General features: G+C 46.8%; 1 protein-coding gene across 1 annotated transcript; it reads left to right on the forward strand.

The window, feature by feature from the left end:
- Positions 1-5,152: 5,152 nt before the first annotated feature.
- LOC144128227 (phosphatidylinositol-3,5-bisphosphate 3-phosphatase MTMR14-like) lies at positions 5,153-114,110 on the forward strand. The gene is made up of 20 exons (XM_077661461.1): positions 5,153-5,337; positions 49,729-49,794; positions 51,262-51,362; positions 70,398-70,506; positions 74,851-74,920; positions 82,226-82,300; positions 82,871-82,970; positions 84,634-84,750; positions 86,946-87,019; positions 87,869-87,939; positions 92,869-92,946; positions 93,541-93,604; positions 96,811-96,973; positions 97,094-97,130; positions 97,821-97,885; positions 97,972-98,030; positions 98,861-98,996; positions 100,740-100,904; positions 109,985-110,089; positions 113,831-114,110. The coding sequence occupies exons 1-20, from the start codon at positions 5,239-5,241 to the stop codon at positions 114,057-114,059; spliced, it is 1,983 nt and encodes a 660-aa protein (XP_077517587.1). The 5' UTR covers positions 5,153-5,238; the 3' UTR covers positions 114,060-114,110.
- The last annotated feature ends 30,069 nt before the right edge of the window (positions 114,111-144,179 follow it).

Consider the following 144,179-nt stretch of genomic DNA (forward strand, 5'->3'; position numbering starts at 1 on the left):
AAACAGCTTCAGATCGAGTGGGGCTTGTTTGAGATGTGGTCAGCTGCTTCTATATTTAGTAAAATGGAGCTGATTGTGAATTGAATTTTCTTCATTGAGCTTTATATATAAGGTAAAGTCATTTGACTTCCTATTATTAATATAAATCAAGAACTTATTGACTTTTTAGCGACTAAACTTGTTATATTTGAGCTGTACTCGACTTGTCATAGACTCAACAAACACTCAATAATCAAAAGTTTCAGCTAAATGTACATTTTTGTAAGCTCAACCAAAAAGAAAAGTCATCCTGATGAAGACGCCTAGGGCATTGTGTCCAAAATTAGTGTGTGGTGTCGTATAGTGCGGAAACGAAGAATTTCACGGAAAAGAGTCAGGTAGGGCAAAGCTGACGTCCACTGAACCGTGAGCGAAGTGACCTGAACTGCGAGGCAGTGTGAGCATAAGATTGACGGAACTATTGCACATGAGACCGAGCCAAACGAAGGCGGAAGTCTGCAGCTTGAGTCATGGCATATTCAGCAGATGCGCAGAAATGTCAATAGCTGTCTGAATACTATTATATACATTAATTTATTTCATTTTTTATTTATTTTACAATACTGCGGTTCTCAGCCGAGAGCCTAGCAGAAGGGCATGAACAATGACTTCTTATTCGCGTACAAGTATACGTGTGAGGGACACAAATAACAGAGAAACGACACAATTCATCAAAATACAAGCGATAAGGTAGTACAAAAATACAATAGAAAACAACGTAGAGTATAATTAACAACAGCGGTGCATGTCATAGACATAAGCAAAAACGGGAAATTTTAAAGAAGCAACTTCATTTCAATTCTACTAATTGAGAGCACTGCTTAAAAGAGAATCGGGAACAAACATTAGAAATCTTAAAAATCTTTTGCAATGATCTCTAACTGTGAAAATAACCTGGATAATGAATTTCTCGTTGTCAATGATGAGCTAAGTCTATTCAGTTCTCTGATTACGCGAGGAAAGAATCAGCACCTGAATGTATCGTTAGAGAAAGAATACTCAGTAAGCATATGCTCGTGCTGATTCCGTGTTTTGCTAGCTTGGGAATATAAAATGTACTGCGTGGCATTCATTTTTTCACTGATGCAGACTTTGAAAAGGAACTTAAATCGGGATTGGTTTTTCTCTCGTCGATAGTGTGTTAAGGCCGGAGCAGGCTAAGAGACATGAGGGTGAGTCAGTGGGACGGTATTTGCTGAGAATGAACCTTACGACTTTTCTTTGTACGCCTTCATGTTTAGCTATGTTAGTTGCGGTGGAAGGAAACCAAACTGTGTTAGCTTATTCTAATATCGGTCACAGAAATGTTTTCTACGCCAGAAGGTTAAATTCATTGGAGCGAGCTTTAGGCGTCTTTTTAGATAAAATAGCTGTAATATTAGTTATGTGTGTTTCCCATTTGAGGTTTGAGGTTAGACCGAGCAGTGGTTGCTCCAGAGCAGCCATCTTTTGCACAAGCACCCTTTCAATCTGCTACCGCTTTGATCCCAAACCGCCCTTCGCCCTCCATCATTTTATGTGGAGGGCATCTACGGGGATACCAAGACTGCTGGCGGTGCTCGCGATGCTGGATTCTTTCCGCAGATTCTTCCATGCCTTCTTCGCGCCTATTGGAATCATTACTTTCTTCTTGCACGTTCGAAGCTATATAGTGAGCTCGAAAATAAAGGCAAAGGTTTGGAGCAAGCCATAAAGTCATCACTTAAATTTTGAACCGTGAGGAACGTCAGGAGACCGTGTTTTGCCGCGCAGGCGGCATGCTGCTAACATAATTTTCCCGTTAGAATGCACGGCGTATAAACTTTTGATACTCAAGGCGAATAACTACTAGTTGGGGTGGGCGAATAGTATATTTTCCAGGCCTAATTGATGATGAATAGTTTACCGCTACTATCGAATTGAACAACGAACAAAGTAGGCAGACACCGAATCGACTATTTTTTCATGAATATTTGGGACTTTCACGAATATTTATTCAAAACAAACACTCATGCAAAGCAGCAAAGCGCAAATAGCGGCGCGGCTGTACAGCACTATGTCTTATGAACTTATAGCCATTGCTGTAACAAAAAAAACACACACAAGCGATTAAGCAGCACTAAAGTAGTGTATTAAATATAGGGCCATCGTGTATTACGTATAGTAAACTTACCATCTGCGACTGATGAAAGCGAATAAGCAGTGCCAAATCTCAGCAGATATAAGAGGGGCAAAAGCTGCTTATGAATCATGAAGTCCAAGATCGGGCATCAAGGCAGGGTTCTGCTTAATCTGCTTGAGCACTGCCAAGTCGTCCAGTCTTCGAAGCGACGTATGAGCATCAGAAAAGCCGCCACTGAATTGTCCTCGTCGCGAAGTTCAACCCATCATCCCGTGAAGACCGATCCCTGGAGCATGCTGTGTGGCGTTTGAGTCGACCTTTTCTTTCAAGGAGTCTTCGAACAGAACTACAGCCTGCCAGTTGTTCAGACCCTATTAGAAAACTTGAGACCATATTCGTTTCCTTTGGAATAATTTTCAATGCGCAATATTTGATTCTATCGGTGAATGCCACCGGAGAATAATCGTTTAGCTATTCGAAATAATTGAAGCATTCGCATATTTCAACAAGCCTCACTTCATAATACATTTTCCCTGCTTGAGATAGGCCAATTTTGAGAGCCTTAGTAGAGTTGCAGTTCACATGTGGCCGGTCAGTTCAGCTAAATATCCCATTAATATGACGACCCGTTTAGAAGAGAAACATAAGAGCCAAAGTAACATGATTTTCCCGTTAGAATGCGCCTCCCTCTTCTATCTTTCCCCCTCACTTTATGCAACACTCTCCCTCGACAGCCTTTGGGGTACTGTGAATCACCGAATGAAGAGATAAACAAAATCATCCAGATTCTGAATACACATCTTAAAAAGAATGACTTCAGCACTTCAGTTAACTTTAAGCACTGTTGTCGAGGGTTAGCGTTTTTTTTTTTTCAGAAGACGCTAAGTAGTGCATCTTCGAACGCTGAGCAAGCCCAATTAGCCACAGTGCTGAAAAAACGGTCCGCTGAGCATGAAAAAAACTATTGCTGCCTGCGTGTCGCTTTCACTGGCGAAGAACCAAATTATCTGTTCGTCGAAAAGTCAAGGTAGATGTACACTGGTAGCGAAGGCTCCATAGACGCCCATTGGTCCAAAAAATGGCGGCTCGTGGGCACTCCAGCGCCCCCTGGATTTTGGGGGGCAAACTACGCAAACCTGACGTAGAATGACGTCACGCATACGTAAGCTTTTGGCGCGAATTATAAAGCGGTCTTTCTGTAGAATCCGCGTTTTCGAGCCCGTACCTCTCGAAGGTTGCTGCCTTTCAGCGCGCCCCAACCTTTGCCAGTCAAATGTGCTCGAGTTCCTGCTAGTTATGGCCTTGTTAATGTGCAATTGGGAACGCAATGAAAGTACTGGTAAAGGAGGGGCAGCATAGAAAGGCAGCAACACTTCCAGACACTGGCGAAGCATGCATGATTCGTAGTGCAAATACTGGTGCTAGTACTTTTGAGAGCTTTTGAGTACAGCAAGGTATGATGCAAGGTATGATGCACAAAGCACTGGCTCAAGTGCACAGTTCGCAATAGAGTGTACGGCAAGTATGGTTTTCATAGTTTCATATTCATTGTTTATTGCAGCAACCAAACAAATACAGTCACAAAGCACACCCTTGGCACACAAACAAAAAATACATGTCACAGGCAGCACAAGCAGTATTGTTTAAGTTGGCTAATCATCTCAATAGTCACAGTGCAGATAGGAAAAAGCCCTGAAGTGCCACGAACGTTGTCAGTTAGGAAATTGAAAAGTATAGAAAACAATGCTACGACAGCTTCAATTGAAGCAAACATAACATGACATAAGTAGGCGCATCAACACAGACCATAGAGCACACTGGGATTATTCTTCACATTTAATTTCTTCAGCTGAAAGAATATAGCAGGTGCGTTTACATCTGAAAGGCAATGTTAAAGCCAGCTTTAGCACCCTCAAACGTGCTCAACGTAGGAGCAAATACCATACATTGAGCCGGCGTACCATCTCCAGAGTACTTCTAGTCGTTAGCCGGATCAATTTGAAGTAATTTGGTGATAGTCAGCTGCATGAAACTCACTATAAATTAGAAAAATGTGGGCCTCTTTCGCACACCTCAGCACTGAAAGTGTGTGCCCTGCAGTGTAGTACATGAATATCCCCGAAAACATGAAGCCAAGTACGCACGAACGGGTTACAGCTATGAAACACGAGCGAACAGCCCGGCGAAACCATATCGAAGCTATCGCGCATACCTAGAGCAGACGACACACCTGTGAAAGTCCAGCGGGAATCGGTGTAGCGTGACACCAATAGTACTATCCACGCTGTCGCAGTGTACCACGGAGCATCGTTTCTTCACATGCCGCAAGCTCATCTTGAAATGAAGCGCTAAGCGCTTCAAAAGAAGAGCGCGAAGCGTGCAAAGACGGAAAAAGACTTCGCACTGGCCGCACGCCGAAGGAAACGACAAAACAGAGAAAACTGCCGCAGCGGTGCAGCGGGGTGCAAATCTTACCGAACGGTGACAAAGAAGCGACGTGCAAGGACGACGAAAACTTCGCAAAAGGAGCATTTTGAAACCGGCGAGCTAAATTTATACGCTTTACCAGGCGCGCCATCGCAGACAGCTGGCGATAAGAAATCGCCACTGTGGCCGGGTTAGCCGGATATCGAAACAAGGCCTGCAAAGACGCGCTGTAACGCACCGCACACTCATGAATAGGGGGTGTTGCAAGAGTGTTGCAAAAATACAAAATTTGCCAGGTTTTAATAAAATGACTTACCTCTTTCATAAAACAAGGTGCTAATATATTTTTTCTTTTCTATTGGCAGATTACATTCCAATTTTGTAGCTTTATCATTTCTTTATATGAGTGTTTTGCCCCCCATCCTCTGGTTGTGCTGCAGTCGCGCTAAACCACTTTTCGGCCCAGCCTTCGCCACCATTTTAAATCCGCCTTGGAAAAGTTGCGCGACGTTCCCCAGCGCGCGCCCCTCTGCTCCATCGTTCTGAAAAGCGCTGGGCGCATCACGTGACTGGTCATACAAAACAGTGACGTAGCACGGGGTGATTCTGCGACAGGCGTCTCCGCTCCACCCGCAGCGGGTTATTCGTAGCCAGCGGCCTTAGTGACCGCGATGGAAATGGCAGAACTTGTTCAGCCAAACGATGTTACGGAACTCGTGGCCATCTTTGCCAACAGCGTCTTTGACAACACGACCGGCGACCCCGAAAAGGTAAGAGAGCCTTCCACCACTCACTCCTTGCAGGGGTCGCCTGCTTGCCGGGGCGTACACACTAACTCGTTCCAAAGCGCCTCCTGAGTTTCTTTGCACTGGTGCTCTGTAGCGCGCTTCTTACGTTTTGCGGGATGGTGCCTGAGTGTCGGAATTCTGTCTGGGCGCGTATTCGAATCGTCCTTTCCGCTACATGAAGCATTTATTCTGCCGAGACACCAGGTATATACTCCCTGCACCACACCGTCCCTCTATGTAGGGGCGTTAAGTTGAATCTCTTCACTCGTTAACGTCCGCCAGGAGACTTTCCTAGTTCCTACTAATAGGCAAAAAGTATTTCCCGTCAGCATCGTTAAGCTCTTGGCAGGATCCAGCCGGCTATGCAGCTTGGCGCGTGACAATGGCTAAAGAAGCAATAAGCACCGTCACTGTACGAGTCAGTAAAGGGGCATTTTGAACCAAGTAGACGTTTCTTGTTCGGAATTAACATAAGAAAGTTGTCACTTTGCATGCAAAATGGGTGACGCAGTGGCCATGAGCATGCACTACTGTATACATGCATGCTGTGGAGATTAGGCCTGGTTTTATAGGGTTTAACGTTTTAACGTTCCTAAGCGACTCGGGCTATGGGGACGCTGAAGTGGATGTCTCCGAATAACTTTGACCTCCTGGGATTTTTAAAGTGCACTGACATCGCGCAGTACCGCCGTCAGCGCGCTTAGTAAAACGGCTGAAGAGCGTGGCTTGAACTGACGCCAGCGCATGCCAGCGACGAGAAGCTTTGGCCGCTGTATCCGAGACAAAATTCTGTGTTTGTTCACGGTGGCAGATGATAGCTGGAGCGCAGTTTGATTTAACTTGTCCTTCCCCCGTGGCTGACCGACGGGGAGATTGCACGCTTCCGGCGGGCCCATTACGCCGCGATTCGCTCGTGGCTGCTGTCTCACGCGCGCACAGAAAATTTGCGAGTACTATCTAGGCAACACGCCGTGGCATGCAACAAGGCGCCTCGTTTCGAGTTTGACCTCAAAGTTGCCGCTTGCAAGAAGCAGATTTAGAAAATCTGAGCAAGCATGGGTTTATGATTTTTTTTCTTTCTGAGGTCACGCGCAGCTGATTTTTTGCATCGACGCGCCAGAAAGTACGATCCTCTGAACAGTTAAGTCGGGAAGCTGAAAATTAACCTGCGAGAACACACTGAAATGCGCTGTCAGAGAATGAACAAATTAATGAAGAATTGTAACCGGCATAAATACCTGTTAGGCATCCTTACCAAGACTACGAATCCGCGTTAGCTCTGCTTTTCGTAACCTGCATTTCTTTCATGTTGCAGCTCTGAGGCCAAACTAATTAGGCATGCGAGCTGCTTCACGCAGTGTCCTGTTGGTGAGAAGCAAACTGCGGGTTTCTGTTTGTGCGTGAGACCGCATCCAGAACGCAGCAAAGCGGGCCCGTCTGGAGCACGCTCTCGCCTCCTCGCTCAGGCGAGGATTAGCACAAGTTAAATCGATCTGCGTCTCCACTTAGCCGCCAAAAATCTACCGAGAGCATGTCTCGGCTTCAGCGGACAACGCTTCGCGGCGCTGGCGTAAGCACGAGCCACGCATTCGAGCGTTCGTGCTAAGCGTGCTGACGGCGGTACACAGGCCACCAGCATTTGGCCTCCGTCGGAATGCGAATTCCGCGGCCGGCATCGAAGCCTTGCCTTCCGGGTCATCATCTCAGCACCATAACCGCTAAGGCACTCCAGCGGGCCTTTTGAGATTATTAGTTTTTTGCTTTAGCAACAATTCAGGCAACAGCCATGTCTAGGTTCCTTTCGTTCGTTCTGACGTGAGAGCCGATATGGTGATCTTTAGGCAAACCGGTAGTGGCGGCTCATTAGTAGCGTTGTAATTTCAAGCGACCTCACGCCTATGCACTCGGAGCCGTTCTACCCTCTGGTTTTTCCGGTTTATGGGTGGCTAAGAAATCCCTTCTCGGGCTTCTTTAACTCTGGAGAGCTTGCATTCCGGGAGAGGTTAGAGAATGATGTGTATATTATTACAAAAACCCATGCGCAGTGCAGAAAAAGGATTTCTTCATATCAGTGTTGTTCCAACGAAGCAGTTGGTTTTTCAACTCTCTCATATTATGCAATCCCACATTTCTTTGTCTCCAAGCCTGCTGCGTTCATTTTGTGAGGCTGGGCACCCCATTACTAGTGACACATCATTTGAAACGCGTCAACAAATTTTTACCACCACACCTCAGTAGTGCCGGCACAGGGCGGTAATAAAGGAACAGGCGTCCAAAAGGATCAAGTTGCAAGCCACGTCCTGTGGCAAGCAGTGATAGTATACAGGAGGCCCTTCCCGCTGACTTGGCTTCGAGCACGAGATATTGTTTCGGATACGTAGGGTATCCGTCACTAACAAATATCCGGATGATCCTAGAAATCAGTGCCCAATTTTTGCAATTTCTTGCAAACCAAAAAAAATTGGACGCCGGGTGGCCCACTGTAAAGCCAAAGTCCGAGAGGTGATCAGTGTGCTTCCATTCGGAGCATGGCAATTAGTACCGGGCCTAAGAGCGCATTCAGAAACGCGAGTTTCTACAGAAACTGCATCGTTGTCGTCCCGTACGCGCAACCTGATCAGACGGGTTCCTGGAGCTCTTGGCTGCTTGGGTTGGTGGATTTTAATAGAAAAAGTTGCACGAACACTCCAGTCTTCTCATTTGCGACATTTTTTGCGGGGATAGCGAACATTATTTATGCACTTCTGCCGGTTGCTTTGAGTGCTGAATATATTATCGCTTACTGGTAACGGCACTGACACCAGAAGGCACATAGGCTTGCTAAAAAGCACACTGTTTATCAGGGCAATTTTCCGCCCTTGAAGTAAGAGTGGATAGCAACACGTCCGCTCGGCAGTCGCTGGTTTGAGAATCACCGTCGTTCTGTAGCACGGTATAATTAAAGACAACTCTGAAACGCTGAAGCAACGCCCGTGCATTGTCGCGAATAGGCCTAAACACGATAGCGCAATGCTTTTAAATATCGTAGTCGCGAGTTCAAGTGATAGCTGATCTCCCATAGCGAACAGGAAGTGATAAGGCTGCAAGTCGGGAGCAATAAGCCAAAAATAACGCAGATAACACAGTACAAGCTTGCAGCACGACTCCCTCTTGATGAGAAGTGTAGGGTTTGGTCTGGTTCTGCTCCCAACATAACCGGCATTCTAAGAACACTTTATAATATCATGATGCAGTGTGACCGATTAAAAGTCATCTTTAAATTACCACCGTGAGCTCCATTCCGCAGTGCTAAAAACTTGCTTGATATTTTAACATCTTCAAAAGTCCACTCTCCTGTGTTTTCAGGTTGTGGACCATGCAAAAATCTCGCTGTAAAATTTTCCTACCGATAACGACGCCACATATAGCTGTTAGCACTCCTTCCAGCTACAGTATAAGAATTAACGGTACCTTTGCCTGCGGTAGTGAAACGTAATTTATCTGCTAGAATGTTCCATCTGTCAGCTGCATTACGTCAAGCTGCGATGTCTTTCAGAGTGCGCTTTAACAACCATAAGGCTCACAGTGCAAATCTACCCAAACCTTCCCTTATCTATGCACGTAAATGTTTCAGGTCACTCATTTGATAAATTAAAAGCCACCATCTTGAAATCTGGGTTTTGAGAGCGCTACGACCGAGAAGTCAGACAATCATTTTTAATTCACAAGTTTAAAGCTGTATCGTCAGGTAAAAACCAAAGTTTAGGCAAGCTAACTTGCCTGTCTTAAACGCCCCAATTTTTTTGTGACCAACTTCAGAACAGCGGGTATGTGACCGGTATTTGTATTCTTTTTAAAAAATGCGTTGTACGTGACTAGACAACTTGTCTGTATTGTAATTGCCTGCCACTCCGAACCATTCCCCTTTAGTGTAATATCATCCACAGTGTAGCTTTGAATCGTGCTCCCCCCTTTTTATTTTTTTTATTTTTGCACCGTGCGCTGTTCGCACGTTTACGCTCGGCGTTATTCTGCACGTTGTAAGTTCGACAAGTGTATGTTCTCTTGGCATTTTAGATGACCCCTGGTTACATGCCTTTAGCGCAAAGAGGCTGTTCCAAAAATGCTTTTCAAACGCATTGTATTAATTTCATAACAATTTTGCATTTTTTCTCCTCATGCTTAAATTGCAATACATATGCTTTCTAAGTATGCTAGGAGTAATAATTTGAACATTCTTACAAATGCAACCAAAATACCTTTTCTGTCCGCTTAATACACTTTTTATGCATTAAAAAATATACTAAAAATATGCGGTAATTCTATTCATTACAATACATAGACTAAAATATACTACAATCATATTAAGAAAATACTTAAATATACATTTAATACAATAGACTACATTAGAAATATACTAAAAAATATAATTAATACATAAAGATATTCTCTTCGGCTTAAAAAGTGTACTAGCCGGATTCACCGGGTGGTACTGATCAGTGTTGTCAATAGCAGAAGTAATAACTGAACGAGCTATAAGCATCAGGAGATGGACAATCCCAGATAAAATAGGTTATCAAGAAGTCTATGACAATCCAAACTCGCATGATGGGCCTGAACCGGAAAGATGTCGGCACACAGTAAAAGCAGACAGGAAGTGACGTCAGATAACAGGAACTCCTCCGACACGCTTCATATTGGATTGGCTTGTATATACCCCCGAGAGAAGACGCGTTATCTTGCCCGGTGAGGGGCTTTCTGCTTTGAGACAGTGGGTCCCGAATTTATCGCACGAATGTCGGAGTGGTCGCTTTCGAATCTGCGGCCTATCTAGAACCGAATTGCTAGTCATAACCTGCGTCAGGCGTCGATCAGGAGTCGAACTGTCGAACAACAAATACATGGGCGTATATAAGAGCCGGTCGGCCTTCCCAGTCGGAGTCCTTTTCGCTGGCATGTTCGGGCACGGAGGTGCGCATGGCGCCCTTGCCGGTATAATGCTATCCCGGTGTCCACACGTAATTTAAATAACTGGTGATTGCCTTCCTGCTAGAAGTTAACACAAACGAATGGACGACAGAAAAGGGAGTGTTTACACTGTTCCCGTAAACGTGATTTCGAGCACTAGGTTGTTGCACTGAAGCTTGAAGTGCGCTGCAAATATGCTGATGCGGACTACCCATTTGTTAAAATTGAAGTATACTTTGGACGACTCAATTTCGTATTTACGAAATCACACTTTAAATATATTGCCAATATGCAAATGCGATTTCCCGAAACGTGATTTCCGGTACCATGTTGTTCAAATGCAGCTTGCAGTGAGTTGCAAATGTCTACGCCGACAGCTCATTCGTTACAATTGAAGTAAACTTTGAATGAATTAATTTCATATTTACGAAAGTAGATTTTAAATACATTACCAGCATGTCATTTCCCGAAATGCGTTTTCGAACACTGTTTTCGAGCAATAACTAAGGATAGCAAATTAATAGGCACAAAACATCTCGTCCTCACATTTTACACGAGCATCTTACCTGAAACTATCAGCTGGATACCTGAAAGAGACAAGCGTTTGGACATTTAAGGCCCCTGAGAGGAGGCAACCCAAAACTTTAGCCCCAGCTTCCCGCAGACGGCACCTACGGCCTGACACGACCGGGGGAAATTGGCAGTCGCCCTTTTCCTGTCCTCCTCTCCATACTTTACTCTCCTATGTTTTTTCTAACACTTCTCCTGTCCCCGTTCTAGGTTTTATTTCATGGCGGCAATGGTGTGTTGCGAATTACCCTGCGTACGTCATGTTGGGTTTTAGTTTCGGTGTACAGCTCACGAGGGCAGGGCTTGCTTTCAAGTTCCTGCCTCGTCCCCTCGTCGGGCTCCTTGATGGGTGGCTGGCACCACGGCCGAAAAACACAGCCATTGTATGGCTCCCTCTCTTCCACAAAACTATCGCCCACAAACGAGTGCAGGCCGAAGTAACGGCTCAGTTCATAACGAAAAAACAAGAAACGTCCCCGAAGTATTATGTGATAGACAGTGAAGAAGAAAAGCCAGCCAGAAAAATATCCCCCTTGCTAGTTTTTAAATATCTGACTTGGGCCTTGGCTACAAGAGGACAAAACTTGCGAGCGGCGGCATACTTCTCCAGAACCGTGACCAACCACAATATTTGAAACTCAAAAGTGTAACAAACTTTGGAAACATTGTTGTCTCTGTTAGTGGGCATTGATCACTGAACAGTCAAAGGTGTCATTTCAGAACACGATTTCCTGACTCTTAACAAAGGAAGAAATGTTGGAAGTTCTTGAAGAAAGAAACGTCACTGAAGTCCGCCGAATAAATAATCGTAGAGTTCATAAGGAAATACACACACAGCACATAGTCGTGACTTTTGCATCTAGCCAGGTTCCAGAACCCTCGACGCTGCTTCAACTACCAAAAAATCAGCCACAGCTCATAGTTGTTGCGGCCACGAAACGTGTGCCAAATACGCCCTACATGATCATTAATCAGCGAATTGCAACCCTGCACCACAGTGCGCAAACTGTGAAAAAGATCCCCATATTAGAGATCATGTCCTGCCTGGAAGAATTAAAAGGAAACAATGACCAGGAAACAAAAGAAAATATAACTTGCAAAGAACCGCATTAGCGATTCAGACACAAGGCACTTTCCTGTTCACGACAAGAGCAAATTTCGCCGATGTGGTGTGCAGCCCCCCGTATTGCAGCGGCGGAACAGCTCTCTTTAGCGAAAAAGGACAGCTCTGATTACACGCACAAAATCGTAGTAAATTTCTTACATTTCCACCCATAAACATGCAGACGTGACTTTTTTAGTGTAGTTGAACTGTAGAGGACTACTGAAGAATTGCAATGGCATACTATATATTATAAAGTCAATGTTGCCTGTAGTTTTGTCTTCAGGAAACCAATCTCGATCCACAACATGTAAATACCCTGGCACATTAGAAAACTTCCCGACGCCATCGCGAGCAAGCAAATAGACTGCCAAGAGGCGTTTAAATTGCCATTAATAGCGGGGTACCTCAAGAAACCAAGCTTAAAGGGGCTTCGAAACACTGCTTGAACGGATGCCGGTTACACCTCATATGGATTCTTTGTCACACAGATGCTGACTCAAAAAGAATTACAAGAATCAAAGCTTAGGAACGGGAGTTATTCAAGAAAGAAATTTCAAAATGCAAGCAAACAAAATGCTGCCCTAAACTGAATTTTCGCGCAGTTTCTCATTCCCTTTCCCATTTCACTCTCCCAAAGACGACACTCGGAGGTACCAATCAAAACAGCCTATCTGAGCACGTCGCGGAAGTTTGAACTTCATGGTTGCCTGTTCTCTAACTCGTTCTTGCCAAGGCTAGGCTGCCAGTGCCGTCTGCATGGTTACAACAACCATGTGAAAGCCTAGCTGACCCAGCGATGCTTCGTCACGTCGACGGCGCAGAAGGGAACACTGATCAGTGACGTTCCCTGACTTCTGGATCCCAACGCAACCCGAACTGGATCCGAACTCGAGCGCGAGATACTGCGACGGAGTGACGGCCAGCGAAAGATATCAGACAATTTTGTATAGCGCGTACCGCTACTGCTTACAGCCTACCATGGCCCGTCGCTCCTAGCGCGCTGGTTGGTCACGGCAAGCATAGAGCGCGCGCTGTTGACGGGTACGTGGTACCATCTGGCGCCACCACCCGGTGATTCTCCACAAGCTGCTGATGCGCACTGCTAAATGTGAAACGAACGCTTTTTTTTCTTTGCATCCTTCCTTGGGACCGAAACGAAAGCATATAGAGTGCAATGGGTCGATCGGGTCTATTCCGCATAGCCGTTCTCAGATACATAGCGAGTAGCCATAATTGTTGTGTGCTAGGTCGTAGGATGTTTACAGAGAGGCGCAGTCCTTCGATGCAAACGGTAGCCAGAGCCTCTTGTGGTGTATTTTTGTTTTACTTGCTTTACAGTGCTTTTATCTAAGGCAAACAAGTTGGTTTTGTTGATGTAATATAAAGCACACAAACCTGACAAAACGTATCTCTAGTTATTAACACAATTTGCAGTATATTTACTGTTTGTCCAGTCACCAAGCTCCCAACAACTGATGTCATAATCACTGTTGCCATATCCACTGCTGTCCACTGATGTCATATCCACCGTCAGCGCCATGAATTTGTTTTTGCGAGCTAATTAAAATATTATAAACCGGAATATATGCGGTGCGAGCGATGCTAATAGCATCGCTATAACTCATTACAGGCAACCAAGATGCAAAACAATGCACTGAATTTGTGCTTCGGAGCCCCTTTAAAACTTGAAGCGGTTGCAGTCAGCGTCGTCAGCAACATAACAATAGCAACGCTCTGTATATTCCCCCCCCCCGCCCTCCACACACACATCACATTAACAATATAAGATTTAGAAGGTCTGATCGATGAACTTCCGGAGCCAAGTCTAGTAGTTGGCGATCTTAACACTCCCTCCCTCTTTTGGGGTCGCGAGCGCTGTGACTCTTTTGGCCGAATAATCATTTTTATCTCCGGTAATGTCTCTTTTCAATTCGGGAAAACTCATATCTTGTTGCCCATGCTCCTGAAATATAAGCTTCCTAAATCTGGCTTTCACATCACCATCCGTTTTTAAAGATTTTAAGTGGGATATTTAAAATGACCCTGTGGGAAGTGATCACCTACCTGCTGTCATCAGTCTATCATCGTCGACTACAATAATCTCCAAAAGGCCGCGGCGCTGGAAACTTCACCTCGCCGAAAGGTCACTTTTAGAACAAGGGCTACTCTGGAAAAGAAATTTTCTGAAGACCTCAACATAGACCTCACCAAGATATGCATCATATCGCCTGCAACACTACCCATCTCACAAACTACAGGATTCGCACAGAAAAATGCAGAGTATGGTGGACACAGGAATGCACATCGGTAAAAAAACATCAAAACAAAGCCTGAACCCTCTCTGTCGGTATTCCACAGCAGAGAACTTGCTTACCTTTAAGAGTGCCAAGGCTAAAGCTCGGTACGTTCGAAGAAATGCAGAGGAATCGTACTGACAGAAATGTTTATTCATAATAAATTTTGACACCCTCAATGAAAAGGGAGAAAATTTTCGTAAATTCACTGGCGACTGCACTCCTTTCACACTTCCACTCTTGACAACACCCTGTGCACAAACATCATTTGTGAAACAGGCCAACATATTGGGCGAGCATTTTGCTGAAATATCAAGGTCGTACAATTACAAATTCCAGAAGCACGAAACAATAAAACAAACTTCTGTCTGGAGTATGCATGAGGACTACTACCAGCCCATCACACTGCAGCGAATAAATAAGGTATTTTCTTCCGGTAAAAAGGCAGCACCAGGCCCAGGCAATGTGCATTACACTATGCCTTCCCATCTCTCTGAGGCTGCCTTAGAGGCCCTGTTGAAATTCTTTAGTAAAATATGGATAACCGGGAATATGCCCGAGGAGAGCAAAAAAGCAGTTGTAGTACCTTTTCTGATGCTCGAAACACCACCAGGTCCTAACAGTTACATACCGATAGCCCTTACCACCTGATCCCCGCAGGGGACCGTCTGCAGCTTGCAGGCGTTGGTGAGTGGCGACACCACGGGATCCCCAGCATCCGCAGGGACATCCCCGCAGGGGGATGATGGTGAACAGTGCATCACCACGGACCCGAGCACCCGCGCTTCGCCTTGCGTGGCAACGCCGTGCCCGGGGAAAAGGGGATCCTGGTGGTTGAGCTGATGCCGAGCGTTTGGACCTTTAAGGCCCTTCGGCGGAGACAACACACCACTTTGGCCCCACCTTCCTGTAGACGGCACCTCCGGCCTGGCCCGACCGGGGAAAATCGGCAGTCGCCTTTTCCTGTCCTCCCCTCTGTCTTTCACTTTCTCATCATCTTTCGTAGAACTTTCCTGTCTCCAAGCCGCCGCGGTGGCTGAGTGGTCATGGCGCTCGGCTGCTGGCCGGAAAGATGCGGGTTCAATCCCGGCCGCGGCGGTTGAATTTCGATGGAGGCGAAATTCTAGAGGCCCGTGTACTGTGCGATGTCAGTGCACGTTAAAGAACCCCAGGTGGTCGAAATTTCCGGAGCCCTTCACTACGGCGTCTCATAGCCTGAGTCGCTTTGAGACGTTAAACCCCCATAAAGCAAACCAACTTTCCTGTCTGTTCCTCCCTTCTCGGGTTTTTCACTTTTCATAGGCGGCGAGGCTTAACCTTGTGTGGCCAACCACCCTGAGTTGCGTCATATTTGGTTATAGCAGTGGTGTGCAGCTGGCGTGGGCAGGGCATGTTTTAAAGTTCCTGTCCCGTCACCTTGTTGGCCTCCATGGTGGGTGGCTGGCACTATGGCTAAAGAACAAATTTTTTTATGGCTTCCTTCTTGCTTACTAATGATCGCCCTCTGAAAAGGAGGCGGACCGATGACACATTCCAGTTTTTCAACAAAAAGAAGACAACTTTTCCAAAGGACCACATCGTCCTCAGTAAAGAAACATAAAAGCGAGCCAGACAATTATCCCCGTTACTTGTTTCAAGAGTTCTTACAGATTCCTTGGGCCCTCAGTACAAAGTCACAAAGTTGGCTAGTGCTGACCTCCTGCTCGAACTGCTCGACATTACTCAAATATCAAACCTTGCAAACATTGAAAATTTGGCGAAATTCCTGTCTCCGTCACTCCAAACAGATCATTGAACACAGTACGTGATGTCGTCTCAGAAAATGACTTTCTGCACCTAACAGAGGAAAGATGCTTGAAGGACATCCTCTGCAAAATGTAACCAACGTCCATAGAATTACAATCCGCAAAGACAACAAAAAAATTCCAACAAAACACCTGGTCCTGACGTTTGCCACATGCACTCTACCCGAGTCAATCGAGGTAGGCTATGCAAAAATCTCTGTTCGCCCATATATACCCAACCCTAGACGCTCTTTCAAATGCCAGAAGTTTGGTCACGGCTCACAAAACTGCCGCGGCCGTGTCACCTGTGTTAATGTGCCTCAAATAACTACCATTCAGACGACTGCGATGCCGCGCCACGCTGTGCAAACTGCGAAGGCAACCACGCTGCTTATTCAAAGTTTTGTCCTTCCTGGAAGAAAGAAACGGGAATAATTACAATAAAGACAAAAGACAATACCACAGTTCGAGGCAAGAAGGCGTTATGCAATGTCACATGACATTTTCTTCTTCACACCCCACACAAACTTCGCCGTTGTGGTGCGTGGGTGCGGCGCACCAGAGCGGCCTTCGGCACCTGCCCAGCTCACACTAAGTGAGGTTGAGGCAGGGCCATCCGCGCCCCTGGCAGATGCAGCGAGAGCTTCTATGCCACCCCCACAAACGGGCCCGCCGGCCACCAAGTCGACAGCCCGCAATGCTTTCCCCGTTCGGGAGAAGTCCACAACCACCCTGCCTGTGGGTTTCCCGCGGAATTCCAGCGCCTCCACTGAGGCAATGATACAACCCAGAGCTCGCCTCAGCCGCAACGGCGGCGGGGCTCCCTTGAGCGGAAAAAAGAAAAAAATCACGATATAATGCCCTCAACAAGGAGGGACCTGAGGTTCTGAATACATCCGCTTAAAAATTTATACTGGCGTTTCTTATCCACTGGAACTGCCGTAGAATTTTAAATAACTATGGTGTGTACTGTGCGATGTCAGTGCACGTTCAAGAACCCCAGGGGGTCGAAATTACCGGAGCCCTTCACTACGGCATCCCTCACAGCCTGAGTCGCTTTGGGATGTTTAACACCCATAAATCACTAAATCAAATAACTACGGTGATGTAACAAATCTCTTACATTTTCTGTCTTCTGTGGCACTGTGCCTTCAGGAGACCAATCTGGGACCTTACACAAAAATATTTTTAAAAAGTATAAAGTCTTTCGCCATGACCGTGAACAGGCGAATAGGCTCTCTGGAGGCGTTGCTGTTGTAGTTCAAAGCGGTGTTGCAACGCATGAAATCAAGCTCGAGACGAATTATGAAGCCGTTGCAGTCACTGTCATTAGCTTTAAAACAATTACCATATGCACAGTGTATCCTCAACCACACTTCACTGTAACACTCCATGACCTAGAAGTACATTTAATCAGCTGCCAGACCCATATCTGGTAGTCGGAGATTTTAATGTGCACTCCCCATTTTGGGGGAGCGAACAGACGGACACTAGAGGCTGGGTTTTAAAAGATTTTATTCTATGCAACAACGTTTGCCTGCTAAATGCGGGCAAACCCACATACTGCACTCCATCCTCAGGAAATATGAGTTGCATAGATTTGTATTTTAGCTCTCCATATGTTTTTACCGATTTTAAGTGGGATGTTCTTGATAACCACATGGAAGTGATCACATTCCAGTAGTAATTAACTTTTCTTTACCACCACCCATCATTCGAGCAAAACCACGCCGTTGGAAACTGCACTTAGCGGACTGACCACAATTTCAAGAAAAGGCCTGCCTGGAGACAATATTTTCGGATGATCTTAGCATTGACAAAATAAATGAATTTTTACAACATGTATCATTGCGGCTGCACGTGTAGCTATTCCGCAGTCGTCAGGAGTAGTACGCCAAAACCACAAGGTTTGCTATAACGAAGATTGTAGAGAAGCAAAAAAGAATCAAAACAAAGCCTGTGGAACTTTCCGAATATACCCCATGCACGACTTCATAAATTTTAAAAAGGGGAGAGCAAAGTACGACATATTCGTCGCAATGCTGAAAAAACTTCGTGGATGAACGACGTATTGTCTATAAATAGTTCAGTTACATCAGAACAAATCTTGGAACAAGTCCGCTAACTTAATGGCAGCTTTTCTCCGTTCACAATTCCTTTCCTATCATCTCCGGATGAACAAACAAGCATTAGCGAACAGGCCGACCAACTAGGGGAACACTTCGCCACAGTTTCGAGCTCCTCACACAACACAATCATTTTTAAAGAACTAGAACACAACTGAAAAACAACGACTGCCGATCAGTGGCAGTGCAAATGAAGATTACAATAAATTAATTACACTACAAGAAATCCGTACAGTACTATCGGCCGGCAAACAGACAGCACCAAACCCAGATTAAATTCATTATGAAATGCTTGCACACCTCTCCGAAGATGCTGTAGAAGCTCTTCTGAAATTCTTCAATAAAATATTCTGGAAACATTCCAGAGGCGTCGAAAAACGCTGTGGTTGTGCCATTCCTGAAATCTGGAAAATCGCCAACTTCAGCTGGTAGTTACAGGCCAATAGCGCTTACGAGTTGTCTTGGTAAAAGTTTTGAAAGTGTGCTAAATATTCGGTTAATGTTCACCCTTGAATCGCGCAAACTTCATGATATCCACCAATGTAGATTTCAAAAAGCATGCTGTACAAACTACCATCTAGTCGGTCTTGAAAACACAGTCCGTGAAGCTTTCATACAAAAACAGCATTGACTGGCAGTATATTTTGACATAGAAAAAGCTTATGATATCACCTGGAGGTTTGGGATTCTTCGTGACCTCGCGGATCTAGGTATCCGTGGCAGGATGCTAAACTGAGAAGACTTCCTCTCTGACCGTTCCTTTCGTGTATGTCTAGGTTGCACGCTTTCGAAAAAATTCATCCAAGAAAATGGCGTACCGCAGTGGTGTATTCTAAGTACCACACTCTTTATTGTAAAAATGAACTCAATATGGCAAATAATTCCAAAGTCCATCATGTATTCCGTATATGTAGACAACCTTCAAATTTCATGCACATCTTCGAGTTTATCAACATGCGAAATACAGATACAGCTTACAAAGAACAAACTACCGACTTGGACAGAACAAAACGGATTTAAGTTCTCTCCACAAACAACAGCTGCCGTCCTTTTCTCTCTCAAAAGAGGCGTGCAGATTGATCCCACCCTGCACTTGGATGAAACTATTCTACATGTAAAATAAGAGCATAAATTCATAGGCATAACTTTTGACAGAAAGCTCACATTCCTGCTCCACATAAACACCCTCAAAAAGAAAGCTTCCCGATTGCTAAATATTCTGAAGATACTCTGACGGAAACACTGGGGGTCCGATAGGTTATGCCTTTTACCGATCTACCTCTCTGTAGTACGGTCCACTTTGGACTATGGATGCATTATGTATGGGTCTGCAAGACCATCATACCTCAAAAGACTACATCCTATACAAAACCTGGGTCTCCGTTTATCAACTGGTGCATACAGAACATCCCCCACAAACAGTCTATATGTAGACACAAATGGAAATCTCTTGCAAACAGAAGAGCAATGCTTACCTGTGCTTATGTACTGAAAATTAGATCCTTACCAAAGCACCTTTGTTACCCCTTAGTTACGAAGTGCACATCTAGAAGGCTGTTCAGTAATAAACCACAATCAATCAGACCTTTGCTATAACGTTTTGAAGATGAATTTGTGAACTGGGAATACTAGATGCTCTACTTAAAATTGCCCTGAGACACGATCCATTGCCCCCATGGTACTGTCTTCCCGCTACAAGTGACTTCACGCTTGCACAGTTGCGTAAAAACAGACACCAGATAAACACCTACTACAAGAATACTTGGCTCTGAAAGTGAAATATTCAAGCTACGTGGAGTTTTACAGAGATGGCTCTAAAAGAGCGATGCACGTTGGAAGTGCCGTAGTACAGGGGAAATGAGAAAAAATAGTAAGATTACCAAGTTATGTATCAATTTTTACTTCCGAATGCTATGCATTCAGTATGGCTGTGGACAAAATAGTACATGAGAATATCGAAAACAGTATAATATACACAGATTCCCAGGGCCTGCTCACAGCGCTGCAGTCAAGAAATGCAATTGAACCCTTAGTATGCAGCATCATACACAACACAGAAAATTTCACAGCACAAGGACATACGATAAGGTTCTGCTGGGTCCCAAGCCACGTCGGCATAGAGGGTAACGAGAGAGCAGACGCAGCAGCAGTACGAGCTCAAAATGTTGAAATCAAAAATGTGGACATGCCTTTTAAAGACTGCATGAACTTTATATATAACAAATTAAAGAACAAATGGCAGAAAGAGTGGGATAATAAACACAACAACAAACTACACTTCATAAAGCCCACCTTGGGGGAATGGAATTCATGCAGACCCCCGCAGGGGGGCGCCTGCAGCTTGCAGGCGTCGCGACGGTGAGTGGCGACACCGCGGGTTCCCGAGCATCCGCAGGGACATCCCCGCAAGGGGATGATGGTGAACTGTGCATCACCACGGACCCGAGCACCCGCGCCTCGCCGTGCGTGGCATCGCCGTGTCCGGGGAAAAGGGGATCCTGGTGGTTGAGCCGATGCCGAGCGTTTGGACCCTTAAGGCCCCTCGGCGGAGGCAACACACCACTTTGGCCCCAGCTTCCTGTAGACGGCACCTCCGGCCTGACCCGACCGGGGGAAATCGGCAGTCGTCTTTTCCTTATCCTCCCCTCCATCTTTTACTTTCCTATCATCTTTCTTACAACTCTCCTGTCTCCTCCTCCTTCCTTGGTTTTTTCCTTTTTCCTGGCGGCTAGGGTTAACCCTGTGTGGCGAACTATCCTGGGTTTCGTCATATTCGGTTATAGCAATGGTGTACAGCTGGCGTGGGCAGGACTTGTTTTCAAGTTCCTGTCCTGTCCCCTAGTTGGGCTCCATGGTGGGCGGCTGGCACCAAGGCCGAAGAACAAAATATTTTATGGCTTCCTCCCTGCTTAATAATGATCGCCCTCTGAAAAGGGGGCGGACCGATGTCACATCCCAGTTTTTCAACAAAAAGAAGACAACTTTCCCTAAGTACCACATCGTCCACAGTAAAGAAACAGAAAAGCCAGCCAGACAAATATCCCCGTTCCTTGTTTCAAGAGTTCTTACAGAATCCCTGGGCCCTCAGTACAAAGTCACAAAGTTGGCTTGTGGTGACCTCCTCCTCGAACTGCTCGACATAACTCAGATTTCAAAGCTTGCAAACATTGAAACTTTTGGCGATATTCCTGTCTCTGTTACACCGCACAGATCATTGAACACAGTACGTGGTGTCATCTCAGATAATGATTTCCTGCACCTAACAGAGGAAGAGATGCTTGAAGGATTGAACCCTCAGAATGTTACCAACGTCCACGGAATTACAATCCGCAAAGAGAACAAAGAGATTCCGACAAAACACCTGGTCCTGACGTTTGCCTCATGCACCCTACCCAAGTCAATCGAGGTAGGCTATGCAAAAATCTCCGTTCGCCCTTATATCCCCAACCCTAGACGCTGTTTCAAATGCCAGAAGTTCGGTCACGGCTCCCAGAGCTGCCGCGGCCGCAACACTTGTGCTAAATGTGCCTCCAATGACCACCAATCAGACGGCTGCGACGCCGCGCCACGCTGTGCAAACTGCGAAGGCGAGCACGCTGCTTACTCAAGGTCTTGTCCTGCCTGGAAAAAAGAAAAGGAAATCATTACAATAAAGACAAAAGATAATATCACTTTTAAAGAGGCAAGAAAGCGTTATGCAATGTCGTAAGGCACTTTCTCCTTAACACCCCACACAAACTTCGCCGATGTGGTGCGCGGGCGCGGCGCATCACACCGGTCTCAGGCACCTGCCCAGTTCACACCTAGTGAGGCTGAGGCAGGGCCATCCGCGCCCCTGGCAGATGCAGCGAGAGCTGCTATGCCACCCCCAACAACGGGCCGGCCGTCCTCCAAGTCGGCAGCCCGCAAGGCTTCCCCCGTTCGGGAGAAGTCTACCACCCCCCTGCCCGCGGGTTCCCCGCGGAACTCCAGCGCCTCCATGGAGGCGATGGATACAAGTCAAAGCTCGCCTCGGTCGCAACGGCGACGGGGCTCTCTTGACCGGAAAAAAGAAAAAACCACGATAACAGGCCCTCAACAAGGAGGGACCTGAGGTCTCAAAACACTCCCCCTTAAAATAATCATGGCGTTCCTTATCCACTGGAACTGCCGTGGAATTTTAAATAACTACAGCGATGCAACAGATCTCCTACGCTCTATGTCTCCTGTAGCACTGTGCCTTCAGGAGACCAATTTGGGACCTTTACAAAAAAATATTTTTAAGAACTATAAAGTCTTTCGCCGTGACCGTGAGCAGGCAGATAGGCTCTCTGGAGGTGTTGCTGTCGTTGTTAAGAGCGGTGTTGCAACACGTGAAATCCAGCTGCAGACGAATTATGAAGCCATTGCAGTCACCGTCATTAGCTTTAAAACAATTACCATATGTTCAGTATACCTTCAGCCACACCTCACAGTAACACTTCATGACCTAGAATCACTTTTTAATCAGCTACTAGAGCCATATCTGGTAGTTGGGGATTTTAATGCACACTCCCCTTTCTGGGGGAGTGAACAGACAGACACTAGGGGCCGTATATTAGAAGATTTTATTCTGTGCAATAATGTTTGCCTACTCAATACAGGCAAACCCACATATTGCTCTCCAGCCTCAGGAAAAATGAGTTGCATAGATTTATCTTTTAGCTCTTCTTCCGTTTTTACCGATTTTAAGTGGGATGTTCTCGATAACCCGTACGGAAGCGATCATCTTCCGGTAGTGATTAACTTTTCATCGCCACCATCAGTCATCCCTAGTAAACCACGCCGTTGGAAACTACACCTAGCCGACTGGCAACTATTTAGAGAAAAGGCTAGCCTGGAGAAATTATTTTCAAACAGTCTTAACGTTGACGAACTGAATGAAATTTTTACAAGCTGCATTATTGATGCTGCGTGCCAAGCTATTCCGCAATCGTCAGGAATAGTACGACAAAACAACAAGGTATGGTACACGCAGGAATGCCGGGAAGCAAAAAAGAAGCAAAATAAAGCTTGGGGAGTTTTTCGAAGATACCCAACTCAAGATAACCTCATCAACTTTAAAAAGACGAGAGCAAAAGCTCGGTACATCCGCCGAAATGCCGAAAGAACATCATGGGGAAGCTACGTATCATGCATAAATAGTTCAGTTACGTCCAAAAAAATGTGGGAACAAGTCCACAAGTTTAACAGAAGCTTTTCTCCTTACACAATTCCTTTCTTAACAGCTCCAGGTACACAGACAAATATAGAGGAACAGGCAAACATCTTGGGAGAACATTTCTCAAACATTTCTAGTTCTTCACACTACACAGAAACATTTTTAAAGCATAAACATGCAGTGGAGAAACATAGACTTCCAACAACGGGCTGCACAAAAGAACCGTACAATGGTTTAATAACACTCCAAGAAATAAACGAAGTTCTCTCGGCCGGAAAAAAAGACGGCACCTGGCCCTGACAATATACATTACGAAATGCTAGCACATCTTTCCCAGCCATCTGTGGAGGCGCTCTTGAAGTTTTTTAACCAAGTGTGGGTGCTCGGAAGATTGCCGAAAGCCTGGAAGAAAGCAATTATTGTACCATTCCTGAAATCCGGAAAACAACCAACATCCCCTACTAGTTACAGGCCGATAGCCCTTACCAGCTGCCTTGCGAAATCATTCGAAAGTGTGCTAAATAAAAGACTAACTTTTCTGATTGAATCTCGTGAGGTTATTGACATCCATCAGTGCGGTTTTAAGAAAGCATGCTCAACAACAGACCACTTAACTCGCCTGGAAAATACTGTCAGAGAGGCTTTTATACACAGACAGCACTGTCTTGCCGTCTTTTTTGACCTCGAGAAAGCATACGACACCACCTGGAGGTTCGGCATCCTTCGTGACTTAGCAGATCTTGGCATCCGTGGCAGGATGTTGAACTGCCTGAAGGACTTCCTTCCGACCGCTCATTTCAAGTGCGCCTAGGATCAACCGTGTCCAGGGGCTTCGTTCAAGAGAACGGGGTTCCTCAGGGGTGTATTTTGAGCACGACATTGTTTGTTATTAAAGTAAATTCCATAGCCAAAGTAATACCGAAGGCCATTATGTATTCCGTCTATGTTGACGATCTGCAAATAGCCTGCACATCCTCAAACCTGGTAACATGCGAGAGACAAATACAGCTGACAATGGATAAACTGGTGACCTGGGCAGACGAGAACGGTTTCCGGTTTTCCACACACAAAATCGTGGCCATTCTTTTCTCTATTAAGCGAGGCTTACAGGCTGACCCATTTATACACCTGAACAAAACACAGCTACCGGTGAAAAATGAGCACAAATTCCTAGGCGTAACCTTTGACAAAAAGCTCACTTTCCTGCCTCATATAAATGCACTGAAAAAGAAAGCCTCCCGATCCCTCAACATACTCAAAGTACTGTCACGAAAACATTGGGGTGCCGACAGGACATGCCTTCTAAAAATTTACCGCTCTGTAGTACGCTCTACCCTTGATTATGGATGTATAGTGTATGGGTCAGCGAGACCATCATACCTTAAACGACTGGATACAGTGCATAACTTGGGTTTGCGTCTCTCCACTGGTGCTTACAGGACATCACCCATTAACAGTCTTTATGTAGAAACCAACGAACCGTCACTCGAGGACCGAAGAACCATGCTCACGTGCTCGTACGTTTTAAAAATCCGTTCGCTTCCCAAACACCTGTGTTACCCCATAGTCACAAAGTGCCCATCAAGAACACTTTTTAACAACAAACCACAAGCTATCAGGCCACTCCTCCTGCGTTTTGAAGAGATGTGTCAAAACCTCGGAGTACTGGACACATTACCTGCCATTGCTCGAAGACGAGCTCCACTGCCTCCATGGCACAATTTTCCGGCAATCTGTGATTTTACCCTTACGCAGTTCCAAAAAAAACAAACTCCAAAACAACATATAGTACAGGAATTCCTTGCACTCGAAGAAAAATACAGTAGTTTTACGGACTTTTACACTGACGGTTCAAAAACGAATGTGTACGTAGGAAGCGCAGTGGTGCGAGGAAATTCGGAGACAGCAATGCGACTTCCACAGTGCGCATCCATCTTCAGCGCAGAATGTTACGCAGTATGTGTGGCAACAAAAACAATGTTAAATGAGAACCTCAAAAACACTATTATTTACACAGACTCTTTAAGTGTACTTACAGCCCTCCACTCTAGAAACGCAACCACTCCCATACTTGGGGACATCATACACAACATTGTAACAGCAACAGCTCGAGGACAAAACATTAAACTCTGCTGGGTCCCGAGCCACGTCGGAATAAAAGGAAATGAGAGAGCAGATTTGTGTGCCGCTCAAGCTCGGGGCAAGGAAATAAAAAAAGTAGATATACCCTTTAATGACTGCATGAAATTAGTTCAACAGAAATTAAGACAAAAATGGCAGTCGCGTTGGAACAGCGAAGTGAATAATAAACTGCACTTTGTAAAACCAGTTTTGGGTGAATTTAAGTCATGTGTGCACCAGGAACGTTTTAAAGAAGTGGTTTTATGCCGTCTGCGAATAGGCCACACGCACCTCACGCACAACTTCCTGCTAACAAAACAAGATAAACCTGGTTGCGAGGATTGCGGAGAAGAACTTACTGTTAACCACATTCTATTCTCATGTGTGAAACTAGAAAAACTAAGAAAAAAGTACTTCACTCAATTTTATCATGAATACATTCCTTTTCACCCAACATTGCTCTTAGCTGATAATGCCATTGTTAACATACCCTCCGTTTTTAGCTTTTTAAAAGCAGCGGGCGTCCTCGAAAAACTGTAATTTTTGAACCACTGGTTCCCTTTATTACATGATACACCTCAGCCACTTTCTCATTCCTGAGAAGTAGGCTGAGGCTTTTTATTTGATTGGTTGGGAGCCTCAGGATCCTTGCCTAGCCAAGGATAGCCGCTAAGGCTGCCTGACCTTCTTTAAGGCTTTTACCATTAGCGATTTAAAATTTCTTCTCTTCTTTTACTAGGCAGCACAATGTTTTTAGGTCATCTACGCCATCGGCATTTTTTGATATTCGTAAACATTCTACAGAAAGCCAATTCTACACCTTGAGTTTGGCGCATGATGGCCTTAGCTGCCTATGTGCCATAAAACCCAACACACAACAACAACAACAATTCATGCAGAGACCTGGAAATTTTCACTGAAGTAATCTTATGTTGTCTTCGCATAGGACACACACACCTGACACACAACTATTTACTTACAAAAGAAAACAAACCTGTTTGCGAAAGGTGCGGAGACGAGCTCACACTAAACCATATCTTATTCGCATGTTAAAACCTAGAAAAACTGAGGAAAAAGTGTTTTAGTCAATTTTATAATCAATGTATTCCGTTTCACCCCGCGCTAGTCTTGAGTGATAATGCAACTGTTGACATTTCCGTGTTTAACTTTTTACGAGATGCTGGCTGTCTTGATAAACTGTGAACGCCTCACTTTTCTTTGATACCCCTCTGCCACTTTCTCAATCCTGAGAAGCCTAAGGTGTCTATTTCATTTGTTAAGGGCCTCGACATCCTTCCTTGCAAAGGATGGCCGCTGAGATTACCTAACCTTTTTTAAAGCTTTTACCATTAGCCATTTCGAAAAATTCTGCCTTTTGCCTTCACTAGATGGTATGAAATAACATTTAGGTCCTTTACACTACCGTTTCATTTTTGTCATATAAAATGTGGCAGAAGACAATTTTCTATACCCTGCGTTTGGCACATGATGGCCTTAGCCGCCTATGTGCCATAAAACCCAACACAACCCAACCCTTACCACCTGCAATGCTATATCTTTCGAAAGTGTAGTAAACATAAGACTGAACTTCGTACTTGAATCCCGGCAACTTTTAGACATACATCAATGTGGATTTAAGAAAGCATGTTCGACCAATGATCATTTTGTCCGCCTAGCAAACATCATCCGCGAGGCGTTCATCCACAAGCAGCACTGTATCAGGGTCTTCTTCGACTTATAGAAGACCTACAATACAACGTGGAAGTTCGGCATCTTCTCTGACTTAGCAGAGCTAGGCATCCCCGCAAGGATGAACTGCTTGAACGACTTCATGGCTAACTGCACATTCTAAGTCCGCCTAGAGGAAACTCTCTATGTATTTCACTCAAAAGAATGGCGTACCCCAGGGGTGCATTTTAAGCAACTATTCATAGAAAAATGAATTCCTTAGCTAAAGCTATACCCAAGTCCATAATGCATTCGATTCGTGTACATGACCTACAGATAGCATGCACTTCTTCCAGCATATCTACCAGTGCGAGGCAAACACAAATCACTTTATTCTTGCTACTTATGAAAACAGAAATGGATTCAAATTTTCTCCTCAAAAAACAGCAGCTGTTTTGTTCTCATTAAAGCGGGCCGGCAGGTCTATCCTAGTCTACACTTGAATAGAGCTGCACAACCAAATAAACAAGAACACCAACTTTTAGGCGTCACTTATGACAAACTCGATTTTTTACCACACATTAACACCCTTAAAAAGAAAGCTTCTCAGTTCCTCAATGTCCTAAATGTGCTCCCACGAAAACGAGGGGGGGGGGGGGGGGGGGGGTGTTCTCAAGAGCATGGCTTAAATATATCGCTCTCTGGTACCCTCTAAGCTCCACTATGGGTGCGTAGTCTGATTCAGCAAGACAATCCTACCTGAAACAATTAGACCCTGTTTAATACCTTGGTCTCGGTCTATCGTCTGGAGCATACATAACATCTCCGGTAACCAGCCTTTATGTTGACGCTAATGAGCAGTCTCTAGAGGGTCGAATAATCACACTGACATGCACATATGTCTCAAAAAATCGGTTCTCTTCCGAAACATCTCTGCCATCTCATAGTGACGAAATGCTCATCCAAAAGATTATTCAACAGCCAACATTTTAGCACGCCATTATTACTGCGGTTCGAAGATAAATGTGAAGTTAGCTGTAATAGATACCCTACCTAGCATTGCAGAGAGACATTGCTATCTGCCACCATGGTACAGCCTTCCGAATGTATGAGACTTCACGCTGACACATTTAGACAAAGAGCAATCTTCACACGAGCACATACTATAAGAATTATTTGCTGTGCAAGAAAAATATGACACCCACACTGAATTTTACCCTAATGGCTCGAAACAGTCATGATGTAAGTGCAGTAATTCAAAGAAACTGTGAAAAAATGAAAACCCCGCCAGAGTGACAATCGGTTTTTACTGCCGAATGTGTGCCATCTTCGTGGCTGTAGAATAAATAGTAACAGCGAACTTCAAAAGCGTCATTTACACTGACTCCCTTAGTATGCTCAAAGCACTGCACTCTAGATATGCTGCTGAACCCAATATAGGAAACATTATACATAATATGTATAGTTAACGTCACGACAAAGTAAGTACTCTGACGCCGACGCCCTTTCCCGGTCACCGCTCCTTGCCGACGATGCAACCCTCGCTAGCATTGACCCCGCGCTGTCTTCATAACGCCCTCCAAACATGCTTCTGGAGCAGCGTAAAAACGCCTGGATAACCTTTCTCGTGCACCTCCTTTCCGGCCGCACTACGCCAGCGCCCTTCCTCTTGCTTCGTCGTTAAGCCCACCACTTCACTCTGCAAGACGGTCTTCTTTATTGCCGGAGCTACATGCCAGATGGTCGAAGATGGCTACTTGTGATACCTCGCCACCTACGTGCATCTGCGCATCTTTTCATGCCGAACCCCAGAACGCTCATGCTGGTCGCTTAAACACATACGCACGACTTCGGCACCGGTACTACTGGCGCGGCATGCACACCTTTCTACGACAGTACATTCGCTCATTTCTTGACTGCCAACGCCGCAAGTCACCACCGCAGCGCCTTTCCGGACCATTGCAGCCTTTATCTTGCCCTGCCCGTTCGTTTGATCGTGTGGGCATCGACCTTTATGGGCCTCTGCCGCCTTCTTCCTCTGGTCACCCACCACTGGAGTGTCGTCGCCGTCGACCATCTTACGCGCTCTACCGAGAAGTCCGCCCTTTCGGCGGCTGCAGCGAAGTAGCTTTCTTCATTCTTCGTCACCTCGTTCTTCGCCGCGGTGCTCCCCTCGAGCTTCCTAGTGACCGCGGCCGCGGCAGCGTGTTTTTATCAGATGTTGTCCAGGAGCTCCCACAAGATTGCCGTGTAGTTCACAGAACAAGCACGGCGTACCATCCTCGTACGAACGGGCTGACCGAAGGGTTTAATCGCATGCTCGGTGACATGCTCTCAATGTATGCCACTCCCGACCACTCTAACTGGGACCACGTACTCCCATTAGTCACATACGCCTTTAATAGCGCCGTCTAGTCTGCTACTGGGTTTTCGCCATTCTTCCTCCTTTATGGACGCGAACCTACCTGCCTGCTTGACACCATTCTCCCCTACCATCCTGAAGCCTCTGACTGCTCACCTGCTTCAGAAAATCGCCCAGTATGCCGAAGAATGCCGCGAACTAGCCCGATCCCTCCCGTGCCACGATCAACAACGACAGAAAGAACTCCGTGATTCTGGTCAACCCTTTTCCCGGCTACCTGCCAACTCCCTTGTTTGGCTCTGGGTCCTTTCTGGCCCTCTTGGCCTGCCGTCCAAGTTCCTCGCCAAATATCACGACATTTACCGTGTTGTCTCTGAGTTCCCGCGTGAACTAGGTTGTGAAATTGTTGACACCCTACACTGACCACCGCCGCCGTGGCCGTGAAACTGTTCACATTAGCCGCCTGAAGCCTTACCACGAAGCCGTGATGTGCACCACGCTTTGAGTCGCCCAGGATGGCTCCTCCTTCGCCGGGGGCTATTGTAACGACGAAGTGCTCGCGCGGCAGCGAGACTGCTATCGGCGAGTGCGTGCTTCGCGTTGGTGCTACTGGAACCGCTGACTCTCTGTGAACGCCGTTCTGCGCTTTGTGCTTTGTGACATGCTGTGTTCTCTGCTTTGGGCTCGAAAAACCCATTGCACATTAAATTCTGCTGGGTCTGTACTCATGCAAGAATAGTAGATGATGAAAAAGCAGCTGCATGCGTAGCACAGCCACGATTTCGTCAAATAAAGCAACTTAAAGGGACTATGCAATAAATTAATTGAGGTTACGTAAAGCAGGCGAGATAGGCATTCGATCACTCGTCACCCCAATGCAAGAATTTTTGAGCTAGCATCAATAACAGCGAAGATATAGACGATTAAAAATTGCGCTCCTCCTCTCCCCCCTCAACTCGTATACGAGGAGCACCAGAAAAAAATAGAGATAACAGGTCTGGGACAGGGCCCCGCCTATGAATACGTCATCCGCTGACGTTTATTTTCCAACTTCCGGTTGTCGCTCCTAGCCCCCCAGCAGCAGCGTCGGCGGCGTGGCAGCATCTCTCCGGTCTCTTCGCCTTCCTGGATTGCGGCGGGCGTCGGGTTTCTTTGCTTGTCATCTGTGGTAATCAGCAGTAATAAACCCGGACCTCGAGGTGCGACTGCTCGCTTTTATGACCGCGATGGGCATCGAGCCCTATGCGTGCGCACGAAGAGCCGTGCGAGTGGCTCCGGAACTCCCGACAGAAGGCGGCAGAGGAAAATTGAAACCATATGCGCGAAGGCAATGCCCTGCCTCGCGCTTGGCCGAAAGGGTCGCGCGGCGGCACGAGCAGACGATTTTCACGGCAACCGGAAGTGTGCCCGTGACGTCGTGGCTGCCGTGGTTCCAGCGAATGAGAGCGTGTGGTGGCCTGGCGACGTCATGGGTAGTGTGACGTCTTTGGTTCACGATTTTAGTTCCAAAATAGGTCACTACGAGCACACCAATCGGCCCGCGAATTTAAAAAAAAAACACGGTTTTAAAAGTTCATAAAAAATTGCCGGCTCAATTATGAAGGCTCATACTTCGTGTGAATGCTTCTTAGCATCATTTCTAAGCATTGAAAACATTTACAAGTGACATTTTATTCGTTGCATAGTCCTTTTAAAATACCGCACAGGGATTGTTTGAAATTAATATCTAGTAAATTGAGAAAGAAGTGGCAGCCTACATGGGAGGTGCGAGTAAATAACAAACTTCATTCTGCAAAGCCCATTTTGGGAGAATGTAAATCATGCACACAGCAAGAACGTTCTACAGAAGTTATTTTTAACGCTACAACGAAACAGCTCTGAAGGACGCGACGGAAGAAGAGACAGACAAATGCTCTGATGAGTTATTTAGGTTGTCGATGCTTTGGACACACACACCTAACACACAGCTTCTTACTGACAAACAAAGAAAAACCTCTTTGCGAAATGTGTGGTGAAGAACTCAGAGTAAACAATAGTTTAATTTCATGTGCAAAGTTTGAACAACGAAGAAAAAAGTATTTTAGAGCACGGACCAGTCTGGACCAATTGACGTCTTCAAAGTTTTCATGTGCTCATCGTCCGTATTCCAATCCGCAACCCCTGTGCGATGTCAGTCCATGTTAAAGAACTCCAGGTGGACGAAATTAACGAATTCCTCCACTTGGGCGTCCATAATAGCCTTAATTGCTTTGGAACGTATAAATCTATAAACCCGAACTCAAACCGAACGCTGTCTTAACACCACCTATCGTGCCTCAGCGCAAGCTCTTCGCATCTACTTTCATCTCGACAACGTATAAGGCGCAGCGTTGCCACAGGTCATGGCAGTCAATTAAAATAATTGATAGAGTAGAACCCGATTGTCATCGAGTCCCGTTTCAAAATTCCCTTATTCATAATTGCTCGTGTACGCATCAGTACCCAGGCACTTCCCGAAGTCAGAGACCACAACGCATTCACTAAGTCCACAGTTATTCATTTTTAACCAACGAGCCTTCATAGCGTGTTCGGCGCATGCTAGCCTCGCAATCTGAAAGACCTAGGTTTGATTCTCCGTATCTGCACAAGATTCTTTTATTTGGAGATTCTCGAATTTCGTGTTACAGCGCCAACAACGCGCACACCTGGTTTCCTGAGACACGAGCTTCTTAACGCTGTCACGTTAAAACGTGTAAGCTATATGTGAAGAGAAATGCTGTCACATCACCATAAACGCTGTACGACTATTGATTGCTCAAAGTTTTGATGCGAATGCAGTCGGCAATGCTGCCACCACGTTTATTGTCAGCCAGTGATGTCATCGCTGGTTTTTCTACACGTTCACGGATTGCAGGGCGAGAAAGGCGGGTGGGAGATTTTGTATAAAGTCACATTACGTTGTTGTCCCGTGACTTGGTATGAGGTCACAATGCATCGTTGTCACGTGACTTGGTATGAGGTCACAATGCATCATTGTCACGTGACTTGGCATCACTTCACATTGCATCGTTGTCACGTGACTTGGCATCACTTCACATTGCATCGTTGTCACGTGACTAGGTGTGACGTCCCAATTCATCGTTGTGACGTGACTTGGTGTGACGTCCCATTACATCGCTGTGACGTAACTTGGTATGACGTCACATTACACCATTATGGCGTGACTTCATATGACTTCACATTAAATCGCCACGTGAATTGGTATGACGTCATCGATCTTAACTCTAATAACCCTGCTAAAGTTCAACTTCTTGAAATTATGCTTCAAAATGGTTGTGAGAACGTCATTGAACAGCCTACGAGAGTCACATCGAATACAAGTACGCTGATCGACTTATGTTTCACAGATTTTTCTAAGTCTGCTAGTTGCTCCGGTGTACTTTGTTCAGGATTGAGCGATCATCTACCAATTTTTGTAGCATTACCGATCGCCACGCGTACACAGTGCACAAATAATACTATCCGTATCATCAATGACGGCGGTAAAAAGACCTTTCATTCACTTGTTGAAAACTTGAACTGGGCGAACGTATATAAGGAACCCGATCCATCTGTATCCTACGATATTTTTATGTCCGAATTACAAATTTGTTACGATGCTGCTTTCCCACTCACAACAATTGTTCGGCACAAGAAAGCAAGAAAAGAATGGATTACGAATGACCTTTTCAAGCGCATAAAACACAAGGATAGGCTGTTCGAACAGTTTCTGCGGACGCGTGATATTGCAAAGCTGCAAGAATTCAAGCGGTTCAGAAACAAACTTAGCTCTGACTAAAAAAAAGCCAAGTGTAGATTCTACCAACATAAGTTCAAAAAGTGCGCAGATAACCCCCGAAAAACATGGAAACAATTCAATGAACTAAACGCTACGCACGTTTCTGGTATACCATTTGAATTAGTTATAAATGGAGCCACTTATTCGGAGCAAAACTTAGTTAACCTTATCAATGATCATCTAGCTAATGCAGGTGCTGGAAACTTTTCATCTCTTTCATTGCCTCACAGCAGTCTGGAGAGATATATAAGGCAGATGCTGCTTGAAAGTGCATTTTTAACGCCCACTTCTGAGGTTGAGATAAACCTTATCATAAACTCGTTCGATAACCGATCGGCAGCTGGCCACGACGACATTAAAGCCGCACCTATAAAAGAAATTGCCCACTTAATCTCAAAACCGCTCGCTTACATCTGCAACCGCATACTTGCTTCGGGAATCTTTCCTGCGAAAATGAAGATAGCTCGTGTCGTCGTCATTCACAAGGGAGGAACATACAGTGACCTGAACAACTATAGGCCGATTTCAGTTTTGCCTTTTTTTTCGAAAGTGATTGAACGTGTCATACACAAATGCCTCGACAACTTTTTTGTTGCAAAAAACATCATATCAACAAAGCAGTACGGGTTCCAGAAAGGAAGATCAACTGAAATGGCCCTCGTACAAATAAAAAATAAAATAATTAAAAATATTGAGGATAAGCTCTACACCGTTGGAATATTTCTAGATTTTCGCAAGGCCTTCGATTCCATCAAACATCACATTTTGCTAAGAAAACCGGAAATATGTGGAATTAGGGGCATAGCACTTCAACTCATGCGCAGTTACCTTGAGTCGCGTTTTCAGTTCGTATGCCTACATGGCTATAAATCAAACCCAAAGACTGTAAAATATGGTGTACCGCAAGGATCTGTATTAGGCCCTTTGCTCTTCTTGATCTATATAAACGATATAGTTAACATTCCTCAAACTGATGATATAGTATTATATGCAGACGATACGAATGTATTCTTCTCTGGAACAAATCTTAAAGAACTTGAAAACACTGCTAACACGTGGCTATTAAATCTTAGTGTATGGCTAAACTTAAATAGTCTTGAACTCAACGAGAAAAAAACTAAATTTATGCTTTTTTGTGCAAAAAACAAGCCAATTGATTACGATTTTAAGCTTCGTTACGGCTTTTGCTACCTTGAGCGTGTCAGCTCCCATTCCTTTCTAGGAGTTAAATTCCATCACAGCCTAGGCTGGAGCGACCACATAGACCACACCCGTGTCAAGATAGCGAGAGCTATTGGTATGCTTTCCCGGCTTCGAGATCTTATACCTTGCTCGCTGAAAAGACAGTTGTATTTCTCTCTTATCCATTCTCGCATCAGTTATTGTCTTCTTATCTGGGGTACTTGTAACAAAACTGACTTAGAAAAAAATATCAGCCCTGCAGTCGCGTGCAGCTCGGTTTCTTTTACCTGCAGGAAACAACACAAATAGTTGCTCGGCAAATACGCAGTCTCGAATGATCCCTGTGAAAACCATGTATGAACTCAAAATATGTGTGTTTATTTATAACGAATCCGCCGCGGTGGCTGAGTGGTTATGGCGCTCGGCTGCTGGCCCGAAAGGCGCGGGTTCGATCCCGGCCGCGGCGGTCGAATTTCGATGGAGGCGAAATTCTAGAGGCCCGTGTACTGTGCGATGTCAGTGCACGTTAAAGAACCCCAGGTGGTCGAAATTTCCGGAGACCTTCACTACGGCGTCCCTCATAGCCTGAGTCGCTTTGGGACGTTAAACCCCCATAAACTATATTTATTTATAACGAAATAAAATCAAAATACATTAATTTTTTTAACACGTACCTAAATAGATCTACTGGTTACAGCTTGCGTCAGACTTCTGTTGTGGTAAATAGGCCTCGTACTAACTACGGAACACAATCAATTGAGCACCAAATCATGTTGATGTGTAATTCTCATCCGTTTGGAATAGTTGCAGCTAAAAATAGTTCCACGCCCAGGGGTTTTAAACGCATCTGTTCGTCTTTCTTTTTGTTTAACGTTGTGTCCTAGACGACCAAATGCTTACTTCTGGTTCTGTTTGATGTAATATTATGTCGGTTCGAACAACCCTAATGTATTGCATTTCTGTACCATTTTTGTATATGATTTAGTGTGTATTATTATTTTATTATCTGTATATATTTACAAGAACTGTTTATGATGCGTCTGTTGTGTAAGTGATGGCAAGGACAGCCTTTTTTTTTGTTGTGTAATGCAATACCGCTCCTGCTGCTGTACCCAAGCGAGGACAAGACCCAGTCAGGAAGTTTAGCACCTCCTTTTTTCTTGCCTCGTGGGCAATACCTGTATGTTGCCCAAAGGAGAAATAAACAAAAAAAATTATACTAATTATTCTTGGCTTTACACAATAGCATAAATTAGCATTAACTAGGCATATTATTTAGTCCATATAAATAAGCGTTCGTTCATTATGTGAAGTCATCATATTCAACCTCTGACTCATCGGCTCGTGACGTCACATACTGCCGTTTCTTGCGGCCACTTTTTGCGGACATGGCCTCGAGATTGAGTCATCTAATGCTTTCGCATTAATAAAAGCGGAACAGGATGTACGCCTGCATGGGATACAGCCTTTGTCGAAAGTTTAGAGCCCAGAGGGTTTCCTTGTAAGCAATGCAGTGGGGCTTCTGTAGCATTCGTGGGATTCCTACCCATTGTAGGGGGCAGGACCAGAAATCGTCGTACCTTTGGGCAATGTGGACCGCTGGGGATGCATTGCTAACAACACCGTGTGGCTCGCAAGAACACCTTCTGGGCTCTTAACTTTTGAATAAGGGTGTACATGGCCTCGCAGGGGGTCTGCAGCGTGCAGACGTTGGTTAGTGGCGACACCACTGGTTCCTGAGCATCCGCAGGGACATCCCCCCAGGGGGTTGATGGTGAGCAGTGCGTCACAACGGACACGAGCATCCGCGCCTAGCCGCGCGTGGCATCTCAGGGTTCGGGGAAAAGGGCGTGCTGGTGGTTGAGCCGTTGCCGAGCGTTTGGACCTCTAGGGCCCTTCCGCAGAGGCAACACACCACTTTGACTCCAGCTTCCTGTAGACGGCACCTCTGGCCTGACCTGACCGAGAAATTCTGCAGTTGCCTTTTCCTATCCTCCCCTTTATCTTTCACTTTCCTATCTCTTTCTTACGACTCTCCCGTCTCCTCCTCTTCTCGGTTTCTCGTTTTTCATACACGGCTAGGGTTAACCTTGTGTGGCAAACCACCGTGAGTTGCGTCATATTTGCTTATATTTGGGGCGTACAGCTGGCGTGGGCAGGACTTGCATGCAAGTTCCTGTCCCGTCCTCTTGTTGGGCTCCACGGTGGTCGGCTGGCACCGTGACCGAACAACATACGCATTTCATGGCACACCCCTCTCCAAATATGATCGCACTCTGAAACAAGTTCGGAACGATGCAGCTGACTTTTTCTCCTAAGAAGAAAACAATATTCCCAAAGTTTCACGTCATACATAGTGGAGTAGAAGGAAAGCATGCAGGAATCCTGTCCTCTTTTCAAGCATGAAAGCGCTTAAGAGATGCCTTGTGCCCCTTATACAATGTTTAAAAAATGGCCAGTGGCGACTTACTGCTAGAAATCCGCGACCACAACCCAACCCGGAAATCTCACATTCCAGTCTGCATAACATCACACCGATCACATGATATCATACATCTAACCAAAAAAGACAAAATAAAAGCTGGAAGCACTCATCGAGCAAAGTGTCAAAGATGTGTAACGAATCAAAATCCTCAAGAACAATAAAGAAATATACTAACCACCCGATTCTCACATTCAACACAAACATTACCTGAAACCAGCGAAGTTGGATGCCTGAAAGTAATGGTCAGGCACTACATTCCAAACCCCCGAAGATGCTTCAATTGTCAAATTTTCGGCTGTGGCTCACAAAGCTGCCACGGCCACAAAATTTGAGCGAAATGCGCTTCAAAGGATCACAAATCTGAAGCATGTGAAGCAGCCCTGCGCTGAGCTAACTGCGAAGGAGACCAGGCTGTAAACTGCACGGCCTGTCTGCCCTGGAAGAAGGAAAAAGAGACAATCACTATAAAGACCGAGGAAAACATTGCATTTAAAGAAGCGAGGTGCTTTCTGCCCTTGCCAACACATTCTCCTTCACAGCTAAACCCAACTTCGCTGCTGTAGTGCGCAGGGGCGCAGCACCACACTGCACTCCGGCACCTGCCGAGGCCACTATCACCGGGCAGGACGATTCACGGCCCGGGTAGGGACAGCGAAAGCTGCCCTGCCATTGCCAAAGCAGGGAGCACCGGTCCATGTGCCACTATCTCGCAAGACTTCCCCTCGTCGGTGGAGGTCTGGAACCCACACACCCGCGGCTTCCCCGTGGTCCTCCAGGAGCTTCTGGTGAGGTGATGGATGTAACTCTCAGTCCGGCTGCTTTGCAGCAGTGGGACAGCTTTCTTGAGAGAAAGAGACACAGCCCTGATAACAGGACCAGAACATATGTGAATCCCCTTTCATTCCCACCCCCGCCATGGCACTTTGAGTCTAAAGGTTATGGTGCTTAGCGCCACCACGGACCCTTAGCCTCCATACCGGAGCTGTAACCAGCACTGTGGCGTTAAGTTATATTCATCAGGTGCCCAGTGCGCCCATACATCCCTATCCCTAGGAGACATTTCAAGTGCCAAAGGTATGTCTATGGAAGAACGACTTGTAGAGGCAAGGAGACCTGTGGCAAATGCGCCAAAACCGGACACGATAGAGACAACTGCCATGCAGCTGAAACAAAATGTGCAAATTGAAAATGTCCACACGCAGCCTACTCGCGAACCTGTGAAGTATTCAAAAAGAAAAACAAATAACCAATCTGAAAGTACGAGAAAATATATCGTACCCTAAGACAAGAAAAAAGTTCAATGAAGATACATCCAGGTCATATGTTGACGCCGTTCTCCGAAAGTCCGAGCGGCGTCTGGTGACAGTGTGCACATAGTAGACCATTGTTGATGCGTGCCTGCCCTGTACCCCGCCCGAACGGCATTCCGGTGTCTGCGCCATTGAAATCCCAGACGTGCACCTGACGGCGGCCTCTGGCACAACCAAAGTTCGTGGGAGTGGTAATACACCACTCCAACTTTAGGCCACTGCCCAGGCAGGGCCATCCACATCTCTGACAGGTGCAGCCAAGGCTGCCCTGCCATCTCAAAAGAAAGGCTCGCTGGCCCCTCAGCCGGCAGGCCGCACGGCTTCCCCCCATCGGGAGAAGCCACAAATCCGTACCCCCGCGGGCTCCCCGAGGAAATCCATCGCCTTGCAGGAGGTTATGGATATAAGCAGTAGCCCACCTCCGCAGCAACGGCGGAACAACTCCCTTGAACACAAAAAGGAAGGAAAAATTTCAATAACAGGCCCCACGAAATCGGGAGCATAGGCTTTTAAATACATCCCCAAAAGGCATTAAACATGGCCTTCCTAATTCACTGGAACTGTCGAGGCATATTAAGAAAACTACAGTGATGCAAAAGATATTCTTGCTTTATATTCCTTGATTTTGTGCCTCCAGGAGACAAACTTGGGATCAAAACAAAATTATTTTAGGTAACTGTAAAATCTTTCGCCACGACCGAGAGCAAGCAAATGGGCTCTCTGGAGGTACTGTCATAGTTCAAAGTACTGTGGCCACTCGTGAGGTCAACCTTCAGACTACATTTGAAAGCTTTGCAGTATCTGTAGCACATTTTAAAACGATTGTAGTATGTTCCGTATATCTCTTTTTACACCTGACAGTTAACACTCCATGACTTGGAAGACCTTTTAAAACAATTACTAGAGCCATATCTGTTAGTCAGCGATTTCAATGCTCACCCTAATTTGTGCGGAAGCGAACAAACGGACACTAGAGGCCGTATTTTATAAGATGTTATTCTGTGCAATAATATATGCCTGCTCAGCAAGGGCAAACACACATACTGCTCTACAAGCTCAGGATAATGAAGCTGTATAGATCTGTCTTTTATATTGCCTTCTTTTTTTCCTGCTTTTAAATGGGATGTCTTGGACAACCCGTATGGTAGCGATCATCTACCCGTTCTTATCACCCTAACATCGTCTCCGCAAATAATTCCCATAAAACCACGACGTTGGAAGCTGCATTTGGCCGACCGAGCACTGCTGCAAGAAAATGCCGGCCTAGAAAAAAATAGCTCCGCATAACTTAAGTATAGATGAACTTATTTAAATTGTCACAAACTTCATTAATTCCGCTGCGCGCCAGGCTATACCTCAGTCTTCTGCAGTGGTGAAACGAAACCATAAAACGTGGTATACAAAAGAATGTAGAGTAGAAAAAAAGAAACAAAACAAAGCATGAGAAAACTTTCGGAGGTACTCCTCGCAGAAAAATCTAATTAACTTTAAAAAGGCAAGAGCAGAAGCCCGGTATATCCACCGTAGTGCGGAAAAAACTTCGTGGAAAAGTTATGTGACATTCATAATTACCTCAACCACATCAAAAGAATTGTTGGAGAAGGTACGAAAGCTGAATGGTAAATAATCCCCATTCACACTTCATTTGGTATACAAACACCGTAGAACACGAACACATTTCAGGTGAATATTTTTCGACAGTTACCAGCTCATCACACTACACAGAACCATTTCTAAAGTACAAAAACACGGCCGAGAAACAGACTCCCTATAAATGTATATACAATTGAACCTTATAGTAATTTTTTTACAGTTCAAGAACTCAACACAGTCTTGTCTGCTGGTAAGCAGACTGCACCCAGCCCTGACGGAATACCCTATCAAATGCTGTCCCACCTCTCTGACCTTCCCGTAGAGGCGCTTTTAAGTTTTTTAATAAGGTTAGGGTAGCGGGAAAACTACCTTAAGCCTGGAAGCAGATCATCATCATTTCATTTTCAAAACCTGAAAAACCACCAACCTCTCCCAGTAGTTATAGGCCCATAGCCCTCACCAGCTGCCTAGTAAAATCCTTTCAAAGTATCGTGAACATCAAATTAACCTTCGTGCTAGAAGCCTGTGAGCTTCTCGATGTCCATTAGTGCGGTTTCAAAAAGGCATGCTCCACAACAGACAACCTGGTTCGTCTTGAAAATACTGTCTGTGATGCTTTTGTACACAAACAACACTGCCTTGCTGTTTTTTTTATATTTAGAGAAAGCATATGCTACAACCAGAAGATTCGGGAGTCCTCACGACTTGGCTGAACTTGGCATTGGTGGCAGGATGTTGAACTGCCTAAGAGACTTCCTCTCAAACCGTTCATTCCATGTACGCCTCGGTTCAACCCTCTCGACAATTTTCATTCAGGAAAATAAAGTGCCTCAAGGGAGTATTTTAAGCACGACCCCATTAATTGTTGAAATGAATTCTATTACTAAAATAATTCCAAGGTCATTTATGTATTCGTTCTTGGGATAACTTGCACGTCCTAATACATATCAACATGCGAAAGACACGCGCGGTTAACAATAAATAAACTTGTAACTTGGGTCGACCGAAATGGGTTCCGGTTCTTCCCGCAGAAAACAGTGGCCATTGTTTTCTCACTCAAACGTCACCTACAGACTACACCTAAAAAAAACCGTATTACCGGTAAATAGTGGCCACACATTTCTGGGCATAACTTCTGACAAGAACGGACCTTCTTGCCCCACATAAAGAACCTGAAGAAAGCTTCTCGATGAATAAATATCTTAAAGGTGCTTTCACGTAAACGATGGGTGCGTGATAGGACCTGCCTTTTACACATTTACCGCAGCATAGTTCGCTGTTGCCCAGATTATGGGTCCATAGTGTACAGTTCAGCTCGGCTGTCCAACCTGAAGCAATTAGTTTCAGTACATAACTCAGGTCTGCGCCTTTCAAGCGGCGCACACAGGATATTGCCCATAAAAGGTCTATATGTGGAATCTAACGAACCAGGCCTCGCAGATAGAACCATGCTCACATGTGCATACGTCCAAAAATTCCGTTCACTACCAAAACATCTTTGCTCCTCCGTAGTTACGAAGTGTCCGTCTAAGCAGCTTTTCAGTAACAAACCCAATGCAACGAGACTTCTTAACCTCCGTTTTCAAGCAATTTACCGGGAATTAGGTATTCTAGAAACACAACCTGATGTTGCCCAGAGACCCGAACCACTGCCACCGTGGTACACGCTTCCTTCTGCAGGCTACTACACACTGACACAATTTCATAAAAATAAAACTCTACGTGAACACATATTACAAGCATTCTTGGCAGCAGACGAACAATACAAAGAATACACGGCATTTTATACAGACTGTGCTGTAGTGCATGATAAATGGGAAAAAGTAGTAAAGTTGCCTCAATGCGCGTCAATTTTTTGAGCCGAATGTTATGCCATTTTGGTGTCTGTATAAAAAATGGTCAAAAAGAACATTAAAACAGCATTATCTACACAGGCTCGCTGAGAGTAATCACAGCACTGCACGCCAGAAATGTGTGAGAACCTTTAGTAGGAGATAAAATGAATAACATAAAAGATGCTGAAGCACAGGGAGATGTAATTAAGCTCTGTTTGATACAAAGCCATCTTGGAATTAGCAGAAACGAGAGAGCTTACGCGTGCGCTGCTCAAGCTCGCCGTAAAGAAGTCAGGACTGTAAATATGCCCTATGCGGATTGCATGAGTTTAGTAAAAAAATAAACTTAAAAAAAATAGCAGTCTACATGGAATAGTGAAGAAAATAACAAACTAAATTTAGTGAAACCTATTCTGGAAGAACAGAGATCATGCAGGCATCAGGAACGTTTAATAGAGGTAATTTAGTGCCACCTGCGCATTGGAAACACGCACCTAACACACAAATTTCTACCGACATAACAAGACAAGCCCTTATGTGAGAAATGCGGACATGAGCTCCCATACATCATCTTATCCTTATACACACAACTCGAACGGCTAAGAAAAAATATTTTACTGTGTTCTAAAATGAACGCATTTTTCCACCCCGATTTACTTTTAGGAGATAATCCACTTGTAAGAACTTCATCTGTTCTTAGTTTTCTGAAAGACGCGGCGATCTTAAACAAAATATAATATCACAGAACTACTAATGCTAAAAATTGTTACCTTGTGCTTTGATGCATTCTTTGATACAACTCATCCATTTTCTCAGGCCGGAGAAGAAGGCTGAGGCCTACATTCGATTTGTTGGGCTCCTCGGAGTCCTTGTCCTCACAAGGACTTCCGCTGAGGACACCCAATTCTTTAAATAAATTATACCATGTGCTTGGCGCATTATGTTTTTGGCGCATTAGTTCATTATGCGCCATAAGACCCAATACAATACAATACATTCCCACCCAAAAAGGTAAACATGGCTCTCATATTTCAATGTAACTGTAAAGGACTCCTGAGGAATTACACTGACGTAACACATATTTTAGGGCCGATGTTGCCCGTAGCTTTGTCTTCAGAAGAACAATCTTGGTCCACAACATGTGAAGATCCTGAAACATAAAACTTTTAGACGTGATTGCGAGCAGGCAAATCGACTCTCGAGAGGCGTCGCAATTGTAGTTCAGAGCGGCGTTCCTGCTCAAGATATCAAACTCTGAACAAAACTTGAGGCGGTTGCGGTCAGCATCGTCCGCTATAAAACAATAGAAATTTGTTCTGCATATCTTACCCCACATTTTATATCAGTAGTTCATGATATACAAGAACTGATTGATGAACTTCCAGAGACATATCTGCTAGTTGGGTATTTTAACTTTCATTCTCCATTTAGGGGCAGCGAGCTCTGCGACTCTAGGGGTCAAGGAATTGAAGATTTTATCCTCACAAACAATATGTCTTTTAAATGCGGAAAAGGCCAAATAATGCTACACAACCTATAGCAAAATGGGCTGTTTAGATTTGTATTTTAGTTCATCTTGTGTTTTTAACAATGTTAAATGGGATATCATTGACAACCCATTAGGCAGCCATCACCTTCTTCAAATAATCAGTTTAACATCTCCACCAGAAGTCATTCGAACAAAAACGCGACGTTGGAAGCTGCACTTAGTAGGCTGGCAACTTTTTAGAGCAAAAGTCACATCAGAAAATACAGTTTTAGAAAATCTCAGCATCGATCAGATAAACGAAATGTTAACGAATTGTATCATAACGCCCGCACACTTACCTATTCCGCAGTATTCAGGAGTGCTGCGGCAAAACTACAATGTGGTGAACAGAAGAGTGCAAGGAAGCAAAAAAAAAAAGAGCTTGAGGTGAATTTCGCTGTAATCCGACACAGGAGATCGTAAATTTTAAAAAGGCAAAAGCTAAAGCTGGGTACGTCTGTCGTAGTGCCGGGAATGCCTCATGGCACAGGAAGGTTTCATCTATTATCAGCAAAATTACGTCTAAAAAATGCGGGAATAGGATCGAAAATTAAATGGGAACTTCTAACCGTTCACAATAACTCTTCTGACAACACCTGGCACACAAACAAGCTGTAAGAAAATAGGCAAACATTTTGAGGCAAAACTTTTGCGGCAGTTTCCAGTTCGTCTCACCATACGCAGTTATTTGTGAAACAAAAAATATAGCCGAGAAACAGACTTTCATTAAGTGGAGGCGGAAAGGAACAATACCACAATTTATTTACTCTCCAAGAAATACAGTACTGTGTGCTGGAAAAAAACTGCTCCAGGATCCAATCAGATACACTTTGAAAAGCTTGCCCATCTTTCTCATCCTACCATAGAGGCCAGGCCCTCTTGATTATTTTAAACAAAATATTCTTAGAAATAAAAATGCCTAAGATGTGAAAAACAGCCATGATAGTGCCTTTCCTGGAACGTGAAAAATCACCAACTCTCCCAAGTAGCTATACGCCAATGGCCCTTACACGCTGTCTCTCCAAATCATTTGAAAGTGTCCTGAATATAAGACTAACAATTGTTCTTAAATCCCGCGAACTTAATTATATCCATCAATGCGGTTATAAGAAGACACGCTCAATGACAGACCATTCAGCTCGCCTCGAAAGTACTGTCCTAGCAGCGTTTATGCGCAAAGAGCGCTGTCTTGCCGTCTTCTTCGACCTCGAGAAGGCATACGACACAACCTGGAGGTTAGGGATTCTTCGCGACCCACCAGAGCCCGGCATCCGTGGCAGGTTGTTAAACTGCCTAAACAATTTTCCGTCCAACCGTTCTTTTCATGTACGCCTAGGCTCAACCACCTCAAGAAACTTTGTTGAAGAAAATAGAGTTCCTCAGAAGTGTATTTTATGCTCAACGCTCTTCCTTATAAAAATGAATTCCATAGTCAAAGTAATACTGAACTCCATTATGTATTCTGTCTAGGTTAACGGTCTTCAAATACCCTGCACGTCTTCAAATATGGTAACAGGCGAGAGACAAATACGGTTGACAATGAATAAATTAGTGGCATGGGCAGAAGGGAACAGTTTCTAGTTTTCTATACAGAATACTGTGGCCATTCTTTTCTCGCTCAAATCTGGCCTACAGGCCAACCCATTCATACACCTGAACAAAACACAGCTACCTGTAAGAAATGAGCACAAGTTTCTAGGCTTAACCTTTGACAAAAATCGCACTTTCATACCTCATATAAACGCACTGAAAATAAAGCCTCCTGATCCCTTAGTATACTCTAAATACTGTCAAAAACATTGGGATGCAGACAGGAGATGTTTTATACATATTTACCGCTCTGTAGTACGTTCTACCCTAGATTATGGATCTATAGTCTATGGGTCAACGAAACCATCTTACCTGAAACGACTGGATCCGGTACATAAATTAGGTTTGCGCCTTTCCACTCGTGCTTACAGAACGTCGCCCATAATCAGTTTTTATGCAGAAACCAAGGAACCGTCACTTACGGACAGAAGAATCGTGCTCACATGCTCATACATAATAAAAATCTGTTCGCTTCCCAAACACCCATGTTAGCCCATAGTCAAAACGTGCCATGTAGAACACTGTTTAACAACAAGCCACCAGCTACTAGACCTGTGCTGCTGTGTTTTGAAGAGATGTGCCAAAACCTCGGCGAACTAGATGCATTACCTGGCATTTCTCAACGACGAGATGCTCTGCCTCCGTGGTACAATTTTCCTGAAATCTTTGAATTCACGTTAAACAGTTCGGTTAAAAAACTCTACAACACATATAATACAAGAATTTCTTCCAGTCGAAGAAGCATACAGTGGTTTCATTTACTTTTATGATGGTTCAAAAACGGATGTTTACGTTAGAAACGCAGTAATAGGAGGGAATGAGAAGGAAATACTAAGAATTGCACAGAGGGCATCTATCTCCACAGCCGAATGTGACGTACGCTGTGTGCGTAGCCGTAAGAAATTTTAAACGAGAAGCTCAGAAACGGGATTATTTACAGACTCCCTCAGTATACTTACATCTCTGCTGTATAGAAACGCAATACCTTCGATTATTGGTTACATCAAACACAGCTTTAAACTAGCCACATGGCAAGGATAAAATATAACTCTGCTACGTACCGAGTCATGTCGGAAGTAAAGGTAACGAGAAGGCAGACCTCTGTGCTGCTCGAGCTCGTGGCTAGAAAATAAGAAAGGAAATATTCCCCTTAAAGATTGCATGAACTAAGTACATAGTAAAATAAGTGCAGTGAACTATGATGAACGCGCCTGAACTATGATGAACGCACCCTGATGTCGCCTCCATGGCAGAAAGCGTCCGCAAAAAGTGTAGCGTCCAAAGAAAGCGTCCGCGGGGAGCGTCCACAAAAGCGTCCGCGGGGAGCGTCCGCAGAAAGCGTCCGCGAAAGTGTCCGCAGAAAGCGTCCGCGAAAAGCGTAGCGTCCACAGAAAGCCTCCGCAAAAGGGTCCGCAGAAAGCGTCCGCGTGGAGCGTCTGCAGAAAGCGTCCGCAAAGAGCGTAGCGTCTGCAGAAAGCGTCCGCAAAGAGCGTAGCGTCTGCAGAAAGCGTCCGCAAAGAGCGTAGCGTCCACAGGAAGCGTCCGCAGAAGGCGTCCGCAAAAAGTGTAGCGTCCACAGAAAGCGTCCGCAAAAAGTGTAGCGTCCGCAGAAAGCGTCCTCAAAAGCGTCCGCAACGAGCGTCCTCAAAAGCGTCCGCAACGAGCGTCCGCAAAAGCATCCGCAACGAGCGTCCGCAAAAGCATCCGCAACGAGCGTCCGCAAAAGCATCCGCAACGAGCGTCCGCGGGAAGCGTCCACAACGAGCGTCCGCGGGAAGCGTCCGCAACAAGCGTCCGCGGAAAGCGTGCGCAAAAACCATAGCGGAAAGCGTTGCGTCCGCAGATAGCGTCCGCAGAAAGTGTCCGAAAAATTGTTCACGGGACGGTCCGCAGAAAGCGTTCACGGGACGGTCCGCAGAAAGCGTTCACGGGAAGGTCCGCAGAAAGCGTTCACGGGAAGGTCCGCAGAAAGCGTCCGCAGGCAGCGTGCGCAAAAAGCATCCACGGGAAGCGTCCGCAGAAAGTGTCTGTAAAAAGCGGAGCGTCCGCTGCGAGCGTCCGCAAAAAGCATCTGCAAAACGTGGAAGCAAGTTTTATGTAGTGAACTATATAGGTCAGTGATTAAACAATATCGAGTCAGTAATTAGTCATTGCTTATTAGCGTCACTCATCCAATAAAGGCCATAATTTACTATCACAATAACCATTATTAATGGCAGTAGACAACTATGTTAAGTAAAGTTGATAATTAATGAGGTCTGTAAGTTGAGTTGAATAATACTGCTAAGTGCTTTGAGTAATTAATGATGCTAATTTATTGAGACCATGTTACATCTTAAGAGTGTGACGTCATCCCACACATCTGACGATGTCACACCTACAACCAGTTAGAGTCAAGCAAAAAAAAACTGAACCATGAATTTCGGTGTCTCAGAAGTAGGATGATGGGCAAATAGATCTAAAACATTCCATGTACAAGTTGTATGTCTTATGGACAAGAGCTACCAAAGTCTACTAGGAGCCAACAACGTCGCGGTAAACAGTAATGATCTCGCATTTCTGTAATGCGGTCTCTGGAGTGCTTTTAGTTTTTTTGTTATAGTGGCTTTGACAGTACTGAGGAAAGGCCATTCACAGTGGACGTACTCATGTCTATACATGTATGCCCTTGCCCTTTACGTGATAAATGTGGGCAAAGCCATTCTGTTCTGCACGCCCTCATTGAGTGTAATCGTTGCGAGAACGACCGGAGAGCACATTTTCCAGAAGTGTACAAACAGTGCACCCCACTTCAGTCTAAACTCTTGCTTTGAACTGATTCATTAATCCCATGTACAGGACGCTCAACTTATTAAAGAAAATTAGTGCTCTATTTTTCATCTCTTGAGTGGACAGTTATGATCCCGGATTTTATGCTACCTTATAAACAGTGCAGTTTGGAAGTTGAATTTGCGCAGATAATTTTACACAACCTTTTAGTCTATCTATTCATCACTTGCTGTATATCTTATCTTTAATTACACTGTCCGGCACTTTTTTAGATGACCTTGCGGAAATAAACACCATTAATCATCACAAAAGGATAACTTTTGCTGCTTACTACCGCAGAGAAAACATGAGGAAAGCTCTGGAGAGACGCAGGCAGCGCCGGTGCCATCAAGCGCTTCAGTGTTCCCAAAGGCGCCCACTACAGAACAGTAAAGGAAATTAGAGTATACGGAAAGCAGAAACCGTATAAACAGTACTATGAACCAAAACGTCGCCTTGTATCCCGCGGGCATGTACAGCTATTTTTTACAACACACTCAGACAATGTAGAGAGTTCTGTTTGGTCTGACCTACACTCAAATAAAAAAACCTGGTCTTCACGCGCTACAAATCGAGCCAAAGCGCTCGTCCATTCAACACGGCTGAGCGAAAGAGCAACAACTGACACTAATTCAGGTGACAGTTCTGATGAAGGCTGGAAATTCAAAAAAAAAAAAACATCGCGTATCCGGCCTACACGCAGAGCTCGTAGGTAGAACGGCGTAGTCTCTAGTGGCTCATGGAATAAAACAGTGCCAGGTTGGGTTTTTATGCTGTGTGTCATTCAGATAGCCTCGCAAAGTTTCTCTAGATGAACATAGAGCCAATTACGTGTGCACTGCATGCAAGGATGAGTAATATGGTGATTTTAGAATGGCGTCTGACTTTGCCACGTGCACGGTCTCGTTTTGCCTCACAGGATGAGGAACATTGCAACATATTTAAGTTCAAATATTGCTAAATGTTTAGTGTGTTCTTATTAAGCTGGCATTTTCATATTTGATGGCCGTTATTCCAGGACAGTTGGAAATAATTCAGCCCAACTTGTTTTTTTATATCTTTGAATGACAAATACTGGCGCGATTTACAACTTTGTGTCGCGTTTTGCCCCGCTCTCTCGTACCTGGCGCTGGCGAATCGCTGCAGCGTATCGTTAGCCTGCTGGAGGGTCTAGACTTGTTTATTACGCCGTAAAGTCAGCGGTAATGGGCCCATAACGGAAATGTACCATATTTCACTTTGCCGAGAAGTGGTGACGTCCATTGCTTCTATAATGGCTGGATGACGTCATGACCGTTGGCGTGGCTTTTTATATAGACATGAATGCCTGTTATAATAACTGCGGGTGCTTGGAACTTTACCCACGCGGGTGTTCGAACTTTCCGGCCATAGGGCGGGATCGCACAATCGTCAACGTGACGAGGGTAGAAAAATAAAAAAAAATTCTCGAAGGATCGCCTGAAAAAACGTTATTTGCGGGTCACACTTCATTCGGCCAATCCTTATTCTGTGCTGGTATCCTTGCGTTTAATTTCTGTGCTTTTTAGAAAGCCTTGATGTGTGTAGTGGAACACGAGCTCTTGCATCCTTTCGTTATGCTGCTTTTTCTTCAGGCTCACAGCATGATTGCGAACTGCATTTCACGCCTCCCCACTAATTTCCTATGTCCCATGCATCTCTACCGAAGTCTGCGTTCCGTCACGTCCTCACATAGGCCCAGGCGTCGGCCGTTGAGTACTGACGGCGATCTGGTTACGGTTCCAGGTGCGATTCGTGTGCATGGTGTGACAAAAACACATATCGGCTTACATGGCCGCATACGAATTAGAAAGAATCGTCCATAAGAGCCCTGACTCGTTGCTTGAGTGATGGCAGGCCTCGTGGCCGCGAAGGGCAAAGGGGCAGATGACAGAGGGGGTTGTTTTGCGCCGCGGGCCGATATAAACGACCCTTCGGGCCGGACGTGGCCGGCTGGCCGTAGTTTGGAGACCCGTGCTTTAGACTGAACATGTTCGCGATGTTCTGAAGGGGAGTGTTTTGACCATAATTAATTGTTGCATTCTCTCAAGACCAGGATGTATGCCGAAATCCAACAGAAGTGTGTGGACCTGTTTGCAAAGGACTATGTAGTCAAGGTAAGAAAACAAGAATTTCAGATACGTGGTGAATCGATCGATCAAAGCTCTTGGTTTGACAAAGCTGGAAACTATTTTCTAAGCGGGCAGCCGCGCTGTTGTTTCTGTAGCCCTCTCTGCTGAATTATTTCTGGTTGCCTCAAAGAAAACTTCTTCTTGTAGCCACTACCGAGTATAGTTCTCGTTATTTTCGCATATAAAATTATTCGTCCGACATTTTTTGGGATGCTGCGCATAGCGCTAAAGAAGTGGACGCGGCCTTTTCTTTAGCTTAAGCTGTCCGCCAAGAGTTATTCGTTTCTTTGCGGCTGAAGCCACGTCATCAAACGTAGTACGTACCTCATAATTTAATTTAACGCTATATTTTCCCGATTTCACCAAAGAATATATTCTGTGCCGAAATCTCTGCACAAATACTGGTGTTCGATGAAACTACACATGTCTAACATATAAAGTGCAACAATTAATTCCTCCTTCTTTCTCTTCAAACTGAAGTGATCTTTATTAGCGCCGCAAAGCGCTAAGTCGAGAGCTAACGGATTATAAAATTTCACTTTTGGTGTTCACGAATGGTATTCGTCGCTAGATGGCCCTCGGAAAGTGGCGAGATAATGAGTTTCCTCTATGCTTAAACACCCCAAAAGCCGGCAAAGAGTTCTTTTTTCTCGTTCTGCGAAATACTCACGTTTTTCGTTATATAATGAATTACGCACGCTTCATATACAGTTATATATTCAGTATTAGTGTCTGTCTTCTCGATGCTTAAAAAGTTCAATGTAATGCGTAATTTAGTGGCATCTTAAAGTCGCGTGTGGGCCACGCTGCTTAATGTCGAGCGCACAAGCTAGTGAAGGGCGATACTAGTTAGGTTACTTTCGTCAGCAAGTTGAGGTGGTGAGGGCTAAAAGCAGCAAGACCTCCTGTTAAAATTATTGCTAAACTTTCTGTTCTGTATTTCCGAGTGTACTTCCAGCTATTTCTTGCTATTCTCTAAAGTTCATGTATCTCTTATGTCGCTCTTTTTAATGTTTTTTTTTCTTTGGTCTTCTGCGTCTGGAGATTTTTTTACTGCTATTCTTTCGCTGCAATTTTTGCCCCTTGTTCTCTTGCTCGCAAAGCGAATGGTTTCATTAGTGCTTAATGCACTGCATCATCTGCTTAATTTAATGTACAATATGAATGTTTTTGTCATATTCAACCCTACAGGAATTCCCCAGTGGTGCACTGTAAGGTTTATAAACAAAAAAAGAAATTGATGTAATGGCCTGTAATGACCATAATGGCCTGGCCTTTTCAAGTAGAGCGATTACCTGATCTTACTTGAACCGAAAAACGCATGGACTGTCTTCGTTGTGATTTACTTCATCTATACTGTGATGACAGACAGAGCAGTCAAAGATGAAAGCGAAGAGATGGAGCACGAATCACAAGGCTTTCCCTGCCCGTGCACTTTTTGCATTCCCGCAGGTGATTGACAATGAAAAGGGGTCCTTGAGCCCTACATACCCCAACCGCATCGTATCCCTGGCGTTTCCGGTCCGCAGCCCCGAAGGCAGTACTGCTTACAGGCAAGTGGGCCATTTTCTTTTTATGCTATCGGCGCAGTTATTAATTAGCGCGTTCTCTGATGAAAAATGTGCACGTTGAGGTATGCGTTGTTTCGCGTTTGTAAAAGGGGACATAGAAATTTAACAATATAAGTAAGAGACGCTAAACTTAGCAGCATTTTATATGCCTAGCTTTGCATGATTCCAGGTGGAGCGCGCCAACTCAAAAGGAAAGATCGACTTGCGCCAGCTGCAGAGCTGTGGAAACTAATGTCGCTGTGAGGGCAGAGTGATCCACTGTTAGGAGAAAGGAGGAGCTTGTGCGACGTCCCAGTACTTCTGTAGGCCCTTATTTGTACGAAGGCAGTAATGACCAAGAAGTAGGGTTGAACGCCGGTCCTGCTGCTTGCGCTCAAGATCATCTCGGCACACAGTTTACACAGCTTTGTACTTTAGCGCCGCACCACGCAGGGGCAACTGCTACATGCAGATATGTTAGTCACTTGCGACACCACGTGTCTCCGAGCATCCGCCGCGATATCCCCGCAGGGAGATGATGGTGAGCAGTGCGCCACCACTGACCAAAGCACCCGCGCTTAGCCATGCGTGGCTCAGGTCTGTCCGGGAAAAAGGGGTTGCTGGTGGTTGAGCCGATGCTGAGCGACTGCACCTTTAAGGACCCTCAGTGGAGGCAACAAACCAGTTGGCCCTAGCTTCCCGTAGACGGCACCTCCGGCCTGACCCGAGCGGGAGAAATCGACAGTGGAAGCTACATGTATTTTACACAGATGACTCCAAAATAATACACTTTGGAAGTGCAGTATTAAAGGGGAAATCGAAAATAAAATAGCAAGATTGCGAAGTTCTGTATAATTCTTTACTGTCGAATGGTATGCAATGTGTATGGCTCTGGACAAATTTGTACATAACATTGAAAACAGTATAATCTGCACCGATTCACTGAGCCTGCACCGGCGGAGTTTCTGCGTTAGAAGATTGGAGCTAGCAGCGATACGCCAAAAATTCCAGGGCACTGTACTAAGCCACACGATAATGATTGGAAGCTAAGTTTGTGCGTTTTCTGCGCTTCCTGAAGTGAGCATTCATCGATTACTGCGCGTTGAAGCTAGATGCACTATCAGTTCAGTAGCGGCGAGTCATATTCGGTGCCGTGTCGTATACATTACGAGATCATAGCGGCCACCCATAGGTGATGGCAGTAATTAAAGTGCGCTGCAGACGTCCCCCATTCACGCCGCACTCCAGTTGTGCATCCACCTTGTCCAGTTCCTATCTTGGTTATCAGCCAAAAGTGGCATTTCTGCTAGCCATGTGGAGCCACTCTTCGCCACCGGCCAGTCACCATCCGAGCCATCACTGCGGGTTAGTGAGCGATTTGGAATGGCACGCGCCGTTCAGCCTTCTATTTCTTAACTGACGAGCGCCGCATGCTTGTGGACACTACCGGTGAAATGTAGGTGCAGGTGGCATAAGGAGGCAGTGGTACGTCGCTCTCCCCCACCTAAAAGTTCATTGAAGGCTTCTGGGGGCCACAGATTTTTCATATCACCCGCAGACATTCTAAGGAAAATCCGTGCGAGTTGCTAATCCAAAATTCCTCGAAATGGTTGTGATGTCACAAGTTGCGGTGCGGAATGAAAATGATTAAAACTGGAATACGTCGTGACTCTGAGGTCGCAGCATGGCTGAAGTGTATTTGTGGCATGTAGGGGTGTAAAGTTAATTGCGCTAATAGAGTTTGGGATATTTACTTTGGAATCGAACTTATGCCCTATGTGTTGCGAGTCATATACGCTACCCAAAGGCCATTTAACTCTTTCCTTACCGCGCCATAGGTCGCCGATTATATACAACCTTTGTCCGTTAAGTTTAGAGACTGATTGATTTTTCTTCTCTAGAAACGATTCCCCAAACCAAATCTCGATGCATGTGTGCAGAGCCATCTTTTCGGGCTAACCTGCACTATTCATTTTCATTGCGGTGGCAGTCGCTAGATGGCACTACGCTTAGAAAAATACGTTGTCGCTAGTCGTCTGCGCATCCTACTGTGAGTCAATGTGGAGAGATGGACGTCAACCTCGAGCAGCGTGTAAACATAAAATTCTCTGTGAAAGTTAGCAACACGGCCACACAGACGTATGGGCTCCTTCGTGACGCTAACGGCAAAGAGACGTTATCGCGGGCGCGAGTTTTGGAGTCGCAAGGGGGGTTCGTTTCGGGGAGAACGTCGGTGGAAGACGACACAAGGCACGGGCACCCTTCAACCTCACGGAATGAAAACAACGTAGCTCGGATCAAGGAATTCGCACAGCAAGAGCCCACCATTACAGTCCGCATGCTATCAGATGCTCTCGACATTAGTGAGACATGCTACCAAATTTCGCATGACAACTTGGGGAAACGAAGGCTGAATGCCAGACTTGTGCCGCACTCCCTCACACCGGACCAGAAGGACACGCAGGAATCAGTGAGCGCTGATTTGCTCTTCGAGGCAGAGGAGGATGCTCCATTCGTCGACAGCATCATTTCTGAAGACGAAACATGGTGTTTTCAATACGATCTTTAAAAAAAAAATCAAAGCACCGAATGGTGCTCCACAAGCTCTCCGGCGTCGAGAAAGGTGCGGCGACAGAAGACCAAAACAAAAACGATGCTGATAGTTTTTTTTTTCGGTGCCAGAAGTGTCGTACACCACGAGTTCATCCCACAATGGCAGACGGTGAATAAGCAGTTTTATAACCGCGTACTCCAACAGATGCGTGATGCACTGCGACGCCATCGCCCTGACTTATGTGCATCTGAACAATGGAGCCTTCTCCATGATAACGCAAGCCGCACACTGCTCTCAGTGTGACAAAATTTCTCGCCAAGCACAGCATTACTGTACTTCCCCATCCGCCATACTCGCCTGACCTCTCCACATGGGATTTTTTTCTGTTTCCTCTTGTGAAGAGAGCCCTAAAAGGTCACTGGATGGGGAACGTAGAGGCCATTCAAGACGCCACGACAAAGTAGCTGACAACCCTGTCAAAAGAAATTTTTCCAACTGTTACCAAGACCTCAAGAAGCGTTGGAAGTTGTGTATAGACTGCAAGAGAGACTATTTCGAAGAGGTACTGAACAAATGATTTCAATGTTAATCGCAGTTTTTTTAATGGACCCAATTTCGGAACATTATGGACACAGGTTGTATGACCAACGTTTTGAACCTGCCGCAAGAAATTCAGTACGGCGCTCATGGACAAGCTGCGCCATCTAGCTTGTGCCTATAAAACTGTTTATGTCGAGCAAGAGCTCTACTACGCTAGTCCGAACCAGTTTCACTGCGTGTTGCCGGAGCCTCGACTGGAGTAGCCAGTGGTTAGCAATGGCATCCCTCCAGCCGCATCTGCGTCTAGAAACAGGTGTTCACTTCGCCGCAGCCTAGCTCCGCTGCAACGTGACTAAAATAGTATATGGGCGTGTACTAGTTAGTGTGGTTAACCATGACGCCATAGTATACTTCAGCATAAAACGTAAAAATGTCCACACGTAATACGTAATTGGAAAGAGGAAGTTTGGCCTAATTAACACTAATTAGACATCTTCACCATCACCATCAGCCTGACTACGCCCACTGCACGGCAAAGGCCTTTCCATGTCTCTCGAATTAACCCTGTACTTTTTCAGCTGCGCCCACCGTATCTCCGCACACTTAATCTCATCCACCCACCTAACTTTCTGCCGCCCCTGCTGCGCTTGCCTTCTCTTGGAATCCACTCCCGTTACCCTAAAAGACCAGCGGTTATCTTTCATTCAGATTACATGCCTTGCCTAAGCCCATTTCTTCTTCTTGATTTCGAGTGTGATGGGATTAACCAGCGTTTGTTCCTTCACCCACTCTGCCCGCTTCTGGTCTCTTCAAGTTACATCTTTTTTTTTCAGTTGCGGATAAGAGTAAATGCAGAATACCGAAATAATCTGCGATTCACTGATGGCATTGTCATGCTGAGTCACTCAGGAGGTGAACTGCAAATCTTGATCAATGAGTCAGACAGGCCGAGCAGAACGGCGGTTCTAAAAATTAACATGTGGAAAACCAAGTTAATGCTCAACAGTTTAGCAAGGGTACAGCAGTTCACAATTCGCAGCGAAGTGCTGGAAGTGGTAAAAGAATACGTCTACTTAGGGCAGATAGTGGCAGCGGACCCGGATCATGAGAGGGAAATAACTAAGAACAAGAAAAGGGTGGAGCGCATATGGCAGGTTATCTCCGATGATGAGTGGCAGTTTGCCTATATTTCTCAAGAGAAAAGTACACCACAGCGGTATCTTACCGGTTCTCACCTACGGGGCAAAAACATTGAGGCTAACGAAAAGGGTTCATCTAAAGTAGAATGCTGCGAGCCATGGAGAGAAAAAGATAGGTAAGTGGTGTAGTATATCAGAATGCAGGTAAGATGTGCTATCAGGCTGGTTAACTAATGCTGAATAGTTAGTTTTTTCAACTATTACTGTTAGGCTTCTCAATAAAGAGAGGCATGTAGCCCACCATAAGTGATATCCACATCAGTTTTCAGATTTCGAAAACGCGGATACCCTTGGCGCTGTGGTACAGCAAATTTTGTCAAATTTTGGTCCAGCAGCATCGCGCCAAAATACGTGCTTTCGAGAAGCTTGCAGGAAAACCAACCTCTCAAGTGTAGGCGACTCTTCAAAACGGCCAAATATTGTTCTCAACAGCACCGATTTTCACGACATTGCGGCTGCGCCCCTAGCTATTCCGCAATCATCAGGAGTAGTAAGACAAAATAACAATGTCTGGTACACACAAGAAAACAGTAGCAAAAAAGAAATAAAACAAACTCTGAGCAATTTCCGTGGATACCCAACACTCGAAAACCTCAAAAGTTATGAAAGGGCAACAGCAAAATTCCCTGCACATTGGTCGCGACGCTAAAAAAAAAGCTTACAAGAAAAACGATATATTGCCACGAACGTGCATCCGCGCACCGTAATTCTTGCCGTACACATTCCGAGCGGCGTAACCACGTGGCCACCAGCCGTACGTATCTGTGACCCTGCCCACGGCATCATAACTTTCTTCAGCACCTTAGCCATCCTACCGCTCATTATCGAGTAGTCCGCACCCGTATCCACTAGTGCGCTAACCTCCTTAGAGTCAATCAGCACGGGTATGTCAAGGGAGACCTTGGTCTTACCAGACCCAGTCGTCGGCGCCGTCTTCGTCGTCGTCGTCGTCGTCATCGGTATCGTGGTCGTCGATTCGGGAAGGGTCAGTCGGCGCGTCAGTGGAAGCTTTTCGGCAATACGGCGTTCGGCGGCCTCGCCTCCAAAGGTCGCCTGTTCTAGTTTTCCCGGTGCGGGCTCGAGGACCCACGCTGTGCACCTGGTCCATAACCGGACTGACGAGGAGAAGGATGGCGAGGTGAGGGCGATCGGGACGTTCGGCGCGGAGGAGGTGGTGAACCACGCCGGCGGGTGACGTATTCGTCAAACTCCTGAGGCTGTTCGGCATGCCGCGGACGGGGACTACCTGCAGACAAGCCTCGCAATCCCAGAGGTCGATATGGACACCGCCGGAAGATGTGACCGGCCTCGCCACAATGGTAACACAGGGGACGTCGGTCTGGCGCACGCCAAATATCGGTCTTCCTCGGCGCCTGTCCTCGAGCTTGCCAGTAGGGAACCGGCTGCTCGGCGTGTACTGCGACTACCGAAGGGGCATACGGTGGCGCGCAGGGAACCGGCGCAGGACGGCGCAGCACGTCCGCATACGTCGCTGGCGGCCAAGCAGCTGGCTGTGGTGGCGGCTCTACTGGAGCGACGGGCGATCTGAGAGCCTGCTGAACTTCCTCCCGAATGGCGCTAGTCAGAGAGTCCACAGGAAAAATCCCCTGAAGTTTCTGCAGCTCCTCACGGACCACAGAACGCACGATGTCCCGAAGGGAGCTTGTATTGGCCCCCGAAGCAGCATCCAGGGGGTGTAGAGCCGAGATAGGGTTTAGCTGCCGGTCGTAGAAATTGTACCGTTGCTGGAGCGCCCTCTCCATGAGCACAGCCCCGGAGAGGAACTCGGCGACTGTTCTGGGCGGGCTTCGCACAAGACCGCAGAACAATTGCTCTTTCACCCCCCGCAGGGGGGCGCCTGCAGCTTGCAGGCGTCGCGACGGTGAGTGGCGACACCGCGGGTTCCCGAGCATCCGCAGGGACATCTCCGCAAGGGGATGATGGTGAACTGTGCATCACCATGGACCCGAGCACCCACGCCTCGCCGTGCGTGGCATCGCCGTGTCCGGGGAAAAGGGGATCCTGGTGGTTGAGCCGATGCCGAGCGTTTGGACCCTTAAGGCCCATCGGCGGAGGCAACACACCACTTTGGCCCCAGCTTCCTGTAGACGGCACCTCCGGCCTGACCCGACAAGGGGAAATCGGCAGTCGTCTTTTCCTTATCCTCCCCTCCATCTTTTACTTTCCTATCATCTTTCTTACAACTCTCCTGTCTCCTCCTCCTTCCTTGGTTTTTCCTTTTTCCTGGCGGCTAGGGTTAACCCTGTGTGGCGAACTATCCTGGGTTTCGTCATATTCGGTTATAGCAATGGTGTACAGCTGGCGTGGGCAGGACTTGTTTTCAAGTTCCTGTCCAGTCCCCTAGTTGGGCTCCATGGTGGGTGGCTGGCACCAAGGCCGAAGAACAAAATTTTTTATGGCTTCCTCCCTGCTTAATAATGATCGCCTTCTGAAAAGAGGGCGGACCGATGTCACAACACAGTTTTTCAGCAAAAAGAAGACAACTTTTCCGAAGTACCACATCGTCCACAGTAAAGAAACAGAAAAGCCAGCCAGACAAATATCCCCGTTCCTTGTTTCAAGAGTTCTTACAGAATCCCTGGGCCCTCAGTACAAAGTCACAAAGTTGGCTTGTGGTGACCTCCTCCTCGAACTGCTCGACATAACTCAGATTTCAAAGCTTGCAAACATTGAAACTTTTGGCGATATTCCTGTCTCTGTTACACCGCACAGATCATTGAACACAGTACGTGGTGTTATCTCAGATAATGATTTCCTGCACCTAACAGAGGAAGAGATGCTTGAAGGACTGAACCCTCAGAATGTTACCAACGTCCACAGAATTACAATCCGCAAAGACAACAAAGAGATTCCGACAAAACACCTGGTCCTGACGTTTGCCTCATGCACCCTACCCGAGTAAATCGAGGTAGGCTATGCAAAAATCTCCGTTCGCCCTTATATCCCCAACCCTAGACGCTGTTTCAAATACCAGAAGTTCGGTCACGGCTCCCAGAGCTGCCGCGGTCGCAACACCTGTGCTAAATGTGCCTCCAATGACCACCAATCAGACGTCTGCGACGCCGCGCCACGCTGTGCAAACTGCGAAGGCGAGCACGCTGCTTACTCAAGGTCTTGTCCTGCCTGGAAAAAAGAAAAGGAAATCATTACAATAAAGACAAAAGATAATATCACTTTTAAAGAGGCAAGAAAGCGATATGCAATGTCGCAAGGCACTTTCTCCTTAACACCCCACACAAACTTCGCCGATGTGGTGCGCGGGCGCGGCGCATCACACCGGTCTCAGGCACCTGCCCAGTTCACACCTAGTGAGGCTGAGGCAGGGCCATCCGCGCCCCTGGCAGATGCAGCGAGAGCTGCTATGCCACCCCCAACAACGGGCCGGCCGTCCTCCAAGTCGGCAGCCCGCAAGGCTTCCACCGTTCGGGAGAAGTCTACCACCCCCCTGCCCGCGGGTTCCCCGCGGAACTCCAGCGTCTCCATGGAGGCGATGGATACAAGTCAAAGCTCGCCTCGGTCGCAACGGCGGCGGGGCTCTCTTGACCGGAAAAAAGAGAAAACCACGATAACAGGCCCTCAACAAGGAGGGACCTGAGGTCTCAAAACACTCCTCCTTAAAATAATCATGGCGTTCCTTATCCACTGGAACTGCCGTGGAATTTTAAATAACTACAGCGATGCAACAGATCTCTTACGCTCTATGTCTCCTGTAGCACTGTGCCTTCAGGAGACCAATTTGGGACCTTTACAAAAAAATATTTTTAAGAATTATAAAGTCTTTCGCCGTGACCGTGAGCAGGCAGATAGGCTCTCTGGAGGTGTTGCTGTCGTTGTTAAGAGCGGTGTTGCAACACGTGAAATCCTGCTGCAGACGAATTATGAAGCCATTGCAGTCACCGTCATTAGCTTTAAAACAATTACCATATGTTCAGTATACCTTCAGCCACACCTCACAGTAACACTTCATGACCTAGAATCACTTTTTAATCAGCTACCAGAGCCATATCTGGTAGTTGGAGATTTTAATGCACACTCCCCCTTCTGGGGGGGGGGGGGTGAACAGACAGACACTAGGGGCCGTATATTAGAAGATTTTATTCTGTGCAATAATGTTTGCCTACTCAATACAGGCAAACCCACATATTGCTCTCCAGCCTCAGGAAAAATGAGTTGCATAGATTTATCTTTTAGCTCTTCTTCCGTTTTTACCGATTTTAAGTGGGATGTTCTCGATAACCCGTACGGAAGCGATCATCTTCCGGTAGTGATTAACTTTTCATCGCCACCATCAGTCATCCCTAGTAAACAACGCCGTTGGAAACTACACCTAGCCGACTGGCAACTATTTAGAGAAAAGGCTAGCCTGGAGAAATTATTTTCAAACAGTCTTAACGTTGACGAACTGAATGAAATTTTTACAAGCTGCATTATTGATGCTGCGTGCCAAGCTATTCCTCAATCGTCAGGAATAGTACGACAAAACAACAAGGTATGGTACACGCAGGAATGCCGGGAAGCAAAAAAGAAGCAAAATAAAGCTTGGGGAGTTTTTCGAAGATACCCAACTCAAGATAACCTCATCAACTTTAAAAAGACGAGAGCAAAAGCTCGGTACATCCGCCGAAATGCCGAAAGAACATCATGGAGAAGCTACGTATCATGCATAAATAGTTCAGTTACGTCGAAAAAATGTGGGAACAAGTCCACAAGTTTAACGGAAGCTTTTCTCCTTACACAATTCCTTTCTTAACAGCTCCAGGTACACAGCCAAATATAGAGGAACAGGCAAACATCTTGGGAGAACATTTCTCAAACATTTCTAGTTCTTCACACTACACAGAAACATTTTTAAAGCATAAACATGCAGTGGAGAAACATAGACTTCCAACAACGGGTTGCACAAAAGAACCGTACAATGGTTTAATAACACTCCAAGAAATAAACGAAGTTCTCTCGGCCGGAAAAAAAGACGGCACCTGGCCCTGACAATATACATTACGAAATGCTAGCACATCTTTCCCAGCCATCTGTGGAGGCGCTCTTGAAGTTTTTTAACCAAGTGTGGGTGCTCGGAAGATTGCCGAAAGCCTGGAAGAAAGCAGTTATTGTACCATTCCTGAAATCTGGAAAACAACCAACATCCCCTACAAGTTACAGGCCGATAGCCCTTACCAGCTGCCTTGCCAAATCATTCGAAACTGTGCTGAATAAAAGACTAACTTTTCTGATTGAATCTCTTGAACTTATTGACATCCATCAGTGCGGTTTTAAGAAAGCATGCTCAACAACAGACCACTTAACTCGCCTGGAAAATACTGTCCGAGAGGCTTTTATACACAGACAGCACTGTCTTGCCGTCTTTTTTGACCTCGAGAAAGCATACGACACCACCTGGAGGTTCGGCATCCTTCGTGACTTAGCAGATCTTGGCATCCGTGGCAGGATGTTGAACTGCCTGAAGGACTTCCTTTCCGACCGCTCATTTCAAGTGCGCCTAGGATCAACCCTGTCCAGGGGCTTCGTTCAAGAGAACGGGGTTCCTCAGGGGTGTATTTTGAGCACGACATTGTTTGTTACAAAAGTAAATTCCATAGCCAAAGTAATACCGAAGGCCATTATGTATTCCGTCTATGTTGACGATCTGCAAATAGCCTGCACATCCTCAAACCTGGTAACATGCGAGAGACAAATACAGCTGACAATAGATAAACTGGTGACCTGGGCAGACGAGAACGGTTTCCGGTTTTCCACACAGAAAACCATGGCCATTCTTTTCTCTATTAAGCGAGGCTTACAGGCCGACCCATTTACACACCTGAACAAAACACAGCTACCGGTGAAAAATGAGCACAAATTCCCAGGCGTAACCTTTGACAAAAAGCTCACTTTCCTGCCTCATATAAATGCACTGAAAACGAAAGCCTCCCGATTCCTCAACATACTCAAAGTACTGTCACGAAAACATTGGGGTGCCGACAGGACATGCCTTCTAAAAATTTACCGCTCTGTAGTACGCTCTACCCTTGATTATGGATGTATAGTGTATGGGTCAGCGAGACCATCATACCTTAAACGACTAGATACAGTGCATAACTTGGGTTTGCGTCTCTCCACTGGTGCTTACAGGACATCACCCATTAACAGCCTTTATGTAGAAACCAACGAACCGTCACTCGAGGACCGAAGAACCATGCTCACGTGCTCGTACGTTTTAAAAATCCGCTCGCTTCCCAAACACCTATGTTACCCCATAGTCACAAAATGCCCATCAAGAACACTTTTTAACAACAATCCTGAAGCTATCAGGCCACTCCTCCTGCGTTTTGAAGAAATGTGTCAAAACCTCGGAGTACTGGACACATTACCTGCCATTGCTCGAAGACGAGCTCCACTGCCTCTATGGCACAATTTTCCGGCAATCTGGGATTTTACCCTTACGCAGTTCCAAAAAAAAACAAACTCCAGAACAACATATAGTACAGGAATTCCTTGCACTTGAAGAAAAATACAGTAGTTTTACGGACTTTTACACTGACGGTTCAAAAACGAATGTTTACGTAGGAAGCGCAGTGGTGCGAGGAAATTCGGAGACAGCAATGCGACTTCCACAGTGCGCATCCATCTTCAGCGCAGAATGTTACGCAGTATGTGTGGCAACAAAAAAAATACTAAACGAGAACCTCAAAAACACTATTATTTACACAGACTCTTTAAGTGTACTTACAGCCCTCCACTCTAGAAACGCAACCACTCCCATACTTGGGGACATCATACACAACATTGTAACAGCAACAGCTCGAGGACAGAACATTAAACTCTGCTGGGTCCCGAGCCACGTCGGAATAAAAGGAAATGAGAGAGCAGATTTGTGTGCCGCTCAAGCTCGGGGCGAGGAAATAAAAAAAGTAGATATACCCTTTAATGACTGTATGAAATTAGTTCAACAGAAATTAAGACAAAAATCGCAGTCGCGTTGGAACAGCGAAGTGAATAATAAACTGCACTTTGTAAAACCAGTTTTGGGTGAATTTAAGTCATGTGTGCACCAGGAACGTTTTAAAGAAGTGGTTTTATGCCGTCTGCGAATTGGCCACACGCACCTCACGCACAACTTCCTGCTAACAAAACAAGATAAACCTGGTTGCGAGGAATGCGGAGAAGAACTTACTGTTAACCACATTTTATTCTCATGTGTGAAACTAGAAAAACTAAGAAAAAAGTACTTCACTCAATTTTATCATGAATACATTCCTTTTCACCCAACATTGCTCTTAGCTGATAATGCCATTGTTAACATACCCTCAGTTTTTAGCTTTTTAAAAGCAGCGGGCGTCCTCGAAAAACTAATTTTTGAACCACTGGTTCACTTTATTACATGATACACCTCAGGCACTTTCTCATTCCTGAGAAGTAGGCTGAGGCTTTTTATTTGATTGGTTGGGAGCCTCAGGATCCTTGCCTAGCCAAGGATAGCCGCTAAGGCTGCCTGACCTTCTTTAAGGCTTTTACCATTAGCGATTTCCAAATTTCTTCTCTTCTTTTACTAGGCAGCACAATGTTTTTAGGTCATCTACGCCATCAGCATTTTTTGATATTCGTAAACATTCTACAGAAAGCCAATTCTACACCTTGAGTTTGGCGCATGATGGCCTTAGCTGCCTATGTGCCATAAAACCCAACACACAACAACAACATTCTCTTGTGCAAAACTCGAAAAACTAAGAAATAAGCACTTTACGAAGTTTTATAATGAATACATTCCTTTACACCCAGCGCTGCTTTTAGGCGAAAATGCCATTGTTAACATATCTTCCGTTTCTAGCTTTTTAAAAGAAGCAGATGTTCTTCAGGAACTGTAAACTTTGATCCACAGCTTTGCTTTAAAATATGACGCATTTCAGCCATTTTCTCATTCCATGAGAAGAGGGCTGAGGAGGTTATTTGAATGGTTGGGAGCCTCAGGATCCTTGCCCAGCCAAGGATGGCTACTGAGGTTATCTGACCTTCTTGAAAGCGTTTATTTTTAGACATTTATAAAATTTCTTCTTTCTCTTATTACTACCAGAACGAAATAGCAATTTAAGTCCTCTACACAACCATGTTTCCTCCCACCTACAGAAAAGTGTTCATATACTTTGAGCATGGCGCATGATAGCCTTAGCTGCTTATGTGCCATTAAACCCAACACAACACAAATTGCTCTTTCACGCCTCTCATCAGGTGTCTGAGCTTTTTCTCTTCCGTCATGGTCGGGTCCGCTCGGTTGCAGAGGCGCGTCACTTCCTCCACGTACATCGCTACGTTCTCGTTTGGTAGCTGAATGCGAGCGGTCAATTCACGCTCGGCCTGTTCACGGCGATCGCTGCTGGTGTAAGTCTCCAATCGTTGGCGACGAAAGTCCTGCCACGTCGTTAGACTCGTCTCGCGGTTTTCGTACCAGATCCGAGCGGCGTCTTCTAAGCTGAAGTAAACGTTCCGGATCTTAGCACTGTCGTCCCAGCCGTTGAAACGCGCAACGCGCTCGAACTGATCAAGCCAGTCTTGGGCGTCCTCCGAGTATCCGCCGTGAAAGGGCTTCGGGATCCGGGGATTTTGCAGGCTCACAAAAGAAGCAGGTATGAACGGGGCGCTGTCTGACCTTGCTGCCGTGGTCGTAGCCATGGGTGCGCTCTCTTGAGGCTGGAGTCCGAATTCTGGAGACAATCCGCGGAGCCTGCGGCTGACACGATGGACGGGGGTTCGCACAATAGGCACCGGGCTTGTGCTTCGGCTCTCCGAGGAAGGATGGAGCATCAGCCGAGAATACCCAAGCGACCTCCACCAGATGTCACAGGCCAGACGGAGAACAGTCGTAGGCGTAGAGGGGGACCGCAGAACGGCCGAGGTTTTTAATCGCCCAGAACAGAGCCAGCTCGAGCGCGCCTCACGCGAACGCGACCACTTCGTCCTCGTCACGGCTTAGCGCGCAGGTAGCTCGAGCCAGGTCCGTGGCAATATCATCTATAAATGGCTGTTACATCAAAACAAATGTGGGAACGAGGTCGTGAACTTAATGGTGGCTTTGCTCCTTACACAGTTCCTTTTCTGGCAGCTCTTAGTACACAAGAAAGCATTAGCGAGCAAGCATGCATACTAGAGAAACATTTCTCTACAGATTCTAGTTCCTCACACTACACGCAGTCATTCTTAAAGCAAAAAAACACAACTAAAAGCAACGACTGCTGACAAGTGGCAAAAACGAACCTTACAACAGCTTAATTACAGTACAAACAGTCCATACAGTACAGTCCAATGGCAAACTGCAAGCGCCCGGCCCTAAAGAATTACATATTGAAATGCTGGCCCACCTCTCTGAAGCTGCTGTAGATGATCTGCTGAAATTCTTTAACGAAATATTTCAATCTGAAAAAATACCAGGTTTGTAAAAAGGCCATTATAGTGCTGTGCCTGAAATCCGGAAAACCACCAACCTCTTCTCGCAGTTTATTACAGGCTGACAGCACTCACGAGTTGTCTCGCCAAATCTTTCGAAAATGTGTTGAATAACAGGTTAATGTATACCCTCAAATCCCGTCAACTTAAGCATTTTGATCAATTGACCACGTCGTCCGCTTTGAACACAGCCCGAGAAGCGTTCATACACGAACAATATTGTCTGGCTGTTTTTTTTGGTATGGAGCAGGCTTACTATACCACATGGGGGCTTGGGATTTTCCGCAATTTGGCAGAACTAGATATCCGCGGAATGGTGCTGAACTACTTGAAAGATTTCCTGCCTGACCTTTCATTTCCTGTGCGCTTGTGTTCAACAATTGCTAGAAAACTCATGCAAGTGAGAATTTTAAGTACAACACTGTCATAAAAATGAAGATAATAGCAAAGGTAATTCCAAAGTCCGCTATGTAGTCTGTATATGCTGATTACCTTCGAACTGCATGCACATGTTGCAGTTTATCAACTTGAGAGAGACAGACGCAACTCACACTGAACAAAGTAGCAATTTGGGCAGACAGAAATGCATTTAGGTTTTATCCACAAAAAGTTTGTTCTTTTCCCGCTCAAAAGAGGCTTGTAGATTAATCCCACCCTGGACCTAAATCAAATTGTACTCCCAGTAAAACAAGGGCATAAATTTCTAGGCACACCTTTTCATCGAGAGCTCACATTGTTACGCATACAAAAACTTCCAAAAGAAGCCTTCTCTCTCCTGGAATATACTCAGTTACCTCACGAAAACCCTGGGGATCCGATAGAACATTTAGTTTACAAATATGCCGCTTTGTAGTGTGCTCCACATTAGATTATGGATGCATTGTGTATGGGTCTGAGAGACAGCCATAATTTCAAAAAACTGTGACCTGTACAAAACCTAGGTCTGCGTCTCTCAACTGACGCATGCAGAACATCCCCCGTGAATAGTAATGTAGAAACAAATGACTCATTCCTAGGAAACTGAACAATGCTCACGTGTGCAAACTTACTGAAAAAAATTGGCACTGGCTCAGCTCGGATAGGCCAGGGTATACGTTAGCGAAAGGTACGTCTCCCTGGTTGATCTTTACCGGAAACTCGAGTGGTGTGATCAGTCACAAGACGGGCCTTCGTATCCTCTTCTATTGGATCCTGTTGACTGACGCCTTCCATAGGCTCTGTCTCGGCGGCTATGTGCCGTCTGTTACGCTCGGCAGTCTGGAATCTCCGTTTGGCAAGGCGTTCCTCTCTCTGTTCAGGCGTCTCCGCTGCTCTCTTCGCCTTCTGACACTCATTCTCTTTGTTGAGTAGCCAAATGACAGCCGACAAGCTCCGTATCGGAAGAGTTAATCTTCTCTTGTCTCTACCGCTGTTTAGCAGCGGCTGGGCTCTCCTCTGCATGCATGTGAAACGTTGTGATACAGACGCCCATTACACCCCCCCTTTTATACGCAATGCTGAGCATGCGACGGGCGGTTCCAGTGGTAGAGCGGCGCGCGGCGAGGCGGGGACGAAGACAGCGGCGCAGCTGTTTGGTCTCTGGTTACCATGGTATCGGCGCATGCGCACAACTGCTCATCCGTGTGACGTCACGTTAGGCTCTGACGGTGGAGCGGGCGCGCGGCCACGGCGATGGCGAAGCGCACGCCGCTCCTTACTCCTCTCCCGTTGCCATGATAACGGCGCATGCGCGCAACTGGCCTCTCCCATGCACCGCGAAATGCTCGACTGGTAGACTAGTGTAGCTCTCGCTACAAAAAACTACAGAGAATGTCTACTACATTCCAATCACTGCGGAAGCACATATTTTTGATACGTAGAAGACAACCATGAGCAGGCAGTGCCGCGGGACTGAGCGCTCCCGCTAGGCCGGCTGCGGACATGCGAGAGACGATTTTGCTTGGGTCAGTACCACCGGATTAAAGCCACGAAGAAGACGACTAAGAGCGGGCAGTTCCGCGGGTCGGAGCTTTCTCGCTATGCGAGCAGACGACGCTAGCAGCCGACGGATGATTTTGCTCGGTTTTGGTACCCATCAGATTAGTGTTTGCGCACTAATAATATCCCTACCAAAATACATTTGTTACCCCAGAGTTACCAAGTCCACATCTAAAGTACTGTCCAATAATAAACCATAATCAATCAGGCCTTTTCCATTAACCTTTAAGCCCGTGTAACACTGCGGAAACACAACAGGGAAATCAACAAAACACGTTCGCTACAGCGAGCTGTCAACAGGTCGCCTAACCAACTAGTTCCACAACTTCTTGTCACACTGCATGAACGGAACAGAAACAAGACGGGTTGCTGAGGTGTTGCCTCGGAATGACATCTTTTGGGAACCAGAACAACAAACAATCAGCGTTCGCGGACCCGGTATGCCCTGTTCGCCGGCCGGGCGAATTTTTTGGAGACACCGCACCAACCAAAGCAAGCACTTTGCAGTGATTTACCGCATTTGTGCCTTTCGTGCTAGGAAACATTATTTGCAAAGTGCAAAAAATAGCGTTTCCTTTCATCACAATGCTGTCCGCCGCGGTACGGCATCTTGTAGGCGGGCGCATAACAACGGGCAGGCTGTCTTGGCCACCGCCAGCTAGATGATTCGGCCGCCGCGGAGAAGCACGTTTCCTACGATCCCCGTCGCATTCTAGTGATCAAGCGTGCACTTCTAACGAACGCGCTTTGTATAAAGACTGCCTCCGCCGTGAGCTCCAGCAGTATCTTGACGGGGTCGTGTGCGATAACCACTCGTGCACTAGCCGGCAGACGAGTGTACCAGTTGCTCGCGTGAACATGGCGCCGTCGTTCTCGCGCCCCGAGGAACGTGACCTAGTCTCGATGTTTGAACAGACCCAAAATCACACAGACCCACAGTATTATCTGCGTGATAGCAATTATTCTTCGTTTCAAGAGGTCGCTAGTTGGGACCGGATATGACAAGTGAGCGCAAGCTATCTGTCCGGCTATTCTTGAACTTGAGATGAATAGGAAAGCAGTGCTGCCTTTTTTTCTTTCAAATAGAAATGAGAATAATTTTACTGGGTTCCCTATTCATTGCAAGTATGATGCGTATAAATCTGCATTATTTTAGTACTCTGGCAGGAACAACCTCGATGAATCTGCAGAGATTGTGGCGTGATGTGTATTGATGTGTATTAATAGTGATACGTCTTATTATTATACTTCAATTGGGCAGGAAGCTGGCCGGGGTGGTATTTCAATGTAGAACAAACAGCTCAAAATACAATATGCGTACAAGTAGGCACAGGACACAGAAAGTGGACGCATGTAGCCCGCGTTTTAATTCTCTCGCCTAAAGTTTTCGAGAGCGCCTTGCTCAGACGCCCTTCGCAGCCAGTTCATCATCCATTTGGAGCATGGTTTCTTCTGCGGTGTAGGCTCGTCGTCCGGGTCAGGAGCCGCGCATGGTGATATTTCCTCCTACATTCTGCGGAACCACAAGCAGCTACGGCAGCGCAAGGTGTCTGCAGTTTCCGCGGCTGTGCACACGCAGCAATCACGGACGGAAGAGAGCACGCGAGCAAGGGCAGAGATGAGGCGGGCAATGCGACGGAACTAGTTTTGCCTGGTGTGACACAGTTTCTGAACAAGTGGCGTACATGCAGGCGACATATGCTGGCGGGCAACAGCGACACGTTTCCTAATTTTTCGTGTTGACGTGGTGTGACAGGATCGCCAACCCGACGAAACCCCTGTTTTGTCAGACAGGTTGGTCCACTGTTTCCGCAGTGTGACTCGGCCTTTAAGATACACGTCGTAGACTAGGAATACAAGATGCCCTACCTCAACTTGCCTCAAGACATGATCCATTGCCGGCATGGTGCAGCCTTCCCGCTGCCTGTGACTTCACGCTAACACGCTGTCGTAAAAGCCAAACACCGCGTGAACACATACAAGAATATCTGGCTCTGAAAGAAAAATATGCAAGCTACATGGGCTTCTACACAGATGACTCAAAATCAACGCACGTCGGAAGTGTATTAGTGCAGGGCAAATGAGAAAAAACAAGACGGCCAAGTTATGTATCATTCTTTAGTGACGAATATTATGCAGTGTGTATGACTTTGTGCAAAATAAGAAATGAGAACATCGAAACAGCGCAATTTAAACTGAATCCGTGAGCCGGCTCACAGCGCTGGAGTCAAAAATATGCATCTGAGCCCTTGGCAGTAAGCGTCATACACAACGTAGAAAACATCACAACACAAGGACGTATGATAAGGTCCTGCTGGGCCCCGAGCCACGTCAGAATAGAGGGTAACGAGAAAGCGGACTCATGTGCTACACGATCTCGCAGTGGTGAAATCGAACATGTGAACATACCTCATAAAGCCTGCATGAAGTTGATACATAATAAATTAAAGAAAAAATGGCATAAGGAGCGGGATAATAAATTTAACAAGCTACACTTCGTAAAAGCCTCCTTGGAAGATTGGAAGTCATGCAAGCGTAAGGAACTTTTCATGGAATTAATTTGATGTCTTCGCCTTGGACGCCCACAATTGACACATTTTCTGTTGACAAAGCAAGACAAACCCTTATGTGAAAAATGTGGAGACGAACTCGCAGTAAACTACGTGTTTTCCTCGTGCACAAAACTTACACGCGAAGAAAAAATTTTCCTCCATTTTACAATGAACACAATCCTTTTCACTCAATGTTGCTCTTGGGTGCAAATGCACTTGTTCTCTTGTCACGTGTGTTTAAGTTTTTAAAGACACCGAGTGTATTAAACGAATTATAGATTTGATTAATCATAGACAATTTATAAACACTTGTTAACCACACCTCAGCCACCTTGTCATTGCCAAGAAGGTTGAGGTCTTATCTTAATTTGCTGGGAGCCCAGAAATACTTGCCCAGCAAAGGATAGCCTCTAGTACTGTTAGGCATTACTAAAATGTTTGTGCTTTGTCATCACAAGCTATGCCAACAAACGTTGTGGCCCTTTACACTACAATCGTTTTTTTTTTCATTTTCATAAAGATTTTAAGGAAAAAAACCACTTCTATTCCTTGAACTTTGCCCACGATATCCTCATATGCTTATCGCCACTAAACCTAACAGAAACTAACAAGAGCCCCTTCCCCTCTCTCCAAGTGTGAAATAGCAGACCAGAGACTATAACTCCGGCCGACCTCTCCATCCTTCCGCACATTTTTTCTCTCTAGACTCTCATGGCTGCCCACACTGTCATAATTATGCCTCTGTGAACGCTTCTTATTGCAGGGCCGCTCACGCGCTCCGCACACGAAAACTCCGAGGGCACATGGCGAGGGCTCGCTCGGCCAGGGCCCACAAACGCTTTGCTGTTCCGGTCATCTTGTACGACGGGAAGGTACTACGCAGTTTTTGTGCATGAGTATGCGGTCGTTCAGGAGACTTTGGCAGAATAAATCTCCTACGACATGCCCTTTCGCTTTGGGTGCACTAACATCAAGCAGCACTGGCATTCTACGCCACTTCATGCATGAAGATTTCACGTACGCATGTGCACCGATCTTTCCTCAAATGCTTTAATCCGAACACGCCATATATTTTTTCTTGTAAATAGTGTATACTGCCGCCATAATCCTATAATTTCTCCAGCCGCCGCTGTGGCCGAATGGTTATGGCGCTCGGCTGTTGACCCGAAATACGCGGGTTAGATCCCAGCCGCGGCGGTTCAAATTCGATGAAGGAGAAATTCTAGAGTCCTGTGTACTGTGCGATGTCAGTGCACATTAAAGAACCCCAGGTGGTAGAAATTTCCGGAGCTCTTCACTACGGCGTCTCTCAAAGCCTGTGAGTCGTTTTGGGACGTGAAACCCCCTAAACTATAAACTATGATTTTCCCGGTCATCCCCCTCTTTCTTTCCACTTCACTCTCTTCTCCCTGTCCATACTCACGCTAAGCACAGCTCAGGTGCTTCAGGTTATGATGACAGATGCAGCGGCTAGCAACATCTTTTTACTTGCGCGATTATTTTATTAAATAAACCACTAATAATTTCCATGCGCGCTGCAAGAGGGACTTAAGCTGCATTAGATCCGTCTTCGCTATCCAATACTGTGGCTTTAAAAAAATTGCGAGGCAGGGGGAAGCAGTTAAAGCGAAAGAGGTACACATGGTTCGTGCATTTTTCATGCAAATGTAATGAGTGAGTGTATGTTATTCTCAAAGCTTGAGAAAGTGCTGCCTTGTGGTTCACCCCTTGGTCTACACAGGGATATGCTGCACTGAGAGTCGACCTCCGTGATATCCATGCCATGGTGAAAAATATTTCGTGGGCGTGACGACGACAGCTAACGTGGCCGACGTGCTCGTGGGAGCTTAAGAACTGAAAAAATGGGTTAAACCGCAAGTGGTCAACGTCGCTAAAATTTCATGGGAGTAGGGTTCAGAATTACTAGCAGAAAAAGAAAATCTATGCATTACTCTTGAGACCTGGGTCTCAATTTCTAGAAACAAATTGTACTCTAATGATATTGTCTGGACGTAAAAATCAAGTTTTCTGATACGTGAAATACCTACTGATAACAATATTAGATATGTGCACAGTTCAATAAAAAGCGTCATTACTTCTGCTAAATTGTATTGTTCTTTGTCGAGTGAAGGAAATGACCACACCAGGGACCAAGCAAACGCTTATTTTTCTCGTGGAAGCGGGTGACGTGCGAAACCGAGAAAAAAATAAAATTAGGCAAGGACTATATCAAGACACTTATTTACTAAGCTCAGTGTTTTAGAGCAGAAGCTCTACTCGTCCGATGCAAAAACTCACGGTCACTTTGCTCCGAAGAATGACCTTAAGGCGGTGGAGTTGGGATGTGGCTGTGACGTCATACCATGTGACTCGCCGCACCTTGGCGCCGCTGCGGTGATCCAGGCCTGCAATGTTCCCTCGCCTTCCCAACTGCGTTCATCTTCGTGATTCAACGCTCACCCCGCAATTGCGCTGAATCACATGAATCATCGTTCATCTGATAAGATAAAAAGCACGAGGCCTGGCGTTCGCAGATAGCCATGGAGAAGTCGCGCGCTTGAACCAGCGCTTCGGCTGTGTATCGTAGATGGCTGATTGAATCTGATGAACCTTATGATCATGTCTTCTCTTTAATCAAGCAACAACCAAGCAAGAGAGAGAGAGACGAACGAAAAGGCAGAGAGGTTAACTACCAAGTATTAATATGCCTCGAGCCTCCCTTTCTAATTAAACAGCTCATTCATTCATTTATATGCAATAAAATTAAACCACAGCAAACCGTGTCTGACCATGCCCAATCAAGCTTCCGCTCTGTAAACTAAGTTCCGCTGGGTTGAACCCTGCAGCCAATTTTTTTTTCTTTGAGAATATTTACTGAGAGCGCTAACATCAAAAAAGCACCGCAGGTGCTGTGTACGGGGTGCTCAGTTTTCTAAAACAAAGAAATCACTGCCACTCATAGCTGCGAGATCGCTGTGTGCGCTTTTGTATGTACAGGAAGCGGCAATATTACCGATGACTGGCACGCGACTGGCGCGCAATGAACTTTCTTATTTCTTCCCTGAAGCTTATCGGTCTTGTGGGTATTACTTATCCAAACGAAAGCTATATAGAACAAAGAAAATGTGCTTGCCACTCGCGCCTAAGCGTGCGAGTTGCCTTCTACATTGCTGCTACCTTTACTGTGTCTGGGCGGTGAAGGGCAAAAGTCATGTTCTTCGTAGTAGCTGAGTGGGCTCTGTCGCTCGCCTGGAGGGCGCACGTTTGCAATCCTCTATATGGGGCCGACATTCAGGCTGAAGTGCAAAAAAGCTTTGGCACCGAGAATTCTGTAAACGTTAAACAAATGGAAGGCTCTTTCTGTTGCGTGCCGGCTACTCTGCGCACAAATTAAATCCATAGCATTACATTATCTAAGGACGAAGTTAAAACTTAGCGAGATAAAACATCCAAACGTTTCCAAACCGCCAACGCTCAGCTCTACGATATACAGCCTATGGCAGCTCAAATGTAAATATAATTTAGTTTTAGGCAATCGCCTCTTATTTTCATGTTTCTTTGCTGGAGCAGTAGCCAGACCCTTTTCGCAGTGCGTACCAGTGCTGTTCAAACTTGTGGGTTGGTGACTGCGAGCGGTTGGACACAGTGAGAGATCACTGCTGATTTTTGCATCTTCTTATCCGCCGACCTCACCCTTTAGCTCCACTGAGGCTAAAGAAGCGACCGCAACAGCTCCTCCGCACCTCCTACTCTGTCTCCTCCACCCCACTTCAATCTTCTAACCCCTGTTCTCTCAGTGTGCCCTAGGCCGCAACCTGGTCATATGGCTATGCAGTGATATTCTTGACGGCTCCTACTCCTTGGCCCAAACGTCCTTTATCTCTATGGTTCGCCTAGACAACATTTTCCTTGGTCAGTCGGACATTCGTTATGTTAATAAAAATAAAAATAATAATAATAATAATAATAATAATAATAATAATAATAATAATAATAATAATAATAATAATAATAATAATCCCCTGTCTACGCACTAACGTCACACAGGCTTAATCTAATCTGAGGAGAAATGAAAAGGCCCGAAGGCAATGATATAATTTTACCACCCATAGGTGGAGAAAATGAAACAAAATGAGGGGGGGGGGTAAAAAGCTATATAGCGACCCACTGCCGGGGGAGCCGGCCGCGCAAGTGTGATCGGCTTCGACATCATATAACAGTAACGCCGAAGGCGCCAAAAGCCCTTAGGAATGTTTTGACGCAGTTACAGCCGTAAAAGAAGGGACATGTTGCAAAGTACAATAATCATCGGCTGAGAATCGTCGTAGTTGTGCTACGACCGCAGGCTGAGCTCTTGAAAAAACCGCCGCAGGAACTCGTTGCGCTCCTTTTCAGGCTTGGTACATTCGTGAGATCGCACAGGTTGACAGCACCCCAGTCAATTCGCTTGGTTTGCTTCGCTTTCATTCCCTTTACTCACTCCCAATTGTTCCCCACGGTGGGGGGAAAAGACTAGTGGATTTTGTTTTCTCCAGCTTGGCAGTCACAACGGCATTCTTCGGCATCTTCAGTCTCCAGTAAGCGCATGGCATAAATCACTGCACTGTCTGCGCATATCACATTCATACGCTCGATTATTTGAAAATCAATTTCTCCCATTCGGCCTTATTGGCGTTTCACATCAGGGCCAGTGGCTGTGTGGTCTGGTCGCCTTCTCCCGATTCTGTAGTCTTTTTTCTCGTGTGAGGAACCAACTTGCCTTCCAGTGCATAGTACTGCAGCCTGCCTGTGTGTTTGGAAAACTAGATCGGTGAAGAGGTTGAGATTGTTGCCTGCTACCAGTGGCGTTGGACTAACGTTAAATGCACCGGTTAATACTCTGCCTTAGGGACACATTAAAAATAATTGAAGAAAAGTTTCTGGCGCAGTCCGGTGACCTTTTTACTTTTTATCTTTGTTTACTAGCCGTGCGAATATAACTGATTTTATTTTGATTTGATTTAGCCAAGCATTCACACATCCACAAGAGCCGAACTGCCACTGTCAGCTTCTGAAGTCCAGTTGAGTTACGTGTGCAAACTGTAGAAGACGGGAAGCAGCTCGTCTGCCTAGCTCCCACGCGGGTAAACATCCTGTAGAGATGCATGTGACGCCGTTACCCTCATGGGGGAGGTGAGCAGGATGCGTCAATCACCGTTACTTCTTTGTCTGTTCAGCACATATGCAGGTCAGCGACGCTTTCTAGCGGACTGGAGATCTACTGGCGAACTGTCCTGGAGTTCTTGGGTGCGCATATTTCTGCTTTTTGATATCGGCGATACCATCGCTCATTTGGTTATCGCAGAGCGCGGCCTCGCGAACAAAAAGGAGTGGGCGCTAAGAAAACTACTTTGATCCTCCTCTTTTGTTCATACTTTAGTTCCTAGGGAAACACGCTTACTGTCTGCTACACAGCAGTGCGATATAAAACACGTCTACTCAATTCCGCGATTCGCCGTGGTGCTCAGTGGGTAAGGGGTTCTGCTTATCCTCATGTCCCGTGATCGAATTCTCTGCCGCAGCGGACGCATTTCGGTGAGGGGTAAATGCTAGAAAGCCCGTAGACTGCGAGATTTCAACACGCGGTAAAAAACAGCAGGTAGCCTAAATTAATCCGGAGCCTTCCACTCTGACATGTCATACTTCTTGTGTAGCTTTTGGCATTAAACTCCACATACTAGTACCAATACGCAACCGGTCCCGCTCAAAGGTGCACTAAAGAGGAATCTGAAAAAGACTTTTTACCGTGGCAACTCGATCTACACGATCTGAGTATTCTTAGAAACACCGAATTAGTGTCTTGTGCGGCCGATTTCCCTAATTTGAATCAGATTAAACGTCCCGGCTGCCGCCATTTTTTTAACTAACTTCCGAAAATAGGAGTCAACCAACGTGTGGAGTGCCTTTCAGGCAGTCCCGTGGCGGCTGGCCATTCTGCCATCGGCGGAGTAATACGTAGTAATACGCGGAGTGATCTTCGAAAATGCGCGGGTTGTTGGCCGAGCTACGTTCAGCCATTTTGTGTGCGCTGTCAAGCTGGATCTGCAAAGCCAAGTGAATTGGAAATAGAATTTCTTCGGCGGGCCCCAGCTCTAAGGTCAATTTCGTACGAAAGCACGCGTTTGCGCGATGCGGCCGACGGCAGCGATAGTAACAGCTCCAGTGGCAACCCACCCGGCCGCGAAAATACTAGCGAGGAAGAGATGGCCTCCGACGCCGATGGCTCCGAGGACGGCTGGCAACGAGTGGGCAACTTGGACTGGTGAGTGATATAAACCCTATTATGGCGCTAGCACGCATCGCTGACATCCGTTTTCTGCGAAGGTGCCAGTGCGACGGCTGCGCCATCACGCCTACAGCCATGGAATCCGTCTGCTGCCGAGAGTACACAGCCGCCGTGCAGAAACAGCCGGGCCTGCGCTGCATAACAGTGTATAACAGCGCAACCCGAGTTTGAAAATCTGTGCCTCAGCCAGGCGGGGCTGGGGCTGGCATATCTCAGCATGCGGTACTTCCGGCAGCCAGGAATGGGCTACACCACCAACGAGTAAGTACAACAGCAAGCTTCACCGTTCGCGTAATAACGCTACCGGCGCTAGCTTTTACAACTGCGTTCATTGTCCGCAGTGTGTTCTTAAGCGCGTACGCATGTAGTTCCGTCGTACTTAAAAAATGAGATATTTACAACTTCGTATACAGTGCGAACGCACGGCGTTCTAACGTCATAAATACCTGATTTGTGCCACATAGAAGACGACGATGAGCGAGCAATGCCACGGGATTGAGTGCTAGTTCTTGGTCAGCCTAGGCGCCAGGCTCGCGCTTCTGGCCCGACAAGAAGGCAACGATATCACAAGGCTCTGAACGAGCCTCCGGATTTGTGCTTTCGTACTAAAAGACGGATTAGCAAGTAATCGCTTCCGAAAGCGCACCTCTCAAGCACCCGTTCACGCCTTCCGCGTCGTTGTCGTCAGCCTCGTCGGCGTAAACGGTCGTCCAAGAAGGTCCCAGAAGTTGTCTAGCAGCGTAAGGGGAAGTGCTGCGCTGAAATGTCGCATCACCGACTATTGTAATAATATGTCAATTTTTTCTTGCTATTGACGCTGCGCGTTTCTGAGCGACTATTCGTCGCAATGAAACAACGTAAAATGACGAAAACCAGTAAGCGTGAGTGCCGCTGTGCCGGAACTAGTCCACGAAAGGCGAGAAAAAAAACAGCGTGGCATCACGACTGGTCACACTGTAACCTCAACTGCAAGGTAGCCACGCATGTTTTCAGCTCCTAAAGCTCTAATCCCCATGTAATGTTACTGCTTTGGGTGGACCAGAGTTGTCAGCTGAACTGACAAGCTGTGTCGTCCGCCCGGCGTTTGCGTCATATGATGCACCAATGACTTAAGCAAGGTTGAGGGGGATGTTGAGAGATCATTGTGCCGATGAGGTACCCTCCAGATGGTCAACCTAGCACGACCAGTGTGGATGTTTCCACCTCAATGGCAAGCCAAGTCGTGAAATAAATCTGGTATACTACAGCACTGAAACTTAACCCATACGACATGTAGTTGAGCAATACGTGGAACAAAGGAACAGATGCGACACCAGGACTGGGCGTCAGTTGTTGACAAGACATTCTGTTACTTACTGAGGCACTGCTCACAAGCCTACGCACGCACACATTCTATTCAAGATCGCAGCCGTCCGCTGCGCAGAGAAATGGGATCAGGACGATTTGAACTGACAAAGCCTATTACGATGCAGGAGGCACCCATTTTCCTTTCAGGAATTAGATTACGAGTTATATAACATAGGAAGCATGGAACCTTTAATCACCTTCCATGCTGTCATTTTCAGAGGAAGAAAGAAACTTGTTTGCAGTTTCAGGCATTTCAGGGATGGCTGAAAATAAGGCAGAGCTCATTTATTGCTAGTATAACACATGCCGGAGTCCAGGTATATCTGGATCGGGCTGGTTCAAAATCGTCTTTCTTGCACTTGCCGTCAACTGCTTAGCAAATTCGAAATTCCAATGGAGATTGTCCTATCAGAAGTGGGCTTCTGGCACCTATTTATGATTTCCTCAGTTGCAGAGATGATATAAACACTAGTAAGTGTGATGAAAAGTGCATTCAGAGCAGCTAGCTAAGTTCTACAGCTTGGTTCCCCTGTAGAGAATTGTACACGGTGTATATTGCTGCTCTACCCTTATCCTTTCTTACTATTGCTCCTCCGTTCTATCTCTCTCCCTGCCCTTTTATTCCTGCTAGCCGCAGTTCAGGCGCTTCAGGTTACAATTGCAGACGCCGCTGCTAGCAACATCTTTTCCTTCCATTTATTAATAAATAGCCAATAACAACAAGAGAAGTCAGCTTGAGACATCTAGAAAAAGGTGATGAATAATGGACCTCAACCTAGGTGTGCATGCTTTCTCAGGTCACCATTGTTTAGTGCAGTCACAGGAATGATTGTTTTTGGATCCATTGAGAAAATATGCATAACAGGCACTTTGTGGCTGCAGACACTAATTTAAAAGGCGACTAGGGGGCAGAACATCCTGTGACCTCCCCTGCCTAGATGTGCATTTGTTCAACTTCATCCTGTGTACTACTTACTACATCTAATCAATGTTGTCGTTTCAGGCGCTACAGGTTCAGTGCCTATCAGCAGTGTGTGCTGTGGCTATGGGGGCGGCTTGGGAGGCGCATTAGAAGGCCACTGCCCTCGTACATGGTGAAAGCTGAGGCAGGTACTCTACTGAAAGACGCGTGCTATTTCAGCTTGCGACTACCTCAAAATAAAGTACTGGACCACCTCATACCTCATTTTTCCTTACAATGCATCGCAGCATTTACAGATTACATGCAGACCTTTTTGTGGAATATGCGTAGCTTATTCAGTGTATGTGTAGTAGTGCAGACTTATTTAAATTGTTCTATGCAAGTTTCTTAAAGGGTCACAAAGTCTCAGGCGGACGACCAATGACAAGCGTGTCATTGTGCATCGTTCAAAACTGACCAGAGGTAGGCATTCTATGCTCTCAAACATGAGATATCTGCTTGCCACTGGCAAGATAAAGTACTGGACTACTTCATATACCCTTTTGCTTGGAGTGCATCACAGCTTTTACAGATTGCATCCAGACTACTTTTTCGGAATGTGCTTAGTCTCTGTGTAGCAAAGACTTAATTGTAATTCAGCTGCCCTGAAAGAGTTGTTTAGAAGGGCCACACACTGTGGTGGTAGACCAAAATTTTCAGAATTCAACTACCCTTCTGATGCATGAGTCAACATATTGACATCGTTAGGAAAAGAAAGATTATCTTACTGCTAACTCAAGGTGTTAACCTTCCAAGTGCATCACAAAATTTTGTTCTGCAGTTCATCAAACTGAATCACAGGAAACATATTTGTTTAGCAACATCTCAAAATCAGCAAGTTAGATGGCTTCGTCCCTCTCTTGCAACATAATATAGCTTTGTATTTCAGCCATGCGGTAAAATACAAAGATGCATAAGGCCACTTAGCGTAACAGCTGGAAAACAGTTTATTGACTTGTTTACATGTAAAGGTATCTGCAGAATCTTTCCGCTGCATGCTTGGTAGGTAGTCTGGGTACTGCTCAAATCTGAACGCCTTTTGGTCTGCGGGTGCAATCACCACTCTTATCACACTTGCCTCAACTGCTTCTCTACTAGTAATGGGGAATGTAACTGCAGGCACAATGAATCAGTTTTTCATGCTAACAGTGCCTCGAAAGTGACTGTCAGTCTGTGAATGGTGGTCTCGCAGGGCCTCAAGCACTCTGGGCATGTCTGGAACAGCTCTCTGAGAGCTCTTGAACACCAAGAACTGTGGTTCTTCTTCGGGGGGGGGGGGGGGGGCGGGGTTGTACTTTCTGCGAATGGCTTACTGAAATCAGAAAAGTACCAACTGTGAGGCCCAAGACCCATGCAGGTGTGAAAAGCCCACCTTTCGATAACGTCATGGTGGGTTGGAGAGTAGCTGCAGTCCGAGTGTGGCTTGTCACGCTTTGGAGATGTGTAGTCAAGTAGCTCACTGCTGCATGTGGCCGGGACTTAGGGTGAAAGCGGCAAGGGCTCCTCTCTGATACAGGCATGAGAAGCCGTAGCTGCTGCTCCTGTAGAGGAGGAAATATTTATTTGCACAAAATGGGAGAAATACATTAAGGACTTACAGACGGCTTCGGATCTAGTGCTATGCTCAAAAGAAGCATTTTCCTTGTGCGGACAACTGCTGGCTGCGACAGTTGAAAGCCTTGCCTCATAAGGATCTGTTTGAAGGTCTTTGCTCTGGAACATGGTTGTACAAAGGCAGCTCAGCTACTTTGCTTTCTAAATTATCTCGCTTTAGAAAGCTGGAGGTGGTGCTACACAGCATTTCTGGTTTGATTTCCATTTCATGCCTTCACAATAAATACACTGATTTGAGTACTTCATCATTTTCTATCAGAAGAATGACCTCGGCAGTCACTGTGCGAAATCCGTTCACGCCTAGCGCATCACGGCTCCACCGTTCGTGCACAGTGGGTGCCCGGCCACTGCGTAATTGCGACCAACGAGCAAGCTGACAAACTCGTGACCGCCGCACACCAGCTGCTTCCCAGCGTATTGCCTCTCACACTGGAGAGCGTGTGAGCGGTCATCTACGATCACCCCCGACAGCAGCACTGACTTCCGAATGAGCACCCTGATCAGCTCAATGGTTATGCCGCTCGGCTGCTGATCCGAAAGACGCAGGTTCGATCCCGGCCGTGGTTGTCGCATTTTGATGGAAGCGAATTGTGAGAGGCCCGTATACTCGGCGACGTCTGTGCAAATTAAACAGCCTCAGGTGGCTGAAATTATCCGGAGCTCTCCACTACGGCGTCCCTTAAAGCCTGAGTCGCTTTAGAACGTAAAACTATCATAAGCTAAACCAAAATTTGCTGTAGAAAAGAGGCTCATCACGCGAAAGCGTGCCACTATTCTACTGTATATGACTGTTGTGCTTAGAAATAGAGAAACGGTAGAAAAATAAAATGGAAGTGGAAGTTCAGCCAAGCATTCTAAAATGGCAGCGAATCTGTTTTTTCAAGGTAAATATTACTCCATTGCAGGCAGAATCCCCCCCTCCCTCCTCCACGCAGCAGTGTTCTGAAGCTGTACTCAACTTCCTACAACGTGAAATTCTTCTTTTGCAACGCCACCTGGCACAGCCTGGGCCGTGAGCTCCCAGCGTGGCGGTCAATTGTTTGACTACGAGTGCGCTCACTTGGCCTACTGACCAAAGTACACAGCTCGCGGCGTCTTGTAGACTATAATGAACGTATTAAAAGAAAACGATGGCCCGTTCCCATTTGCAGAAACTTGCTTCGGCCCAGTTAAGGTGGCACCTGCGACATTGAAACCCCTGATGGCCTGTGCGTCGCATCCGCTTAAGTCTCACTTGGCACCTACCATTCCAGTGTTTATGCTCCAGAATTTCATCGTGGTGTGTACGGATGAGGTTCCTTTCTTTTTCGGCAGCGGATTTACCGCCAATCTGAACCGTAGAAGAAGCGTAGTGGATAATATGCCCTCTCACGTTGATCGAAAAAGCATATCCGAAGGCTTGTGTTGTCTAGAAAAATGTCGAGTGTGCAACGTGTCTGGATGCTTTCCTATAATGCAGCTACCTTGATGTTCTGCTGTGAGCGATATGAGTGACCGCTCTGCAAACTCATTTCATGTTCAGAAACGCCAAGCTGCGGTCACGACGCGATGGTTGTCGCTCGCACAGTCCTATACTCAAAGGAACGCTGTAGACAGCGCGGTCTTCTGGCACGTTGGCGACGCGGCTTCTATACGCTTGGCTCTGTTCATAGGAACCTTAGGTCACGCATGAGTGCGGGCTGTCGCTGAAGCAGGCGCGGGAGGCTACGTACGCAATTAGGTCGAAGTCGGCCCCATGTGCTCACACAAAATAGCTGATATGAAGAAAAAGAAGCAGTGAAAGATTTCTCGAGACGGTTTATGACTAAAACAGGGAGTGAGGGGGCACTTAACTCTATTTCACGTGTCAGTTTGATAACTTACGGCCTGTCGCCGCACATATCCAAGCGCATCTGCCGACTCCCTCCCGTCGCGATGCTGTCGAGCGCCTTCACATTCCCCGACAACAAATTAATAACGCCCAGGCGCAGGTGGCAGCCGCCGCCACACTTTGCCTACTCACCGGCTGCATGTGACGTGGTCTCGTAACGCCACAGCCCGCACCGAGCAATCAGTGACACTGCGCCGATCAATGACTTCTTGCTCCTACAAGGCTTCTATGCTATCACATAAAACAAGGCACTCCGCTTAACTAGGATGTCACGGCAAAAAGCCACGTAATTTTCAGCCGCTCCTTTTACTTAGACAAACTGCACAACATGGTTCGACAACGTTGTCATGCGTCGATATTAACTACTTGAGGCGCTTTAACTATGTACGAATTTTCTCAATTGAAATCAAACTTTATACCCATTTGGACATCATTTGGTTCCACTGGAAAACATGTGTGTTTGCTCAATTTCAGGCATCTCGGACAGAGAAAGGGGAGAAGAATCTGAGTCGGCATCCGAGAAGGAAGCCGAACTGTGCCAGTATTCAGGCAAGTGAGCTTTCTTGTTTGGTGTCGAGCAGCAATATGGGACGCTCATGCTCCACAGCTTCACTGTTTCTGGCATGGGAATGCGCTCTGATTGGCAGAGTCTGTGAGCGATTAGTTGTTTCCCCTCGGGCACTGCGTCCCTCGATCGGTTTTAGTAATTTTTTTGCTCGCTGTGAGAATGACTAGCGCATTCTACATAATGTAGACAGAGCAACTTGCTTCTTTGGGCTAGTATGAAGTAAATATACCGGAGGCTCAAACATCTGAAGTACGATGCCATCACCTGTTAGTAGATCCATAAAATTGCATCATACATAACAATATGTCCCGATTCACGGCTCTCGCATTGTTTTCTACAAAAAATAAGTTGTTTGAACATCGCTCGAGTTTGTTTTGTGTCAGTGGTAATTATTTCCCGTTCCCACTATTAAAAGTGTGCGCAATATCTGCACTATCTGCAATAGTGTGCGCATTGTGCGCAATATCTGTTTTAAAAAGCTGATGTGATTTCATTGCTCAAAGTATAAATGTGTGACGCAAGTTTCTAGAACGCAAATGGCTTTTGTACAGGTGCTGTGAGCAGTTATGACGTTGCCATCGGCGAAGCTAGACCAGTTCTGGATGAACCGAGCACTCCACGGAAGGAAAGCGTCTCGCCATTGACTAAGGCGTAAGGAAGAGCACCGTTTTAAGTGCAGCGCCGGTTATTTTGTAACGAACCAGTCAACAATGCCGAATAATGCATCTTTAGCTTTCCGATAGGGCGCCTAACAACGCGAAACCATTGGGAAGGCTCTATAGGCCTGGTATGCTGCTTATCGCAACATTTTACTCAGCTGTGTGCCTATAGCTTTTATGTACTGGGTCATGACGCTAGCAAGCCATGCCTGTTTTATACTGCTACCTGTAAACCCTTTCACGACCGTCGGGGCAACATTGGTCTCCTCTGCGCTTGCCCGCCGCAACCTAGTGGTTGTAAGAGCGTGACCCTTCAGGTCACGGACCCCAACACCTCTCTCTATAATTAATAAATGTTTTTACCACCACCACCACCAACCGGCGGAGTTTGCGCTGGGGCCCATCGGAGTGTGCTATTGCACTGGGCTAGCTTTTTCGTCTCGCGCCGTTTTCGTTTCGGACTTGGACAACCATGGACCAAAAGTTCCTCAGAAAGATGCCCGATACGGTGTGCCGTTACGGTAGCCGCAAGCGAAAGTCACCAACCGCCAAGAGTGGTAGGGCTTCTCTGCAAGCATCACTGAGTAAATTTAACGCGCAGGGCGTCATGGATGCCCGAGCGAGCTCTTCAGGCTCCGCTGGTCACGTGTCTGCGGAAAGTGCCCTGATCGGCGCTGCAATTCACCCGGTGAACGTCATGGATGCGCAGTTGAGTTCTCCGGGCGCTGTCGATAGTCTGAAACGTCCTGCTATAAGCAGCTGAAGGGGCCGGAATGTACAAAAAGACACAGCCAAGGAACACTCCATTTAAAAGTGGATGAGGCGCACACCTCCCACAGCTTTTTTGATCTTATTTTTATTTCTTCTTGCTCGCTTTGTGGAAAGGATTTCTTTGCGACTCTGGTTTCTTTAGCGCTGTGTTCCTTCTTAATGTTCGGTCACCAACTCGGCCAACAGCATACCTTGATATTCTTTGGTTTATTTTGATCGCGTTTATTTTTGCACTCCTGAACTACATTGCAGATGAAGATATTCTGCGTTTTTCGGTATTACGGTTTACGAATTCTTCGTACAAAGTTCTGTTTTCAGTGTGGACAAGCCTCCGGCAAGTGTACCGCAAAAATTCAGAGGTAAAAATTTGTTTCGCGAAAAAAAACTTGAATCATGTCAAGATCTGTGGAACGCATTTTAAAAATTCAATGAATATACCAACGGTTGAAGCAGCAAGAGCGGACGCAGGACAAGACAGAGAAGGCACACGCATAACACCAGATGTGTTGCACAAGCGGTTCCAGCAGTTATCGAGCGTCTGTCTTTTCAGACTTGTCATGCGTCCGTTTTCGCTGTTTCCGCCTTGTGTGCTCTGTGCATTATGAACCAGCTAGCCCAGCATTTTAGGCTTTTGAATATATAAATATTGTGCTACATTTTGTTACGTCTGCATGCTTGTAACAAAGATGAGCATAAAGTAATTTGTGAAAAAATAAATGTTCCCGAGATCAAACTCAGACATTTTGTTGGAATGATCATAAAAAACTAATATGCACAAATTTTCAACCAATCTATCAAAGATAAAAATTTTTTGCTGAACGCCGCGTCCCCTTTAAAGCGTACCTGCTGCATATTTCTCTCGTTTGTTGTTCGTGTTCTTTTAGAGATTCGTCGCGGCACAGTGAACTGCGAATGGAGGACATCCTCTTGCTTCGAGAACTCTCAGTGGGACAAATCTGCGACTTCATGGTCGAAGGGAAGAAGGAAAAGTACAGCGTCAAGTGAGTGGGCTGCTGGGGATTTTTTTCTCGTTATCACGGCAGGCTATCAAAATCGAACAGAAGGTGGAACGCTCTCTTCACTGCGCTGCTTAGGCGCACCTTTTGAGCCCGTATTGGCCTGCCGCTATTTTTTATTGCGCAAATTTGCCCTCCGGCATAAAATAAGAAGAAAACAGAGGCTGCTTTCGTTCATGAAGGCCAACTGGGATCGATGTTGGGACCCGCGGGTCCACGTGAGTGTTTCTGTCGAGCGCCTCGGTTGGTAGCTCTTGCTGCCGGGATCTCGTCTGCGCGCAGCCCGAAGTCTGGGGCAAGTTACTAAAAAGTGATCCAGCGTTGTCACCGTGGCCACTTGTGGTCGTAATCTGCAGCCTTCACAAGCACTCTGAACTTCCAAGAAAATAAGCGAGCATGACTGCAGAGATTTCGTTTAGTCTGATTAGCATCCCTGTTTTTTCATTTCAGACCAGCATGTTATTGAATTTAAAATACACAGAACAAAGTGGAGGAACTCGCACATGACGACCAGTGTTCCTTCCACATGAGCATTCCTCAATCTGGCCCCTTTTCTGCTGGTTATTACGCTGTGGCATCAGCTCTAAAGGGAAATGAGCCTGCATTTATCCAGAGGGGACATATACGGGCACAAATTAATGTTTATGCTGACGGTTGTGACATTGTAAGCAAAAATAATTTTCTATATTTAACTCGCTTGAGTCAGAATGTGTGCCGTGTCGCGTTTGGTAATAGGCTACGTCTCTCTGCTTCTGGTAATGATGAGTTGTTAATTCAAGACCTCTTCATTTTCCAGAAAACGTAGGCTGGAGTCAGACATATTTCATTTTGACTTTTGTAATGCTCAGTGCACCATCGGGACTGGTACACAATTGTTTGCACGAGCACGCACCTCGACATCAGTAACGGCCGTAGTTGCATTCGCGAACTGGAGAGACAGTAGTTACGGCTCTGAGCCTGAACTCTTGAAGTGCAAGATATGCCAGAAAAAGTGAGCTGCACCACATAATTTTTCTTAACGACGTCATTGAGTGGCTGCTGAGTATGAGATGCAATAGAATCGGCTTTGTGAGCGGTGAGATAAAGTTCTCAACGTTAATAGCCAGACTTGAAGCGATACAAAAAGCTGTTCATGTCGAAGGCGCGAAAAAGTAAGTTTCCGACGAAATAACTCTTCGAAAAGCGTGGGCGGCCAACCTTGAATAAAAATAGCACATATAAAGCATCTTGTGCATATATCGGTCGAGGTTATAAAAAAAACACCCACCCCAAGGTTGCTTATGACAATATGTGTTCTTTGATAAATAATTGAACACAGCTTGTCTTGATTTTCCAGAATCGGCAAAACCTGCAGTCGGCTGCAGCAGAATTTTCGGGGACACGAGCAGAGCAGCCGGTTTGACAGGATGCGCTATCTGGCGAACTGCGGGGCAGCCAATGTCATTCATTCATCTTTACTGACAACGACGGCCTGAGGCCTAAGATGGAAGTGGGACCGTTCTCCTGTTCGGAGCAGGAGTTCAGAGCCATCCACTACGGCGTTCCTAATACCCCGAGTCGCTTTCGGCTATTAACCTCTAAAACCAAACCAATCAGTGATGCAGCCAGGAATGGTAACAACCATTCGAAGGCTTGCAACTAGATTGTGCGTTACACTGAAAGGCCCACTCAAGATTCAACGCCCTCGTCCGTAACTACTATTGTGCTGACACATTGTAAAGCAGGCTAAAAACGGAAGTGCCGCCTTAGATAGAGAAACCCCAGATAGACAGGAAATTAAATCTGTTCTGCTTTTTTCCCTATATTACGACTTCGTGCTCTCTTATTGACACCTGTGATTACTGGTCGCTTGTGCTGCTACAAGAACTTAATTTTGTTGTCTTCCGCTAATTCATTCCAGCGTTGCAGTGAAGTTTCCTGCCAACACGGCACTATTTTTGTTAAAGACAAGGAATTATTGGGTCACTTAAAATCTTTTTTGGCCAAATCCTAATTGTTTCTGTTTCGCTGCCACTGTGCAACGATTTGTAACATAATCTACACTAAGCTACTTTGATTATTTAAGATTACTGCTTCTCCTGTGGAACCAGCTCACCCCGCTGGTTACTCGATTGAACCGGAATATCCTGCATTTGTTGCAAAACTCTGTTCACAGGTGTTTCATTTATTTCTTGCCGCAGAGTTAGCTCCTCTGAAAAGGTTGACAAGTGGAACAGGTACCGCGACTTCACCATCTTCAAGCTCCCCTACCCAGGTAGGTACATTCGTATCGTTGCGGAAGCCAAAAAGAGCACTAGAATGTTTCCAACTAGTTGATGACATGGTGTGTCTCATGGCTGAAGCGCGCAAAAGAAAACGTAGCTAATTGTCAGTGGTCTCTCGTCCGCTGTCATTCTACTATATCCAGAATTGCAACGTCCTTGAACATTCGCAATTTGTTTCCCTCTCAAAGACTAGCACAGTGACCTGTGGCCGATTCTAAAACCACACCAGGCAAATCTTCTCTTTATACCGGCCCGATAATTTTTCCGGGTAATGAGTCATTATTGTATTCTAGGTACATTCTAATTCAATGTGTGCGTCATTCTGAAACTTTTGTGCCGCCAGATATCCACCGGTGATATAATGGGCTTTTCCCTGGCCTGGTTCCCGGCTTATCTGGGGTAAAATGCTTGAGAAATGGGTATTTCATCCCACCTTGAGTAGACAAAAACACCTTCTGCCATGGCGTTTCTGGCCCTGCCATATGAAAAGTTCATCGACATTCTTTCACACCAGCACTCGTGCCACTCACGCCGATTTTCGCCGCGTAAAATAAGCCTCAATGCGCATACAGAACAAAATTTATCGCAAAGATGGCAAAGTTCATTCTGAACCTCTCACATAATTTACCTTTAGTAATGAAGTAGCCGTGCCAAATTTTTACCTTAATATCCTACTTTTGAGAATTTTTTGTCTTCTTTTGAACGCCTGGTGTAGTCTTGAAGCAAAATTAACCACTGCATGACAATCCTGACTGTGTGCGCCTTTCCCGTAAGAAAATTCATTGTTTCAGTTGACTCTGAGCTGCCAGTGAGAACCAGTTTACACGACCTCTTTCCAGGCTGCGAGTTTTTTGAAGAGTTCAAGGCGAAGGGCTACAACGCAGAGGGCCTTGTCTTCGGCTGGAACCAGGTCTTTTCACTCTTGCTTTGCGAATTTGCACCTTTACTGAGCCGAAGGGTTCGCGATGTTTGCATGCAGGTCCGTTTTAAAACCACAGCTGTGTGGAGGAATCGGCACTCTGTTCGGCAAATCGCGTCGGCGTAGCGAGCCGTAACTTAAAACTTTCTATCATGGTCAACTTGAGCTGTGCGACTAGATGGCTGGGAATGTCTGTTCTGGTCATGCGATCGGAGTGGTCTGGGAAGGCAGTAGTTTTCGCAGGTATTTCTTCGCCGTGGAGGAAGCCGGATTTCTCAGTGGTTTTACCGCTCCCCTTTTGTAACCGTTTGTCCTTGCACGTTCCAAAGTGTCAGCGTCTTCAGTAGCGTGTAACTCACAATGGCTAATCGTGGTGTAAGGTAGCAGTGTGGTAGAACAATTCCATTCCTTATTACCATTCAGCACTCAACACTTAATGTGCAATTCCTTGAGGTCATGTTACCTAGTACGCCTGTGGGATACACGCAACGGACACCCAGTTTTGTTTTACTATCCGTGGAGACACACTGGAGCCGTCGCAATGCTGATTTCGTGTAACTTCGGAGCTTTCGTCGCTTTTTAACTTTAGCATATCAGGTAGCTGCTTATCTCCATAAAATGCATAGGACGAATCTTTGAGTATCGAGTGTTCTTTTAAAATTGAGTGTATGAAGCAGAAAGAGGAAAAAAGCCAAGAAGTAATTACCAGATAAAACATTCAACACTCACCCGTCCTTGGCAAGATTCGCAGCCCCGGACGCCTGTTGTGGACCGTGGTCCTCGATTACTAAGTCACTTCGATTAACTTCTCTTGCAAGTTAAAACGGGTTAAAGTGCAATCATGCTGGCCATGGTTGTTTTAAAGCGATCGCTTTAATGTTCCCGTTCAGCGGAGAAACCGCCATCTGGCGCTGGGTCCCAAAACTCTGGATTTGTTGAAAATGCTTCGTCGCACGAAGAGCGGCGGGTTTCAGCATCTATTAAGCGGCGGGATTCAGCATGTATTAAAACATTACATAAATTATGATTACAAAGTCGCAACTTGACTTGGAGGTCATTACGGCTACGGCATGGAAGTGTATAAAGTAAATGAATTGCGGTGAAAAGAAAACTGGGGCAATTCAGAGCAATCGAATCCCTCACCCTTGGATTGCGAGTTAGAGGGTATGCTTAGGACACGCAGGCTTTGTTTAACGTCTTGGTAAAATCGAGATTTTATATGCATGTCGTGTGGTCTATCACAGAATGTGGTGGCTTACAACTGTGTGCTAATGTGTGTGTGATTAGAGAGGAAAATATCAAGGGTGTAGTTATTAAGAGAGTAGCAAAGTGCATGTCGGTGAGACCTGAGTGTACGCAAATGACTGTATGCTTGTGTCACTTGACATTGGTGTGTGACATGAAATGATAACATTAGTAGAGCACGTGATCGGGTAATATGCTAATGATATCAAGTGTGGTCTTTGAAGGGACAAATTAAAGCTATCGCGTCGTACCCTTAAAAGCGGAGGTTAAGAGTACTCCAAATTTTTTCTTGAAAAGAACTAGCTTTTTCTTCTAGCGAGAGAACGGTCAAGCATACTTTGTCAAGGCTGAATTACCTTACTGCCAAGACTCGCAGGTACGAATGCGATCTCTCGCGATGGCAGTCGCATGCGTGGTGTGAGCAGTTCTCGACAAAGTAATCGAATGCTGCTCTTTGGCGAACGTTTCGTCCAATGGAACATGGTTCCCGTCGTTCTGACGCAGCGGCCACAGCGTGCTTCGCAGCTAACTTAACTCCGGATGATTTTGCCAGAGAGGCAGCGCGGAAGTCTTTCGCCAAGTACGATGTGTTGCCTCCAAGGGTCATAGGAGCCCCCTTGGCTGCTATTCCAGCATATGTCGACAAGATACCATCTACAGCCGACGCCGAGAGAATTGCAAGGCCATTTTGAATGCCCGAGTTGCTTTCAGCAATAGACGAGGCCCGTCGGAAGACTGCGCCCGGTCCGGACTCCATTCCGTACGAGGTTTATAAGAACTTAAGTTCCGCTGTACTGCCTCAACTCCTCGCCACCATTAACAAGGTATGGATAGAAGGCTTCGTACCAGAATCTTGGAAATCGGCTTTTGTGATCCCCATACCAAAGCCGGGAAAGCCGCCGACAGACCTCGGAAATTTCCGGCCTATATCGCTTACGCCAACATTATGCAAGCTTACCGAAAAAATGCTTGCCACACGACTGGCTTGAGCACCATGGTTTCTACCATTCCGCCCAAATTGGTTTTCGTACGTCCGTAGGTACAGAAGATGGACTGGCTGTCTTGGCGTCAGCAGTTCCGGCCTCAACTAACAGCCACAGTGTACGTACTGTGGACGTTGAAAAGGCGTACGATAATATCAGTCAAGCTGCTATCCCGGAATCGCTTGACATGCTGCATTTCCCCGTTATTGCTCAATTTTGTTAAATCCTTCCTTGAAAGCCGACACTTTGCCATACGCTTCAGTGGTGAGGCTGTCGGATCATTTGTGCCTCTTCGCGGCGTTCCTCGGGGATCGGTGTTATCGCCAACATTACTTAATATTGCTTTTATCCCCCTTGCTTGGCGCTTGCATGATGTCTCCGAGATTAAGTTCTTATTGTATGCTGATGACAAGAGGTGTGGAGCACTCACAACGACCTGATGACTGAAGCAGCAGGCCTACAATCAGCCATAGATATTACGTCGACCTTTGCTTCTTCAATTGCTCTGCAGCTTTCAGTGATCAAAACCACGTTCGTGTCAGTCGTCAACCGCTGGGGGCGCCGTAAACTCGCTGCAGTATCAATTCGTCTCCATCTATCGAAACTCCAATTCAAGAATGTTCGACTGTAAAATCTTGCGCTTGGGCAGTACACGAGTTAGGAACAGGCACTGCTTGGCTTCCTCGGGATAAAAAACAAGCAATTCAAGCGTTGGGTCTGATTAGACGCATTGCTCCTAAAACAGGCGGAGCCCGCTCGCATGTTGCACGACAGTTGGTGCGGGCGGTTGTGCAACCGCGCCTCGTTTACAAAACAAAATTCCAGCATTTGACGAGGGCTCAATGGGATCGTCTAGAAGCTGTTAATTGAGAGGCAATGAGGGTAATCACTTGCCTTCCCCGCATTACCCCGATCGTGGCGCTCCAAGAACATGCGCAGCTGAATACACTAGATGAGCCGGTGCAGCAACGACGCGATGCTCGCCACCTAAAGTCAAACCTCACACACACAACGTGTGCACTCAGGGCATATGCTTCATCGCACTCCATTCCACAGCCGCCCCGGCCAGTTCTTCCTCCCTGGCGTTTTGTGCGGCTAAGCAACAACAAACCAACTCATCTACGTCGGCCATCATCTACCCGCGCGGCATCGTCGTTTCGCGACCCAATTACAGAGCTAGACGCCCATCTGCCGCATGGCTCCATCGTTATGTACGTTGACGCAAGCATCCAGGCCTGCGAAACAACGGCAGTTCACTGTCCATGCAAGCCTGCCCTGAACAAAACGTCAAGGTTTCGCCTCTCAGAGCCTCCTTCCTCCTTCTGTGCGGCGATGCTTGCGGTTCAAGAGGCACTTTGCTCTGTGGCCGCTGTTCCCATTCTACCTACGGCCCGCATTGTCATTCGCACCGACGCCCTTCACTTCACACGCCTACTACGACGAATCAGTCACACCCCAAAAATCTGCCAAGACATCCATCGTCTAGCGGCACGCATCCCGCAGCAAATCCGTATTGAGTGGGTCCCGAATGACCTCCTGAGCGCACAAAGCCGCGCAGATTCTGCGACCCACCTTTCGACCCCAACCTCGTCTTTGCCTCGAGTCCTCACTCTGGCAGACATCACCCTCCTTTTAACAAGAAAGGAACACCTCCGGCACCGCACACGTGCTCTAATCCCTCCGTGTGAGGTAACCCACCCCCGTGGTCTTACCCGTGCAGAGGAAGTTGCGCTTCGGATGATACGGGTCGGGGTTGCCCTAACTCCAGCTGTGAAACGCAAGTGGCCGCATTTCAGAGATTTATATCCCCGCCCCGGATGTCCAGTCTGCAAGAACAGAGACTGTGAGGCGAATATCCACCACCTGTTGTGGGTTTTCACGGCGCTGAAGCCGACGAGAATTCGGCACCTGGCGGTGGTGGGTCTCTCACCGGACAATCCGGATTCCTGTATTGCCGAGACGCAGGGTCCATATCATCGTTCACTATTTGATTTCATTTGATCAGCCCACTTTCTTCATTTATTTAAGCATCTTACACATCTCTCATTTCATATCCTTTATGCCCTGAGGCAATAAACATCGCTTGAAAAAAAAGCATACTTTGTCTTTGTTTATGGCGTGTGTATTTTGCAATAGTTCGAGGCCTTTTCACAACCCTCGGGAAAACCGGTTTTCTGGGCTGTGGGAGAACGTGGGGAGGTAAATCCTCAACTATTTCCTGTACTACTAGCACAGTATGGCCCAACATGGCGGCGCCCGTGGACCTGTTTGTGAAAAGATTTTCTGATAAACACGCGCGGTTCTTCCGGCGCGTAATTTCCCGCTGGTTTTTTGCCGCTTTGCTAAGCAGGGCGAAAATCCGGTTGCGAAATAGTGGCGGTTTTAAAAGAAGCACACCAACTGGGAAGAGGGAAGGGAAAGGGAATAAAAAGCAGGTTAAGAAAAGTTAAAGGGAGATCCACATAAGGCGCACGGGCTAGGGCCTGAGTTTGCTGGTCCAGGCCATTTATGCTCAGGACCTTGGTGTCCAAACATTTTTTTTTCGCTCTTTTACGTAAATACCGACATTACTGCAACAGTTAAACTTCCTATACAGTGCACTGTTCCAGTATCTTGCAAGGTCAGAAGGATAAAACTTGTATTTGGCAGCGAATACCCAAAGAATACTGCTAGTTTATGCCTCTCTGTGCAGAACTTCGTAAATGTTGAGCTTGAAGTTCCCAAGGACCAGTTCGCCTCGGAGCTCGGCATTGATTGGGCAGCATACAAGGTAAGTTGGTGCACGTTTTATTGGAGCCTAATGGGCGATTCTTTCGCCAAAAACAACGCAGGCAAATTTTTCTTGATTGAATCTCAGAAGGCGATGTGACTGAGAGCAACATAATAGCAGCGTGTGGTGGGTTAAGATTGGAATTTCACCTTGAAAGAAGCTGGCAGAGGTTCTAGCCACGTTTCAAGAAATCATTGCCTTCTTCAGATTCCACATGCGAGATGCTTTCGACAGCAATCTCAGATTGCTAGCAAATTCAGGCTCTCGCCGGTATACGTCTGCGCCAGTACGTCTCCGCTACTCTAAATCTGTCCATTGCTGCCTACGGGCGTGCGTTAAGAGACTGGTATTGCCACCGTGATTGCGGCAGCGCTAAATCGCTCCCTCCACCCCCGACTCCTTCTCTGAACGCATGTTCGAGGCGCGTTCTTCTTATGTGATGACGGTCTCTAAAAGGTTCTTGAAAGCCTTTCTCATCAAATGAAGTGCCGCACGCTGACCCTTCTGCAATGATAGCATGGTAGCCCATTGTATTCTCCTTACATTCACAATTCAACACCATGTCTTGGGGCATCGGCCTCTGATTATTTTCAGGAGTGGGACTTGGTGCAGCTGACGAAGAACTATTTGAAGTACTTGCTGAAAGTGGTTTTCGATGGTGAGCTCCATTTATGAAGTTTTAAGCAGTGCTTTAGCCGTTCAAGACAACCATTTTGGCTCCTCGTAGGCGGCACCTCCGGGATGACCCCACCAGCAAAATCAGCAGTCGCTTTTTTTCTGTTCTCCTCTCTGTCACTTTCCTACAGTCTTTTTAACAACTTTCCTCTAATCTCATTCTTTTTAATTTATTTTATTCCTGGCAGCGCGGGATAATCTTGTGAGGCTAACGTACTACCCTGACTTGCCTGCATTAGCTAGGTTATAGCGAGGGTGCATTGTTACGATAAAAGAGAAATGCGAACAGCGTGCCGCCGAAGTGCTGGGCTGTTCCCATTTCTTTTCATCGCGTTTCTACCTTAGTGATACGAAAAAGAAGCAAGCCTGTAACGTATTTTCTGGCTACCCAGGTACAAATGAGACGAAAAGAGGTGCGAAGAGTGGAGTGCGTGCAAATGCGCAGTTCGAATTTCTCTTTTATAGCCCTTGTACATCTAGCATGGGCAGGACATGAAAGTTCTTGGCCCATTTCCTGCACTGGGTCCATGGTGCATAAAAACGAGTCTGAATATTATTCAGCATAAAATTCAGCATAAAAACTAGCCTGTATATTATCGCCATTTAAAGTTCCGAATTTCCCTCGGAGGCCTTTGGCTGCGACAACAAGGCGATTAAAATAGCGAACGGTGACCTACTCCTTGATGCCCGTGACAAAGCTCAGAGATCTAAGCCTCCACACATTTTAGCAAACGGGGGGCGTTCCCGTCTGTTTTACATGCCACAGATTGCTGAACATAACGCGCAGGGCAAACCCAGAAAACTTCTTACACTTGAAAAAACGAGAAATGCTGTAACTTATGTCCAATGATAGAAAACCAGAAAGGAAAACAAACACCCCCAAAAAACGTAACTTCACCTTCAGTTCCAGTACTGTCTGACTCGATTTAAGTAGGCCGCATAAATATTCATGTCCGACCATATATACCAAACCCTCGACATTGTTACCAGTGGCAGAGTCACGGCCATGCGCCTCGAAATACCGCCCTTCTGACTACTGTGACATTGCGCCATACTGAGCAAACTGCGGAGGGGAGACCTGGCACCCTCCAGGTCATATCCACCATGGAGGAATGAAAAAGATAATTACCTTAAATACACACGAAAACATTACATTTATAGACGATTGAAGACTATTCTAACTCATTAAGAACACTTTCTCACCGACTCGAAATTTCCCCCATGCGGTGCGACGGGGCGGTTTACCAAATCCGCCTTCAGCACCAGCCTGGGCGACACACGGTGAGCCTGTGGCAGGGTCGTAGACACTTCTGGTGCAAGTGGCTAACGCTTCTTCTGTTTCTGGTCTCGAGCTCGATCCTCGAACCGGGACGTGTTTTTCTTCTATGTTGTTTCTGTGAAAGCTTGTATCTTTTCTTTGTCGCCGTATGGCTGTGCTTTGGTGGATGTAATGAGTAATCACTCCGTGATAAGTACATTTCTCAGGACAATATTATAGTAGGATACAACTTAAAAAATAAACAGCAGTTGGTAGCACTGGCAACGGTCCCAATTACAACAATGCACATATTAGAGCCCTGAACAAAATCAGCTCGATGAAAATAGAGCAGCGCGTAACAAAACAGGACATAAAGGAGAGACACTTTCACACTAACCACATCTGTTGGGGTTATGAACCTCGTGCAAAAAAAGGCCTACTGCCAGCGGTATCGGCGCATTCGAAACTGGTAAAGAGAGGCATTATCAAGTATTGCCTGACAAATTCACTCAAAAGCTCATGTGAGCACATGATGCAAGAATGCTTAGCATCACAGATTAGACGACTGTCTGATTCTGGGTATCCTGGGCCACTAATTGTTTCTGTGGCTGAAGGCCTGCTGCAAAAAATGAAAAAAGCACGATTGTTCAACAAGCAGGCAGGTACCAATGAACAGCAGGATCGCAAGAAAGTAGCTGTCATCCCTTACATTCATCATACATCCCACAACCTTGAGAAACTAGGAAAACGAGCAGGCGTTGAAGTTGTACGTTCAGCACCCGTAAAACTGTCTATGCTTTGCAAAAAGACCAATCCGTGCGGTATCCAGGAGAAAAAAAGATGTGTAATAGACCATCAGAAACGATTTGTCAATTGTGAGGAGGGTGTTGTCTATCGCGTACCGTTGTCTTGTGGCCATGAGTATATTGGGCAAACAGGGAGATGTGTGAATAGCAGGCTAAAAGAACATGACTACAATGTTAATGAAAGCAAATCGGGCCACCTAAGCCAACACTGTCGTCACTGCAAGGTCGAGGCTGAGAAACGGGACCTTCCAAATTCGTGCATGCCACTTTTTAAGAAGAGCCAAATCATAACCCGCCACAATGATAAGATTGTTCGAGAGATTATTGAGGCTCGTAGTATTTTGCGTGCAGGTAACAAGTGTGTGAGCGTGGCATCAGTGGCATTGTCAGCTAAAGAGCTCTCCTATCTAGAACGATGGAAACCAGCGAAAGGCTGACTCATCAATCTTTTTTGTTTTTCGTTTCGAGTTGTGGCTCATGTATTTATACGTAGCGACAGCAAGAAATAAACAGTTGATAGTTAGCGCTCGTGTCGTTCCGTGTCTCTCCTTTGTGTCCTGTTTTGTTACGCGCTGCTCTATTTTCATGGATCACCAACTCGCCCAACAAGCAACACTTCTGAAAATCAGCTCCTAATGTATCACTCTATCAAACAAGCTAGAGGGATTTAAATTCTTAAGCTTATAATTTCATCCCGTCATTAGCCTGTCTATTAAGTGCAAATAAAAGCTTTTAACAATGGTTTACTTTTTTCACAGAGCAGTTCTGTTTCTAAGCTCCAGCATGTGGGAAAAGCTTCACTGAAGGCTTGAGTTGTATGCCACTACAACAAGCACTGTGTTCCTCTTCTGGTTCTGTCCGGAGCATGAAGCCTCTAATCGGGTCCCACACCCGATTATGTCAGCCGCATCGGACTTCTAATGAAGAAGCACGTTGGCACAACTCGAACACGTTGCAGAAAATTTTTTTTTCGCGTCAAGACCGGATGCTCAATACGTCCAATCAGGCGCTCCCTTGCATTCCGGTCTTAGCTTAGCCTGAGAAGCTCAAATTACGCCATTAGTATAAATGCAGTTCCCGCATGCTGTCTGACGCTCATCATGTTCTGACCTCTTCCTCATGCAGGTAGCTCTGGCCTCCTGGTGCACTGTATATGTGGCTGGGACCGCACGCCGTTGTTTATAGCGATGCTGCGCCTGTCGCTCTGGGCAGACGGCGCAATCCACCAGAACCTGTCTGCTGTCGAGATCGCCTACCTCACGGTCGCTTATGACTGGTTCTTGTTTTGGCAAGTGTTGCGTAATATTTTAACTAAAGCTGATGGGATCAATGCTCCCAAACTGACGATGCACACTGTAAGTGCATTTATTGAGTTCTCATCGAGTTTCTTTTTTGCTTTCCATTCAAGCCATGATTTGCCCAACCGAGTCAACAAGAGTGAAGAGGTGGGTGTTTATAAGCTTTCCGATTTGGGCACCTATATATATAATAGATGTTATAGCTAACCACGTTCATCATTTCCAAAATACTGCGAAAAGTTTTCTCTCTCACATCAGCCCAAATAAATACCGGCCCATATAATGTGCCGGTATTTATATGGGCGGTATTTATTTGATGGGAGTCGGTATTTATGCAAACTCCCATCAAGCATCATTACTTCGGCGCAACGTATTGAGCGCCTCCTCGTATTTAGTGTGTGAATTAAGAGCGCTTCCTCTGATATGCTGCAAGCTTCAAATTTAATTCCAACCCACTGGTCCACGTAGATGTGCACGTTTGTCGCGATTCTTAAAGTTGAAAAATTTTCTGCTAGCTTTCATCACCACTGCACGCTTTTTACCAGACATTATTGAAAGCGTGCAGAACTGGGAGCACTGGCTAAATCAAGCCGACACTTATATTTCTTAGCAAGTATTTGCTGCAGTTTATCCTATGTTATTTTGCTTCTCTTGTTTTGATCCACAATTTTATACTGTGCTGCTTGACACGGAGCTCACATTAGTGTGGTGAATTTATTGCTATCAGCCCCATACATAGCCGTCACACCGACTCAACTACCCTTGATAAACTCGCATGGTTTTAAAATCTGTTTTCATTGCTGCAGCAACACGTGACATTCTTTTCGCTTGTTGCAGATCTTCTTCTTCTGCTTCAACATGCTCAAGTACATCGACACGGAAGATTTCTCCGTGCTCACCCTGTAAGCTTTATAATTCCCAGCGGCAAGCACTGTTGCGTTCTCGAGCCCATTGGAACTGTCTTCTTTTTTAACGTCACCTTGTGCAGGAAGACTCGAAAAGACGACCTAGAGATGTCCGACAGCAACATTCAATCGACCCACTTAGGTCAGTAAAATGTGCGAGTTCTATATTTTATGTTGCACTGAAGATATAAGACGCTACAAAACACATGAGACGAGACAGGACGCCTGTATCGTCGCCCTGTCTCGTCTCGTGTGTTTTGTAGCGCCTTATTTCTTGAAGTGCAACATGCATATCCAACTTGCGCAGCAATAAACGTTACTCAATATTTTATGTGATTCGTATTGGCTTCCATTTAGTTCATTTAAATGTATGTACATCTTTATTTAATCCTTGACTCTCAGACGGGTTGTTTATTCTGTGCAGGAAATAAACACATTGTAGTATTGTAGCCCACAATACGTCTCACGCAGGTGAAAAAATTACTCATATTGAGCTCGAATTTCAACATGTCAACATGTCAATTATCCTTACTCAAAGGTGCACACAGTTAAGAAAGTTGCTGTGATTAATGCGGATACTTTTTGTCAGGCATAGTTTCAAACTTCCTATTACATAAAAAACGCATAGCTACATCGCAGTAAGCGGTTTCCATGCTAAAGTGCATGACAGCATATAGCACATAAATCTTTTAAAATAAAATCAGACTTTAAATGGTGCTGCCGTGCCAATAAACACACCGTTTTTTATGTCCTCATCACCCATCTGGTTGATGAGTAATAGAATACTAGGGCACTTTTGTCTTAACCTGTACGCATCAGCCTCGCAAAACATTTAAAATATTTCAGCCGAATTACTTGGCTGTTATTTTTTTACTATACTGCGCTGAGGCCAGATCTAGCAGCCTCCATTACTTAGCGTGTCATTATTATATTGTTGAGGTAGAAAAGTTTTCATGGTGCTGATTAACGCAGGGGAGCAGGAGCTGGACGTCGGCACGAGCTACACTGCCAGAGAAAGTGGCTCTGCCAGCGGGTGGGACCTCGGCGAGCCGTCGGTGTACTTTCAAGTGCCTTCCGACTCCACAGAGCAGCGTTCTTTCGACCATGGGCAAGTTGTCTGGTTTTGCTCTACTGAACTTGAACCACCGTGGTGGCTCGGTGGTTATGGCGCTCTGCTGCTGACCTGAAATACGCGGGTTCGATCCCGGCCGTGGCGGTCGAGTTTCGATGGATAAGTGGCCCGTGTTCTTTGAGATGTAAGTGCGCGTTAAATAACGCAAGGTGGCCGCAATATCAGGAGCCTACGGCGTCCCCAATACCCTGAGAAGCTTTGAGACGTTTAACGCCCGCGAACCAAACTTACTGAACTTGAATGACTCCTTGACATCTGCTTGTGCGCAATAGGCATTTGTATTGTTGCCGTTTGCTGCCCCGGACGGCGAGTTTTATTGTTTGAGGCACTCCGTTAAGCTTCGTTTTCACAGCACGTGCATTTAAAATGTCAACTTTTTTAATTTTCGCTCCTTGTTGCGTTTTTCACCGGTTTAGGTATTCGCACGTCTAAAAGCAGGATGACGACCCCTGTACTCAGACCGCACGGCTTCTTCCGTTTGGCAGCGAGCTTCGCGAAATCTTTTGTTTGGTTTGGTTTACGCGGGCTTAACGTCCCAAAGCGACTCAGGCTATGAGGGACGCCGTAGTGAAGGGCTCCGAAAATTTCTACCAGCTGGGGTTCTCTAACGTGCACTAACATCGCAGAATTTCGCCTCCATCGAAATTCGACCGCCGCGGGCCGGAATGTTTTCATGCATATGTTGAAGGAACTCGAATTTGAATTCGTCTTTCTTGGCAGTGAGGTTTCACCCTGAGGCTTCACGCAGAGTCCTTTTCAGTCTTTACGTCCAATTTTAATCAAGAGGTGGTAAAATTTATCTGATTGTATCAAGAAGAGACTATTCTATTGCTACCTGACAGACATCAAGAAAGAGCCGTAAAGAGAAAGTGGATTCTTCAAACCGTAGTCAAGAGTTAACGCTTCCAGCTCAACACAAAAATTTCCTTGGTTTGATTTATGGCGCGAGCGTGGCTTTTTGTCTTTATCCTCCTTAACCTAGTTTAGCAGGAGTGAAGGCACACTTCAGAAAAAAAAAGTTAAACATAGTGCAAGTGTTTACTCCCTTGAAAGTAAATGCTAGGACTACTTCACTTCTACAAGTGTTATCTACAGGAACGGAACGCTATGGTTGTATGAACTTGGCGGCTACGTCAGCAGAAAGCAGCTTGCCATTGGTTTCCTCGGTCAGCGCATAATGTACGTAATTTCACTGGCACGCTCGTTCTCACTATTTGTCGGCACTGCTGTAGAAGTCGTATAACGTTTTCAGGCGATCTATAGTGTGCAAGAGGAAACGCAGGTCCCCTAGACTGTTCTTAGGTCCCTGGCCCCTTTTCGCCAGCATTGTTTTCACATCACTTCATGTGGATCCAACACCTTAGCCTTGGTACTTTTCCTTCATGCTGCCTTTGCGCCATTCAAACCAAATCAAGAAATGTAACGCCGATTAGAAACCCTCGTTTGCTTGAGGATTTTCATTGCTGAGTCACTGACGCAAACGGACATATGTCATAATATTTTTAAAATAGGTGATTAGCTTTTAAGTTTGACTAGGGTCTGCTGCGCAGTGACACGTTGCATAAGAGTATAGTACGTTGTCATGGTCGGATGGAGACAGCGGCAGCTTCCATTTCAGAGCCAACAAATTGTGAGACTTGGCACGGGGTTGCGGCATTGTGTTCGCCCGATTATTTTCGGAACACTTCCAATGCAAATTCTCTGTTCTGCTTCCCTCAGAGCCGGCGTGCGCATAGGCGGGGAGGACGCCTCCAGCGCGAAGAGCTCCGACGAGGACGACTCTGCTGTCGTGGTCCCCTCCACAGGGGCCGCCGCATCACCTTGGGACACCCTTTCAGTGCGGCAGCGCCATACGTCGGGCTGTTCTTCCTTCGGTGACGGAAGGTCAGTCATTTGCTGGAGTCTTTAATGCTCCGCCCTGATATGCACCTTTTAGTTGCGTGTTCTTAGAGCTTCTATGCGCGAGAACTTGCCCGAACTACGCCCAGTTTCAGCAGCAAAGGGCGCGAAGGGAGCGGGGTTCGGAGAGTATGTATGAAAAGCAAGCGGAAGTGGCCGTTGGTTTTCTTCTGGCGTGGCGTGTAAGACGAGAGAAAGAGGGGGGCTCTTTATGTTCGACAATCGAGAATCGAAAATATTGTTACGTGGTCCAGGCGGGAACGACGCGAGAACGCCCGGGCACAGTACACAGATCAAGAGCACAGGGCGGCCCGCACAGAGCACCAGGCACAGAGCACCGAATCCCAGAGCACGCGCGCCTCCGAGAGTCTTCATTCATCTCTTCTTCTATCCGTTGCATGGCCCCCGGTCGCAAAAACCACCGTCTCGGTGGAAATTAGGGCGGGGCAAGGGATTGCGACACGTAGGGCTTGAGGCGAGACACGTGGACAACGTCACTCTGAGATGCACCGGAGGTAGTCTCCGGAAAGGCCGGGGCAATCTCGTAGGTGACGGCGGTGACCTGGCGGAGCACACGGTATGGGCCAACATAGCGGGACATTAGTTTTTCGCAAAGCCCGACACGGCGTGTGGGCGACCAAAGCAAGACGAGGGCTCCAGGGGAAAAAGTTACCATGCGGTGGCGGCGGTCGTAGTAGTCCTGCTGTGAGGCCTGCGAGGCTTGTAGGCGGGAGCGAGCCAGCTGGCGGGCGTGGTCGGCGCGGGCAATAGCGTCGTGGGCATATTCAGAAGGCGGGGAAGGAGATGTCGGAAGCAGCGTGTCCAAAGGTAATTGGGATTCACGACCGTACAACAGATAGAACGGGGAGTAACCGGTAGTGTCATGACGAGAAGAATTGTAGGCGAAGGTCACGTATGGAAGGGCAATGTCCCAGTCCCGATGGTCCGGGGAAACGTACATACATTGCGAGCATACCCGTGAGAGTGCGGTTGAGGCGCTCTGTAAGACCGTTGGTTTGGGGATGATAGGCGGTGGTTAGCTTATGTTTTGTTGAGCAGGAACGGAGAATGTCGTCGACAACTTTAGAGAGAAAGCAACGGCCGCGGTCGGTGAGAAGTTGGCGGGGTGCACCATGACGGAGGATGAGGTCGTAGAGGAGAAAATCGGCCACATCGGTAGCAGTACTGGTGGAGAGGGCCCGCGTGATGGCATAGCGAGTAGCATAATCTGTAGCAACGGCAATCCATTTGTTTCCGGAGGTGGACTCCGGAAACGGGCCCAAAAGATCCAAGCCAACACGATAGAATGGTTCAGGCTGGAGCAAACCCGCGGAGAGCGTGGCGGGACGTTTCCGGCGCTGGCACTGGTCGCAGGCACGAACATAGCGGCGGACGGACTGGTAGAGACGGGGCCAAAAGAATCGACGACGCACGCGGGCGTAAGTACGCGAGACGCCCAGATGTCCAGCAGTGGGGAGGTCATGGAGCTCGTGGAGGACGTCGTTGCGCAGATGCTTCGGGACAACGAGCAGTAGGTCTGGACCGGCGGGGTTCAGGCTTCTGCGGTAGAGTGTGTCATGATGAAGTACAAACCGGCGCAGGGCAGGGTCAGATGGAGAGGATCTGAGGCGGGAAATAATAGAGCGGAGCTCGATATCTCGTCGCTGCTCATCGCCAAGGTGAGTAAGAGCAGAGAGCGAGAAGAGGTCAGCGACGGAGTCACTGCCAGAATGATCAGAAGAGTCAACGGGGTATCGGGAGAGGCAATCAGCATCAGTGTGTAGCCTACCGGACTTATATACCACGGTATAGTCGAAGTCTTGGAGGTGTAAAGCCCAGCGACCTAGGCGGCCAGTAGGATCTTTCAGTGATGAGAGCCAGCAGAGCGCATGGTGGTCGGTGACAACCGTAAAAGGGCGGCCGTACAAATATGGGCGGAATTTCCCAACCGCCCATAGAAGGGCTAAGCACTCACGTTCGGTAATTGAGTAATTGCGCTCCGGGGCGGAGAGGAGGCGGCTGGCGTAGGCGATGACATGGTGCTGTTCGGATTGCCTCTGAGAGAGAATAGCGCCGATGCCATAGCCACTGGCGTCTGTGCGGACTTCAGTGGGAGCTGTCACATCGAAGTGGGCCAGAACTGGCTTGGTAGTAAGATTCAATATCAAGGTGGAAAACGCGTGTGCTTGGTCGGGTCCCCAGATGAAGGTGGCGTCCTTTTTCAGGAGGTCGGTGAGGGGCGGGCGATGTCGGCGAAGCCTTCAACAAATCGACGAAAGTAGGGGCACAGCCCTAAGAAGCCGCGGACGGCGTTACAGGAACGTGGCTGAGGAAAGTCTTTAACGGCTCGGATCTTATCAGGGTCAGGGTGCACCCCCGTGTCGTCGACGACATGACCCAAGATGGCGAGTTGACTGCGCGCGACATGGCACTTAGACGAGTTAGCTGCAGGCCAGCATGACGAAAGAGGGAAAGGATCTGAGAAAGGTCAGGGAGGTGAGAGGAAAACGAGGGCAAAAAGACAATGACGTCATCGAGATAGCACAGGCAGGTGGACCACTTGAAGCCTTGCAAAAGAGCATCCATCATGCGTTCAAATATGGCTGGTGCGTTGCATAATCCGAAAGCATAACTTTGAATTGATAAAAGCCATCAGGAGTCACAAAAGCGGTTTTCTCACGGTCCTGTTCATCTACAGCAATTTGCCAGTAGCCGGAGCGAAGATCTATGGACGAGAAGAATTTGGCACCATGGAGGCAGTCAAGCGCGTCATCGATACGCGGCAGGGGGTACACGTCCTTTTTAGTGATCTTATTCAGGTGGCGATAATCAATGCAAAAACGCCATGCGCCATCCTTTTTCCTGACAAGGACGACGGGTGAGGCCCAGGGACTGTGTGAGGGTTCGATGATGTTTTTTTCTAGCATTTTAGTAACTTCCGCATTGATTACTTGACGCTCGGCGTGAGAGACCCGGTAAGGGCGGCGGCGGATGGGAGGGGCATCGCCTGTTTCAATGCGGTGCCTGACGGCGAGAGTTTGACCCAGCGCGGTGTTGTTCACGTCAAAAATATCCGAAAACAATTCGAGAAGGGCACGAAGCTTGGCAGTTTGATCGGGATGGAGGTCGGTAGCCATCATGGTTGTGAAGGTGTCGGTCGACAGAAGAGACTGCCGGCGCGGTGCGGCGGTTTCTGGAACTGGGGTAGCGGGCAACGTAGCCACGTGGCAAGGAGCGAGAGGGGATAGCGTAGCGACGCAGATGCCGGACGGTAGCACTTGAGAAGTGAGGCTGAAGTTGAGGAAAGGCAGAGAGAGGGCGTTGGCTTGGATCCGTTGCAATATAGAGCTAAAAAGACCTCGACGCACAAGGGGAGCGATGGCAGTAATACCTTTAGTTCTACTTTCGGTGTAGTATCTCATTAACGAAGAATGGGCAAAAGCGAAACCAAATGGGCCGGTGTCTTAGTGAAGCATCGGCAAAACTTCCCAAGCGAAGCTTCTAGCAGCGGCGCTCATGGCGGCAACAAATTATACCCACGTGTCAGCGATGCTAGCTCCTGCAAAGTGATTTGGAGAAACATTGGTGCTATGTGTGTGAACCAACGCGTTGCGTGGCCGGCAGTTCTGCAATTTTTCCTGAACAAATTATGTTTAATGTGGCATAATCTTCAGGGATACATTCGTACGCATGTCTTTTCGGCTATCATGGCTAGGAAGCGATAGTTCGTGCTTTATGAATAAATGCACGGAATTTTTTCAAAGAATATACGGACGCACAAAAAGAGCACCTGACGATGCTAATATGAACTGATTTAATTTTTGTCTGTGTCTTTGCATTTATAGGCTCCCTCAAAGGAGGCAGATAATAAACTCTACCCCTGCATTTGTCCGGGCGGTTTAAAAGGTGTTTACACACTGTGGAAGAGAAGCAGGTCTCTTTCCTAGCATCTGTCTGTGTGGATAGGGCGCCAAAACATCGGCTGTGAATCGAGTTCAAAGAAAGAAATTCATACTCTCCAACTTGAAAATTATGCTTCCAACTTTTCCTGTAGTTTTGCTTAAGAATTGTGGAATCCTTCAAACGGAAATCTCATATCTGTCCGCGCATGTTTACCATTCGAAGCCAAGCTCAGACTACGGAATTCTACTGGAGGCAAACGCTCAACCTGGTACTTCCCCGCTTGGAAAAAAAGAGCAAACACCAGCGAGGTAACCTGGTGTGTCTGGGTGGAGCTGCGGTCCCAGACAAAGTGTCGTCACTACTTCGGAAAGGCCCGAAATTTTGCTTCGAACCAATATTGGCACCCCATGAATGGCTAGCCATGAATCGCCAATTATCAAGGAAAGCAGGTCCGGAAGACGAGGAAAGGTTCCTATTGGACGGCGTTGACAGCTTGGAAAAGTCGGTGAACAAGACTGTTTACAAGAAAGACCCAACATGCTTTGTTTACGACTTCTTCGTAAGGAATGGCCTCCAGTTCATTGAATCTGAGAAAGAAGGTGGATTCGTCGTTCTGCCCTCCGGACTTTTCAATGAAAAAGCAACTGCGGCTGTGCTCAAGAACTTTAAAAAGGTACCCGTGAAGCGTTCACGCGTAAAGCAAGCCGCAATCTCTTTATGCGATAAGCTAGAGCTAGCCAAACTGTCTCATGTTGTTAACAACAGCAAGAACGACTGCCTGTCTGTGTTTTTTTCCGCTAAAACGCAGAAGGCTGATGTACCCTTCAGAGCCATTGTTAGCGAGAAAGGCACATGGCAACATGAAATTAGTATCTTTCTGCAGAAGCATTTGAACATGTTGCATATTGATGATCCTTTTGCCACGAAGAATTCAGATGTTTTTTCGCTTCTGCAGACAGTTGACTCAATCGGATTTGGGCTCTCAGTTGATGTAGAAGATTTATTCTACTCCATACCTCACCAGCCACTTTTTGAATCAGTGCGTAGCTGCATTGAAGCTAATGATGTCATTGATTTCCAAAACTCAGCAGACATATCGGTAGACAGTTTCCTAGCTCTTTTAGAATTCTATCTCAGTGCCACTTTTATCACCTTTGACAACCAAACCTTTTTGCAGCGACAGAGAGTGTGCATTGGGTCGTGCGTGGCACTAGTTTTATGCAATATCTTTTTATCGAGTATTGACCGCACCGTGTATGGTGTACTTGACAAAGACAAAGTAGCACACGTTTTCAGGTATGTTGACGATTTTCTTGTGCTGCTGAAAGTACGAAATGATTGTATGTATGACGATGCCATTGCAGACATTTTAAATCTCTTTGAGAATAATGCCTTAGGTCTAACCTTTACACATGAGCTCCCTGTTAATAACACTCTGCAGTTCCTTGACCTCAAACTTACCTTTGGAAAAGAGCACGTTTTTGCTGTTTCTGCCCTCGCACACAAAAACAACTATTACCATATGATTCAGGCCACTCTAAGATCACCAAAAGGACCATTGCTAAGCAGATTATTGAGCAATCTTTGAAGAAGTCATGTACGCATGCCATGCAGGCTAGCTTCGGCATGCAAATTTCCAGGCTGAAAGAGGCTGGCTTCCCCGATGTGGTTGTGCTGGCAGTGGTTGAAACGCTCGAAAAGAGGCTAAAAGCGCCCCAAAAAGTAAACTCTGATGTTGCCAACAAAGCTTCAAAACCAGTTGTAATTTCATATGTTGACAGAACTGCACATAATCTGAAGAAGATAGCAACCAAGCATGGTGTCCCACTCGTTTTCTCGGCTCCCTGTAAGCTGAGTCGCCTTTGCGCCCGCATTGGGAGACTTCACGCCAGAACGAAGCAAGGTGGCTGCGGCGTGAAACACAAGAACCGCTATTTAGATTGCCAAGTTGGCATTGTTTATCAGATTCCCCTGACATGCGGCAAAACCTACATAGGCCAGACGGGCCGATGTTTGAACGTGCGAATCCGAGAACATGAAAGATCAATTAAAAACCAGGAGCAACGTCATTTACCCATGCACTGCTTAGAATATAAATGCAGGCCCTTGCTCCACCAAGTTAAGATCCTGCGCAAGTGCAGTAATGAAAAAGCACGTGAACTTCTTCAGTCATATTATATAAAAAAGAAGGGACAAGCATGCATCAGTGACACATCAGTCGTACTTTACAATAAGGAGGCACGTTTTCTTCATAGTATGTTTAGGTGAGCCACGCCTTTGGTTTTTTTCTGATTTTGGGTTGTTCTTTTGTTACGCTGCTGATACCCTGATGCGCCTGCGCTGGTATGGCATGATATATAAGTGTTTTTTCTGGAATAAACCTCCGTTGTTAGTTTGCGCCTGTCCTGTCTTCTTACATGTGATTGTCAAGAAAGCGCAACCAATGTTTCCTATTGCAAGCAAATACGTTTACAAGTTCAGCCTTTAGCTCTCTCTCAATAGTCTCTAGCAGCCGATCCAGTCGGTGTCGCGCACTGAAACCAATTCTAGCCTCACCCGGCCTGTACCGCACCCTACTCCACGCCGCTCATGGCTAAACCCGTTCACCCTCCCAGTCGAACCATTCGAGCCTATACACTCACTCCACAGCCCTCTGGTCTCCGTGGGCAGCATTCGCTCTGAGCGACCGCACAACGAGAAAGTTTTCCGGTACGGCGCATTACAACGGCAAAGGCAACGCCCCGTGCTGTGCACAAGGTTTCTAGCGTACTGCGGTTGCAATATTTAAATGTTTGGTACCCACGTGGACAATCGAAATTAGTCTCTTTCTCATGTCGTAGATATGTGGACTCCACCAGAGGTTCCTGTCGATGACAACACCAAGGAATCTGTGGCTTCTCTCATAGTGAATGGCTTCGCCATTGATGCGAATGGTGTAACGTGACATTATTTTGCGTGTGAACGCCACAAGTGAACACTTTTTGGTCGAAATGTTCAAGCCCTGCAAGCGAAGATAAGATGTCAATATCGATGCCGCTTTTTGAAGTCTTGCACGATCTTCAGGAAGGGTCACTCCTGATGCCCAAATACAGATGTCGTCTGCATATACCGAGATCTGAGCAGATTGTGGCAATACGTCGACCAGGCCGATAAGAGCAAGGTTGAAGAGAACTGGGCTCAGCACTCCACCCTGAGGGACTCCGAGCGAATTTCGGTGTAAGAACGTTGGTCCGTCTACAGTCAGGACAAAACACGACCTCTCTAATCAATAGCTTCGTATCCAGCTGAACGTGCGGCCTCCGATCTCAGCAGCTTCCATTGCGTCCAAAATGGCCTGATGCGTTACGTTGTCGTACGCGCCCTTGATATCCAAAAACAATGCCACGATCAATCTTTTCAAACTTTTGCTGTGGTGCACCGACGTTACAAGGTAAACCACGTTGTCGATAGAAGAGCGGCCCCGTCGGAACCCAGACATGAAGGAACCCAGACATGGGAGAAAGTCCTGGGGCGCATCAGTGCGCTCGATGCTACAACTGTACCGTTCCCTATTTCTGGGGTACATGCGGTACAGTCTTCCGATATTCGGTTCCATTAGAAAAACAAATATCAAGACTCTTCGTAGTGTGCAAACGCAAGCTCTCTGTATCTGTCTTGGACTGCCTAAATGTGCATCAACAGCAGCAACTGTTCTTGTTGGCCGGTAACATCCTGTTACTACATACATTGATGTTGACACCATGAGAACACATATTCGCCACCTCACACGGGTTCCCTGTCATCACCTCGCAACACTCCCAATAATTAGGGCGCGTACTGAATTCTCCAAAGTCATTGAAGCCCATCGCGCATATCTTCCATCGCAGTTCACCCCTGCGTCAAGACCGAGCTCACCCTTATGGAGTCTTCATGAACCTCGGGTTCACCTCTATATTCCTGGCATTACAAAGAAAGCTGGTGTATCACTGCCCGCTCTCAAACAACTGACATTGAATCACTTGCATTCTTACCACAGTCACCGCATACATATTTACACAGATGGATCAGTTCACTCGACCAGTTCTGCGGGGTCGGTGGTGATACCGGCCAGATCCATCTTCATGAAAGTGAAGACGACCTATCCAACATCTTCAACAGGTGCGGAACTCGCAGCCTTATGGGCTGCGGTAGAGTTCATCAGCAAAAGACCTCCACATGACTGGACGGTTTTCACCGACTCTAAAGCAGCCCTTCAAGCCCTACAAGGAACAACTTGTTCCTGAGATCCGTCTACTGTACCACGGCACAGTATCCAAAGGTCATGACATCATTTTTCAATGGCTGCCAGGACACTGTGGTATTAACAGTAATCACCAGGCCGGTGCGGCTGCGCGTTCTGCTCACAACGACGGACTTCCAGTGAGGATCCCAATATCGAGACCTGACGCTGCGTGTGGGCTTCGCCCTTTGGCGCTGGAGCTCACACTTTCAGCGTGGAACACGGGAGAGTTTTGCAACCTCCGCCTCAAGCCACTGGACCCTTAACTGCGCCTTCGTCTTCCACGTAACTTAGAACGTCGCAACGCAACACGGATATGCCGTTTATGGATCGGTGTTGCATTTACCAATTACTATGCTTTCTGGATTGGGATGGCCGACAGCCCTGCCTGTGAGAGCTGTGGTTGTGAGGAGACCATCGCTCATCTTCTCTGAGTGCCCTGCATTTGCGAGTGCAAGACATACACTGTGTTGTGCCCTGGACCACCTCGATTCTCGCCCATTAACAGAGCAAAAGATCCTCGGTCCGTGGCCACAGCAGTCGACTGCCCTGAAGGCAAACAAGGCACTCTTTGCCTACTTGAGAGCGACTGGATTGAGTGACAAATTGTGACAGCGTTGTGCGTGTGTGTGTTATGCCTTTTTTCTCTTCTCTCTTCCTCCTTTTAGTCCTCTAATCCTTCTTCCCCAGTGCAGGGTAGCCAACCGGAACCCCTTTCTGGTTAGCATCCCTGCCTTTCCCTCCTCCTCTTTATCTATCTATTTGGTACCCACGTTGCGTTTCTTCTTTTTCTTCTGCGGAAAAGTAAAAAAAAAAATCCTGAATTATCTGGAAATAGATGTCATGCTCCCATAGTGGATAGACAACTTTCCTTTTTGACTACGTTTTTCTCGCACCCTTATAGCTGGCAGGTCGTCAACGAGACTGGATCCGTGGGCGGCTCTCCACCCTCCCTGCTGTCGAGGAGGAAATACGGACGAAGCCAGAGTCCAAGCCCCCGGAGCCGCCCGTAAGAAGACACTTTGGCTTCCCGTTCACTGCTTCTTTTTTAGTGTTTGACACACCTGCCTAATGCGCTCTAACTGCTTGCTGCAGAATGGACTGGCTTCATTAAGACATCGCTTCGGACTGCCCTGAATACCGTATACCATGATTGAACTTTCGTAATGAATCGCGCATACTTCCTGCCTTAGAAATCTGTCTGCAGATGTCGCTGCCGCCTACCGGAGCGAGCTATTCGAGCGTTCTAGACAAGAATGTGGTGAACTATATAGCCACTATCCACGATCAGTCGTCAGTGCTGGCGTGGCTTACGCACTCTTCTTCTGTTTGGTAGGGCCCAGCTTCGTGTTAGCGCTTTCCTGAATCGTTTCTCGCACGTTTAACCGTTTTGTCCTATACGCAAACAGCGTCAATTTCATCGCGAACAGGATAACGGCAATCTAAAACCAAGCACGAATATTGGTTTCTGGTAGGGGTGTGCAAATATTCTGAGATATCGGATAACGAGTCAGATATCCTCCTATTCGATTATTCGGACGACTGCAATAGTGTACGCTCAATTATTCGGTACGAATTGAATGCGTCCTGAAGTTTTCGAATATTTTTTGAATAATTGGCGCGAAGTGCGAACAAGGTCTGCCGTGTTTTTCTTCCACAATTTTTCCTATAACAAGGACCATACACGCAGAGTGCAACGCTGCCGCAATCGGTATGCGAGGGATGGAGGGTTCAGCACCGGAGTGCTGTTCGTCAGCAATCTTTCCTTGGTTCAGCAATCTTGCCTTGGTACCCGACCTCGGGGGCCATGCCTCAAACGTAGTTCTCGCCCGTATCATGCTCTGAGATGAGACGCTAGTTTATTTTTTTTCGTTATCAAGAGCTAAAGCACGTTTCCTATGCGCATAACATGACAGTAATAACGTTAGTACAATGACTTCGTGTTGCGACCTCCCAAATGGAGATCAGTTGTGCGTATTTTAGCAGACAGAGCTGTACTACAGCGAAACCAGCGTTTCGCTATTTGTGACGATTACTCATTGAATATTCGCACAAGTAGCGAGTATTCATAAACAAATATTCGTTTCTGTTCTCTCATTATTCGATTCGCATTCGATGCGATAGCAAAACTATAGTATACACTATTCGTATTGGAATCGCTCTGGAAAAAGTATTATACGCACGCCCCTAGTTCCTGGGGAAGAAATACAGGGGTTGTCTCTTAACACTTCCACGCAGAGATCTTCACACCAGAGAAGTGTAAATCAATTGCGCTCTAGTGTTCAGTCTCCTTGAAGTAAGCTGTTCTGCTGTTCCAGCGGCAGCACTCACGTTTATTTCTCATCTGACGCTGATAGCACCTCGTCACCGCTCTTTCATGGCTCAAAATTCAAAGAAAACCGCTGCGGCGATCCACATTCTTTGCTACCTTTTCACTGCTAGTATTCACGCTAATTATGATACACCACTGCAGGCACGGATCTGGGCCCCTCCCAAAAAAAATCCTGGCTACGTGTCTGCGCCACCGCCAATACTAGCACCCTAGATTACTTTATCCTTCAAGTTGCTATTCAGCTTGAGGCAGCCCGATAAACCATTATGCGGCAAGCATGCGAAATCCACACCCAAGCTGAAAATTTGATTTGGTCCTCTACATTTGGAATACATCACCTTCACGCCAGACTGCAGAGTGCCGCCGCGGAAAGCGCTACTCGACATTTTGTAATTGGTGCGCACAGATATGTTATCTTAACCAGGGAAGAACTGTGGTTATGGCCTTCACGAGGAAATGCACGGATCTACGTTCGCTGATGCTAGGCTACTCGCAGTTGCAGTCCCTTCTGAGAGTTGATTCCATGGTCGGTCAAGCATCGCTTGGCCGTCAGAATTTGGAAAGTCATAAGGGAAATCAAAGAACACACGTATTCAAATACGTGACCACATCGCGGTGGCACAGCTACATTGACCTTTTAGTGCTGCTGCTTGATGAGGCTAATAATTTGAGAATATATTGGAACCAAGACGATAAAAAGCCGTATAGGCCGGAAAGCTACGGTGCAGCTTTGCGTTAACGGCTCAGACCGCTAATACCTCCAGATTCCGGAACGAATGTCTTAAAAGCAAAACGAACCTAAAAGCAGAAGAGAAATGGTTTTTTTTCTGCGTCCACAGAGAAAGAAAAAAAAGACATTTACTATAAACGGAGGTATAAACGCCATCAACGTTGCCGGTAAACCGCAGAAGCGCTTTGTTCTAGGGGGAAAAAAAGCAGCGCTACCACGAAAATTTGGCAGAACAAATGGCCGAGCCAGAGGAATTTTGAAATCTCCCCGTCTGTGACGTCACCATCGAGTTTCTCCGCACTTCTAAAATGCAGCGAGAAGCCTAAGATTTATTTGATTATATCAACATTTTGAACGCTAGGCCCCAAAAACAACTTTACATATTTTACCTGCAGCCTATATAGATTAGCATCATTGAATATCGCGAAATTCTCAAAACGTGAAGCAGTTGCCCCTCAATGAAAATAAAAATTTCAATTCATCTTAAATAATTGGTTTCTGCGGAAACATACAGCCTCTGCCGGGATCCGAATACTTTTGTCCTCTGTAAATGTGTGCCTCTAATTGTCGTTATTTTCCCCGCTGCAGTCAATCTGTAGTGAGAATAAATTAAATCGCCGAAACCACTATATCGAAAACTTCGCTACTAACTTTCGTAAGAACCACAAAAAAAAATTGATTTCGTGCTCCCCACTTCATGCGGCTCTGCTACCCTCATATCCTGAGCAAGTTGCTGGCTTTACACGCTCCGGCTAAATGTCTGCTCTTCAGAAAAGGAGCTCGCGGCGGCTGCGTTTTTATGGCGGAAAAACTCTAAGGCGGCCCGTGCGCTGTGCCATGTCAGTGCACGTTAAAGATCCCCGTGGTCGAAATTATTCCGGAGCCCTCCACTACGGCACCTGTTCTTCCTTTCTTCTTTCACTCCCTCCTTTATCCCTTCCATTACGGCGTGGTTCAGGTGTCCAACGATATATGAGACAGATACTGCGCCATTTCCTTTCCCCCAAAACCAATTATTATTATCTTTCATCATGTCATCTACTCCTGCTCGAGTACATCGCGTTATGAGCTGCTCCCAAGCATTGCCAGTGAAATTTAGACAATCCCTAACCAACCATTCCTTCCCTCTTTTTCAGGCTCTTTTATTTTAACGCCGATACCGCACTCGGAACTACTGGGGCGCACTCAAAACAGCTAAGCCGCATCGTAGCTGAATCAATCGCATGGTGCACTCTCCTCAGTCTCTGGTCGCGTCTCCATCAGAAAGCACCCACGATGTGCTTGTAAAAGCGCTCTCCTATTCTCTTGGGGAAGGGACTCGGCTAACAATTGCGCATTTTTTAGGTCGTCCGTATGACACTGTGTCAGCACGTTGGAGACGCAGAAAATAAAATAATCGCATGAACAATTGTATAAAGATTGGGGAACTACATTTGTGCTATAAGCTAACTCTCGCAGTGTTCTTTACGCGCGACTTAGTTCCCTTCTGACTCAATATATGCGAAATAGACTCCAACGAGGTGATTTGTATTGTTTCTTTCGCGAACGTGTTTTTCTTGCACAGTTACAGTATGGCACCCGATATTTTTTTGTGTTTAGTATGAGGAATTTCAGTACATGCATGTACGCCTCCACTAAAGGTGCCAAAAACTCTTGTTTAATACCTCTACGATCGTATGCTTCAACAGCGACATTCTGGAGAAGCCCACCGACACTTCGTCTAAGCTGCTGTCTAGCGCAGAGCTCCTGCAGCGCCGTCGCGAGCGACTAGAGGCGGTTCGTCGCATGGTGAGCAGACCTTACCAGAGCATCGTGGCGGACAAGACGAACCGACGTGCGGGGCGGAGACCGAGCTCCTGGACACGAAGACTCCTTTCTATTGCTAGAGCGCTTTTTCCAGGCGGGGGCTGCTTCTGAAGCCCAAGAAATATTTTACGCACTTTCAGTTCTGCATGCGGCAATGTACTTGCAAGGGTAGCGTTGAAACATATTCCCTGATATCGCGTGTACCTCTAATAAAGGCTAGCCTGCGAATTTCAACCTGCTGACGTCTTTGGTGTTTGTCTGCCGTTACGGCACACTTCGTCGCTTTTCTCATTTGTCTTCCTTTTTTGTAGAACGAATACCAGTGTCTGTTTCAAGTGCGAATACCTGTTATACGCAGCTCATCCGCGGTACCAGTCGGTAATCAGGGGCCCGCAAAAGCTGGTTTGCGCTTGTTAACACGGGTTGGCGCTGCGGTTAGCCAGACGTTACCCGCATCGCCGTCACGCAGCGCGCACAGTGTCACGGCATGTCCAGCCGCAGCAACAGCAGTTGAAGCAAGATCCGCGTCCTATCAGGGACAAAAATAACTTACTGCCACCCCCCTCCCCTCCACTTTCCTAACCAAGCCGCACTGCATGCGGGCGCCGCCTGACTATGCGCTACTGGTGTAGAGACTGCAGAAGTGCGGCTATCGGTAGGGTCATTTGCTTTTGTCCGCTGGCGCTCGGCTGCTGACCCGAAAGACGTGGGTTCGATCCCGGCTGCGGCGGTCGCATTTCGATGGGGGCGAAATGCTAGATGCCCGTGTACTGTGCGATGTCAGTGCACGTTAAAGAACCCCAGGTGGTCGAAATTATCCGGAGCCCTTCACTACGCCGTCGCTCATGGCCTGAGTCGCTTTGGGACGTTAAACCCCCATAAAGCAAAAAAACCAAAAGCAAAGCTTTTGTCCGCGATTGTAGACAGTGGCGTAAGAAGCGACCAAACCCATGCCATAGCCGATTGTCTTCGAACGCAATTTAAAAATTTGTTTTAAAAGTCACCGAAATTGTGCTGCCACTCTGTCATACTAATTAAAAGAAATTGGTAACCTAAAACAACAGAACATGATTAGGATGATGCGCATAAATCAGTGCAGTTTCACTTTCTTTGAAGAAAAGATTCGTGGTATTTCTTTTAGTGATATTGCTTCAACATGTTCTTAGCGCCCTCTGTCCTTGCTCTCACCCGACCGCCCGCTTAGCGTATGTAACAACGTTCGTACCTAAATCTATTAGTGTGCAGGGAGGCAGCCGCGGCGGTTCAGCTTTGCCATCGTGTTCCTCTTTATAAATGGCACACAAATTGAGTTATCTCGGTCAAACATTTTCGCATTTCGTTGCGATGCTCGCAGTGAATGAAGTGGATAAAAGTCGTAGTGACCGCAAGGCGAAGATGGCGAGCCCGTTGAGAACTGAAATTGCTGCTCCGTGCGTGCCTCCTCGGCTAAGCCGGCTTGGCCTCCCTGAGACGTCGTAGCAAGCGACAAGTTCTGTGGATGCACACCTGCACGACCGGTGTCTTGCTGCCCGAGTGTGGCATTTAGCCTTGAAGTGAAGCTTTATTGCTCCCAGGACGCACTTTGCATTCCGTAAAGCCTTCAGTACGTTCGCTTTATTGTGCCTTTGTTATTACGCCCAATCAACGCACCAGCTAACACCAGCTCAATGCGCTCAAGCAGTATTAACGCTAGAGCGTGAAGAAGCTCGTGAGGCAGAGAAGCCGGCGTTGCCGCACTCTAAAGGCCCGCTCACACTTGTCCAAAAACCTGGCGAGCGAAGCGGATTCAGCCGCTTTTGCCGTCGGCCAGGGCGAAAGCGGCGCTACCAGGACGATCGGTTCCGGACATATTTTCCGCCTTCTCCAAGGTAAAAAGTTGCGTTTTTGACCTCACATCCCGGCAACATGGTGGCAAGCTGGGCAGCAAGGATGTCAGGGAAACCCAGAGTCGTATTTTCAATGGAAATTCTTATTGAAGCGAAAGTTTTACTCGGCCAGCGTCATCTCTATTTTTACAATGCCAGACACATCGCCCGCTTCGCAGTTAGAGCCGCCGGTACGCCTCACTTCAGTTACCGCGCTGCGGCGCTGCCAAGATGGTTGTACTGCTTTCGTCATGCTTGCCAACGGTCGCGGTGTGGTGGCCTTATATCTCATGCTCCTATACTACAGACCTACACCACGCGTCTGTCTGTTTTCTGCATCGTAGCCCTTCTTCCGTAGCTCTCGATTCATCCGCGGCGCAGCGCTTTTTCCAACGACAATCGGCTGGAGCAGCAGCTTTGCTCGCCGTTTGCAGAGGTGGGCTCAGGCGTTTGCTCTGCCTATCACTTGAGGATGCTGTTCCTTGCCAGACGAATAGAGCGTTGCAAGTTGTTACGTTTGTTCGTTTCGTGGCACCATGACTAACGAAAATTGTATTGCGCGGATAAATGCTGTGGTCCGCGACGCTGACGAGGTGTCCTCGCAGCAGCAGTAAAATGGCCCCAGTTAATTATGGCAAGCGCGGCTGCTGCTTTCAGTTTTGTGCGAAGTGTGGGAAATTTTAAGCTCGTTTGCAGAAAAGAAGGGGACATTCACGTGCATTTATTTACATATATTTACAACTCTTTCCAGCAATAGCAAATACAATACTTTGGATGCGTCTGCTGATATACATTCCAACTCTGTGTTTACAGCCATTTACATTTATAGAATTTGTGTATTTGATTGTATTGACACTTATTTACAGACAAGAAATATGCATTGTCGTGCAACCACATTTGTACGTTCTAGGAGGAAAAAGCGTCTCGTGCGTGAGCGGAACAACAGTGAACGAAACAAACGTCTAACGCCCGTCTGGACAACCAGTTCCTACGCCCTCGTGCTTTTGATCGCCCTCTCCTGCTGCCTGAAGCGGCAACAACGGTAAAAGAAACGCTGATGCTGCACCGAAAAAACGCTGCGTTGTTTTTCGGCCTTTACGGTGACTGCGCCTCAAGACGTGCTCAAGTGGAATTGATTCTGATTTTATCTGCCTCCTTTCCTTCAAGCTCTTTTTTTAGTTTTGCATCGTTTTATTAGTGCCTGGTTGTAGTCAAGACCAGGCAGAACGTCCGATATGCTTCGGCATCAGCTGCTGCGCCGTGCATTTGCGACTGGAGTTCTTTTCGCTTCTAAAACAATCGTAGCTGCAGTCTGTCACGCAGAGAAAAATCTTTATCTAGTTGTCGTAACGATGACAGCTTAGCCTGCAAAAAGTAGAGCTACGGCTTGAAAGCTACTGCTACTTGGCAGTTTCGAAAAATGCCTTCTCGGGAAGATATATCATTCCTTTATTTCATTCTTTCATTTTCCTTACTCAGCACGATTGAATCGCAAATCAATAGAGTAAAACGTATTACTAACTACCTTTACCCTCTGATTTCATAATTCTGTGAAGCAGTTTCAGTACCTCACCCGGAATATTTCAGCGTTGTAGCTAGAAGACTAACATGATTCGAACAAGTCGCCACAGCCTTTCGTTACAATGCCAACGCCGCAGCACCGCACTCTCTGTGGCTCCTTTTAAAACCAGCGCCTGCAGCGGCTCCACGGTGAGCAGCGCCACGAACGGCGTGCTCTATGACGCGTCAATACCTGACAGGCTGCCTGATTACTATGAGGGATGCAGAGCCCGCCTCACGAAGAAAAAGAGAACGTTTAAAAAATTGTCTTCGTCCGCTTTCCGTCGTCAGGCGCCACTCAGATGGCACTCTCCCTCACAGGCGTAGAGCAGACACGAAGGCTAGCCGACAGGGGAGAGCAGGAAAGGAGAACAGGAGAGGGTGTTGGACGGTCGGATCGGCCGTACTCGGCAGGCATTGTAAACATAAAGGAGGCGCTGACTAGGCAATCTAGGCGGGGATCGGGTCTGCAAAATGGCAAAATGTGTGGGCAGTAGTTGTAGGCAATTCATAAGAGGCAGCGTCGAACAAGTGGTCGTAATCGAAAGAGGATGCTGTCCGAAAAACAAAATTACGAAATCGGATGAATAGTTCATTATATAGAGCCAAAAGTGTCCAAAAAGTGAGCTGGGCCAGAGAAAAAGTGACGCCAAATTTGAAAACGTCAGAAGTAGGTGGAGCTACAGCTTGGCGCAATATCTGAAAACCCGAAATGGGCAATCACGTGACCAGTGATAAATGAACGATACGTAACCAGGAAGTTGAAAAAGAAGAATGATACATTAGAGAAAATTAGGTAATTAATGAGAACCAAAAGGCAATGGAGGAGTAAATGGACTGGACGGGTATATAGTGAGTGAGCGGGAACGAAGCGTAGCGGAAAATATGAAAACTCGAAATGGTTGCCGGGATGAAACGACGGTATAATCAGAGCTAATCGATAACAAATCAATCAAGTGAATGAAAAAACAACCCGGTAAGGCATGTTGCCCGGCTAGTTGGTTCAGCATTTTGAAACTTCTAAAAAACACCTTGGCGCATATAAAATCACACGGTGAAAAAAGGAAATGAACCGAAGCGTGACCTTGTGGTAGAGCGTCCGCCTCGCATTCGGGAGGTGCTGGGTTCAATCCCCAGTGCTGCCGGGTACCCGCCAGTTATCTAATGGGTACAAGATTTCCCCCGGCCTGGTGCTCGGCTCTTCTATTGTGAGATGCTTGGGAAAAGGGTCTTAAACCAAACCGACGCCTTGACTTGATCAGAGAAGTTCCGCCCTCATGCGACCTTAAATCCGCCTCGTTCGGTAGAAGCCCAACTAATAGACCTTATGGCGCCTGTCCGTTGTCGCCTTGACTGTTGTGTCCGTGTTAATTTATTTGCGCCAAGGCGTTTTTTAAACAACCAAGGCGCCAAATTTCAAAGGCGACCAGTGTCGAGAAGGCGTCAACGCTTTCGCATTCTTCCAAACACGGGTAGCCGCAGTGATCTCTAATTTTTTGTTGCGATAAAATATCCCATACAGCATAAAAAGAGGCGTCTGGATTTCAAAGATGTTTCCTAGGAAGACTAGATGTGGGAAAAGATTGGCCAAGGACCGGGAGTCAGCGGTCCGTACACCTGCTTTTCACGCTTCCAATTTGCCAATGCCCGAGCGAAATCGCGATTTTCCCAGTGTCAGTGCAGCGTTCTTTGAGCGTATTCTTCCTCAACCATTTTGTTCGTGTCGCTGCTAGCTCTTGTCCCATGCATGCGGATTTCATGCCCGCATGCACGACGCGTTATGGCACCGCGAAAGCCGTTTGAGGTGTCGCGATATAGGATTTTCACCAGAACAACGGTGAGCATGATGCATTTTTACCTATGCATGGTGTATGGCGATAGACAATTCCCGCAGTTATACCTCCTGGCAACAGGGGCTATAGAAATCCATATTAAAAAAAAACATTAATGGGTACGATTGGCAGTGGCGATCAGTGGTGTAGGCCGTTCAAAATAAACAGCTGCTGCAACTTAGGGGTCGAAAGAGCACGTATAATGAAAGCAAGCAGTATATCCATTCCCTTTCGGTCTACTCGATGGCGGAGGCCTAAATTTCTTCAAAAATTTTCAGCAGGGTCCCTATGTCAAAAATTTAATCTGAAAGACGCTGTTCTGAAAATTAATAATCAGATCACAACTGGAATTAAGACTGTAGCCGGTTCAACTCACGTCCCCACATTGAAGTGGAAACAATTCCAGGCCATGCTGGAAATCATGAAGCCAGTATCGGGGGAGCCAATGTGAGTCAAGCAGTTTGTAAAAATGTACACGAGGGTGCGGGCAGCTGTGCGCATTATGTGTTATACAAGCTAGAAAGTAGGAAGAAACAAAAAGCTCAACAGTCAATGTATGATCGCACCGTTGAGTATCGATTTTACACGAATTAACGAGAGTTTTTTTCTAAGCTTATCGGATAACAAACGCATCTCGCGTCACATCCGGAACTAAGGTACGAATATAACGTGATTTTTTTTTTCTGCCTACTCCTCAGGAAAGCTATAGCAAGCTTCACCACTACGCTTGCAACTTGCTAGAAAAAGGCAACTTTGTGACGGCACTGGGGCCGGCCGCGCGGCGCACACGGGCTAAGGAGATTGTGGCTGTGAACGCATAAAGAATGTGACGCGGGCAACTGAGGAAGAGGCGGCACTGAAATAGTTGAGTACAGTAGGCAACGGAAAAAACCGACGGACACAGGAGTGACAGGACTGGGCACCATGAAACATGCACCATCATTGTGTAAGGATGCATGTGACGGCGGCCGCTGCTTTGTGGGCGAGTGCGGCGTTAACACCTCGGGGGCTTTCCTACGCATAACGATGCCGTGCGCATTTCTGAAGTGCCTCTCAACTAAAATATCGTTGTATTCGATTCTTAGTTCTTTAGGCATTAATGTTCGAAGGCAAAGGAAACGGTTCAAAACCCCCCTGGTCTTTTCCGACCCTCGACTGTAAGGTCACAATTCTCCATGTGAGCGCAAAGCGCGGCTCTCCTTTGGCAGCAACGCGTTCGCTTGTACTGGAATACTTGGAAACAGAGAATGCCTGCCATCTTCAAATTTTCACAGATGGTTCTGTGGAGAAGGTCAAACAAGCTAGCGCAGCGGTTTTTTACATACCTTCTTTGGACTGTAAGTGGTCCGTACGCTGTACTTCTGTCGTAACCTCCACAACGGCTGAAAGTGTTGCTATTGAGGCGGCTTTACGGAAGTTAGGGTTTTGTCCGGCTAAACCTGTTGTCATCCTAACTGATTCAAAATCTGCCCTTCAGAGGTTAGAGTGCGGATTCCCTACTGACGCCTTGTCTCTAAGCTCTCTGCGCTTGGTGCAGAATCTGCACAGCAGAGGCTTTACTCTACACTTCCAGTGGGTGCCCTCTCACAAAGGAGTCAACGGTAATGAGGTGGCAGACAGTCTCGCCCATAAAGCTCTCTCAAGGATTCCATCAAAAAGTACCTCAAGATGGAAAAAGTCTCTACAGGAAAACTATGCTCGATCACTTCAGTACCCTGTGGAGTGCGTCCCACAAGCCATGTGTGACCAAGGGACTGAGAAGATCTCAGCCGGCCCTTCTACATCGAATTCGCACGGCCTCTGCTCGCACTCCTGCATGGATGCATAAGACCGGCATAGCATCGTCTCCGCTCTGCTCTTTATGTGGCGTGTTCGGGGATATCGAACATTATATTATGTACTGCCCAGAGTACAACGCGGAAAGGCATGCGATGTTCGCTTCCTTCAAGAAGACAGGAACCCGTCACAGCACAGTGCAGGACATTGTCTACCCGAGTGGAAACCAGACATGCAGAAGGGAGGCTGCACGCATTCTTTTAACATTTGTGCAGAACACGGATCTTGTGTTTAAATGGTGACAGCAGGAACGGACTAGGGCCTACTGTGATTGAATGTGTGCGTAGATGGTGTCTTCCGGAGTGGACTACTTTATACTGTGAGTGAATGTGTGTATGGAGTGTGGCACTACAATGGCCTATGTTCTACTGTGACTGAATATGTGCATAGATGGTGACTTCTAGAGTGGACTGTGATGTGAACTGTGTGGATTGATTGTATGCATAGATGGTGACTGCGGGAGAGAATGTGTGCTATTATAAGAGACTGTGCGCTTAGCGGGGTAGATGCGGCATTGTGAATATCGAAGGGACGCTGCGGTGGAGCAATTGCCGGCAGATAAAGCAAGGCTAACCCCACCTGTAGCTTTCAACACCTCAACCTCTTCCGTTTTCACTTAGCTATGAGCTTACAGTTGTCTTCAACAGGCTAACATTGTGCTACATTAGTACTTAATTTTCGCGCGCGCCAAGCGTGTCATCTCCATTTTTACCGCGGTCTGGCGTACAGTTATATTAAAGGGTGGGATTGCTTTATAGTATTATTTTTTAATTTCATTAGGTCTCCCCCCTCGCGTTACGACCATGTGAATACGGCATGTTTGTACAAATTCATGCACATTAAAACAGTACTTTTTGTGCACTAATCATGTGCAAATATACTTTTGAAGGATCTCGTCGAGCATTGTGTGCACTCTTTCTCAAGAGTAAGTTGTCTAACAATGTGCCTCTTTCTCTTTTATATAGGATACTGTGATCCCCTGCATGAACGAACTCAGGTAATACAAAAAATTTGTTGCTTTATTTGTGAGAGTGATATTCGCTGGCTGGTACCGGATCCCAAAACCAAGCTGATCTGGCAACTGGAGCTCATCTGGCAGTGCCAGGAACTTTCTCTTAATCCTTAGATTTTTGGGATCCAAGCGTACCCTGCTCGTTCCGGAGCCAGCGGCAAGCGCGTCGGAGTCACGTGACATCGCGCGCACGCCACTGGCACAGGGAGAGCGAAGGCACCCCTGCTTCCCCTCCCCTCTCGGACCCGACAGCTCGCTCGCCACTTAGGGAAGGGTGCATTTCTATGGTCGTGAGTAATCAATTGCTCCTAGTTAGGCTATGCCTGAGGGGTTAAATGAGGTGCTCGCGGCGGGAAACGGCCTCTTGCCTCTGGCCTATGTGCCCGCACGGGCCCCTCCCGTTCCGCCGAACCACGGACCCGACGCCGGTCGACAGCGACGATTTGGTGAGCTTCCCGAACATCTATTGTAGCGGGAGCTACCCTGTGCTACCAGTCGAGCATTTCACGGTACATGGGAGAGGCAAGTTGTGCTCATGCGCCGTTACCATGGCAACCGGAGAGGAGCAAAGTGCGGCGTGCGCTTCGCCATCGCCGCGTCTGCGCGCCCTCTCCACCATCAAAGCCGAGCGTGCCGTCACGCGGATCAGCAGTTTGGCGTACGCGCCGATACCATGGTAACCAGATAGACCACTCAGCTGCGCCGCGTTCTTCGTCCGTTCCTCACCGCACGCCGGTCTATCACCCGAACCCCGCGTCGCATGCGCAGGATTGCGTATAAAAGGCGGTGATGTAGTGGGCGTCTGTATCACAACGTTTGACATGCATGCAGAGATGAGAGTCCAGCCGCTGCTAAACGGCGGTATTGACAACAGAAGATTAACTCTTACGATCCTGAGGTTGTCGCCTGGCAACTGGTTTGAACTAAATAAGAATGCTGGAGTCTGTGTGCATGCGAAACAAGGTATCACCGCTGTCAGATATCTCCCTTCAACCGCGGTGAATAATGGTGAAACCTGCTGTGTACGGCTTCTGGAAAGCGTCATTATCATCCAAGGAGTCTACGTCGCACCGGGAACATCTGTAAAGCAGACGATTGATGTGGTTGCCAAGTGTATACCAGCCTACGGCACGGTTTCACAGTTGTGTGTGACTTTGTGCAATTTCAACAGGAACCAGGACTCTCTTAGTCAGTGTATGAAAGAAAAGTTTGATTTATCTCTGGACCCTCAGATCCAGACTACACAATGGAAAATCACAATAGAGCTTGTATACTAAAGAGGCTCTACCAAACCGAAATACTGTATCGACAAAATTGAGACCTCTGCATGGTACTTCACAGATCGTCGGGCACTCTTCGTATCTGTCAGGCAAATTGAATACTCAATGTCTGTCATTTCTAAACATATAGTGACCACAACAAGCTCAGCCGGGGAAACGTACCTCTCGCTAAGTATATCCTGGCATAGCCGAGCTAAGCCACTCCCAATTTATTTTATCAGATAGAACACTCCTGCGCAGTGTGTTTTACCTTCCGTTAGGACATGTCGTGGCTGCGACTCTGCGCCACAGGTTGGGGAAACGTGTTGTGTACGGGTGGCGCCTGCGTGTAGTTGGCACGGAAACTCGCCTTCCCGGCCGGCCAGACGCAGAGTGACCTTGATAGATTTGAGCAGCCCAGACACATGGCAACCTACAGCAATTAAAAGGTAAACGTCTGAGGATGTGAAATGTATGAGTGCAATCACTAAAATATTATGCATTCAGTAGTACCAGCATTACATTTAAACCCTAACTTTTGCAGCGAACTGGAAAGAAGGGGGAGGAGGACTGCGACTGTGATGTTGAAAGGTAGATGTAAAGCCCCGACATGAGCTTCGTTATTTCTTTTCTAACAGACGCTTACATGTCGTAGTGCTCCTTCACTAATGTATTTCGCTTCTATGAGGTATTTATTTTCTTCAAAGGGCAGACAGGAAAAAAAAGCACGGCGCTCGCGAAGACCACAACCAAGGTAAAACAGAAGTCAATATGTAATGAATGAGCACTATAAAGATGTTTAAACTTCCAGCTCATCAGAAAAGCGCTCCTAAATGCTGCGGTCGCTGCTGCCTGTCTTCAACACCAACAAGCTGTGCGGAATGCCAGGCAGCCGAGCCACCAACAGAACCAGGGCCCACATGACGGTCGGTGTCTACCACACGTGTATGGCATTTCCAGCGCAGCTTCGAATGCTGCCCCCTAAATAGCGATGCGATGCCATATATGATATTCAATTCTGAGTCTACCAAAGGCTTCAGAAAGTCGTCTATACTGATGACAGCCTAATAAACTAACGTCCCACATTCTTATGCTGTTTCTTTCTTCGTATGCTTAACCCTGTAATACACAGCAATGCAAATACATAACTGTCGTGAAAAAATATAGCTTTGCTTTGAGAGCTACATGATGAGGATTTTTTTTTAATTTAATGCACTATAACGGCACACACACTTGGGTGCATGCAACAATCAAAACGCTAAATTTAAAACCATTTCATCATAGGCCCGTGTAGCGGCAAGCCTACTGAAATTTTATGCACCCTGCCAGGCATAATTTTTAGACGCTTTGCTTTGCCAGGTCTCTTTGAATATTATAAATGGTTATTGGAAAGGTAAAGATGCATTAACTGTCCTACTATCGGTGCGCACTTGAACCGTGCCAATGTAGAAACAGTTCAAATGATTGAAAGAAGGGAGAAAAAGGCACCGTAGTGGAGGGCTCCAGATAAATTCTTGAACGTACATTGGCATCTCACTATACATACATAGACCTGTACCAATTCATTGCCACTGAGCCTCCGTTTTGAGCTGTTCTATAATACAGTTTGTGTAATCCTGAGAGGATCTACGTTTTTTTAAATCAGGAAGGAAAACTCTTCACATATGTATAGTCTGCATGTAGGACATTCGAGCTTGAATTTCCACAATTCCACAGCTCTCAGACTAGTGCAAATGTAGATGTGCCATGTACACATTACACACATCACTCTTATTCTTTAGAGGACACAAATGTGACGACCCCCCATAATGCGCAGGTCCACACGGGACGGAGAGGCAAAGAGACACCGTATGGCTCAGTTTAAACAAACAGATATATTCAATAATTATACATGATTATGATTATACATCAGAGGCTGGGGTGTCCGAGCTTACGTGCCGACGACTTCATGGGGACGATGGAGGGGCTCCGGAGTTGAGCTCGAACGGTTGCTGGCAGAAGCTGCACGCCGTCGGGCTTCGGCGCTGAAGGCCCCCTTGGCGAACGATGTCGTCCTGAGCGTTCTTCCTTCCGTACTGCTTGTCGATTTTTATATCCTTCTTATTCCCCACATTCCCTAGGTTGAGGACGCCCACGCCGGAGTGGGAGGGGCCTAGGGCTTTCACTTGGGCGCACAAACACACCACCGCACTTATGATCTCGCCCCCGTCACGTGTTGAGTCCGAGGGAAAGAAGGTTGTCGTCGAGGTAGCGTCGGCTGTGGTAGACGGTCTCTGGCCCGCTGACGGTTCCCGCGTGTCACCGACCTCCGTTCTCCATCAAATGACACTCGCCACTCAAGGCCGGAACGCGAGGTCACTAAAAGGCCGGGAAAGTGGTCCCTTGTCCTAGGATGTGCTCGGGAGTGTTGGTGATGATGCCCGCCGTCTTGTCACGGGGACAGGCCCGCCGAAACGAGGCCCTCTGTCCCCGGCACGGTCACTGTAATTGAGGAAGATAACGCCCGTCTCCCCGCGGCGGCGGCGGCGGCGTTCGACACGTGCCGACACTATGGAAAGGGGGTCCAGTTGTGCTTAAACCCCTTCGTTTTGGTCGTTCACTCTCAACGAGTATGGCTCGGTAATTGGACGCAGCTGTCACCTGGGTCTTCTCCGTGCGGTTCATGGCGGCAGGCCCGAAAGCAATCCCACTCAAGTTGCTTGCAGCCATATACAGTAGAAACATGTGTGCTGGTTGCTTCCAAAACGAGACCAGCTGTCGCCGATCTCCTCTCTTCCAGCTGAATTGCTTTCTCTTGAGTGCTTTTGCCGCCACTGGGGGCTCCGTCTACGCCGCGCCGTTGAACGCGGACCCTCGTAGCACACACAAGGAACGTCACACAAAGCATGTGACGGTGACATCTTTAGCACAAAAAATATAAGCTGTGAATTGCAAAGCATCACGTGAATATGAGCAGAAAGCCGAAATAAATTTTACCATTGACTACAATCGACTGCTCTTTATCATATCTTCCTGCCACAAGACCTTGCCACTTCAAATGAAGTGATTGCAGTGCTTGTCCCGTGATGCGTATGCACGCTTGAAAACCAATCTTGTAGAACATGAGAGTGAAAACATCCTCTTAAGGCTGTCGGAATAGACACAGTTAACTACCGATAATAAACAGATTAGGGGGAGTTACGAAGAGGGCACAGCATTCAGTTATTGTGCGCTTGTCATTCTGCATCATTACTTAATGATTACATGATGATTCGCTAAGGCTTCGTTGTCATTCACTTCCTGCTTCCACTGTCCCTCTCTAGCCTGCCCCTGCCAATCCTCACAATCTACAGCGCCCGGTGGGTAGTAAAGCACACGGGAGGCAGGCGTCTCGGTCATCAAGAAGTTATGTGCGGCCACAGATTCTGTTATTATCCGATTTGTCCGGATGAGCAATTAAGCACCTTGAGCACCTTTGATCAATTAATCATGGCAATGTGGACCAGTATTTTTTGTTCACAGGCAATCAGTGGCTGCTTCTCTAACTGCAACGGTATTATGTCATGCGGTTTCAGTCAGTTCAGGTGAAATCTCTTCTCAGCCTTTAGAACAGCCCCAAATTTTTCGAACTTCATGCTGGTTGATGAATCATAAACAGCTAATCATAGCAAGAAGCCCTAAAGGTTGTGTTGTGTAAATTCACTGTCTGAGCTATAGCGAACAGACAGGCTGTAAAGCGCAAGGAATGGCCATAAATTGCATTACTTACTCTTCCTTGCATACGGTCGCATTAGGTAGGTTTTTAGAGGAAATGCCTCATCTCCGACAAAGTAGTACGGTTTATTGCCGATTTCACCCAAAGGCGAGTCGTCAGGGATACCTCGCTGGCATTCATCGACTTCCTTAAAGAATCGGCTCCGGCTGTAGTTCCTACATCGGCCTCACTGCTGTCGTGGCCCACTTCCACAAACAAGAACCTAAATGGGCGAAGGTAAAAAATTGCAATATTTCTAAGTTCTCACTAAGGGCAACATGAAGGGCACATGAAGCTTACTAAGGCTACTTCACCTCCATGAAAATTTAGCACGTAGAGCTGATAGGGGTAGAAAGGCTCAAACCGAAATAATGTTCTGCCAAGTGCAAGCCTCTTTTGAAACAAAGGTCAGAATTTGCATAATTTAGCTCTAACCACATTTTTTCGCTCGTACCGGATAGCATGTGCCTTAAAAGACGGCGGATTTCACATCCTGATAATGGCATGCTAGAAGTTGGAGCATTTTCATGAGCTTGCCTGGCTGCTGCATCTGCTTCATAAAGCAATGCACGGGTATCCATTGAAATACTACTAAATGCTGCTTCATTAATGCCTTGTAGAAATCTTTAAGCCCTTTGTAAACAAACATGTCTTCCATGCCGCAGAAATTGCGCCGTCGAGGAATTTTAATGCAGCCTGTGAGTCCCTGAAGATCAAACACCTGCGTGGATCTCCTCATGATGCTTTCAACTGTAGTGCCAAATAAATAGCATATATCTCAGCTGTCACTGTCACTGTTGCGTGAGCCAGTTTAACTGGTCGTCGTTCATTCAGCGCTAGAGTTATGAATGCAGATGTCGATGAATTTTGAAGACTTGAACCATCCGTATATACATGAAAATGGCCAGGATAACGCAAGCATACTTGGCACATGGCTAACTGGTTAGAAGGAAGTAACGTCAGGTCGCATTTTCTTATTAACCCTTCGACAGACATCTCGATCTTAGGGGTCGACAGGAGCCATGGGAGATACGTTATATTTACCACAGCGGTGGCCTATCCGTTTCAGCATCCGCGTCGCATGTGGGCGGTGCGGGGTTCGAACCCCAGTGCCGCCGGGTACCCACCGGTGATACAATGGGTACAAGTTTTCCCCTGCCGGGTGCGCGCCTTAATCAGGGTGAAATTCTTGGGAAATGGGTCTTTCACTCCACCTTGAGCAAAATGAAAATACTTTGTGCTATGGCGCACGCTCTTTGGCCGCAGATGCCCTTGCGCCATAAAAATTCACCATCACTATAAGGTACGTTATATCTCCCTTTAAATACTCATAATTTGGAAGATTTTGTCGATGTTTTAGAAACACCATACGAATTTTGGTTCCTGTAGCGCAGAAATTAACGGTTGTATTTCTTGTTGGAACAATACACCGAAAATGTGTCGGCAGGTCACAGTTTCTCTCAAGACTTGAAATGGAAGCTGTCGCACCTTTGCAATAGCCAGAGAACTAGCAGTCGCTTGCGGCACGCCCAAACACACCCGAAGGTCTCTAGCTATTAGACTGTGTAAGCGCTCTTCTGTGGTTCACGAATTGCTGTACAGTAATGGTGTAGAGTACGCAATTTTTGACGTATAAAAGCATTGCGCACTTCAAGCAGAGATGACGTCGAACTCCTTTAAGACGAACGAGCGGGTCTGCGAAGCATACTTACAGCTGAGTTCACATCTTAGAGAGTTTTTTTCGTGCACAGCCCAAAACAGTTGTCGGTCGAGTAGTACTACCAGAAAACAGCGCTGCTTAAACGTGATCAACGGTGTTCCTTCCAGACAGAGGCAGAAACCCTTTAGCAGCATTCCGGTGAAAGGCAGCCTATGGGAAAGCATCATCCCTATTTCTTTCTAGGCCGTTTTGCAAGAGTGGTTGGGCGAAACTCTCAGTTGGGCTAGAAGCCCAAACGCAGACATCATCATGCACAGAGCACTGCAAACCAGGTAGGAGTCTTCGTGGTGAATTCACCATAACGCGGTTCAAAAGAAAAGGGTTCAGTACACTGCCCTGCATAACTCCGTGCATCAGGTTATGCTCTCCACTTTTTCCTTCAGTCTGTGCGTGAAAATTTTTAAGAGCTTAGGTCTTACTCATCAGGTTTCAAGATTTCGTGGGGTCTGCTACCACACGTAGATCACAGCGCCATCTGAGGCCGCAACTCCACCCGGTAATTAATTGACTACGAAATAGACAGTTTAGGTTTAGAAAAGAAACGCTTATAATTAGCTCCCAGCCTGCTTTTGCCCTTTTATGTGCTAATGACGTTTTATCTTTTCACATTTTTTTTTTCGACTCAGTCTTGAGCAAGTACCGCATTTGCACGAATATAACAAAAAGAAAAAAAGGGGGCGGCCAAAGCCTTCAAAAAGTTGGTTTCTCCTTGCATCTCAAGAGCCTCGTGATTAAGCCATCTCAAAAGCATCATTTTATTTATTAAAATTGTATTAGTTTGCTTCCTACTGCAGGCATTGAGAGTCCGCCGTTACTTATCTGCCCTGGACTGCGTGCATACCGCGGAGGCATCATTCTGCGACAAGTAGCTCGTCATGAACAGACGGCATCTTACTCATTACAGATGTCTTTACAATTGGTGAAGTACACGGCGCATATCCACAAGGAGGCGTAGATGTCTAATAAGGGAGTAATTACTCATTGGCATCCACCACAGCGCAGCCATACGGCTACAAGTGAAAGCTCCTTGGAGGTTTCCCCTAAAATTTCATCATCCCCGTTCCCACTTGGAGTTCTTGATCAATTCGCTCTTGCCCTGCCATAAGCTTGCCGTCTCGGTTAGCTCAGTTTGCAGAACGACTGCTCCGGTGTAGCGGTGGGCACGGGTGCGAACCTAGGACGGATTTTTATTTAACTACAAAGTTTCCGTGTAAGCTGTTTGGATTTCATTTGTAGCCGTATGGCTGCGCTTTGGTGGATGCCAATGAGTAATTGCTCCCTTGTTATGTGTTTACTAGAAACAACAAAAAAAACGTATAGCCGTCTAGAGAAGGCGACATCGAACCGCAGTTTTACTACAGCATCCCAGTTAACTATAGCTGGGTTCTACTGTAACGCCAACTATAATCCAGTTGAAAATTAAGAATGCACTTATTAGGCGCCGTAAAAGATGAGGAAAATTGTTTTACGTTCCTCGCGTTCCAAGTTATTTTGTGGTCTTTGAAAACTACTGCATAAAATATACCAAATTATTTGTTTAGAGAACAAAATAAAAAGTGAACCAACTACACAGAGTGTATTTCTACAACAAGGGCGCCCTGAACAGCATAAATATTTTGTATCGAAAGCTGCATTGGCCACGAACTCGCGGTTTCGCCGTGCTCGCATTCCCACCGTGGTCGCACCACACCACATGACACCACGTGACAGGTCACGTGACCAACCGCGTGACGAACCACGCGACAAAAAAAGTGGCAGTGGCTTAGCTCCGCTATGCCAGGATATACGTAGCGGAAGGTACGTTTCCCTGGCTGAGCTTGTTGTTGGCATTGTATGTATAGCAATGAAATACATGTCCGCTTGAAATGTCCGGGTTGCAGATGCGCTCCCGGAAACTCGAATGGTGTGATCAGTCACACGACGGGCCTTCACATCCTCTTCATTTGGTTGCTGTTGAGTGACGCCTTCCGTCTATTACGCTCGGCAGCCTGGCCCGTTTGGCAAGGCGTTCCTCTTTCTTTTCAGGCGTCTCCTCTAGTCTCATCGCCTTCTGACGCTCATTCTCTCTTTGTTGAGTAGCCAACTGTCAGGCGACAACCTCAGGATTGGAAGAGTTAATGTTCTCTTGTCTATACCGCCGTTTAGCAGCGGCTGGACTCTCCTTCTGTGCATCCATATCAAGCGTTGCGATGCAGCCGCCGATTACATCTCCGCTTTTTATACGCAATGCTGCGCATGCGACGACGCGAGGTTCGGGTGATGAACGCGGTGTGACGTTATACCAAACGGCGGCGGCGGCGAGCCGCGCGGTGTGACGTCATGCCAGATGGCGCCGCGAGCGCGCAAAGCACAGAAACCGTCTCACATATCTCGGTGGACACCCGTAACGCACCGTAAAGGAAAGGATAAAGGAGGGAGGGAAACGACAAAAGCACGCGGCGCACCCACTCCTCCTAGGACCCCGGTTGACATGGTAACGGCGCATGCGCACAACTTTCCTGCCGCATGTACCATGGTAGCGCTTGCCCACAACTGGCGTCCCGCCTGTACCGTGAAATGCTCGACGGGTAGCTTAGTGTAGCTCCCGCTACAAAATAGCCAGACAACCAGACTAACCTGGACTTGCGATCAATATTAGCCGAGGCTAACCAAGATATGCCTTAGCTTTCGCTACGTATATCCTGGCATAGCCGAGCTAAGCCACTGCAAGTTTTTTTCCTTCTTGCCTACTAACTTGCGCCAGGCGGTCGTCTGCAGGTATCGCCTGCCGAAATCACGGGTCCTTTTTGCGATACCGGGTACAATGAGCTCCACAAACGTATCGAAGCTGTTGGGTGATATGCGCCGGAAGCTGCGGAGACGCGAAAACGACAATGACAGCACAGCCCTTCACACAATTTACATCAGATATGTAAAACATACAAAGTTTGCGTGAACTTACTCTCTGTATTACTCCACGCCACGGTCGCGAAGCAGTGGCAAGAGGTTGTTGGCCCAACCCAGCCTATCGCGCTCCTGTAAGGACGGGCGCACCCACCACCGCCTCCGCCGTGGTAGGGTTTGCGTAGCCCTTCGCAATTCTTCTAGCATAGCCATAACGAAGCTGCAGAAGGGGATCAAAACGGCCTCCTCTTCCCAAATGCTAGCCGTCTTGCTAGCTGTGCTAGTTGTTCACGGCTGCAAGCCCAGCAACGGCGAATAACCGGCGCAGGACTTGCAACCTTCACAGGACAGAAAAAAAAAACGCGCGAACTGTCGGGGCTCGCGCGGGCTCCCGAAAGATATGAAAACTGCTATGAGGTCTGGCTGACTTCGTGGAAATGCGAGAAACAGCATCGGCATTTTACCGCGCCCGGGCGTCCACAGATGAGAACAGGTCCTAGTTTCTTCCGGCGAGTGAATCCGCATCGCTCGTTATACCCGGCGCTGTGGCTCAGTGTTTAAGGCGCTCCACTACTGATCCGGAGTTCCCGGGTTCGAACCCGACCGCGGCGGCTGCGTTTTTATGGAGGCAAAACGCTAAGGCGCCCGTGTGCCATGCGATGTCAGTGCACGCTAAAGATCCCCAGGTGGGCGAAATTATTCGAATCCCTCCTCTACGGCACATCTCTCTTCCTTTCTTCTTTCATTCCCTCCTTTATCCCTTCCCTTACGGCGCGGTTCAGGTGTCCAACAGTTACTGCGCCATTTCCTTTCCCCCAAAACGAATTATTATTATTATTATTATTATTATTATTATTATTATTATTATTATTATTATTATTATTATTATTATTATTATTATTATTATTATTATTATTATTATTATTATTATTATTATTATTATTATTATCGCTCGTTACAATTGTGAACGGACCGCTGCGGCCTCAGCTCCACCGCGTCATTAGCGTGGGAAAAATCTTGCGCAAGCTTTCCACTTATCTCGGAGGCCACCAGGAGCGATGTGAGTGAGTGTGGCGTCACCGATCGTCCCTTATGAATCGGAGCCTAAAGCTTCGCTAGCGCGCGGATGCGAGCAGTGCGGAGTGATGCCGTCATGTGGATGGCATGAATAGCGGACGCTTGTTTGCTCCTGACACACATAAGTGATGAACCCGTTAAGGTCTACTAGTGCGCGGCTTTCTTCTGAGTCACCGCCTTCTCTGACTGCTGATGTTCAATCTATATCGACGGATGCTCGCCGCACGATGGAACGCTCTCTAATTTCACTCTTAAGGCGAGGCTTAAGCGTCTCCAAAGTTTTTTTAAGCGATATTCATTGCCTAAGGTCATAAAGGGTGAACGTAATGATGGTTGGCGCTCACGCAGTAATGAGCGGATAGGTATGTGCACGGTAGTTTTACATGGATGTATTAAACGGTGAAGTAGTTCTAGATATCTTACGTTTAATGTGGTCGTTGTAAAATGGCGCCTATTAAAGACGGTCATATTCACTGTCCGTCATGCTTCGGTGCTCGCCGCCACCGGCGTACCGCCGTGAACACGCACAACACGAACGCTCGATAGCATGGCTTGAACTGACGCCAGCGCCGCGAAGCATTGGCCGTTGGAGCAGAGGCTATCGGTATGTTTGCTTCGGCTGGCGAGAGCTGGAGCGCAGTTCGATTTTACTTCGCAGGAAGTGTCTATACTGCGCAAAAGAACGAAAACAGGAGGTAAAGAAACGAACACAACACCCCGGTTGTTCGTTTCTTTATCTCCTGTCTTCGTCCTATTGGGCAGTTTCTAACATTCCTCAAAAAAAAAAAAAACTGGCCCCCAGGAACATCTTACTAAAGCGATATTACTTCCCTTTTCCCTGTGTCTGACCGATCGGGAGAGTTCGTGCTCTTGCTGCACCAGTTTCGCAGCGTTTCACTCGTGGCTGGGGTCGAACGCCGCACAAGAAACACAGTGCTGTTTGTTTATTTCGGCAACCCGACATGGCGTTGTATATTTATATGGCGTTATATATAAGATATATTTGGCTACATGGCCGATACCATGACAGTCATAGGAGGTGATTGGGCCCGGGCGGTGATCACGTACTCGTGCCGTATCATATTCGAACGCTAGGAGAGAAGATAGTGTGTTCGTTACAAACGCCAGAAGTAATACATTTATCTTGTCTAGCATGCATGCGTCTTTGATTTCTGCTGCTCGAGGGAAAAATGTACTCCACTAAGAAGCCTTGCCTCGCTGGCAGAGAGCGGAGCGCCGCGCCGGAACGTCCGTGCGCGTCCAGTTCCCGAGCCGGAGAGCAGTCTCTCGCCCGCGCGCGCAGCAATCGCGCCGTCCGTGGCGCTGCGACGCCGGCACCCTCCCTTGTTAGCTATGAGGTATCTCATGTTCCTTCAGTTACCTTCATAGCCTTCTTCTGCCTGAGAGTACAGTAAATAACGTAAATAAACTTGTACAGTTCCCTCTCGTCAAGCCGCCCCTGTGACTTAGTGGTTATGGTGCTCGGCGGTTGACCCGAAATACGATGGTTCGATCTCAGCCGCGGCTGTCGCATTTAGATGCAGGGGAGATGCTAGAAGCTCGTGTACTGTGCGGTGCCGGTGCACGTTAAAAAAACCCATGTGGTAGAAATTTCCGGAGCCCTTCACTATAGCGTGCCTCAGAGCCTAAGTTGCTTTGGGACGTTAAACCTCTATAAACCAAACCAAACCATTTAGCCCACACACGGTGAAAATACAATTGTCTGTGTGCCCGAAACCCTCCAGACGTCCTCCACTCTTCAGAAGGTGCCTCAAAAGCCACCTGCACCCTCCACCAATCCAACCTCCGGCACCTATAAAAGGGTTCATGAGGAATGACTGTGCAGATGACATGGAGAGGCCCATTGAGAGTATTTAATGTTGAATTCCAATGGAAGATTGGGAGTGCTCCCCCGGATCACGTACGGAGCTCGTAGCTCCAGTGGAGATCGCTACCTCCCATTTTGCGAAAGGAATGCGGGGGCTCCCTCGGGATCATTTGGTGCAATGAAATACCTGAAGAGGGCGCTAGAGACCAGATCCGGAAGATCCCAGCATTTCATGCGAGGTTTGTTTTTTCCTGCCTTCTCCACGAACGTGCCTCGCACGTTTTTGAACTCCTGGACGCGTCGCCCGGAATGATGAATCAAGCCAGCTAGTTTTCTTTGGATTCCAGCCCAGCAGTTCGAGAAAATCACAGCATAATCTCGGTAGTGCGAGAAATGGAAGTTATGTGTTCATTTTGCTAACTTTACGGTCTTTTTGCGGTGGCTGTCACAGATGTAAACACGAAACAGTTGAGAACGTGGAGTCGCTGCTGCAGTTGTTTATCGGCAAAGGGCGTGGCATTTTCTCTGTACACGTCACGTGTATCGACCACAAGGCAGTTTCTTTTTAAAATCAGCATTCATCACTCACGAACTGGACAGTCGTAATTAGTCTGTAAAGCTCGAGGACGACCGTTTCTATCCATGGGCCATTCTCCCGCATGGAGCCAATAGTTAGGTGCCGTTGTTCTGCTCGTATTTTCCACTCCACTGCAGCTATGTTGCGGGACAAAGTATTCAATGAACAAGTTAGGGATAATACATGCTGCATTTTGGTAAGCAGAAGCTGCAGTTGTGGCAGCTAGCTGTACCACAGTATGTTCTGCAAGGCAGCTGTCAGCCGCGTAACGGAGCGTTTTATCAATCTGTGGTAACGCTGTAGCGAAATTTAAATTATATAACTGGACATCACGTTCACTGATTTCGAACATTATTGCATTTCAAACCTTTCCGGCGTTTGTTCTACGGACTAGGACCGTCAGGTTGGGGCAGCACCTAATAAAGGTGAGATTATCCTCTCGTTGCGAGCAATAAATACCCACAGTTAACTCTGGTGAATGAAGTGCGATGTATTGCTGAAGATTTCAAGTGAAAGTAAACTCTGCAGATAGCATTTTGCTACATTCGCATGTTTATGCGTATCTAGCTCTTCGTAATTATATCATTTGCATTCATGATTCTTACACAATTTTCTTTTGTGTTGCAGAACAATCTCAAGGCAAAAAACCTCATAGCCGTGGTAAGTAAGCGCCTTAATGGATCTTCACCATCGTCATCATCACATTGACTACACCCGCTGCAGGGCAAAGGCCTATCCCATGTCTGTTCAGTTACCACTGTTCTTTGCCAGCTGCGGCCGCCGCATTCAGGCAAATTTCTTAATCTCATCCGCACACCTAACCTTCTGCCGCCCCCTACTACGCTTGCCTTCTCTTGGAATGTACTCCGTTACCCTTAAGGATCAGCGGCTATCTTACCTTCGCGTTAGATGCCCGGCAGAAGCCCATTTCTTCCTCTTGATTTCGTCTAGGATGTCATTAACCCGCGTCTGATCCCTCACCCACTCTTCCCGCTTCCGGTGTCTTAACGTGACACCTCACATTTTTCTTTCCATTGCTCCCTGCGTTGTCCTTAGCTTAAACTGAACCCTTTCCTTAGCATCCACACTTCGGCCCCATAGGTGAGTACTGGTAAGACATACCTGTCGTATACTTTTCTCTTGAGGGATATGTGTAAACTACCATTCATGATCTGAGGGAACCTGCCATATGTGCTCCACACCATTCTTATTCTTGAAGTTATTTCTCTCTCATGATCTGGATCAGCGGTCACTACCTGCCCTAAGTAGACCTGTTCCCTTACACATTCCGGTGCCTCGCTACCTATATTAAACTGTTGTTACCTTGCGAGACTGTTGAACATTACTTTTGTTTTCTGCATGTTATTTTTAAAACCTGCCTTTCTGCTCTGCATGTCTAATTCATTAATCGTGCTTTGCAGTTCATCGCCTGATTTACTTAGCAATGTCATCAGCGAGTTGCAGATTACTTAGGTATGCTCCATTAATTGTTATCCCTAACTGTTCCCCAATCCAGGCCTCGAAATACCACCTGTAAACAGGCGGTGAATAGCATTGGCGATAATGTGTCTCCCTGCCTGATGCCCTTTCTTATTCGAATTTGTTTGCTGACTTTATGGAGCAACTGCGATATACCACACACAAACTATGCTCATGTCTTTTTCATGTTTGCAGACCATTGCTGTGAGTGGACAGCAGGGGAAACGAAGTTTTTGCTCGACTATTACGAACAGTATTTTCCATGCGTGGGGTCAATGAAGAAACAAAAAAGAAGTGTTTTTAAAAATTGCGGAGAATATAAAGTATAGCTCTCTACAAGACCGCATTGAAGAGGAAGATAAGCGCAGTAGCGCAGAACAGCAGGTCGGGCAACTCCCCGACGCCTGTGCCTTTCGAGGAGGAAGTAGAAAAAATACGCTGGCTCGACGACAGCTTACAGCTAGCAGAGCTGCGAGATAGCTATGGTGTACTATTATCTAAGAAAGAAAGAGAGAAACACCCCCTCCAGTACAGCAACATACTCAGCCGAAGGCGACACTGCAGGCCCTTCCAGTCATCCTGCCAGTGTGTTTGAGGACTGGCAGCCCATCACGCCTCATGCCTCTGCAGGTTCTTCCGAGGGCCAGGGAAGCGAAAAAACAGCACGAGCGTAAGTGCACAAGCTCAAGAGATTAAGATTTTTTTTAAGCAATGGAGCGGCCGCCAAATAGAAAAGAACAACAGAAAGCTGCTCGTGAAGAGCAGAGACGTGTGCGGCACGAAGAAAGAAAAGAATACAAATAACAGCTAATAAAATAAACAGCTGCACGGCACGAAGAAAAAATTAAGCTATTTAAGTGCGCATTCGGATTATCCGAGGAGGATAAGCAGAAGAGCAAGTTTGGAGCAGTTGTGATGCGCGCAATGTGTGCAAGGTGAATATACAGCGCAAGCCACAAGACAAGGTACAGGAAGAGTGAAAGACACACACGGTCGCCCGTGTATGTCTTTCACTGTTCCTGTCCCTTGTCTTGTGCCTTGAGCTGTATATTCACCATGCAGAACAACCTAGCCCGTTAACTCGCTCTAGTAAATATGTCTAAATAAAACAAGTTTTTTTTCCTAAAAACAAAGTTCTCTTATATAGCGTACTGCTGTGCTCATTCATTCGTATGTAGTCCAGTTCTACTGTTTGAAGTGAGAAAAAGTGAACTGTATGTAACAGCAAAGAGGCATTGGAATGAACACAGGTATTTATTTACACTCCTTACACACCTGCGATTTTGAAGTGCTTGTTGGTACATTCCTAGTGCTTTCGCAGCACTGCTTCCACATGTTTGTTCCTCTTAATACCTCCCAATCTGCGCAGCAAAACTTCTTCGGCAGTCTCGTCCAGGTCATCGGCATCGTGAGCGACTCTCGATGCCACTCGATGTCTTGAGGTGTAACAGCATCATTTGGTTCATCTGGCTCCAAGTCTCATAATCGATGCACAAGTTGTGCAGTACACAAGCGGCAGCTTATTGAGCCACTTTAGAGTACGGAGCTCAAGGCAGATCAGTTTTCAAAACCGTTTCTTGAGGTTAGTAAAACTGTTCTCTATTAGCACCCTTCTTGCGGAAAAATTTTCGTTGAAGTCCCTGTGTGCCTTTGGCGATACCCCATAGTCTCTGAAGGAAGTGAGAAGGTATGGCCTCAGGGGATAGGCTGCATCTCTGAGCAGGTGGTAAGTTTCGTCTTCGCACAGTCTGGGGAGTTTCTTTGGAAGTGGTGATAGCTTGAAAATTCGAGAGTAATGAATTTTGCTGGAGCATTCAATGAAGGTGTCTACAAATCATCTGTTGGGGTCACAAACAGCTTGAAAGGTTAGAGAAAGGTAATAGTGCCTGTTGCAGTAGTGGAAGCGATATTGTTGTCTGGGCACTGGATCTTGACATAAGAGCCGTCTATGTATCCATCAACTACAGGGATTCCAGACACCTAATGGGAATGAAGTGAAATAATGTTGAAGCCACTGGCCCATGCAGAAAGTCTTCCTGTTGCAAATATATATCAGAATCTGTAGGACAAATTTATATTAATAAATGTTACTACCAACCTACTGAAATTCACTCGCCTGCTTTTTCATATCGGAAGGAAACGTCACCACTGATGGGCCCAGGCTTACGAGGAAGTCAGGAACCCGTGTCAGGATTCTATATACTGAACTTTCCGATAAATCCAAGCGGCTTCCAACCTCCCTCATGCTAGTTTATTGGCCGCATACCTGTAAGTAAATATTGAATGACATTATTTAGCAGAGAACAATAGAATACCAGGCTAGAATGCAATGCTTCTCCTGTGCAATTTATTAAAGCAAAATTGAATTCTGCTCTTTAATTTTGACTCTTTATTCGCGCGACTAAACACTCTAACGTTTGAAAACACAGTTGGTATAAATACAATGTATATGGAGTTCCTGAGAACAGCATCGGTAACATTACAAGAATGGTACACACGCTAACAATGTTTACGCACTGATTCCATGCGCAAACAATTATTTACCAACCGGGAAAGCACTCAACAAATTAAAAGAACGGCCAGCGGCATTCGTCCGCAACGCAAGCGGGGCGCCAGGCAGGGAAAAAAACCGCTTGCCCGGCCACTGATTCACGGGTAGAACGCTGGTAGGGCCGAAGCCGTCCCGTTATGGTGGCAGACTCGGCCCGTGGAGCACTAGTCCCTGGCCGCCAAGCAACTCATTCCCGATGAGATGCAGCTCGCTTGTCTCTCGCATCTTGGTTTCACCGTACAGCAGTCTCCGCGATCAGGCAATAACGCAGTATTTTTAAGCCGAGGACCAGCGCGAGAGAAGGGCGCAACAATGGTGAGTGAATTCTCCAGATGAAAGTTTCCGCAGATTTCGCCGGCGCTCCACCGTGATTGCTTGAGGGTCACGCAGGCGAAGCAGCGAATCTCGCCATCAGTTGCTCCGCTACAGGCCTCGATAGCCGGAAGTGCCTGCGGAACTGGAGGAGAACATAGGATCTCACAAAAAGGGCTTTTTTTTTAGTTGTACACAAGAACCAACCAGCTGTACGGTACCTCGTGGTCCGAGTACTTCCCAACGACGTGGTCCTCGACGAAGCCAACCATTTTAGGCATCTTGGCAGGCAGGCGTAACATTCCATCAAATGCCCTTTTGTATACAGCGGCTTCACACTCGCTGTCCGTTTCAGACGAATCTTCACTGCTGGACTCTGAGCTTTCAGTGTGCGAGTCGAAACTGTCACTTCCATGAAGCAAAATTTGTGCCGCACGGCGCGAAGCAAAATCCCTGCCGTCCATTGCTGACTGGAAAGTGCAAGGCTCGCCCGGCTCCCCACGTAGCGACGACAGGAAGGAAGCGGCCGCAGTTGATCGTACCAGCAAGAAGACGCGGGGAAAAAGAAAACGTCACGCGGGCTTCCGGTCAAATCCGCTGATTTCGGCGGATCAAGTATCGCTGCTCCACGGAGCGAACCAGGATCTACGATTGATCCCGATCTGCCAGTGGAACATACAACTCGCGCTCCCATTTTGTCATTAGAATACGATTGATCCAAACCGAGCAGAAAAACTTGTTCCAGATCTGCCATTGGAATTCAACATGAGATTATGCTGTGAATGAGGACGCGCCGCGACGATCTCGGCCATTCGGCACGAGTGCCCATTTTGGTTGCATTTCCCGCAAGGCTCACAAGCATGCAGGCGACAACACTTCACTGCATGGTACAGCTGCCTTCCGGAGAATGAGCGTAACAAAGTGAAGGCTACTGAAAAACTATTTGAAGATTACTCTGAAGAGCTTCGAAGGCAACAGATTTCGCCTTTTTTTAGTTTATTTCGCAATGCGACCGTCGGGGTAAGTTATTTTTCCTTGCAGCCGAGGATTTTAGAGACCGTGCCCAAATTTATGTCAAAGCCCTTATCTATCTGTTATTTATACCCACCCGATGGAACCGTTTCTTGGCCGCCTTCTGGTCGCTAAAAGTTTAGCGGATATTTAGGCTCCGCCTAAGGGTACGACACGATAACATTAATGTGTCCCTTCAGTGGCCCGATGTCTTTGCATATCACTTCGCTAACACCGCCACTGTTATTTATTTCATTTTTTTATTTTTGTTTTTAATATATTTATGTATTTTTATTGTTTTTATTTACCGTAAGGTACACAGCGCCTCTCTTTAACCATGTTGAGAACTGTTCTCATTGGCCGAGGGTAGCGTTTTGAGTCCCGGCTTGACAAATTTTATTTTGAGCACAATTGCTTTTGTTTAGCTGCAGGCACTACAAACTAGTGGTAAAATGACCTTACGACATTGTAGAGCAGTAAGGATTTGTACTTTGACGTCATCATTGTTGCATTGTGTGATCGTTGTGGTGTGTTTGAATTACCCGCGCGAGGTTATGTGGGGGGGACTTCGCGACTCTGTAGGCCAATCGCGATTTTCTCTGCGTGACAACTTCAACGCCTACGCCATCAGCTACTGCACTTTCTCCGCTGAACAGGATCCTTAATGCTGCCTCGTTAAAGTGGACTTGCGCTTTCAGTGTCGCGAATATCGGTCTTATGAGGCCACCGGAAGATTGATACCGCCAAGAGGACGAAACGCGCTGCTCCTGACGCGCATACCGAGCACGCAGCGGGCCATGTGCGGCGACTTCGGAGAAGGGATAATTTAATAACCTTGGCAACCCTCGAGGCACACGTGTAGCGGGCCGCGCCTACCGATTTCCACGACATCGTTCCGACAGGCCGTGCACCCGCTTTTCGGCGAAAACGGATGCACCGGCGTCAAAATTCTGTCGCGCTGAAGCCGACACCGAGGAATCGTCTGGAGAAACGCTCCATGCGGGCACCGCTAGAGGGGGAAAGATTATGCGCAGTAACTTCTGTTTACCGTGTAGAATGGGTATGGAAGCGTTGAACGGTGGCAGAGTTGGATATACCTACTAAGTGCGCAATAGCCGGTGGGGTTCACTTGGGATCGCAAGGGTCACCAACACGGGTGTCGCCTGCGGCCCGCCGATCCTCCAAGTTTCATCTTTTATTCTGAAATCTCGATCAAACTTAGACGAGTCAGCTTCACCTCCAGACTTGTTTTGAAACTACAATCGACCAAAAGACTAGGTCCGTATACGGCACTCATCCTTTGCTGCAGGAAAAGAAACAGGGGGCCCTTTAGTATGCGTTGCCTTCAGTCGTACGCCAGCAGCGTTCAAGAGAGCACAAGGAGAGAGGCGCTAGACAACCCCCTCCTCTCTCTCTTTCACCCCTCCGAACCGCTCCGCACACCTAAACCGAAGAACGAGCCCAGTCTCCACGGCACGGGGTCAAAGGCCCACCACGTATTGCACACAATGAGCATGCCTAAGTGAGCAGGCAGGAAGAGCGGCATTGTTTCTTTTTTTTTAGGTTGCTCTGCTCTGTGTTCAATGACGACCGACGGCCACCTCACTCACAGCTACCATGCGAATCGTCTCCACACAAGACCTAACGCCGGATATTGCATCCCTTGTCGCTGCTAAGCGGCGTCAAACCTCAAGCAAGCAGCGTGCGTAGAACTGAAGGGCATTTCCTGCAATTAACGAGTAAAATCTCTTCATGGCAAGTCCAATTGTCTTTGTAGTTTTTTTTTATTTAACGCAGTGCAAGATTGACTCTCTTCACACAGCCCCCTCCCTCCACAAAGAAAACCACTGTGATTCACCCTCCTCCCCCTCTTTGTTATTTTCCGGCTTCTGGCGCACAGGAGACGAAATTTTCTCAATGCGGCCGGCATAGGAATACCAGTTTTAGACCCCTGCTATATTGCATCTCATTATATGCACAAGTACTAGTTTTCATCCGAGCAATGGGTAAGTTTATCGAAACAAGAGAATTCATGCGTAATGCGGTAATCGCGAATTTTTATATCAAGGCGCATGGCGGTGGACATTAGAAGCAGCCACGATATCATGCTAAAAAAGGAGTCCTGATGCCGCGTCCGTCTCCGGGAAAACCAGTGTATGTGCATTGTGAACTTCAGTACTCCGATAATAGCAACAATAGAGAGTTATAGCGTAGCGCGATCTGCAATCCGCTGCCGTGATCCACTTCCGCAGAGCGCCACTGTCTATGGGCAGATTGCCCTGAGGTCGCCAGGTGGCGCTCTGCCACCGGCAAGCTGGGCACGCCTGCTGCATTGGAACCATCAGAGCGTGCCCGCTGGCGGGGCGCGAATCGTGGTATGCTATAATTTACACGGTATGCTCAAGGCCTTCGTGTAGCAATGCCGCGACCGCCCGAGAGCCGCAACGCACGCTCTTGTCCGCACATCTTAACACTGGCACTACAGCTAGCCAGCCTTTCACCCTTTACTTCATCCCTTCTGCTCTACGCCATGCTAAGCATGAACTGTTGTCAGCTCCCGTTGTCGGCGCGCCGCGGGTGCCCTAGGGGCCAGGATGGAGGCGAATCTAAACGAACTCTGGCGAAACTCTCCGTCCGCTCCCTTAAAGGGACACTGAGGAGAACCCTATCAAAATTTTTTTGTTAGCAATATCTGATAGTTCGGCATTTCATGGCTTTGTTGACGCTTGTCCGGGAGCGAAAGATGCATTTATTTCAAAGAAATTTGTATTCGCAGTTGAAAATTTTTTTCCCGCCGCTCCGATTCAAACTCGAGAACTCTTATGACGACACAGAACGGAGTGACGTGAAACGTGACGTAAACGAAGACTCCGTGATTTCTGGTGGCTAGCGGTGCGGTCTAGCAGCTGCCGAAATGAAAGCTACCGCCGCCGCACGTTGAAGGCATCTATCGGGGGTCGCGACCGTCGCTTCGTTTACGATTGCACCGGCGTCTTGCCAGCGTTACGATGGATCCCGTTCCTGAACACGACGACGTAGTTCTCACAAAAACTCTGGCCTGCATTTCAGCGACCCCAGCCCCACAGAGCGTGCGATGCTTTTGAGGGAGCACGGTTAGGTTAGGCGCCGGCGGGTGGTTTCCCCCTTCCTCAGAGAGCAGCCGTTGCAAACTAAATATCGTAACCCCAGTGCGGGGAGTCGCAAGGGGCCAGGACAAGGTCGGCGCCTTGCGCCCACCGGAGGCTGGCCGGGGCTTTGGGGCCAACGGATTGTGATTCCTTGAACGGCGCGGTTGCATGGCGCAGCAGGCGGCGTCGAGGTCTCCCACGGTTGCAAGGGCCAAGTCCTTTATTTTTTGCCACAAAAAACAAATGAATGCTCGAGGGCGGTCGCGTTTAAAGTCGGCGGCTTGAAACCAAAGCCGGCGCACAACGCTTCAACGGCTTCCGCTATATCCAACGGGTCCACTGGATCTGTCTCTCTCGCCAACTTGCATGTACCTTCAGATATGTACTGTGAATGGATTAAAATAGCCAAGCTCGAAAAGAACAGCTCCGCCCAACTGCCGCAGCTATTGAATATAACGCGCACCTCGCCGCGGAGCCAAATCAGTGTGGCCGGGCCGGCGGCGGCTGGCGCACTCAGCGCGAAATAGATACATGCTCCAATCTCCCCGCCAGTGCGGTCAGAGTGCGC

The sequence above is a fragment of the Amblyomma americanum genome, chromosome 1, assembly GCF_052857255.1.
Source record: "Amblyomma americanum isolate KBUSLIRL-KWMA chromosome 1, ASM5285725v1, whole genome shotgun sequence".
NCBI classification, from domain to species: domain Eukaryota; kingdom Metazoa; phylum Arthropoda; class Arachnida; order Ixodida; family Ixodidae; genus Amblyomma; species Amblyomma americanum.

Excerpts from the sequence above, each read along its gene's own strand:
- LOC144128227 (XM_077661461.1), top strand. The coding sequence starts at position 5,239 with ATGGAAATGGCAGAACTTGTTCAGCCAAACGATGTTACGGAACTCGTG. Across the intron at positions 49,795-51,261 it reads CAAAGGACTATGTAGTCAAG|GTGATTGACAATGAAAAGGG; the intron begins GTAAGAAAACAA and ends GCATTCCCGCAG. Across the intron at positions 51,363-70,397 it reads GAAGGCAGTACTGCTTACAG|GGCCGCTCACGCGCTCCGCA; the intron begins GCAAGTGGGCCA and ends TTCTTATTGCAG.